Below are 132,500 nucleotides of genomic sequence, written 5' to 3'. Positions count from 1 at the left end.
TTTTAGATGACGGTTTTGGACTATTTCAAGCTTACTATTTTGTTTCGCATATTCCCAACCTTGAACTCCAACAACCCATTCAGATCAAACTGTAGTGATATGAAACATCAGCCAATTATATTTCACTGCAGTTGCCACAAAATTATTGGAGATGCAGCCTTTCAAACACATTTCCTTGAACTGGACTGCATGCATAGAACGTATCTAGGTTATACCATAAGTTACGTAATTGTTGGAAAGCCACTTTACAGAATTACTCTTTTACTACATCCTGTTATAGACTAGTCTGGACACTGCAACTAACGACATGTCTGATAAAAAGAGAACAAGTAACTTTTTAAATGCTGAAAAATCGTCCTTAGTACAATCTATAAAGCAGAGAGCTCATGCAATTGAAGATAAACGGAATGATATTAATTTCAATAAGAAAAAGAAAGCACATGGGAAGACCTGCTTACGGATTATCATGAACAATTCCCTGAACATACTGAGAAACCAATAATACAGGTACGAGACTGGTGGCGACGTGCAAAATGTCAGGCAAAAAAGGACCATGCTAAATATAAACGTGACATGAACAAAACTGGTGGCAGAAAAAAATCTGTCTTCTCGACATGGCATTACGAAAGACATCTGCGTAACAATCCAGGGTGATACAGTGCCTGTAATGAATAGTGTCAATGATGATGCCACACCAGTAGCTGAGACCAGTCAGACTACATTTCCTGATGATGGAGATGTCTCTGATTTGGAAAGCCTTAACGCCCTCTGATAATGACACACAAAATGACAGGACTCAAAATACAAGTGACATCCCTTAATTCTAAAGCAAGTAAGGTTGCATCATATCCGTATTTTACACTGATAGTAAACATTTTTATTCCAAATTTAATACTAGTGTTGTAATGTCTATATAATGTCATCATTAAAATGTGGTTCTTTTTCATCGACAGCAATGTTATGCAATACTGTTGTTGATACAATCACTGCTAGAGATGTATGAATGTTCTTGAAGCGGAGTGTACGTTAGACACGGAAATCAACGTTTCCAAATCCTAAACATGCATTCTACTAAATGTCTTGTTGTACAGCGAGCTCGGTTGTACCTATTTTCGGCAGCATCTCTTGGATTGAGCACAGGTGTCATGAGGAGCAAACATTGATATCACGAATTACCAATCAAGAACCCATCAGTGTATCCATTTTGAAACTGTGCTTCAGTAAGCTAGTGTCAAATATTCTACTGTCATGTACCACCATGTTGACAAATTTATTGTTAGTGTCACTGCTTGGACATTGATAGAAGACCAACCTTTTCTGTTGATAAACCGTTGTCCGTTTTCACCTTGTCCAATTATACAGATGTGACTGCAGTCAATGGCTCCTACACAGTTGATGAAGCCAGCAATGCTGAAGCAACTTTGTTTAACACCATCCACTTCCTCGTTATTAGGGATTGTTATACAGCGTGGCCTTAGCTTAGCAATGACATTTGTCATACGTTTGAGGATATTACATACTGTCGGCTGAGAAAGTCCATGGACGTCGGCCATGATGAGCTGAAATTATTGTAATACTCTGCATACATACGATTTCAACACGTTAATTTTATCTGGAGCCAATACTTTACCTATATGCCTATTAGCAATTGTTTCCTTGGTCATACCGTTTGAATAATTAAGCACCTTTCAAAAAGATAGTTTTCCTTCTTTCATAAATTTTTATGTGGCCTCGGTACCAAAAATGTATGGAATCCTGGAAGCACTTAGAGGGGTGTCTTGGTGGGATTACTTTGCATAAGACATCGGTCATTAGTTTTAAGGATTCCCATCTCGCTGCTTCACAAAACTGAACGTTTTTTGCTTTCAAACTACAATAAGACCCTGCAGAAAGCCAATTACCCGAGCATTCGGAAGGAAAGTCACCAGAAATGGAACTTGGGGAAACTGGCGGCGAGTATGGTTCAGCGACGAGTCACGTTTCCTTCTACAGCGATGTGTTGGACGACAACGTGTTTACAGACGTCGCAGTGAACGTTTTGCCAACAAATGCATCGCCCAAGTTGACAAATTCGGTGGAGGGAGTGTCATGATGTGGGGAGCCATCTTATACACCGGCAGAAGTGAACTTGTATTCGTACAAGGCAACCTGACAGCTGTACGCTATCGGGATGAAATTCTTCGCCGTCACATGCTTCCCATTTTGGATCGACAGAAAACTCTTTCAGCTGGACAATGCCAGGCTGCATACAGCACGTATAACAATGGATTTCTTACAGAATGAGAACATTAATGTGCTGCCATGATTATCAAGATCGCCAGATCTCAACCCCATTGAACATCTATGGGACGAACTGGACAGACGCTTCCGCAACTGTCACATGTACTGCAGGAAGAATGGGCTAGGATTCCACGTGCCCGGATTCAGAGACTCATTCAGTCTATGCCAAGGAGATGTCGCACAGTGATTGCTGCTGCTGGTGGCCACACAAGGTACTGATTTCAGCGCCCTCGTGTGACGCTGTTTGGTGACGGAAACGCCTCCACTGCCATCAGTCCATAGCAAGAACATTGTCACATACTCATGTCAAATTTGACTGTGATACGATCATAAATTACGATCAAAAGAAATTATGGTAGGTACACCAAAACTGACGCTTTAAATTTTTAACACTGGTGTTTAGTAAAGAGGACCATATTCATAATATTGATGCACATACATGTATACTCAACAAAATTAATTAAGGGCTAGTAAACTTTCTTATATTATAATATAATTCTTTGTTACTGTCATATTATTTTAGCATGTTTTGGTCATATATACTCTTCAAAAAAAGAAACGCAAAAGGGTACAAATGGGTTATAACTCCGATTTTATGTTTCCTACCGGTTCATGCTTTGTGAATATAAGGTCATTGCATGTCCCAAACACATTCCCACGGTTACATTCGATAAAACGCAGCTACTGTACAATAAAGTTCCAAAATGTGAATATTCGCAAAAACGCAGCCACGTGCAAACCATGTCACCACTGCACGTGCGTTGTCTGCACGTGCAACATGAACACCGACAGTATAAAAGTGCAGGGTGTTCGCTTGCCTGGCCTCTGTATCTGGCCGACAGTTGACAATCCAGGACATGCCACGTCTCAGTGAACCGCAGAGAAACAATGCCATCGGCCGACTAGACGCAGGCGAATCCAGAACGGCCGTTGCCAGGGCATTCCATGTGTCCCCAAGCACCATCTCCAGACTGTGGGACCGTTGCCAGCAACATGGATCAACACGTGACCTCCCTAGATCCGGTCGACCACGGGTCACTACCCCGGGCAGGACCGCTACATCCGGGTACGCCACCTTCGGGAACGATTGACTACTGCCACCTCCACAGCCGCAGCAATACCAGGTTTGCGCAGGATATCCGACCAGACCGTACGGAACCGCCTACGTGAGATAGGAATTCGTGCCAGACGTCCAGTTCGAGGTGTCATCTTAACACCACAACACCGTCGACTCCGACTGCAGTGGTGCCAGATTCATCGACAATGGCCTCAACTGCGATGGAGACAGGTGTGGTTCAGTGACGAGTCCCGATTTCTGCTCCGACGTCATGATGGAAGATGTCGCGTGTATAGGCGTCGTGGTGAACGTTATGCGGCAAACTGCGTGCAGGAAGTGGACAGATTCGGCGGGGGTAGTGTCATGGTGTGGGCAGCCATCTCACACACTGGCAGAACTGACCTGGTCCACGTGCAGGGCAACCTGAATGCACAGGGCTACATTGACCAGATCCTCCGGCCACACATCGTTCCAGTTATGGCCAACGCCAACGCAGTGTTCCAACATGACAACGCCAGGCCTCACACAGCACGTCTCACAACGGCTTTCCTACAGCACAACAACATTAATGTCCTTCCTTGGCCATCGATATCACCGGATTTGAACCCAATTGAGCATCTATGGGACGAGTTGGACCGACGCCTCCGACAGCGACAACCACAGCCCCAGACCCTGCCCGAGCTGGCAGCAGCCTTGCAGGCCGAGTGGGCCACCATCCCCCGGGACGTCATCCGTACTCTGGTTGCTTCAATGGGCAGGCGGTGCCAGGCAGTTGTCAACACACGCGGAGGCCACACCCGGTATTGACTCCAGATGACCTTGACCTTGGTGGTGTGTCCTATCACTTACTCACAATGGACTAGAGTGAATTGTGAACAATCCTGCAACATTTGGTAATTATCGGACTCACCATTCAATAATTAAATCAATTCTCCAAATGTTACGACAATGTGGTTTTGCGTTTCTTCTTTTGAAGAGTATATATGGCTTCTATACATTGTTTCAGTAAACTTTTACTGGTTATACACGCAAAAAACACTGGGTATTTTACATACTTATGAAAAATATTGAAATGAGCATTAGGCAAGTATTTGTTACACATTTGTTCAGAATGTTTTGTCATTGTGTACCCTCAAAATTGTTATTTAAGTCATTAAGTTTAAGAACATGCCACATTGCTGACAACTTTAAACAGAAGTTGTATTTTCCCCAATATTTATAGGAAAATGCTAAAATATCTATTGGACCTTAATTAATTTTGTTGAGTATAGTATAAGCAGATATACTGAACCATATTTGAATAATGCTGCCTCAATATATTAAATACAGTGCAATTTTTAATAGTAAAAGGTTCAAGCAGCCCAAAATATGTGTAAATATAGAAAATAATGCATTTCAGGCATTGCTTAACTTTTGCCGATGAGTATATCATTATTCAAACCACATATTGCATTGTTATTTGGTTTGTTACTATTAACATCTAGTATAGGATGAATATCATTCATTTTGGCCTTATATCTGTTAAAAATGTATATGGATGACAACTTTATCACTATATTTAATTTTTTCAATATAGTATTTTAGTGACCCAGGACTATTAGGTGAAGTACCGGTTCTGGACAAAATAACAATGATTTAGGATGATGTCAAATATTTGGTAATTTTGAGTCTTAGAGAGGAAACCCGCTACATTTTTCCATTACTAGCAAGGGATCTTTTATATGCACCATCCCAGAGACAAGATAGTACATACCACGGCCTTTGATATACCAGTCGTGGTGCACTGGCTGGAACGATCTCAGACCAACCGCGAATCAAGCGAGCATTTTACCACTGGGCCTTCAAAGAACAATAACTGGTGTATAAGAATTAAGGTAGCGGAAACACGATTCGTCCAAGACTTACACGAGCTGCACTTGTCAAGTGTGTGACAATGACGTGCTACGATTTTCACAATCGTCAATTTCTATAACTATGAAGTGATATTTATGTCGATGATGTCTAAATATAAACAAAAACCAAGTTGAGGAAGAATCCAAAATTAGTAGGGGGATCTAAATCGATAAAATACCACGTAACATCTGGTCATTTTATATTTTTATTTCAAACATCATCATTAAGCAAAAAAGAATTAATTGCAGTTCACGTAATAATAAAGGAAAGCAACATTATTTTTGGTAAATAGCAGTGTATGTAAGTACAATCGGTATCATTACTCCGTACACAATCAAGCAGTTATTATAAAAATACGTCAAAGCTGCAGTGTCTAGTTACCATATCTTAACATCGCTTACTAATGAAAAATACAAACGTAACTGCACTTAAGGAACCAGTGACGTCACTATCAACGTATATTGTCAAAAGACGCTATTGTTGATCACAAAATTAACACCAGACGGTTGTCGGTTTCATATGTGTGGATCCATAATTGTAGGGGCCGTCCAAAAAAAAACAATAACTAGAATCACTGTGCTATATTAAAAAAACGGTTGAGGGTGGGTCATGCTTCGTTTGATGTGGACATTACATTGTTTCAACGTTTAGTTTGTATAAAGAGTAATAACATATATTTGTATTAAATACATATAACATTCATTTGTGCTAATTGATAAAAATAGTTATGTTGGGCACATGGTTTCTCAAGGAAAGGAATGTTTGCTTAATGACAACATATTTTAAATTATGGCTATTTGAAGTCTAACGTGGTTTTCAAACACTTAGTTGCTTGCTTGCGTGCGTGCGTGCGTGCGTGCGTGCGAGAGAGAGAGAGAGAGAGAGAGAGAGAGAGAGAGAGAGAGAGAGAGAGAGAGAGACCAGTACAGATACACAACACTACTCCTGAAAAGGAACATAGGATTTGTGTTACGTAGCATAGACAATTTAGTACGTGCACGACAGCCTTAATCCTTAAAACAAAAAAGCAAGGCTATCGAGACAGATTGGTCTTATTTATCTTGGGAGTTATAAAACGGCCCCTTATCGAACGAAGGAAAAGATATTTTATTTAACAACAGAACACATTTAGACAGAAGCCAGTAAACATGGGGGGGGGGGGGGGGGGGGGGGGGGACTGAGATCGAGGACGCAAAGTAAAGTTTCTAGGTGGTTCGGGGTATGCTCCCCCATAAAATGTTAAAAGCTAGATGTCTTCAAATGTAATTTCCTGCATTCTACAAGTAAAATTCATTTGCCTTAAGATTTACTACCAATACTATTTTTGATTCAGAATTATGCCTGCCTAAACAAGACATAAATTTGTTCAATATTACGTGATACGTTCATCACCTGTGCAAATCCAAAATCACCTGTTTTGTATTTGACCTAGATAAGTGAGCATAATGAATCGATAGTGGTGTATAGGGCATCATGTATTCCAAACAGAACTACATTATCAATTCTAAAGATATTCTAGAGACTGCAGCTTTAACTAGTATTTCACATCTCCTACAAACAAACGTCATCATGGTAAAATAGACATAAACTTGTACTAAATTTGTATTTATACTTATCACATAGTAATTATGCAGAGTAATTAACCTTAAGACTCAAGGCTAAAGAGGCAGTTTCAAAGTTGCATAATAACCTAAAATAGTTATTTATTGTATGGCCACTTTTTATATACTACGTTTTCGTAAATTTCTATTATTGCAAAAATGCAATAAGGGTGACTCACAGGTTAACATGTGACGTCACAGTTTGAATTTAAATTGTATCTCTATATTGACAAAGTGTTGGCTGTTTTATTGTAAAGAATGCGTGATGTACATGTTATATATATTCCTGCTGTTTTTTTAAACCAAGGATTTTCAAGGAAGCCACTGTTTACGCCGAGTTGTAACACATGCATTTTATTTACTTGAGTTAATTATACACAAATTATGTCTGGAACATATTAATATGTATTTATTTATCACTAATACATGCAAAAATAGCAAAATGTAACATTTGCAACTTTGAGAATCCACCTGTAACTAGGCATTCTCATTATGTGATTAGTTGCACGGACTTTTAACATGCGATCAAGTTGTACACTGAGAACACCTAAATTGATTAGAGTCGATATGACAAATCGTATGCGACCAGTCGGTTTGACTAATCGCACAATGAGAAGGCCACTATAAGTAACATATATTTCAAACATTATCTGCTTACCACAATCACGTTTCTAGTTCTAGTGAAAACGTCAAATTATTTTTCAGCATTATATTAAAACAATTAAATAAAATTGAGCTAACATTTTATTTTAAATCACAGAATCTGTGCAAAATTACACAAAGTCCAAGTTAACAAGTCATTAATGTTACATGCATTGTTGTACATGTGTATTAGGAGTATACTGTATATCGCTGTGTATTAGCAGACTCCTGGAGAATCTAAATATCAAGAGGGGTCGGCCAATAAACAGTAATCAGAAAATACAATAAAATATCGGCGTTTAGGGATTTTTTTAATTTAACGACACCTCTAGAGTACATTGATTTTTATCTTATCATCGGCTATTGGACGTCAAACACATGGTCATTCTGACATTTCTTTTAGAGGAAACCCGCTGCCGCCACATAGGCTAGTCTTTTCGATAAGCAGCAATGGGGTCTTTTATATGCACTTTCCCACAGACAGAACAGCACATACGACGGCCTTTGATGAACCAGTTGTGGACCACTGGTTGTCGTGTAGGGAAATGCGATAGTAACGAAATATCGTTGGTCATTCTAGGTTTTAAAACCTTACCGTTGCGTTATTTAACCAGTATTTTTACAAGCCCCTATTAAGTCCCATACCAGTGTCCAATTGTTTGTTTCATACACAATAAGATACAAATGTATTTTATTTTTTTTCATCGTGACGACAATTTCTGGCTAAAGTTACTAGTGGTACTGGTATTTAGCGCCAAATTTGTGACATGATCAGAACGGTCATTAAGAACTTTTATGACCGGATATTCTGTCCTCAATTGCAGATTTAATTGGTCAGAACTGACGATTTTTACTTACCGTCATTGTTTATTATGCAATTCCTAATAAATTATTAAAAACTTTTATTAGGGATGTTACCACTGATAAAAACAACGGAATTGATAGTGTTCATAAATTGGGCATTTTATCTTAAATATACACCAAACATTTGCATTAAAGTTTGTTTTGTTTAACATTACCACTAGAGCACATTAATTTATTAATCATCGGCTAATGGATGTCAAACATTGGTAATTTGACATATAGCCTTAGAGAGGAAACCTCATTAGTAGCAAGGGTCTTTTATATGCACGATCCCATAAACAGGATAGCACATTACCATGACTTTTGAGGTACCAGTCGTGGTGCACTGGCTGGAGTGACCAAACATTTATATGTTTATAAGATAGAATTCAACCAGCTGAGGATGATGTTAGCTTAGACTTTATGATTTTGCAGTAATAGTTGCCTGAATTGCACGAGCTAAACAATTTGTAAATAATTCACAATAACACTACATTTATATAAAAAGAAAAGTTTATATGAAAATACAATTTTAGCAAAAATAATATATTTGTGATTGAAAAGAAATAATCATCTACATGTATACATTTGTATATAAATAATTATGTTAAAAATTATAAAAATCTTGGTATTTCAGTTTATTTGGTGTATCATTGACCTTCATTTACTTTTAACTACCTCCAGAAGGAAGGCTATTAAATACTGGACCATTCCACTTCGTGTGTATTATTGGTACAATGGCTACACTATCTACATAAGAAAACACTTCAATGGTTATTATCAATGCAACAATATCATAGATAATTCCATAAAACAAACAGCATATATTAATTTACTGGTATTCATACAAACCAATTTTATACATGTATAAATAGTATAATATTAAAATTAGAAGTTATAAGAGTTATAAGAAATGCATTTAAGTTGTTTTTACAAATACACCATATGATAAAATACAAAATATTAGTATTCTAAGCCATGCATTCTGGTGTGAAATATTTCTAATCCAGTACGCTCTACTAACCATTTGCAATGGGTTTACACAGAATTCACTGCACCTAGAAAATATGAAGCTTTCATATATATCACTATTTTGTTTTCCTTTATTTTTTGGCTATTTATGTATTAACTTTGTACTTCTCCAAGTTGGACATAATACTGGTCAAAAGCAGTGACTGATCTAGTTGGAGCTCTGTTAGATTTGTTTATGTCTGTGGTAATGAATACATTGTTTAACAATGAGGAAAACAAGAGATTTATCCCAATGATACTGACCTAGCCCTTATATATGTATTGACTGAATGAAAAAACAAGGGGTCACATTAATGGCAACATCAAATAGTGGGTGCAACCAAAACCCTCATTCATAGCATGAGAATGTAACTAACATTCATTCCACATTACAACAAGGAATGTTTAAGGGTACCCAAGCATGAAAATTACATTGCCTATTGCGTGTCAAACAAAGGTCAGCATATTCCTGACATTCAGTCATATGTTTATGATATACAGGCTTGTATATATAGCGATTTGAATTTGTCTTCAATGTTAAGTGTTCTCTTAATTCTTTCTATCAGTATACTAGTATTTGCAACAACAAAGATAAAACTACAGTCTCCCAGTCAGTAAAACAGAAATATACCTGTAATAGGTAGCATTCCAATAAATATGGATAAATTTACATTCTGTAATCAGGTCAGCATTCCATAACTACTAAAATAATGTAATCCAAGGGCAAATGCTCGCCAGGTGTAATATCGCCAGGAGCGTCGCATAATGACATTTTTATTCCTAATATATAGTAGTGGCAATATTGACACAAACTCTGGTAATAAACTCCTGTGTAAGTATATATATAATTTATATAGTTATTTATTTATAATACACTAATCAACTTTACAGCTGTCTGAATAAATAGAACACAACAAGCCTACAACACAGATATAAAATGTAAACCTATTAGACATATACAAAACTATAGTTGTCAAATATTAAAATACATATACATTTATAAACTTTTATTTTGGAATGTGCAATTATTTTCTTTTTTAAATAAAGAAATAAAAATTGAAAACACGAAAATTAAAAGAATAAAAAACCAGTTGAAATTTTGCAATTGTATAAATCAAATTAGACAGTTTTGAGTTAATACACTGACAATCTAGAAGTTCACTATACAAAGCTGTGACACAAAATTAACACACTGAAAATACTAGTGGTATTATGTACTGAGGTCATAAACATGCAAAAGAGAACAATTTAATGTTAGTCTTTCTTGCATGAATTTGAAATCATAATTATATAACAAATGTAAAACAAATGATTAAATATAAAACATATAACATAGTATCGTTAGAGACAACAAATTATGTCCTGTACAAGATAAAATGCAAACAAAACAAAATAGATAAAACTAATGAGTAGAAAGTTTGCCTGACAGCAGACTAAAAATACTCTTGCAGTCAATCAAAAAAGGTATATCCCACGAGCAGCACTATATAGGTATGGCCCTGGAGTAGCACTATATAGATATGACCCTGGAGCAGCACTAGATACGTATGACCCTGGAGCAGACCTGTCAACCTTTAGTCAAGAGAAAGCAGGAGGTGTGTGTTGAAAAAGCAGGAGATTTTTTAAATTCACACAATTTAACCCAAAATCACAAGATTTAAAAAAAACATTATTACAATGAGTTATATGAATACTTTATAATGTCATATATACTTCTTAACCTTAGATCTTGGCATTAAAAACAAAAACAATTATTAATTTTTTTTAATTTTTTTTTTTAACTTCTTTTTAAGTTTAAAATTATTATGATTTAATACATATTTAAAAAAAAAAAAATATTTTATCCAAAAATGTTAAGAACATGAACAAGAAATAAAAAAATTAATTAGTACATTTACGGTATTACACTTACAGCCTTACTGGTTGCGTTACATTATCATTTGTGGTTAGTGTACCTAAGTACCAAAGACAAATTTATATAAATCTTATAAATTAATATTCAGTTTTTACTATAATGAGGAACGGTGGCGTGGTACTTATTTAAAATCATTATAATGATGCAATAAACATTGTATTTTCATTAATCATAAGTAAAACCTCATTACGGACATCGTGTGAAATATACCGGAATTATACCCATTTCCGTGAGTAACTTTATGTCAATGTCAAACACAACATTTTTTAATTGTACAAAAATAATTTCTTGAAGTGTACCCTTATAACCAACATTTTACTGCACAAACATACAAAATTAACTGACACAAGTATGTTTATACAGCTAATTGGTCTTTTCGTTGTCTTGCTGTGACATGTGATTTTAACATGCATCGTGTGTATCGCTGTCAACCCGGAGTCTGGCAGTTCAGATTCGTCATAGTTGCATTATGTAATCCAGTGGGAAGACATTTTGTAATTCAGAGGTGTTATTAGAACTAATTGGATAGTTTTGTTTTTTTATATGGCAACACTGAATGTCAATACACAGCCTGTTGAATTAGCGGCAACACGCTTCGTAGCCATTACGATGACAACAAACATTATAATAACAGTGTTAACACGTCATTTTATAAAGTCCATGTGCTTTTTTAACAATATAAATAGGCTATCCCACAATTCTCACTTCGGCAAAGGTTAAACAGTCGAGACAATTCGGCCTGTTACATTCTCAGAAACCGAAAGTAGTCGACATTTTCCGAATGAGAAAAAAAGGCAGAGTTACTTCCCTTCTGTTATTTTGACAAAAGAGGATCGATTTTTTTTATGCTTACAAAAATGTCATTTAACAGGAGAAACTGTCTCCCGCACAGGTGAAAGGAGATTTGATCAAATACTGGGAGACTCCCGCGGAATCCGGGAGGGTTGACAGGTCTGCCCTGGAGCAGCACTATGTAGGTGTATGGCCCTGGAGCAACACTATGTAGGTGTATGGCCCTGGAGCAGCACTATGTAGGGGTATGGCCCTGGAGCAGCACTATGTAGGTGTATGGCCCTGGAGCAGCACTATATAGGTGTATGGCCCTGGAGCAGCACTATATAGGTATGGCCCTGGAGCAGCACTATATAAGTGTGGCCCTGGAGCAGCACTATATAGGTGTGGCCCTGGAGCAGCACTATATAGGTGTGGCCCTGGAGCAGCACTATATAGGTGTGGCCCTGGAGCAGCACTATATAGGTGTGGCCCTGGAGCAGCACTATATAGGTGTGGCCCTGGAGCAGCACTATATAGGTATGGCCCTGGAGAAGCACTATATAGGTGTGGCCCTGGAGCAGCACTACATAGGTGTGGCCCTGGAGCAGCACTATGTAGGGGTATGGCCCTGGAGCAGCACTATATAGGTGTATGGCCCTGGAGCAGCACTATATAGGTGTGGCCCTGGAGCAGCACTATATAGGTGTGGCCCTGGAGCAGCACTATGTAGGTGTATGGCCCTGGAGCAGCACTATATAGGTGTGGCCCTGGAGCAGCACTATGTAGGTGTATGGCCCTGGAGCAGCACTATATAGGTGTATGGCCCTGGAGCAGCACTATGTAGGTGTATGGCCCTGGAGCAGCACTATGTAGGTGTATGGCCCTGGAGCAGCACTATGTAGGTGTATGGCCCTGGAGCAGCACTATGTAGGTGTATGGCCCTGGAGCAGCACTATGTAGGTGTATGGCCCTGGAGCAGCACTATATAGGTGTATGGCCCTGGAGCAGCACTATATAGGTATGGCCCTGGAGCAGCACTATGTAGGTGTATGGCCCTGGAGCAGCACTATGTAGGTGTATGGCCCTGGAGCAGCACTATATAGGTGTATTGCCCTGGAGCAGCACTATATAGGTGTGGCCCTGGAGCAGCACTATATAGGTATATGGCCCTGGAGCAGCACTATGTAGGTATGGCCCTGGAGCAGCACTATGTAGGTGTATGGCCCTGGAGCAGCACTATATAGGTATGGCCCTGGAGCAGCACTATATAGGTATGGCCCTGGAGCAGCACTATATAGGTATGGCCCTGGAGCAGCACTATATAGGTATGGCCCTGGAGCAGCACTATATAGGTATGGCCCTGGAGCAGCACTATATAGGTATGGCCCTGGAGCAGCACTATATAGGTATGGCCCTGGAGCAGCACTATATAGGTATGGCCCTGGAGCAGCACTATATAGGTGTGGCCCTGGAGCAGCACTATATAGGTGTGGCCCTGGAGCAGCACTATATAGGTGTGGCCCTGGAGCAGCACTATATAGGTATGGCCCTGGAGCAGCACTATATAGGTGTGGCCCTGGAGCAGCACTATATAGGTATGGCCCTGGAGTAGCACTATATAGGTATAGCCCTGGAGTAGCATTTTTTCCTCAAGACCAAATGAGAGCTACATAATCAAGAAGTGGATAACAAACAAAAACAACCCAAACAAACCAAAAGATTAATAAAGTACACTGATTAGCTGTATCAAAAACATATGTTTCAGGGAATGAAAAAATAAAAAGTGGGTTTCTTTTTATTATTATTATGTTTAAAAAGTGTGGGGTTTTCCACACCAATAGATATGCATTTGACTTTCACACAGCTGCATATGACTTATTTAATTATACATATTAGCACAATTCAGCAATAAAGTTTAAATAAAGCTACAGTTCTAAATTAGTCTACCATACAAGAAAAACATTTAATTATATATATCTTTAATAAAATTAGCATAAACGTTTTGGCATTTTTCAGATAACAGATCAAGTTAATAGATGAAATCTGTACATTAAAGTGCATGCATGTTGACCCACAATAGTAAACATACTTGCTGAACACAGTGATTAGCAGAATTAGGTCACAAAATATATGTCATGTATGTCAAGGTTACAATGACAAACATAAAATCCCAACAAGGGTTGTTGGTATATCATGCTTAGATATAAAAAAAATATTCTATGTTTACATTACTACAGAGTTGTAAACTTTAAATTCAATTATCTCAAAATGGACACTATATATATATATATATATATATATATATCTCCTGCAATCACTGTAAGTATTGACATAATGTGATGACTAGATAAATTTCTGTATTTTTTATCACTGACGAAAAGTAAAGCTTTTTGTAATGGAACTACTTTTACACTAGTCATGGCCAGCAAAGGAATGCTGTATTGTTCAAAGTTACTCATTTTTTTAATTTCAATTGTGATTTTCAAAAAACATTTTGAAGACACTTTGTTTTTATATACAGTAAGGAATAAATTGTTGTTATTTAAGAACTATTTTGGATTGCTGCATAGATATTGTAAGCAAGAGGGCATTCTAAATGTGTTCATGCACTACTTGGGGAAAATGGTAAAGTTGTAAATCGTGCTTGACTCTTCAGTGGATGTAAGCACGAGTCAAATGGTTGACTGATTTAAGTTGTAAAATAAAACAATTCATTTCATTTCTTAATGAAATTATATATGATTGTCGGATAAATAAAATAACAGGTTACTAAACCCCTCTAAACCAAGTAAAATGTCCGGTTTTAAGAGGTATCAGAGACTATCTGGTTTAGAGAGGTTAAGTTCTGTACTGGTTTTTAAAAAAGGACCGTGAAAAATGTCTGGTTTTGGGGGAATTCCGGTTTACAGAGGCTCCGGTTTTGAGATGTTTCACTGTATATGTATATGTATAATTAGAGGATAACCTTACCGTGTTTTCCAATTCGCTCATGTAAACTGTCAAATTTAGTTTCATTGGTATTATATCTTCCCCATCTTTGTAAGTCAAAAATTCTATTTCATATGATCCCTCAGCATACACAGCCAGATTTGCAATTAATTCTCAGAAATGGCTCTGTTTAACTGCATGCAGTATATTGGACTCAGTTGGATGAATCATCTACATTGCTTATTACCTTTTGGTTGCTTTGGTAAATAACAATTATGGTATATAGCTGTATCTGTCTTTGCTATGACCAGTTGACCAGAAGTCTACTGTTTCTGAATTCAGTTGTTGTCACTATAAATCTTACTATAATAATAATAATAAACTCATCTATGATGCTTCCTTTTTGTTTAAAATGCTGGAAATTTTTTAAAGTAAAATTGCTGTTGGAATTTATTTTATGTTTGACAATTACAAAATCATCGGAGAGTGAACAAAATGTACATTTTAAAAAGCTGTATCATTTCCCCCAAATGAATTATTGCATGTGATGTCAAAATGGTGCCACAACTTTCTGTTAATGACCTGATACACCTATTATTTAATTCATCCAACTGCTAATTTGGAAATTTTAAAACTTGCACTCATAGATATCTGCATTTTGATTCTTGTTAAATTTTAACAATGTTATAATTGGTTGTCAATGCTACTATACAAAAAGTACTTCCAACACCGGAAAATATGGTTATGTATTTAATGGGTTCATATGGGTGTATTGGTATGTTCTTCCCCTATAAAAACCCACTTAGAGGGACATTCCTGAGTTTGCTGCATTGTAAAATGTTTCCGACTAATAAAATATTTCTACGATTAAACTTACATATAAAATATATTTTCTTGCTTAGAATATCAGTCTCTGTATATTCAATGTGTTTCTGGTCGTCTTAATATTTGTAAGAAGCCCAAACTGGATTTTGTCTTCAAATAATTTCGTCCGTAGGAAAAATTATATTTTAGGAAATAAAATGAAATTTAGGCCAGTACATATATTAAAACGATCAGAAACACGTTTATTATACAGCCACTGATATGTTATGAAGGAAAATATATTTGATATGTAATTACAATCGTTAAAAAGTCTGTTAGTCGATAACATCTTAAAAATTGTAGAAATGTCCCTTTAACTAAACATGAAACAAAGCTGTCAACAGACAAACTAATTCAACATGACCATGCTAAATTTCATCCAAATAATTTTAAAAATGGATCTTTTATAATGTATACATTACTTTTTTTTTTACTACCATATATTGCTGTGTATTAGCCGACCTCTTAGTTTGACTCTAAATATCAAGTACAAATCATTGGCCTTGTGTATAAGCTGAAGTCATCTCTTGTCCAATTGTACATTGTACTGATTTCAATAATACTGTCAACAAATAGACTTGTGCTTTTCGTTTTCATTATATTTTTTCCCCTTTAATTATTACAGACATGGTAATCGTTATCACAATTCTAAAGTCTTCCATGCCGTGCAAAAATAATTTAGCACCAATAAAATCACAATAGGAAAATAAACAATTCAAGCTGTTTGTAACAACATATCACTGCACATAAGTAATTAAATTATTCACTGGACAGCAAATCATAAACTCATCAAGGTATGTTTAATTCCCGTTTTCCCCACACACAGAAAAACGATTCTGTGGTCCATAGCTGCTGTTTACACTGGTGCAGGTAGCAAAATTGTGTGATCCAATCAAACAAGAGCTTACAAAATTATATAGGTGTCAAACAGAGATGGCAGATGGTTGGAAAGAACATATTTTTACCATTGAAATGACAAATTATTAATGCATTCAAGAACAAAACACCCCCATAACATTGCATGATGAGGTGTTTTATTTATACTGTACACAAATTATTGTTACATAAGCTGTGGAAGGCTGTACGGTCTGATCAAATTTGTAAGTTACGTTTTTTTATGAACCAATTTGTTGCCTCCGTGTATAAGCAGACTCTTCTTTTGTAAAGTATTTATAGACTTCACAAGTTGGCTAACACACGGCAATATACGGTAGGTGAAATACTGGTAAATCATCTTATTACAACATTTTGTTGATTAAAATATTCTTAGTAGCAATTGCTATATTAAAATCATATTGATGATTGGTATTAATAAAAAACAATATATAATCAAGTGACAGCAAACAAGCTAGGAGTTAAAATGTTCTAACGGAGAAGCTGTTGAGTGACTTCTACTTTTCACTCTTGCCTTCCTTCTGTTCATCTCCATCAGGAAGCGGTTTAGCCTTCTTGTTCCAGTCAATGGACATGTACTCCACAGATTCCTCGGTCTTGTGCACTGCTCTGCTTGGGGTAGTGCTGGAGAAGTCTATACCAACGTACACCAGGCCATCTTCATCTCTGCCACACTTCGCACCCTGCAAGCAAAAGATTACTGTAACAAGTTTTGGCATAGTTATACCTGAATGACAAAACAGTTATGAAAATGAAAAACAGATCATATAAAAGGATATTTTCATTAAGGCTTAACTGCTTCTGTGAACTACTGCCAGGTGCTTCCACTACAGAATTACCACTTTCTATTTGCTATCCTTCTGTTTATGTTTCGCTGGACGTTCTGACATCTTGAAAATCAATATGGAAACGAAATGCCACTGACATCTATTCAATCATGCGAAACCAGTTACTCTTTATTTTGCTAAATAAATGTTTTTAAAAGGAAAACAAATTTAAACAATATGAAGACAGTGGATTCAATTCATTGTCATTCTGTCGATCTTTGGAGCAAATAATGAGATAGTTTGTCAAGGAATATATTTGTGAATGTCCTTCAATCACATTCGTAATTTAAAAACACCTAACCCAAAACTCAGCCTATCTCAACTAAATTTACAACAAAGCTTACAAATAAACACAACTCATACACTAGGTACTTAAATATCAAAACTGTCGACTGATCTTTAATTGCTGAATTGTTATGTGCCAGCTGTGCCCAGACACATCACGTGACATGTAACAGCAATAACCTGTCAGCTAGCTGACCCGAGTATTCGCATATTACATTAGCCTAGTTCGCAGTCACATGAGCTGGCTGAATGATATTCAGAGCAATTAGTGGCACCATAAGTATTGATAGCGGTTTGGGACTGAAATAATTGTCTGGTGTTCAGTTTAAGAGAGGTTTCTGGTTTAAAAAGGTAAACTTTAGTGTTAAAAGATGCGAAAATCACTGGACCGTGGAAAATGTCTGGTGTTGAGATAATTCTGGTTTAGAGAAGGTCTGGTCTTGGGAAGTTTCACTATGTATATGTATATGTATATGTATGTATGTATGTATGTATGTATGTATGTATGTATGTATGTATGTATGTATGTATGTATATATATTTAAGAATTGACCGCAATTATTTTTTGGTTCATGCAAGTATGAATCGAAAAAACAATTGCACACTGTATGAGTCCGCGTTTACAAAATTTGTTTCTAATTTTCATTATTATTCATACTTACCTAGTACTAGCACAACAAATATGCTATTCAACCTGAGTCATACCTTCACACTGCAGAATTCTTTCCTTTGCCGGATATGCGCAATGCTATCCTTGCACAGGCTACCTGTAACTTCATTCTCGGTTCAAAGTCCACCCAAACCCACCGAGGGAAAGCCTCATATGGGTGGGTGGGAGGTATAGTTTCTTGTGCTAGCACTAGGTAAGTATGAATGATAATGAAAATTAGAAAAAAAAATTCTAATAGTCTTATTCAACTTACTGTGCTAGCACAACAAATATGCCATAACAGACGTGCAATGACACCGTTAGAGCACGTGAATTCAATATTAATGGGAGGAGGTAAGAAAATAGAGGACTTACCCGTACCCAAAAAGCTCCTTTGAAGTAATTACATGGAGATAGGATGAACCACGACATACGGTAACAAGGATTCAAAAGTCTTTTGAGAATAAAAAGGGGCGTACCAAAAGAAAAAACTCATCCCCATGAAAGGGGAGGAAAAAACATCTCCCCAGGGAGAGGAAACGGTAGACAACACTACAAAATACTCATCCTCAGAAAAGGGTGGAGTGTTAAACATTTCCTAAGTGTGAATCGATGGCAGTCGGACGGAAAAGAGGTCGACTCCTTTCCGTTGCTCTGTGCACAGACATGACGTGTTGAGCCGCAATGACTGTTTGGATCCTGCGCGTACTGTCAGGAACAACCGCCATATCCCGGAAATAAAAACGGTCAAAACTGTGCTGTCCTTTCCATCAGTGGGACGAACTGACGCTACCACAAGATCGAAGACCACTCCGAAATATGTGAAAATCTGAGCTGGTGTTAACTCCGATTTCACCCAATTGGAGGATCGTGTCCAAAACCAACCCGACATTGGTCTGACACTCCTGTTGCGACAAAGCTGGGATCAACCAATCGTCCAGATAGGTATGCATTTGAATCCTTAACGAATGAACATGACCTACCACTGCTTTTACCACATGTGTAAAAGCATGTGGACTCATCGCCAACCCGAACGGGAGCATACGAAACTCGTACACTTTCCCGTCAAAAAGGAAGCGCAGAAACTTCCAAAATGCCTTGTGCACCAGGACATTGAGGTATGCGTCTTTCAGATTGATAGACTCAGCCCACTCCCCAATGTGAAGCAGGTTCCGGACCGAATGAACTGTTTCCATTTTCATGGACGTCGACGAAGACGTTCAGTGGCTTCAAATTTAGGATTGGTCTCCATTCCCCATTTTTCTTCTGGGCGAAGAAAAGATGAGAATAAAATCCCGGAGTGTCCAGACTGAAACTCGGCAATCATACTCTCCACCAAAACGCGCCGATCCGCGGACGGTAACGGCGGCATTCTCAGAGTGGAAGTAAGAGGGGGGCTCGAAGAAAAGGGTATTTTGTAACTGTGTCGAACGTACCCTCACCCCAACTGCTTAACACCCGTAGGCACAACGCCTTTGGTGGACTGAGAACGGAATGCAGTATAATGTTTGCATCCTCGCTTAGTGGAAGACAGGTTATTACCTGGTTGTCTCGAGTGTCAGGAACCCTAGGGATCTGAGCAGACTGTAAAAAAGCAGCCTTTTTCACAGGAGTCGGCTTGAATCCCAAAAACGTGGACCGACGTGTACCAGAGGTTGAGGGTTGAGTGTTCGGGACTGGTCGCGACAAATCCTTGTCTAGGACAATATTAAAATCGGGACCGAAAAGTAAGTTTTCCTGTACCGAACGTGTACGAAAAAATGTCTTCGCAACGTTTGACGCACTCAAACCCGCCAGGTAATGTTCACGCCATAACAAAAGACTGTTCGCAAACAATCAGCCAGATAACTGAGCGATATGCTTAGACGCTGGAAGGCTCTCGACAGCCTTATCCAAGCCAAATAGGAACGTTGCTAAATGGTTATTAACCTGGAACATCGACTTGGGCAGCCGTTCGAACGATTCCAGATCCGCGATTGGCAATGACACATGCAGCATTGGGGAACAAGCGGCTTGCGGGAACGACTGCTGGATGTTCGAGAAAATCCGCCCCAACGTCTCTTAGGAATCGGCACGGAAAATGCGCGCTCCTGTTATGATTTTCCCCGTAGGCAGTGCTGTTGGGTACTCATCAACACTCACTCCCAGGATACGATCATTGCCAGTGATCAACGCATCAATGTCACAAAGTGAACTGTGCGCCTCCTGAGCAAGTGGTAAACCCGACTCCTCACGAGGAGTGACCAAATTCAAGGAACGGTTCCCGAAGGAGACACCCTTGAATGTAGGCTGGGCCTCAACCTGAGGTATAGCGTCCCCGCATACCTGTCGGACCTGGTCCCTGACAAAAGCCAGAACCGCCGGATAATCGCACTCCTCCTCTACCTCCGAACCGAAGTGAGAGAGAGCTGGGTCAGCGACAGAATCGGGTCCAACTCTAAAGCCAGGTCACTGTCCATTGGATCCCGAAGATCTACATGGACTCCTCCCCCTACTCAAGACGCCCCTGGGGCAGCATCTCCCAAGACGGAAACAATAGGAACCGAACGACAATCCCTAATTGCATCGTCAAACTGCTGTCGAGACGCAGTTTCTGCTGGTTTTGGTGGGGGGGGGGGGGGGGAGAGAGAGAGGAATGGGAGCCGCAACCGACGGTTCTGTCTGCGAAATCAATGATCCCAACTGAGGTGAAGTGTTCAAAAACTCCACAAAACTGTGAAACAACGTTTCCTGAAAGCCTAACAGTCATTCCTGTGCCAAGTGCAGAACGGTATCTGTGCAAACCTCGTCCTCTATCGAGTAAAGTCGAAGAGGTAGGGACCAAAGACGGTGCAAACTGTGAGGAGATGTCCGTTGCTACCGAAGTCACCGGACCCTTGGGGTAAACATATGCAAACAGGATGAGTCCTCCACCCATTGGTAAACATCAGTCGGGATGCCATCAGAGACGGATCCCGGCATCGGAACAATTGGCTCAGTTCGAAGCAAACTGGCAGAACTCTCCTCAGGCCTTGAGAATGCTGAGGTGCCGAAGCGACTGTCAGCAATCGAAGGCAAAGTCGGGGCCACCTGCTCTGCAAACGAAGCAGTGGACCTATGCACAATGCAATGCATGGGCTCGGTAACTGATGAAGTTGTCAAAACCGGTGCCGTGACGACTCCACCCTGCCCCCCTTCTGTTTGTAAAGGTAACCGTAAAGACGGTGGTGATGCCTGAGGCAAAGTCGAAGCTACACAAACAGAAGAAGGCGCCGTCACTAACGAAGACGGCTCACTTATCACGGTCACAATAGGAGCTCCTGAAGTATCGGTATCTGTACTTATAACACAGACCGACGAAGAAACACACTGGGGTTTCCCCCCTTTCCAGACACTCTTCGAAGTGTCTACAGAAGCAGCCGACAAGATTTTGCTGGTACCCAAAACCGGAGTCTGCGAACCAAATCGAACCCACTGGTCAGGAGACCACGTGGCGCAGATCTCACACTGATGGTCTTGGGAACAAGATCGACAGTCCGGACACAACACATATGTGTCTTTACGTCGTAAAGGAAATAGACAACCATCTCGTGCACAAACTTTCCGTGCGCTAGCTGTTAACGAACTCGCGTCGGACATGGTAAATTCAACACAGAATTCCCAACTACCAACCGTATGTCAAGTTCAACCGAAAAAACAAACAAAAAACAAACAAAGACAAAGTTACAATGTAAAGAAAACTTTTTGCCAAAATTTAAACAGGTGTTGACAGGTGGATCGACTGCAGAATTGAGAATAAAGTTACAGGTAGCCCATGCAAGGATAGCATTGCGCATATCCGGCAAGGGAGAGAATTCTGCAGTGTGAAGGTATGACTCAGGTTGAATAGCATTTTGTTGTGCTAGCACAGTAAGTTGAATCAGACTAAAGATGCGAAAATCACTGGACCGTGGAAAATGTGTTGAGAGAATTCCGGTTTAGAGAAGGTCTGGTCTTGGGGAGTTTCACTATGTATATATATATACTGTCTGTCTTCCGATCTTGAATTTCAAAGCTAAATATTTCTGTTTACACGGAGGATTTGATGAAAGTTCATCAATTAATTTCACTTTATGTTCTATGTAGTGTTCGATACATTGCCGTTTTTTTTGTCTCCACCACTGCAAATTCAGTAAGACAATGCAAAATGGAAGCGTCATTCGTCTTTATGCAGGTACTAACAGATTGTTATAATACAATGCAGGTATGAACACATACAAATACTAATTTGATTTATCTTGCAACCTACACCCGTTAGCCTTCAAAGACTTAGGTGTCTTAATTACTTGGGAACTGTTGTCGTTGTTTAAAAGGTGACCACTGGCAGACATTTGAGGTAAGATCACATGCCGGTGCATGTAGACAGAGCTAATTACTACATAGGCGTTCTTTTGTCCTTGAATTTGCATCCAAAGTCTGGAATAGACAGCAGAGTTCTGTTCCTAATAAATTAAGGGTAGTTGGACGGGATTTTAAAACTGTGCTGATATACACAGAAATCCGGTTTAGACAGATGCCAGTTTGGACAGAGTCCACATATATATATATGTGTATGTGTGTGTGTGTATGTCATTGGTCAATTATAATTACATATTTAACCATGAAATGGTAGAACACTTGCCAATCTCCGTTATTTCCGACACAACCCACAAACGTACAACGGTCTTAGACCACACTTAATAAATTATACATACCTAACTCTGATATGTTCCTAGTGAGATTAATTTATTACAGAGAAAACCGAGGTAAAATATAAAAACCAAAGAAATATGAAAACATAGATCAGATGAAACTCAGGAACACTACACATACATACATAATAGTTTTGTGAAATATCTATTCATACTACTGTTATCAAGTGATTTACTAATCCACAATTGCAATACTATTGCAATAGTATTATCACTATTGCAATACTATTACAATAGTGTTTTAACTATTGCAACACTATTGCAATCGTAAAACTGACCTAGCTGTCACATACCTTTTAGGATATTCGATAAATGTTTTCAATTAGCAAACCTCTTAAAATGTTTTCTGAAAATTGCAGATCCATTTTAGGATTATTCGATCTGCAGAGTTTTGGAAAATGGCCGCCAGCTTGTCCGCACCAACTTAAGAAAAAGTCATGATATATTTTCATGACCTTGATCTGCACCCAAGAGATTAATTTCCACCATGGTGACAAATGTTATTCTTCCGGCCCGGGTACTTTTGGGGGTCTCTGCTGCAGGACTAATTAGTTGGGGTGGGTTTTTTTTAAAGTTATCAGTACTACAATACCTGGATGTTTTCACAGACCGCATCCTCTTTTCCATTAAATGCAGCATTTGCATATGTATTGTCCTGTTCAAGCTCAACATTTTCATATACATCACCTGAAATGAATCGGTATACATTGAAAGAAACAATCTGCAATATTAAAGACTTTCAGTATACACATGTAAACTGACTATTTACCCTAGCTGTTCGGACAGTAAAAATTGTAACCATTAAAGGAATGCTTAAGCAAGACTTTTGGCCTGGTAGGCATATTGAACGATATATGATGCACATATTATTGCATTATTAACAAGTATATTGGTATAATTAATTAATAAAATGGTTAAATTTGACGGCTATTATATATAACTGGTGCAGCCATTTAGTTCGATCCCAGTGAATATGCCATCTGGCGAGCCGGTGGTTACGTAATACTTAATGCGTAATGTCAGGAAGTAGTCTTAGAACTGAAGAAACAAAGGTACCTCATATTTTGTCCATGCATTTCATTTCAACTTATTTTCGTGCTTATATCCAATTAAGCTTTATGTATGATGCCCTGGGCGCACACCTCAGCTATCTGGGCTGTCTGTCCAGGACAGATGGTTAGTTGTTAGGGTTAGTGGTTAGTTAGAGAGAAGAGGGTGTAGTGGTCTACACCTACCCACTGAGTCATTAAAACCTGCTCTGGGTGGGAGCCGGTACTGGGCGGCGAACCCTGTACCCACCAGCCTTATGTCCGATGGCTTAACCACGATGCCACCGAGGCCAGTCTATGCATTAACCTACATACTGAAATGGAGTGTTTTCTTAGTTAGTTAGTCTATTTCTTTTAATGGCCTGCACCTGCAATTCCTGACTGGCAGGTGTATATTTGGTAGGTAACCAGATAAGGCAAGTCATTACCGCTGTCTAAACACAAATATATGTACCGGTATTATTAATATCAAAGGGTATTGTGAAATAACCTGCCACCCCTAAAATAGTAATGGACATTATCAGCCATCATGCTTTATTACTGTAAATAATTCTGTAACACTCTTGATTAAGTAGACTTTCCCATCTAAAATCACAAAACTGACCAATTACGTAGTCCCAAAAATAAAATAAAATTATCACTTAGGTAGAGAAACTTACTATAACCCCATTTCATTCTGTCAATACAAATTGAAATATAATTTAGTTAAATAGTTTATTATATTATCAAGTCATTTATGTTGTTTTACAAGTCAGGTCGATATATATACACATTGTATGTATGTATGTATGTATGTATGTAGAGACAGACAGACAGACAGAGAGAGAGAGAGAGAGAGAGAGACAGACAGAGAGAGAGAGAGAGAGAGAGAGAGAGAGAGAGAGAGAGAGAGAGAGAGAGAGAGAGAGAGAGAGAGAGAGAGAGAGAGATAGATAGATAGATACATGTGTGCCCATGTTCGGTTCTTGGTGATTAGTTATTAGTTAGTATTGGTAACTCGATGGAATGAGTCATGTGTGTATGCCGTATTGTCATATATATAGTCAATATATACGGCATTATAGCATAAGCACAGGGCTTGTTCCATCGAGTTGTCATGACGTCATATTAAGTGACATTCCACCCCTTTTGAAAAGTGTTCCATTAAAAAAAGAAAAGAAAAAGAAGCAAAATGGCAGTCGGTGAAAAATTACAGTCGATATAGGTGACATAGTTATAATTTAGTATGCAAAATCTGTGTCACTGTAATAATGTTTTCAAGGATTCTGTCTGGACAAAATTGTTACAATTTAGTATGTGAAATCGTTGTCATTTTAATAGTTATTTCAAGGATTCTGTCTGGACAAAATGTCCACGAGTCCATGAGATTTTTGTCAAGGCCTACATCCAAAAGAAATGGAAAATTTATGATAGCATTGCAGGAAGCACAGCTTTCTGCGTGTATCTACCAGTTTTGTGACCCTATCCCAATTTCCATGACAGTTATATTTTTACAGAATTGCTAAAGGGCGACCATATTAAAAGCATTGTAAAATATTTATCAGGGCATTTAGGAATCCAAAACTTGGGAGGATTGGGAGTTAATGGATTTGAGAATTCAGATATGTTACCAATGTTGAAATCATGAGGATTAGGGTCTCATATAAAACATTTTCTGTATCATGGACCACGACCAGTATAACAAAGGCCGTGGTATATGTTATACTGTCTGTGGGATGGTGCATATAAATTATCCCTAGTAGTGGCGACAGCGGGTCCTTAACCGTATTGAATATATTTTCTAAAAATATATCAACACATCTGTATGCAAGATATGGTCTGGACAAGGATTTACTGTTATGTGTAGTAGACTGTGAAAAGTAGGTCACAGTGACCTAGTAATAGTACACGACACACCGCCATCCCAAGTTGTTCCTACATATAAGGATTGATGGTCCTGTATGCAAGATATGGTCCAGACAAGGATTTACTGTGATCTGCAGTAGACCGTGAAAAGTAGGTCACAGTGACTTAATAATAGTACGCGACACACTGCCATCCCAACTTGTTCGAACATGCTATGTTTGATGGTCCTGTATGCATCTGTATGCAATATATGGTACAAACAATTTACTGTTGTGTGCAGTAGACCAGGAAAAGTAGGTCACAGTGACCTAGTAATAGTATGCGATATATTGCCATCCCAAGTTGTTCCTACATGTGAGGTTTGATGATCCTGTATGCATCTGTATGCATGATATGGTCTGGGCAAGAAAAAATTAACACACGGACGTACGGACAACGCCATACCATAATACGACCCATCATATAGACGGGTGTATTAAAAGGATCTACCAGTTAATACTTTCAAATTCAACAGCTCACTAATGAATATATGGTCACCATTAATCTATGACCTATCCCTGAAATAAATGTACCTATATCCCTACTGATGTAATTTTATTGAAATCCAAGTCTCCTGCAACTACTTGGGTGACTGGCACCTAAAGAGTTAATACTCTAACGCAGTACAGGTGTAATCATGTAAACAGTGACCAGTCAGGTCATTTCAGAGTTTTTTAAGGTTGCACATAACCATATGTTTTTGCAAACTTGAAAATATTATTTTACTGTTGTTTTGTTGGGTTTTTAAAATTTATATTTAAACATTATTAAGAAAAAATTGTTCCCATGTTATTTATCATTTTATTACCCATTTTTGGTATAAGCTTTTTAAACTGTGATACAATTTTTGCTAATATATTTTTTTGGGGTGGGGAGGGGTGGAGAGGGGAGGGGGTTGATGGGGATGGGAAGTGATTTCCCATTGCACATGTAAATAAATATTAAATATCAATTTATAAGTACTTAAAGCTAGATTTGTTTAGGTAATAAATATCTATACATCTCTAAAAGTTTTGTTTGATTTTCCTAAAAAAAAAATAGAAGTAGGCACCATCTGGCTCCTAGACAGAACAGTTAACACAGAAGACTGCAAGTAAATTATGTCCATTTCTACATATATCATTCAAAATTAAAGTTGTTCTTTTTCTAGTAAATTAAGGCATGTGAAACAGTTGTGCAAACAAAAGAAGTGAGCAATGTATTTTGTATATGTTGCACTTGTGAATATATATATTTACCTCTTGTAGCAGATGCTTGCTTCAGTGGTATTATGTCATCTATATAACACAAAACGCAGGTAACATTGTGAATATATTTACCTCTTGTAGCAGATGCTTGCTTCAGTGGTATGATGTCATCTATACAACACAAAACGCAGGTAACATTGTGAATATATTTACCTCTTGTAGCAGATGCTTGCTTCAGTGGTATGATGTCATCTATACAACACAAAACACAGTTAACATTGTGAATATATTTACCTCTTGTAGCAGATGCTTGCTTCAGTGGTATGATGTCATCTATATAACACAAAACGCAGTTAACATTGTGAATATATTTACCTCTTGTAGCAGATGCTTGCTTCAGTGGTATTATGTCATCTATATAACACAAAACGCAGGTAACATTGTGAATATATTTACCTCTTGTAGCAGATGCTTGCTTCAGTGGTATGTTGTCATCTATACAACACAAAACACAGTTAACATTGTGAATATATTTACCTCTTGTAGCAGATGCTTGCTTCAGTGGTATTATGTGATCTATACAACACAAAACACAGGTAACATTGTGAATATATATATATATATATACTACTCAAAAGAATTTAAGGGTCAGACGATATTTTCGACATTATTTTCTGAATGTCAATTATATTAGCTAGACCATAATGTCACGCATGGTATTGTTCCATGCTTCCTTCAGTGGTATGATGTCATCTATACAACACAAAATGCAGGTAACATTGTGAATATATTTACCTCTTGTAGCAGATGCTTGCTTCAGTGGTATGATGTCATCTATACAACACAAAACGCAGGTAACATTGTGAATATATTTACCTCTTGTAGCAGATGCTTGCTTCAGTGGTATCATGTCATCTATACAACACAAAATGCAGGTAACATTGTGAATATATTTACCTCTTGTAGCAGATGCTTGCTTCAGTGGTATGATGTCATCTATACAACACAAAACGCAGGTAACATTGTGAATATATTTACCTCTTGTAGCAGATGCTTGCTTCAGTGGTATGATGTCATCTATACAACACAAAACGCAGGTAACATTGTGAATATATTTACCTCTTGTAGCAGATGCTTGCTTCAGTGGTATGATGTCATCTATACAACACAAAACGCAGGTAACATTGTGAATATATTTACCTCTTGTAGCAGATGCTTGCTTCAGTGGTATGTCATCATCTATACAACACAAAACGCAGGTAACATTGTGAATATATTTACCTCTTGTAGCAGATGCTTGCTTCAGTGGTATGATGTCATCTATACAACACAAAACGCAGGTAACATTGTGAATATATTTACCTCTTGTAGCAGATGCTTGCTTCAGTGGTATTATGTGATCTATAGAACACAAAACGCAGTTAACATTGTGAATATATTTACCTCTTGTAGCAGATGCTTGCTTCAGTGGCATGATGTCATCTATAGAACACAAAACGCAGTTAACATTATGAATATATTTACCTCTTGTAGCAGATGCTTGCTTCAGTGGCATCATGTCATCTATATAACACAAAACACAGTTAACATTGTGAATATATTTACCTCTTGTAGCAGATGCTTGCTTCAGTGGTATCATGTCATCTATATAACACAAAACACAGTTAACATTTAAAAAAACACATTTCAGGAACGAAGAACAAACAATAAAAACAGAAGAAAAAAATCTGACAAGTTAGTAACCTCCAATATTGTACAACAAATTCTTTGGTGTCTCAGTTTATAAATTATGTTCAGTTTGGCACAATGAAATGCAAGTAAATATACCAAGTTGAATGGAAAATTATATATTTGCATAATGTTGCTGTTTATTTTTAACATTGGCAATTAATGCAATTACATAAAATCAATGATTGAAATAGAAAACAACCCACTAATTAATGAGAAAGACAAGTGAAAACTAACAAAAAGGATCCATAAAATTTGAACTGCTGATCTTGAAATTAACACTAAAGTAGTCAACTACTTTTAAAAAAATTAATATTTTACATCTAACCTTTCTTTCCCTTCTTCATCTTCTTTTCTACACCTAATAAAGAAACAAAATAAAATACCTTCATTTACATATACACGTATGGTAAATAGGTGATACTCCCCAAGTGTCTTGTGATATCATAATTTATCAGCATGAGTTGATAAAAGTATGAAATCCGAGGATTGCAAGACACAAGGGGGGTACGCATTCTTTTTATCATTCATTATTTACTTTTCATTTGCGAATGTTAGAAGGTGGGTTGAATGTCACTATATTTGGCAGTGGTACACTCATTAACTAGCAGAACAACAGTGGCGTGATGTCACTAATGATAGGTTTAGCGCTGAAACATACACAGTGACGTTACAAAAAGAAGCAATATCTTCTAGGAGAATATCGCAGGAGATATCGTAAATTATATAGTGCCAGCGATATACTTTAATGTATGATAAAATCACAAAATAAACTACTACGACAAAGCATGATGGCTTGCACATCATATGCTGAATAATGAAAACATAAATCAATCAACATAATTATTAGATAGTTTTTAAAAAGTAGGTATAGGGATGCTGAAACTATATATAGGGTTTCCAATTATAATATTTGGTATACATTTGCACTAAGTAATATTCATTAAAGTGCACATATCTGTTCATACATGTGGTATGTACCAAAGCAAGGTAGAAATGTATAACAGATATAACGACAGTTTTAAGCTAACTTCAGCAACCTATTGTGATTAGGTAACATATGCTTTGAATGACAAGGGATTATGGAATGCATTCCCCATCTAGTGAGCAATTAGTCCAATATCAAATTACTTTAACATTTTGCAATACTGTTTATAAAAGGACATCTTGTGATTTGTAAACATGACAGAGCACTTTAAAAACAACACACTGCAGCAAAAATAACTCTAACTTAATCAATAACAAACAAATCTGCATCAAATTTTGTGAGCTATTTAATTATGTGCAATTAATGAGGAACATATATTATTTTATATGATGTAATTGTAAAAAAGTAGTTTAATTGTCTATAAATAACAGAAATAAACAAAAGTTTTAATAAATGTTACTGGTAATTGTCAGGAAGTTCTGATTGATTTTGGGTTTTTGTCACTGAAACAATGCTGGAAATCTGGCTTTGTGGTATGGCTTGAAACATCCAACACACAGGTTCACGTTGCACTGTTCACAGCCTGTGGCTGGCTCACGTCGAATGCCTTGTGTACTGCATTGTTTACATGTCCGTTTTTTACCCAGCACAACAGGCCAGTGTAAGAGTCCTTCAGCGGCTTTTTGCTGGACACTTTCTCTTTTCCTCTTGTGCCAGTAGTTCCCTATGAGCTGTTTGATCAGCTTCTGTCAGAAATCTAATTGACATCTGTTCTTCTTTCGGGCCAGTTTTTGATGTCAGCTGGTTGTTTGCAGATTCCTTCATCATTATGAATCCATTTATGATGCAAATGTCAACCAAGAACCAGAACAGATACTTCCACCACTTGGCAGCCCTCCTTGCAACTGAATAGGATGATCTTAGCTGGTCTGCTCGGTCGACTCCATTCATGTACATAGTGTACGACTTGATGGCTGAGGGGCAAGGTACATCTAGCTGTGAACCATCTTTCTTTTTCTGCTTTACCGTGGTTTTTTCTAATGGATTTGATAGTGTTGAAAGGATGTTCACTGTTCGCTTGTTATGCCAGGCCACAGCCATCATGCTTCCCTCTTTCTGCAGAACAACCATTTCTCCTTGGCATTTCAACTTTGCTTGTGTTACACCAGCAGGCAAGTATTTTCTGTTGGTACGCACTGTGCCACAAGCATATGTTTTATTCTCAAGAAGTTCTTCGAATAATGGAACTGAAATGAAGTAGTTGTCACAGTACACATGGTGGTTTTTTCCCCATATATCTCGTCAGATCTTTTACCACACGTTCACCAAGTCCTGTTTCAACTTTGTTGTTTGCTCTGCCCGTGTAGACTTGAAAGTCATTTAGAAATCCATTATGTGGATCTGCCCGTGCCCATATTTTGATCCCACGTTTTGTTGGTTTGAGAGGGAGGTACTGTTTTATTGATAACCGTCCCGTGTAAGCCACCATTGCTTCGTCTATTGATGTTTCACAGTGAGGGTCATACTGGGTTCTACACTGCACACGAACATCCTCTAAAAAGGGGCGAACATGTGCCAGCTTGTCATGTCCATGTTGCCCACGGTCTGGATTTTCTGCAATATTGGCAACATGGAAGTACTGACAAAGTTTGTCAAAACGGTCTCGGTTATGCATTCTGACATCCCTGTTGGACGAAATAATGTATCCATTGAAAATTACATATCTTGAGTAGGGGCTATTACAGTTCCCATCAGAATATTGAAACCGATGAAAGCACAAATTTCATTTGAACTTGTAGGAAACCATTTCGGATTTCTGCACCGTTTTGGACGATTTTTGCATTTGGGCATACCTATTGGTTTCTTCAGCTATCGCTGGTAAGTCTACTCAGGGAACTGTTGCTGAAAAAAGTTTATTTCTGTGTCATCGTTTTCAAGGATGTTTACAGCACCAACATGCTCTGTGAACGCATCTACTTGATTTTCTGTCAACACAGAACTCCATTTTGTAGTTTTGTTTGTTGCGGTTCCGTTTCAATTTTTTCGTCAGTTTCGCTACCGATATTCTGTCCATTTCGAAAATGTGACAATGGTATGTCGTCACTATCGCTACTTAAGTCTACATCCGAATTACTGTTATTTAAATCGAGTACGTCATCGTTCGTGAAACCTTCAAATTCCGAAATACTATCATCATCCGAATCGAGAAATACGTCGTCGTCCATTTTGTTTAATTTTTTTTCAAAGAGAACAAAGCCGAGCAAAGCCACGAGGTGCATGAACAAACCCAGCTGTAAGACTACTTTTTATTGGTCACTGGATTAATCTTCTACAAGCTGATAATGAAAACTTCTAATTATATTAGCCAATGACGTCTCATTTTACATGTACAGTCGGCCACGTGTCCAGTCGGCATTCGATAATAGCTACTGCTTGTAAACCACACGTACAGGCATTTCGCGCAAATTAACATCACGACGTGAGTCGGGATTCGGCCCCAAAGAGTTAATAATGGTATGCAAAGGTCTCTAGGTAAAGTGTTGCTGTGGATGTGTCATTTGCTTTCAAACCAACAAGATCTGTGTGCCTGAGTGCAATGTTTTCAAAGATTTAGTTAAAATGTGTGACATCAAACTAATTTGTGATAATCGTGATGACGTCATATTACTGATGGCGCGACTTTAGTACTGTGATTTACTCAAAATTTAATTAAAATGTTATTTTAGAAGTGTTATAGAATAAATAGAATTCGCTATTCGTTTTTTTTAATATGTAAAATATCAACCTCGATCGTCTAGACAAATACCGATTAACATAGACTCGATTGATATTTTCCTTATTAAAAAATACTTGTGACGAATCCTGTATGTCGCCAACCAGCTAAAAATGGTAAAAAAGCATTGGTCTTCCGTATTGTATTGTATTTATGAGGTATATGCATGGTGTATTGTATTGTATTGTATTGTATTGCATTGTGTATTGTATTGTATTGATGAATGCAAAAGGATAAAGAATTATAAAGTAACCTTTTAAACAACAAACCTTTCACTTTCTTTCCTTTGTCCTTGGATTTTTCATGCTGTTTCTCTTTCTTTTTCTTTTCTACAAATGATAACCCATTTAAACAACAAACCTTTAGTCTTTACTTCTTATTTCCTTGAAGAAGTCACTCTTTATGTTTAGTGGCAGCATATATTTCAATTTTTATAATCTTCAGTTAATTATGCAAAGGCTGTGTGTGGGATTGATTAATTTGTAGTTATTTATCACAAATAAATATTAAACTCATAACATATGACACTTGACAATATATTATATTTCGCACTTTAAGTTGCAATGTACAACCCAATTTAAGTAGTAAACATTTTAAAGGATCATCATTAATTCAAGCAAATTAAAAATGGTGGCAGAAAATGGTGCATCATACATAATAATAAGTTTGTTTTACTCATGCAATCCAGAACTAAGATTTCAAAAAATAATATTACAATTAGATATACTCAAGATTCAGAAAAAATTTTGATAGCAAAAAAAAAAGAACCTTATTACTATTCCTGATTAAAGACTTAATTCAACATCATACAAACAATGACAATGATGAGAAAAATATACATTATAAAAAATCAGTAAGAACTCCTAGAATGGTGCAAAATTGTAATTTTGTGTATTAATACTGGGTGCAAGAATAAAGAGAGGATTGAGACACAGAAGTTGCTTGTTTGTAAGTAGGGATCATTCAGTATCCAATCTATTAAACAAAACATGACAGTACATGTTTTTGCTTAATTATTACAGAAACCATATTATCAGAGGATAATATATGCTCTAATAATATGTTCAAAATTACAGAAAAGATTTGTCACATATATAGTTACATGCATGTAGCTGGTAAATACAGCAAATAATAATACGGGATCGATCATTTAAGGTTATGTTGTCAAAAATAACCTTTAAAGTAAATGATTGCAATGTACCAAGTTATTACTAATGGTTTCAATATAAATGTACAATTTTAAACATTATTATTCACCATGAGTTTTCTTTGTTTCTTTCTCCTTTGGTCCTTTCTTGTTGCTTCTCCGGTCTTCACTAGTGTTGGCATTCTTCATCACAGATGCATACAGACTCTCTGTGTTTTTAGATGATACCCCAGCACTTGTACTTGGCTGTACGCCATCTTGTACATCATTCTTTCCTGAAACTACTAAGAAAAGGTCATCATATAGGGTGTATACCACCAAATCAAATCCCATAGATGACCATAGTAGCATATGTGGCTAAACCTCCTACCTGCAGCATATCAACTGACATATATATGAACACCATGGATACAGCTAGGGTTAAAAATTAGCAGTTGCCTGATGGCCCTGAACCGCACTGAAACAGAATCGAATGTGACAAAACACACCTCGTCTGTGCTGGTGCGAACTACAGATTTAACAGCTGAAGATATAGAACATGAAATAAGAACAGTTCAGATCTAACGTCTTGACACCAAGTCTCACATGATGCAATAAACGTCCAAAGATTACTATAATAAACAATAAATACGCTTTTATGCTTTGTAATATGATAAAAAAAAGTACATCGTATATTTCGGTAAAATGTTTGTTTTGATTTATTTTTTTCCACAGATTTATTTTGCTTCTGATATTTATTTTATTAGTAGCCAACTACTGTATCATTTAAAATATTCAAATGAACACACACACATGCAGACACACACACACACGCACACGCAGACACACACACACACGTGCACACACACACACGTGCAGACACACACACGCACACACACAGACACACACACACATTGTTACATTTTACTGAGGCAGAAAATATTCATTTGGAGACTGTTGTCCATTTGCATCAAAAGGGAACCAATGAATCGTCATGTCACTTCATAATAAATAAATATAAAATTCATGTAAACACATACAGGTATTAATTTATTAAGTTTCAAACCCATACCATCTCAAACTAAAAAACCTGATGAAAAATAATAGTCCAAATTAAAAAGAAAATTCTTTACAAATTATCATCAAATTGCATATGTTAAATCTTCTTTTCTGATACATGTTTTAAAGCAATTGATGGAAAATCAAAGGCAATCCTTTGACAAAACCGTAATATATGACCAGGGCAATATCTCTGCACCATTCAGTCGAATGAGCATTTAGCAAAATTCCATGGATCTCTATCTAGTGCCTCGTCTATAGGACAGCCACTCCAGAAGAAATCCTTTACTGGAAATTTCATCCCTCTTGCATTTATTTATTATCAGTTTCCTTTTGATACAAATGGACTTATTATTTGACATTCTAATGTTCAACTTCAATTGGAGGGCTAGTTGAATTTGAGAAGGGCCACTAAGATTTCTCTGCAACTGGCCCTGCTGGCGACCACGGTTTTCATGTTAATTTTTAACCCTGTGGATATAAATACATCCGCCCCTCACCCTTAAAGTGAATCAGAAACAAATTGAGGGTAAACCTGCTCATTTCAGAAATAACGGGTAGCATCTACATGTATGACTACCCTAGTTCAGCACATAATTTTAGAACTGTTTTTTTTTATTTTACAGATATCCATACATGTACGTTTCAGGCACAAGCTACTTGACACAATGGTACTAGATAAAATAAGATTGCCCTGATGAAACTTTTTTTTTTCTTTTTTCTTTTTACAATAAAAAGACCCTGATTTTTTAAACCCACTTGTAAATAATGTAATGTTTATTCAATGTTTATTATTACTACGCTGTATTTTCTTGTGGTGATGCATCTCGTTTCTTCGTGTAGCATTGGTACTGATTAACAACATGTAAATTTAAGTTTAATGCCATGACTGCATGGTCTCAAGAATAATCAAACTAAAGATCTGTGGCAACAGACGTAAAAAGAAATTGTATTTCAGACACAGTAGCTTACGACCAAAGCATTACATAGTTTCCTGTAGCCTTCCCCTACATATCAATAGCAATGAGGCAAGGGCTGGAGGCAACTCAAGCTGGCCATATCCAGGAACCAAGTTAACATACGAAAAATACATTTACCTGCTACACCCACCCAAAAAAGCCCACCCACCCACCCACACCTACCCACCCACCCCACACACACAGACCCCCCCCCACACACACACCCACACACATACCCCCCACCCACCCACCCACCCACACATCTAATCTGATAATAAATCTAACCATATCACCATCAATATTTTAATTAATGCCACCACTAGAGCACATTAATTTATTAATTATTCTTTATCAAATATCAAATATTGGATAATCCTAACATATTTTGTTTTAAATCCTGCTATATAACAGGCCTGTAGGAACTCAGTGACGGAAATGTATTTGTTGATTTTATGTACTCTATGTAAAGTTACAAATATGGCTGTGGCCCCACCCCACCACCCCCCAACTAGAATTGTGTCCCACACTCCAGATAAATTCCTACCGGCCTCAGTAAACGATATTTTATGCACACACTGTCAACATTGGGGCAACACGAGCTGGCCTTAACACTTTTGACCATGTTTTTCCATCATTCTGTCATGGTGAATTTTATTTGTAGAATGAAAGAAATTGCATTTCTAGTTTTCAAAATTTTCCCAATCCCACAAATCTTTTTGAGGATCAAACTTATATATTAATAATAATTAAAACAAAATCATATATATATACTCTTAAAAAAAAGTAGGGGAACTTACAAGTTGTTAACCAGTACCAATGCTACACAAAGACACCCGACGCACCATGCAAAATGAACCTGCTCTGTACTTTCTTGTGGTGACATATAGGGGTGTAGAGTTTTAACCTAGGCTATAGTAAGAGTTTTAACCTAGGCTCGTGGATTTTAAAAATCAGTGATCCCATGGCTAATGGATTTTTAGAAATTTCTAGAAGCACTGCTTCCTTCAACAGTATAACCTAGACCCCAGGAAAAGTGACAATAAGACAAGTGCCCAAAAGTCTAATGAAAAATAAAAACATACCAACATGAAAACAGAGTTGTCTGCTCAATTATAGAACAACAAAATATTTTGACAGAAGTCATGGTATAAGCAGACTGCATAGTTTTTATTTTAATGTGCTAAGCATTGTAAAAATATAGAAAATTTTGAATGTCCATGACATCACTTTGGATCAATAACCAGGGAGAACGACATTTCCGTTTTCACAAAGTTGTTCAAATTCCAATACCAATTTAATTTCTTTTAAAAGTTTTTGTTTGAAATTAAAAAATGTACCTGGTTGGTTAATAAGAAAATCTTGTAATAATAATAAAAATATGGACTTCAAAGGATATGATATGATATTTTAACATAATATCTTACTGCCTGGTCGGACTCATCAACAATAAATACATTTTTTTAAAACTGTGTAATGTTTAAGTTACATGTAATGTATTAACATGACAAATGTAACCGTTACTTCCATGAATAAGGTAGTTTTTGAGAACAAAACACAAGCACTTGGAAAAAAACCCGATTTAGAAGAGAAACTCAAACTACATGTATAACGTATACATAAAAATATATGAGTGGAGGTTTATTTATATAATTATAAGCATTTTTTTTCCCCCTGAAAAAAAATACAGACCTGACTCCTCTTGTTTCTTTGCACCATCACCTCGATGTGTGTAGTACAACTCATTGTCCTCTAATACTGAAAAAACACAACAGTTTGAATGTTTAATACCTTTAACTAACAAGACTTTCATGAAGTTAAATTGTCGCATACCATTTTGCTAACCATGGTAGATGTTAAATTTACTAACGGTTACCCAAGTCCAGGATCTCCAAGGCCCTGCAACTTAGTGACTTGAATTTGGTTTGGTGCCTTTCCACAAAGAAAGGGCTACAATCTTTGTACCTGGCAAGAGGTTCCCAGTGGATAAAGATACCTTTAGCATTGACTAATAAGCGGTATTGATTTGATCGACAGTCGATTGGTAGATAACATCAAGTTTCACGTAGACTGTTATATAGTGCAAAATACCTTTGCTTGCTAGAATATTGCATAGTACTTTATTGTTTGTATATAATTTGTGCAATTAAATTGATTGAAGTAATAAAACAATTATGGCACTGTGTTTGTTTTTTGTTTTAACAACACCACTAGAGCACATTGATTTATTAATCATCGTTATTGAATGTCAAACATTTGGTAATTCTGAGAGTGGAAACCTGCTACCTTTTTCATTAGTAGCAAGGGATATTTTATATGCATCATCCCACAAACAGGATAGTACATACCACAGCCTTTGATATACCAGTTGTAGTGCACTGGCTGGAACGAGAAATAGCCTAATGGGCCCTTCGACGGGGATTGATCCCACACTGACCGCACATCAAGTGAGCGCTTTACCACTGGGCTACATCTCACCCCCTATGGCACTGTGATGAGACCAATATTATTTAATATAAAATAACTGCACAAATTATAAACAAATTATCAGTTTTTTAGATTAAAAACAAATAAAATATTTCTTAGAATAAGAATTATTCTAATTTGTATAAGAGGGATCGATCTAAACAGGACAAATATACATACCTGGCAATTCTGGTTTCTTTGCATCACCACCTAAGAAATACAAGTCATTGTCTTCCATCACTGAAACCAATGAAAACATAACAACTGAAAGTTTATATTAATAATGAATAACTTATATAGATGAACTAGTAACAGTTGTTCTCAATTTAGTGGTCATAAAACTCAAATGCATGTAATATACAGTAAATTCTCTACATCTTGAAGTTGCTGGTGCCAACAAGGAAGTTTTAGATATCGTTACATTAGAAATAATTAAACATCTTTTGGGATAGTGATTTTTGAAGCAAATAAAATGAACTTGTCTTAGATGGTAAAAAACAATCAGTTTAATATACGCGGAGGGTAAACACTGCCCAAGCCAAAACAGGCTGTGCTGCATAACAACTACCATTTATGTGGGCATTACCTGTAATCTGTATGTGTAAAATTATTTGCAAAACAATGTTCATGATTCACTTGTTGTGTTATGGCAACTGCTACAATATTGAACTGCTCGGCGGTAACAAGTAAAATTACTTACTAATAAACAAAATAAAACAAACAAAACATAAGAATTCAGCAGAATTAAATGTCCCGCCTACGAAAAACCTTTCGGTGCACAATGATGAACATCTATAAATGCAACTATAAACCAAGTTTTATTGACCTAGGACTTGTCGCTTGTCAAAAACTGATTTAAATGTGAAATTTCAAGGTTAAACTTTAATGCAAAAGTTGATGTGGTCACCGCAACCTAAGTATCCCATGTAACAGTGTTGATTAAAAAAAGTTGAAATGCCAAACTTGTCACTACATACTTAGTTTTTCTGCCAAAAAGAAATGGGTTAAGTTTAGAGTTACGGTTAAAACAAATCATACAGTAATGATAAGAGTAATTAATTTTGTCAAAAAGTTAACTTAAAATAATAAAATCTGCAAAACATTTCGGTATATGGCGCCACACCCATTTTACCATTTACCACTAACAAGAGACACATGTGAAAAGATATACCTGGCAACTTCAGTTCCTTGGATTCATCCCCAGCACCAGGCATGAAATACAGCTCATTTTCCTTCAACTCTGAAGAAAACAAGAATAATTATTTGCAAGTCTTCTTATTATATTAATTAACTATCTGGTAATAATAAAGTTTCACTCTACATATTAAGTAGTACTAATAGTGGAGCAGCAGAGAGCCAAACCATCCTCTAGTTTTCGAGACAGTCCAACCCTGAGTTCAACATACGTTGAGATATATCAAAATGTTCGTTAGTGCGGGCTGAGAAATTTGGGTTTGAAAATCTGTGTTTCACCCAAACAAAAATTGCAAGCTTAATAAATAGCTGGTAACAACCTTGCGGCAAGGTAGTAACTACCGCGTTTCGAGCTAGTATTTGGAACCTTTTTACAACCTTGCCGCAAGCTTGCGACGAGCTTCTTGCAACCTTGCAACGAGCTTCTTGCAACCTTGTCGCAAGCTTGTTGCATGCTTGCGACGAGCTTCCTGCAAGCTTATTCAGTTTAAGCTAGTATTTGGAACCTTTTTACAACCTTGCTGCAAGCTTGCGACGAGCTTGCGGGAAGCTTGTTGCAACCTTGCGGCAAGCTTGCGGGAAGCTTGTTGCAACCTTGCCGCAAGCTTGTGACGAGCTTCCCGCAAGCTTGTGACGAGCTACCCGCACGCTTGCGACAAACTTCCTGCAAGCTTGCAACAAGCTTCCTGCAAGCTTGCAACAAGCTTCCTGCAAGCTTGCGACGATCTACCTACAAGCTTGCATCAGTGGCAGCCATCTTGCATCTTGTATAATTCTTTTAAAAAAAACCAATGGTTTTAAAGTGAAAAACATGAACAGTTAAAACAAAAAAATAGGTGCTACATGTTGTCAGATACTTAGGCTACAAAATTAGTTTACCTGTCTGATAGACATGTTCCATTTATGTGGGATATTCTTGACTAAACTAATATGCTAAAAAGCTCCTGGTCCTATATTCTTCTTCTTCTTCTTGTTTTAGGTTATATTCCTCCACTCTCTGGAGATCCACACTGGTGTAAAGTCATTTGTTTGTTTCTTCTTGTTTTCTTTTTTCTCCTGTTTCACCAAACAGGATTCAACCAAACTTGGTCCAAATGATCCTCTTATAGACCTGACCAAGTGTTGTTATTTTTCAGGCCAATAAAAATTCCAAGATGGCCGCCCTGGCCTCTGAATAACTGAGACATTTTTAACTTTTACTCAAGTTCCACCATGCAAATTTAAACCATATGTATTCCTAATGATTCTCTCATGGCCCTGACCAAGTTTGTTATTTTTCGGGCAGATTTAAAATCAAGATAGCTGCCCTGACCTCTGATTGACAGAGACATTTTTTTGCTTCTTTTCAAGGTCCACCAGGCAGGTTTCAATCAAACTTAGTCCAAATGATTCTCTCATGACTTACTAAGTGTTGTTATTTTTGTGGCTGATTCAAAATCCAAGATGGCCACCCTGGCCTCTGATTGGCTCAGACATTTTCAACATCTTTCTCAAATTCCACCAGGCTAATTTCAACCAAAACATGGCCCATGTCATCCTCTCATGGCCATGCATATGTTATTATTTTTGGGGCCAATTGAAAATCCAATTATTACAAGATGATTCTGTTTTAACCATATTGTATTATCATTCGTTATGTATTAATATTAATTTTGTTTTAATTATTATTGTAAATACTATCTAAATCTGTAACATGTATGTTTGGTTGTTTAGCCACTGTTCCCACTGAATTTGATAAATCATATGAGAAGTTATGAATTAAAAAAAAATAACCATGAAAATGATTTGGACTTAGCTTTTTCTCCACAAGTGTAGACATATGCTTTCACAGTTGAAGATATACATGCAGCAAGCTAGCTTACAAAAATGAAAACATGCTTGCGGGAAGCTTGCACAGTTGAAGATATGCATGCAGCAAGCTTGCTCAAGCTTGCAAAATGAAAACATGCTTGCGGGAAGCTTGCACAGTTGAAGATATGCATGCAGCAAGCTTGCGCATGCTTTCACAAATGAAAACATGCATGCGGCAAGCTTGCAGAAATACTGACTACCTTACGCGAGCTAAATGTTAGCTTGCAAATAGCTTGCATTGCTTGTACTACCTTGTAACAACCTTGTAACTACCTTGCAACAACCTAGCCGCAAGCATGCATTTTTGTTTGGGTTAACTTTCCCTGTTTAAATACTTTTTTTTTTTCTTTTTTTTTATTATTTATTATTATTATTATTTTTTTTCCTTCTCTGGTAGAATCGTTGGCCCTTGGGCCTAATTTTTGATGGGGGCACCGAGACTGGAGGGCACGACGGTTGGGTTGGCCGGGGGGTGCTGGGTGGGTGGGGGATACTCCACCGGAAGATGGTTAGGGCGGTAGGCGTAGGCGGTTTTGGTCGTAAGAGTTGTTAGGTTTGTCCAGGGGACTGCCCCCCCCCCCCCCCCCCCCCCGGAACCTTACCCGGTTTCGGCCACACCGAAGTCCCCAATACAATGGGTGCCCCTAAGGATGGGGGCACCGAGACTGGAGGGCACGACGGTTGGGTTGGCCGGGGGGGTGCTGGGTGGGTGGGGGATACTCCACCGGAAGATGGTTAGGGCGGTAGGCATAGGTGGTTTTGGCCGTAAGGGGTGTTAGGTTTGTCCGGGGGACTGCCCCTCCCCCCCCGGAGCCTTCCCCGGTTTTGGCCACACCGAAGTGTGCATGACATGCCGCAAGGTTGTTACCAGCTATTTATTAAGCTTGCAATTTTTGTTTGGGAAGCGTCTGGTGAGTCTGGCAATATAAAAACGTATCCTGGCGATTCCAAGTCCAGGGGCGCCTCTCCATAATCCTGGAGAAACAGAACGTTATGCCATTCATCAGACGCTGGCACCACTTTAATTTAGAAACCTAGAGCATACAAGTATGGTATAGAACCATGTTGCATACCCTAGGATAGGAGCAGCGCACCGCCCTATTAAATTCCTATTAGAATATCAATGTCTGTATATTCGGTGTGTTTTTGGTCGTCTTAATATTTGTAAGAAGCCCAAACTGGATTTTGTCTTCAAGTAATTTTGTATGTACGAAAAAACATATTTTAGGAAATAAAATGAAATTTAACCTAGTACAAATACATGTATTAGAACGATCAGAAACATGTTTAATGTACTAATAATTTATGCAAAAAAAAAATGTTTGATATGTAATTACAATCGTTAAAAAGTCTTTATTAGTCAATAACATCTTAACAATTGCAGCAAACTCAGGAATGTCCCTTTAAAGTCTCAGGTTATGTTGGATCCAACATGTCATGCAAGGCAATACCATCAACTGGTAAAGATATCAAGAAACATGCAACAGGAAGCTATATTTTGTAAGTGGTAGTTTTTCGCCAGGCAAGTTTTTTCCCAGTATTTTTACAATGAAGACTGTTCAAAGGGACAGTCCTTTTGTCAGAGTCCCAAAAAACAGTGGTAAACTTTACCACACTGGCATGCTTACTAGTTTGACCTGTTAAAGAGACTCTTCTGAGGTTGCTGTCATTGTTTCCCATTAACAGTTAAATTGAGCCTTTTCACAACTTTAAATACATATTAAATACATTTTTCCTGTTTGCTACATGTAGTTTTGTACATTTGTGTTTGTGGATAACTTAATGTGGATAACTTAATGTGTTTCTGGTCATCCTAATGTTTGTAGTTGCAGGCCGTCAAGTGAGGCAGTGCATGGGTCAAAAAAATAGGAAAATATGATTTTTTGTTGCCTGAAAATAGGGTTAAAATAGGAATTTTGCCCACAAAATAAGAAGAAAATAGGAATTTTGTATAAAAGTAAATGTCCCAAAATAGAGAATATTGCAGGGGTCAAGTGAGTGAGCCATCTCAAAAAACTAAATATGGAAATAGAAAACCATTGAAAAGATAATAAGACAATGTGTATATCATAGGAATAAAATAGGCACTTATTTTGTTTTAAGATGGCCTCCCAACACCCCTTATAGCCATTCCGATCCACCACTTTTTATTCAGACAATGCAGTGGTTGAATTTGGTTCTTTGGTGTAAGACTTTTAAAAAGCAACACAATGCAGTATTCCTTTTATGCTATTGAATAATACAAGGTACAAGGTCAAATTTTAACTCTGAAATGACAGGGGTGTTGACTGAAAAAACCCACACAACAAGGCATTGCAGACCCAGTGACACCATCAAAAACAGCAGCAATATGGCAGTGTGTGTGTGTATGTGATTGTATGGACACTATTTTTTAAATTAGTTTTCTCTTGGTAGATCAACTGGATAATATAGCTGGATTTAGTAGCTGTGTGCTAACTGAATTGGTAGAAATATGTCAAATCATTATGATACTGCAGGTGTGCACATTTAATAGAATACTTGTTACGGTAAGCAAAGCACAACCTGCAAATGAGCACTGAAGTCCTACTTCCTTAGACACCATGCACCAGTATATCAGAGGTAACCCTAACAGCTTCAGCCTGACTTCGTACAATTTAGATGTGATGAGAAATGTGGAAAATGTAAGATATTTGCACAAACAACCACCCACCCACACAATTTAGCAGGGGTTTTTTTTAGAGAAAAAAAATCAGGCCACCAAAATTTAAAATATAATGGCCCTATATATACAGCCCTAAATCCACTCTGGGCTAGTATGCACGTAGTCACTGTGGAACTTTGTACAGTTACACTTTGAACCAAATTCAGCCACTACATAATTCACCACAAGTTACATATATTAAATTTGTAGACTGAATGTCTACCAATAAAACATTAATCCAAGTGCCAAGGTGCAAGTACACTAATAAAACATTTTAAAACAGTTAATGACCAAGTTATAAACTGAAAGTAGGTAACCAGAGGGAAATTCAGTTTTATGATCAACTGGCTACATTGTGTTGTGTTACCTTGTGTGATGGTTAACTATGCATTGAGCTACATACTGATCATTTCTGATCATGTATAGGTTCTTGTAAAAGGCTTTACGGGTCTGATCAAAATTTATAATTTGTGTTTGGGAGTACATGTATTTTCGATCGGAATTTTATGCACCAGTGTGTTGCCTCAGTGTGTTGCCTCAGTGTATAAGTCGACTCTCTACTTTTGGAATGTATTTCTAGACTTCAAAAGTCGGCTAATACACGGCAATATACGGTATCCACCAGATCAAGGGTTTCCCTAGAGCGATAAGCCGACACGGCCCGTGCTCCCTTAGCCAGCCAAGTAAGCGCCTTCATGTCTGGTAAGCACCTTAACTGCAGGACCGTGTCGGCTTAATTTGTAACATGTATACAAAACAATGGAGCTGTGATCCGTAACGTCATTCACCACACATTATTACACTTCCATTTGGTATCTCTGCAATTCTTTAGATGTTCACTTTGAGGTCCATTGATCGCACCGTTTTAATTGTCGGCGGGCTTGTGTTGGTCACGTGGTACAGGTGATCGGCTACTACTAATCCGCCAGATAACTGCTTGTTGTAATAATGTCTGTATGCTTGGGAATTATGCATCAAGACAAATCAAAGAAAATACCTATTAATTGAATAAACATCTTTGAAGGTGAAATTCTTGAGTAAAGCATGTCACCATTAATCCTGGTATATATTTACCATATCGAAACCGTAACTACATTGTTATTTGCTAAAATGAACGGTCACGGATCGACCAAAAAAATGGCTAATAAAATTTGCAAGTGGCTAAAATTTTGGCTGAGCCATTTTCTATCTTCTGATGTGAACAAACGGTTACATAATCTATTCGACACCTCAAACATAATAATACCAAATATTCAATTAGCATAATAGCGATCTCGCGATCGGTAACGAGAAACGGTGTTATCCAGAATACAGCGTATGCCTTATGATGTTTTCTAATTTTTATAATCAAGGTTATTAATTTTAACGGCATGCATTCGACATGTATGACAGCAATGTGACGGCGATTCAATGTCTGGAAGATATGTAACTTGCTATTTTAATTTTGTAAAGTCTTTGAACCAAAGTAATCAAATTTGAATACACATGCCAGTTCAGGGCCGAATGACATGTCGGCTATCCCAAGGGCTGAGTTCAGCCAGACCGAGCGGAAACAAAACGTTCGCTACACTGTTTTGTGCGCTTCACGTTAAACCAAATGGACACGACGGACACCAATCAAGTAGTTCGCGAACGTTAGGAAGAACGTTTGTTGGCTGAACCAATGTAAGCTCTCGGCATAATATACGTTACCCTCTTCAGAGTCAGCTGACACCCACGTGTCAAGAGATATCGTTGCGGACATGAACAATACGATTACACAGGAGTAAATCTTGATGTAAATGTGTAGAAAAACAATAGTTGTTTGCATCAATGAATACCTAACTGCAGTTTCGTTATTTCCTTTGTCTTTGTTAATTTTGTACCTATGGTCGAGAGCACGCACTGAGATCGCGATCGCGGGAAATGTACATGCAGTATTTATACAAATTGCAGTTAAACGTACACTGAATTAGTTTACAATAATCATATTTGTTAGATAATGCTAGATATATATTTGTTAAACTGTGAGATGACATTTAATAAGTTAGCTGGATTTTAAAAAAAAAGTAAAATTTTATTTTATTAACGTTTTGGGGTTTTTTTGGTAGTTTTTTTTTATAAATGGAATATACTGTGAAGTCAGCATTCTTAGCTTAGGTATTTTACAAGCAGAAATCACAACAAACATTTAACACGACGCTGAAATCAACAACAACAACATGACGCAAATTATGAAGTTGTTGGGGTAGGGAATTGATGGGGGTTTTAGAAAAAAGTCCCCCCCCCCCCCCCACACACACACACACACAAAAACAACCCCAACATGATTTGATGGATTGAAGGCAAACACTTAACTGTTTTCAACTCACTACGCCACTTCTTTTGGCTTGATTTTTGTGTTATAATGATGCTAAATATGTAAGCGCCTTAAAAAAATCCTGGGGAAAGGCCTGCAGATAGCAAGCTAAACTGAACATTCATCAGCCTTCACTGGAGCAACTGCATGCAAGCTATTATAACTCAAAAGCACCATTACCTGCAGATAATGAACTAAAGAAATAATTAGTATGTAGCGCAAAGTCACTAGGCCTAGACTGAAAGGGCTGCCATATTCCTTTCAACCTTCTAGTTTTGAGCATTCAAAAAGATCAAATATTACCAAAAAACAGAAACATATCCATAAATTCAGAAATTATAAATAAGGACGACTTTATATTGCATTGTGAAAATTAATAACTGGAAGCCTGTAATGGCAATGATGTTACACTAATGATATTATAAAGTAGTGCCCAGGTTTTTAAAACTCCAAAGTCATGGCCAAGACTGGGATCAAAGTAGCAGGATGCTATAGGAGCTAAATGTAAAAGTTTCATGCCCTTGACTAAAATTAAACATTAAATACATTTTCTCATTTTAGACTGTTAGTGTTTATGTAAGCAACAGCTTTCTCGTCATCCTAATGTTTGTAGCAGCTCAATCTTCAATTTATTTCCTCTTCTTGTTTTGAGCTACTGTAGTACAAACATTAGGACAATCACAAAATGTTCAATACATTGTATATACTGGCACTGATATTCTAAATAAGATAGTGTGTTTAATAGGTGATTTAATTTGATAAAAGAGGTCAATTACTCAAAAGCATCTTACAACAGCAACAGTTTTGGGACAGTCCTTTTAAAAGCTGGAGATGAAACCATGCATCCCATCTGCATATTCAGATTTCAATGACTATGCCACAAATATCACAATATGCCTCATAGCAAGTCATCTGGAGCAAATGGTGTGAAGAGAAAAAATATGGTGTCACTAAAAAAAAAAAAAAAAAAAAAAAAAAAAAATGAAACTGATCAAAAGGGCAAAAAAAAGGGATAAAATAGGAATTTTCGTCAAAAAGAGGGCTAAATAGGGACTCATAAAAAAAAAGAGGAATAAATAGGAAAAAGTAGGATACGTACTTGACGGCTTGTAGTTGTCCAAACTGGATTTTACCTCCCAATAGTTTCTACTACGAACATTAGGACAACTGAAAACACATTGAATATACAGACACTGATATTCTAAACCGGAAACATATTTAATATTTAATTTTAGTTGTTGCTCTATGAGTTTGAAACACGTTACAATGACAGTAAACTGACGATAATCCTTTTAAAGGGAGGGTAAACTCAAATAAGAGCCTTATGTGTTCGAAAGATGCATACCCGAACCACCAACACATACTGACACTTTAACAAATGAAAAACGCGTAATTTTAGAATGAATAAAAAAACATGATTATTCCTTCTAACTGGGGGCAGCCATTTTGTTTCATTTTTGTGACGTCCGGTGATATAACTTGGGGCGAAGTAACGTCAGCTCCATCCAACCCCTCTTAAGCACAGTGTAAACAAACACTCTAATTTACGACAAGGCGCTTCGCTTTCATCAACCTGACTTGTAAAACAACATAAATGACTTGATAGTATAATAAACTATTTAACTAAATATATTTCAATTTGCATCAATACAACAAAATGGAGTTATAGTATTTTTCTCTTTAAAAAAATCCAAAGAAAAAATGCTTATTATTAGGCCTATTGGTAGGGTACGTTCGAGCAAAAACGACCACTCACGATACCCAAGTGATAATTTTCTTTTCTTTGGGACTATGTAATTGGTCAGTTTTGTGATTTTAGATGGGAAAGTCTACTTAATCAGAATTACTTACCATAATAAAGTGATAATGTCCATTACGATTTGAGGGGCGTCCGCGCGGCTAACAGACAATACCTTGTGATCTTAATAAAAGAGGCACATCTTTTTAGTGTGTCTAGACACAGTGTCTGGGGACCGTCTAAATATACACCTGCCAATCAGGAACCACAGGTACAGGCCACGGAAAGAAAAGACAAATTAACCAAGAACACACTCCGATTATTATTTCAGTACGTGGGTTAAAGCCGCACACCCTAGTTCCATCCAGCGAAAATAAATTATAACTTGGTTAATCTACAAACCTGTAACACACTTAGATCACGTTTTTATCAAATGGAGTGAAAAAGCAGGTTTTATATCGATAAATACCATGGGAATCCCCATGTCCCAATTGCTTGAAATAATTTTGAAAGTTAGTATTCTGATGTCACCGGTAGAAGCACAACAATGCCTACATCACGACAAATTTCACAGACTTGGGGTGCGTTCGTTTCACCTCTCCTGGACATGTTCCAACTGTTCTGTCCTGGTTGTATCCCCTCTCCAGATATCGTAAGACTTAGCAAAATTATTGGTTTTAAGGGTTTGTAACGTTTTGTATTGAGACACTTACTTGTCTGAACTTTATTGTTACTGAAAATGTTCACGAACTGTGAAGAAAAATCTCACAAATGAACAACAACAAATCGGATGTTGATTGCGCGAACCGTGCACGAGAAAACAAACCGAACCAAAATGATAACGGTCACGTGATATACCAACGTCTGTGACATTAAAAATAGATTGGACCTCGCTTGCTTAACGTTTTTTTCTCGACAACACGTTTTATGAAAAAATGCAAAAAATGCATTTCGTGGTTTTACAAACATCAGGATTACCAAAAAGCACTTCAGGTGAATGGAAATTAATAAAATGTAAGTAAAGTGCAATTTTATTTGTGAAAAATGGGGTTTAATAGCGAAAAACAACGCCGTAATGGTTAACAAATAAACGTAACTAGGGTGTGTCCCTTTAATTTATGTACAAAACAAGTATATATTATTTTTTAATACAAAATAAGCCACCATTGTCAGTGTTGAAATAACTGTATTATGTTACCAGCTTATTGGGATGGATATTATTACAGAACATTGCGATGCATCTGCAAAAAATCAGGTATGTTTTGTTTCTTCAGTTAGAAGACTAATTCCTGACGTGACACGTTAGGTATTACGTAACCACCAGCTCGCCAGAGGACATATTCACTGGGATGGTACAAAATGGCTGCACCCGTTATATATAATAGCCGTCACATTTAAGCGTTTTATTAATTAACTATACGATTATACTTGTTGATATTAAACAATAATGTGCATTATATATCGTTGAATATGCATACCAGGCCAAATGCCTTAATTTTCCCTTCCTTTAAGGAATAAACTGTGCTAGCAAATATCTTTGCATGATGGTGGATGCTTAGTGTCAGCTAGGATTCAGCATCAATATGTTGTCAGCACACCTCCAAAAAGCTTCAGTTCTTATATTGGCCTCTTCTTTTTGTGGAATGTGAAGAACACATATTGGTCTTATAATTACCACAGCAGTTTTGTTACTTCCACAACCACTCAGTCTGATAACACAATGTCTGGTTCCAGGAGAATCCCCCCCCCCCCCCCCCCCCCCCCCCCCCCCCCCCCCAAACATGTAAAAATAAAGAACATTGCTTGGCTAGCCTGGGTTTTTTTTTTACTGTTGATGAGAAATATTTCTATATTCTGCAAAACAAGGCAGTAAAGATAAGGAAGAACTTAACAATGGATGGAGTAAGTGTTATGTACCTTCTCACTGTCAGTTGTGAAAACGGTTCCACCAGCAAGAGTTAAGTGATATGCAAATGCATCATAGTGTGATGCAGTGTTATCAGACTAACATGCCTATATGTATTCAAATGATGAATAATCCTTCATAAAATGTCACATCAGAAACATTCCAACAGATGGCCAAAAGGTTTTTCAACCTTATAAAATATAGTGCTTACTTTTAAAAGCAGTAACCCTGTTCAACAAATACATGTGGTGTCTGACAGAATCAAGGGGCAGACACTGGGAACAGACATTTTGTGCAACAAGAAATGCATTCCAGCAAACTGGACACGATTTCTCAGCAACTGTGAAAATAAAGCCAGCCTAGCAAAGTTCTTTACTTTGTACATGTCTAAAAATATGAAACACTTACAAAAGGACCAGACATTGTTTTATTAGTTAAACCTGTTCAGGTTGACATCAACACACAGCAACATGTGTTCCTGACATTCCACATTTGCAGCCCAAACATGAGGAGGCTCATAAGAGAATCGTAATGCATACCATTGATGCTTCTAGGAGGGCTGCTAACAACAGAGCAATGTCTAGTTCTGATGCTGATGTCCTTGTTCTTATTCAACAAGGTGCAGTGATACTTTCTGGCAAATCTACTTCTTATAATGGGCCATGCTGGTAAGGATGCCATCGTGTCAAGGTTTATCCCTGTTCATGAGATATTGTATCACCTGACACTTCCCCAGAGAAGTACCGCTCCTTCCAGTTTACACACTGCCAACTTTGGAAACAAGATCAAGACTGTCAAAACAGTACTTTGTGCCGAGTATGACATTAGATAGAGCTTGTATGACAAAAAATGTATGGTATTTCTTTGGACAGTTTTCATTGTGAAAAAGCATGGAAAACCCATCTGTTGAAAAACTACATCTTATATGGAGAATAGATTTCACCTGTATGTGACTTGATATCTTTATGGTGTAATGCCAACATTGCAATGTTAGGAGATAATCTAAGATTGAAATTCTTATGAATTAGTCACCAACCGCTCCTGAACTTCTTACAATTTGAATAGTTGTTCAGCAGATTGCATAAGAAGATATCAGCATTGTACTACTATTTGCATTTACAGATGAACTTTTTGATGAAACCAGTGCTCTAACCTGTTGATCATAGCAAACTGTAGATAATAATAGTGACTAAACTATAGATATGTTTTTCACTGAATAGGAATAGTGCATCATGTGCATGTTATAGCTAGTGTTTGGGATTCTACAATGGATGGTAATACACTTGTCACATATTGGTCATGTACTTGTCATACTTTTGTCAGTACTGAATTTATTTTAATTCTAAATCTTTTCTGTATTTTTCAATATCTAACAATTTGATATTTTAATTCAAGAAGATAATTATATATCATGTCTAAACTTTTTGTTTTGGCAAACACATTTGTTAGGTCAGGTTATAGCATTTAACATGTACATTCAGAGCAAGCTATTTTATCGCATGTGTACAGGTGCCAGCATCGGCCAGCTCCTGTGCCCATGTCAGGACACATTTGTTGCTTGAGGATATTTTTTTTAAGCATAATGGTGTTTTTTTTATGTAATGGCCATACAAACACACAAATACAGTAAATATAGTTGATATGGTATATATACTGCATTTGGTAAAAGTCATTTAGGCCTCAAAAAGTAATAATTAAACCAGTTGTATACAATTAAGCTTTGAAAGTTTGCATTTTTACTTTTTCGTATTGTTTTACCCCAAAACACACGCATAGCTGCCAACATTTAAAAACGGGAAAGAGTAATCATTTTCGCGTGAATTGTGACCCGTCGTATAAACCCTTTTGCTGTGTAAAATATCCAGATATTTTTTTATGAATTGTTTTATCGCTGGCCTCAACGATGTCCTGGTGTTTCTTCGTTTTGATGTGCCTTTGGCAATAATTTTTCCCCGCCATGGGCAACAGAAAAATCAACACGACATAAAGTGCAAAATGCACTAGTATTACTAACAGAACTGGCCTTCAAAACAGGCCACTCATTGCTGTAGTCCTGTTTATACTTCTGTACTACTTTTGGCTTTTTCTGAGCTTTGCACAGTTCATATGGCTCTGATCGTTCGCGTTTTTTCGACATCTTTACAAAATGGTGTCGTTTCACAAGCTATCCCGAAGTGCGTTGCGCGCGCAAAAAAACTTCGGTGTGCATTTGTGGCTAGTTGGGCGAGTCCAATTTATGTGATTCGCAGGGGTGGTAGGTTATTACAAAAAAACCCAGGAAAACGCGGATTTGCCGTAATCTTTCAGATTACGGGCGTAATGGCGTAATAAGAGATGGAAAATCGTAATGATTCCGCATAAATCGTAATGGTTGGCAGCCCTGCACACGTTTTCAACCCCAAATTTCTCAGCCTGCACTAATTTGCCACAATGTCAACACTGGTTTCCTGAATCCTGATCCCAAGACAAACATTTTCATATCTCAACTTATGTTGAATTCCGGGTTGGACTATCTTGAAAATTGGTGATCCCTGCTGTTCCACTATGAACCAAATAACTTCCGGCTGGGTCAAAGTTCAAGGTGCACCCAACTTTTTATAGAGAAGTTAACATCACAAGTCCTGTGATTGGTGATAAATATTAGTGTGTTTATCTGGGCAAAAAATGTATGCAATTATATTTCATCTAGTACAACGTACTGTGTCAAGTAGCCTTGTGCTTGAAACATGTATGGGTACCTGTAAACAAAAAATCCATTGCAGCAATCCATTGAGACAAAACATTCTTCATAACGTCTCCCATCTAGTTTGTAAAAAGTATCTTTGTCCCACGGTTCCTAGTACGCTCTAAACAGCACTTCCAAACCAGAACCAGGCAGAGAAGCCTTTCAGAATTAATTATCCAAAGGAAGCATATGAGACAAACTCTGCCAGAGGGAACTTTTCTCCTGGTCTGTAATGCCATTGACCCATTCATGTTATAATCCACCAAGCCATGCCAAAAAACATGAATCTCACTAATACGACAATATGCCGCTAGTGAGACAAAAAACAAAGTCTTCCATGGAGAGTGGCAAATTTCAAAGACTTGTAGGGCTTGCCTTTGAGCGCATAAAGAACCAGGAAACATTCCATTTCAGCAAAATGGAAAGCCTCTCAACTGTGCTCTGCAACGACTTGATTAAGTCATGCAACACAAGCTTCGTAGAGAAATCCTGACGTCCACACTGTCTGGACCTTAACTTAGCTTCTTTTCCTGGACAAGAGTCGGCAAGTACTTTGCTAGGTCATTGACAGTAGGCGACAAGGGATCCACGTCCCTCTCAGTTGCCCAACTAACCAAAGCGCGTCAGTGACAGACCTTCATTTCTGAAAAACCCAGGAGTGCTAAAAATCACACTCCTCAAAATGCTTATGAGGGGGGTGGAAATCACACTGCTCAAAATGCAGAGGAGGTAAAAATCGCACCCCTCAAAATAATCAGAATTAGAGGCAATTAAGAGACCAAGAGGAATTGCACCCATGAACATGATTAAGTTTGAGGAGTAATGATTTCTCAATTAAATATCTTAAGAGTTAATATTTGCGTTTTCAAAATAAATATCCTAATTTAACTAATATGATGGTTGTTCTCAAAGATGAAGGAATGGGCCACTACAAGGTTACACAAGAAAAAGAAACACCATGAACACAACATTAAAGATTAAGAATTGAAACTGATTTGTTTGTGTTTATTCTGTTTTATTTAAAACAGGCACAATAATGTTAGTCTTCATCGCAGAATGATATTTCTCCATGGACACAAACCTGTGAAGTGAATGTGAATTCACATTGTAACAACTATGCCAGGTATTGTTATTAAGAATTCTAACTGTAAAATGTCTAATAAAACTCTCACAAAAAATAATGTCAGTAGGCCTATTTGTAAATCATTTAACTAAACAGAAATTAAAAGTGTAACAACCACATGGCATAGGGTTATCACATTTATCATGATATCATAATATACATGTTATGTACCTGCAAATTATTTAAAAACAAGAATAATGTTGTTTCGTACCCAAATATATCTTACTACAATTTTTATAAATATATATTTTTACAAACATAATTAACTTTCATTATCGGTGTACTGTAGTTAACAGTCATTTATTATACTACTAACTCAAATCATAGCAACCCATAAAAACCCCCAAAAAACCTCCAAAAACAAAAACAACAACAAAATTTAATTTTAAAATATACATGCTTTACATTTGGAAAATTAGAAAAACTGAGTTGAAATTAAATCGGTGTATGTTTGTTTTAGGTGCCCATCAACCGATCACATGTACTAAAAATCCGACTCTACCAAGGTCAATGTCCTTGGCTTTGAATCATGTGACAGTATTGTGAAACAGAAAGTAGAAATGTCTGCGAGTACGTCGCTATGATATTAACAAAAACAAAACCTGCTTTACTAAATCAGTTTTTTGTTGGTGTACACATTTACTGTGATATCAACATGTATAAACATTGCACACATCATAGAATTATTGGACAACGCACCTATTATTTTTTCTATATGTGACCAAAACAACGACAGTGTAAAATAAATTTCGCAATCATTACCTGCATTGTATGAAATTAAATAAAACAAAACCGACGAGATCTTAATAATAAGTGAACTCCTACCTAGCTGATTGGCTCAATGTAAAGATAACCAACCAATCGTGTTTCTATTTATAAAAAGTATTCTATGACGTTCATTGTGAACAGAATGGAATGGTTTGTGGCATTGTGGATTGGATTCAATAAACAATTAAAATGGCCGAGTTAAAAAAAATACAAGCGTGATTTGTTCAATTTAGGGGTGCGTTATATCGCGCCTGTGAGATTAAGTTGACGGAGGTTCACAGGCGTGGCAGCACCTGCACCCGTTAAAAATGAAGGTCTGCAGTGACACGTGTATAGGTCCTATCAGTAGACTGGTGCTTCGAGGAGGAAGCAAGCTCAGCAATCCACTGAGAAATCGCATGTGATGCAATGTCGTCTGCTTCAAAATAAAAATCCAAACTCATCCAGTCCTTGCTCAACGCATCGTATAATCCAAAGCCATCGTGTCGGGAAACAGAGACAAAAAATTTGTAACTGGTTGTTCAGTCTGGTGGTATTATTAAACATTATCCAAGACCTTATGATGTTTACTTTCATATGACACAAAGTTTTCACGTAAATTTAATGATTTTTATTTTCATAGTAGTGGATCAAAGACCATTAAATTCCCCTCTACCAGTTGTGGATCATTGACTACATGGGACGTGGCAAAAACATTAGGAAAATGGTTCTACTGAGGGGGTTCGATCTTTTGAACCAAGCATCTAATGCGAACAATCTACTAATTATACCAACTAATTAATTAAAGGTCAACGTTTATAAAGGACGTAATTCACTATTGTTTGATATCTACGTATACCTTTTACAATATATATGAAGTATCAATAAAATACATGTTTAAACATTTACCCATTTTTAATATATTCGCAATAAAAAGTCGTGTTTTCACCATCGCTTGCCAAAACGCCTGTCGACTGCAAGAGCCAAGTCACGTGACCCCGTGACGCACTAATCGGCATAACATGAAAGCGTGATTCGCAGCCTTTCACACATTTTACTGGGAAGGTGGAACATGTGTATTTTAAAATGCGAAAATTGTATTACAGTCAAACCTCGATCACTCCACCTTCGATCTGTCGAAAACTTCGATCTCTCGATCTGAAGTGATGGTCCCGGCCAAGTTGCTATACAAACTAGTAATAATGACCTTCGAAAACTCAAACTTCGAAAACTCGATAACCTCAATCTCTCGACCTAATTCTTCGGTCCCACCATAAAGATTTAATATAGTATGCACCTCTAAAATTTGACGCGTGTGGATTGATCAAACTGTCGTTGCCGATAGTATTTTAAAGACGAAGGTATTGTCAATAATGTCAAACAAGCGAAGCGCGCCTGTCTCGGGTGGTCTGGACTGTCGAGGATTAGGGTGATAATTACAGAATAACAGATCGCCGACTAAGTGGAACGAAATGATCCTGTGTTTGGTAGTTGGTGTTCATCCGTGGTGGAGAGCCTCGCTACGTAATACTTAATTACAGACATAATCTGGTTAACTTCAAAGAGCATTTGTAATAATTGTTAGCGCTGTTTGGTTTTGCTCTCAAAGGCGTGAATTGTGTTAAATTTTAGCTTTTCTATTTATGTATCAGTTAATGTTTATCAATTACCAGTTATCTTAAAAACTGATACATCACAGATCGAGCCATCTGAGGAAGGACCCGGTAATGTGGGGTTTGCCAAATCGGTTTTAAAAAGTTCTGCTTTCTTATCATCCAAGCAATCTTGCTTAGGGCCCAGAAATGGAAGGTGGGTGGCCAGATTGGAGAAAGAAAGTGGAGGTGCAAAGCGTAAATAATTTTGTGTAAAACAAATGTACTTATAGTGTTATTCGGCATTCAGTGTTTTATTTGTTAGTTACGTTCCACCATGTTTTGACATCTGTAAAATACATCAACGTTACTTTTTGTTATTTATATATGTATGTAAATGCCTTCTTTTTTCCTCTTTTTTCTGTCAATAAATACGTGTAGCCTATATGCCCAAACATACATTTCATATTCATCTGGGTGATCTTTTTATGTTTTATTTACTTATTTTTACAATATACGCAAAATGAATGTACCACAGGCGTCGAAGATGCCAACAGCTGGGGTGGGGTGGGATGAGATAGGGTGGCATGGGGTGAGGTGACTGATATATTAATTTGCCTTTCAACTGGTGATGCATACTTTTTAGAGTTCAGAGGTAGGCAGCAAAGCGCACCCTTCTTACAATATTAAGCGAAATCAACCAGCTGCAATGCAGTTTCAAATTTGAACTCTTATATATTAATTTCGAAAACTCGAACTCCCTGAAACTCGAACTATTTCCTCATCCCCTTCAAGATCCCCTGTATATTGAACTGAATTATATATGTGAGGGATTCAACTAAAGCACCCAGCATAATGTGTTATTATACTAAACATGCATAAACACCACTAAGGCGTCTGAGGTTTATTTCTCTTTGTTTAGACTTAAGGTACTTGTGAAATTCCTCCAAGACACTTGGGACATTAATATATGGTAAACACTGTCACTGGGGTTATCTTAAGGAACCCAGGACAGTAATGGTCTGCCAGTATTGGTCAAGTGTGTGTGATGTTATTATAGTGACTGGGGTAAAAGATAGTTCACTGAGAGACTGAGAGAGAGACAGAGAGAGAGAGAGAATATCCAGCAAGAGAGAAAGACGTTTGGGGCCAATTCTCCATTATCATATACATTGTTTATATGCTATCATCATGGATTAAAGAATATAATCAAGATCGAACTTGTGTAGTTTTTGTGTGAGGGTGCTTTATGCATTCGGCCACATATGGATGGAATATTCTTTTGGAGATAGTTTTCAAATGTAAAATAAGGTGAACCATTGTTTAGTGTTTGGATGTATCAAAGCAGCAGTTTTTCCGAAATTTAAACAAATCAACAATCACAGGGTTTGTATGGAAGTGGTTTTTAAACCGAACCCGTGCGTAATGGAAAGGACCATCATGATGGGATAGGATCTGCAGTGACCACTTCATCCCTGGGGATTACAACAATTATTTAAGGTGGTCGATAAATTTGACAATTATTTTTTTAAAAACATATCTGTTCCAAGCCTGTATCCCCACCCGCACATGTTCTACGATTGTGCATGATACAGCAAACAAGAAACCATGAGCACGAGCTAAACTAGAGCTCAAAAGGGTGAGGGGGAGGAGGGGGGAGGGTACCAGAGCAGAGGCGGCAGTGTAAAATATAGTGGTACGACTCTTCTTTCAAATTCAATTGAGGACATTTTCACAGATACAACAAATATAACCCACAAAAGTGCCTCTTTGAAAAGTGTTAGGCCATGCGCCATCCCTGCAGTGGCGTAGGGAGGGGGCCTATGGGAACCCACCCCATCAAACTGGGTTTTTTTAAAACTATTAAATTTTATAAAATCATATATACACATGTATGTACATACTGTGGGTTCCCCCCCCCCCCCCCCCACCCCCTCTTCAATCCCAATATAAAATCCTGCCTATATACGCCAGTGGAGGGTACCAAGCCTAGAACGATAAAAAATATGGGGCTTGAATTTCATAATTAAATACAAACATTTTGTGTGTGCGTGCATGCATGTGTATATATATATATATATATATATATATATATATACACACACACACACACAAAGTTCGTATACACACACATACGCACACACACACACAATATACACACACACAATATACACACACACACACACGCAGAGTGGACTGTCCAAACCGGCATCTATCTAAACCAGCATTATGTGTAAACCGGCACAGTTTTAAAGTCTCGTTCAGCTACCGTTAATTTATTAGGAAACAAAAAGTCTATCGATACCGGATGCCTTCTATTCCAGACTTCAGATCCAAATTCAAGAACAAAAGAACCTTTCATGTAGTAATTAGCTCTGTCTACACTGACGCGCGATCTTGCCCCTATACTGTCTACACCGGCATATGCTTATACCTACTGTCTTCCAGTGGTCACCTTTTTATAATGACGGCAGTTTCCCAGTAATTAGGACACCACAGGAAGTGTTATGAAATAATCGCGCCTCTTTGAAAGCTTAATAAACAAACGGGTATAGGTAGCAAGATAAATCGTATTATTATTTGCATGTGTTCATACCTGCATTGCATCGTACCGATCTGTCTAAGACAATAAATTCAAATCCCTATTTTATGTGATATTAATCAATAAAATAATGTTATTTATTCTGCTTGTTGTTTTAAATGCGTTCTGATCTGAACACATATTTTTATTATAGTCAAATGTTAATATCCCACTATCAAAAGTCGGGACTGAACTCGTCTCCTGCTGTTCACCAATTGAGGTACCATTAGAGTAAATGTACAAATGTGTTAAGACCAAAATGTCCAAAGTAGCGTCTGTTAAGAATCAGCTGTTTTTCAAACAATCATTCCCTGCTGTCGGCATGTTGACCTACTAACAGAACACCTGATGCTACGTCACAGGTCTGATGCGGGTCAAATCGACTGAGCAATGGGTTTTTCCCAGGCCCAAGCGTTTTACAAAAAGTCACTTTATTAATAACTGGGATGGTATTTAAAAAAAAAAAAAATTATACTGTAATGTTTATGTATTTGTTTGATATACTGTGTATTAATAATGTGCCATGATTGTGGACCTTTAAGAAAGAAAAAACCCCACCTTAAAATAAATACTGTTATTCATAAGTTCACAAACAAAACTGAGGATAGCCTGATAATCGTATCCATCCTCTGGTGAACATTTCCCCAAACCGAAATCTGACTTGTAGGTGGGGGCAAGAGAAACTGAAAACGGTCACACCAAGCACCGACCAAAGACAAAACAACCCAAATCTACAAACTGGAAAACCAGGAGGAGGGACTGGCAGTACTGCTACCTGGGGTATCAACCCTAACTTGAGTGATTCCCTCAACCATGCCAAGAAACTTTCAAAAAGTACTTCACTGTAAAAGCTGAACAAAAATAGATTAACTAGGTCAGCACATTTTGGCCATGCAACTTCAGTGAAAATGTTTGTCATAGTCAAACAGTTGTCAAACAGTCGATGTTAACATTTTCAGCCAGTGCTTTCTGATTACAATGTTAATTATGTTATTGTCCATAAAGTATCACTTTAAAAAAAACTAGCATAGACATTTAAAATACAAATAGTACTGAGGCAATTTTCGAAATTACATGGGGTGCGAAAAAGAAATACAGTATTCATTAGTACTGGTACATGTAGGTGACAATTATACACATCTCTGTGCTCAATAGATATATACACCTAGTTGCATCCTTTTCCCAAACAGCCTCCTACATTTGTACATTCGAAAATATATCCTCGATATATAATATGTGTGTGATGCACACACACACACACACCCCCCCCCCCCAAATGTTTGTCATTGTGTTAAATGTTTATGGTATTTTAGATTAAAGAGAGAAAAGGTGGCCCAACTTGATAAAAGTGTTCAAGCCAGTTGGAACATGAAGATTTATTGTTTGGTATTTAATGTTATTATCCTTCATTGTGTTTCACATCTTCACTATTTTATTACCGTAATTTACAATGATGTTGATCATATAGATTAGATGTTCAACACAAAAAATATGTTGATCATCATTTAGTTTGACACCCAATAGCAGAAGTGTTAGTTTTGTGCTGGGGTGTCGTTAACAAATTAAGGAATTGAACTTTACCACTAAACCATATCCCAACCTCTCCAGACTTCCAGAATGCATAGCATAATACAAAGACATAACATGACTCGTACAACTATGTTTGAAAGTCTAAATTAAAGAATACAAACTTACCTGGCAATACTGGTCCATTTTGAGGATCTCCACTTGTATGACTGCAACAAATAACAGCACATTTTCTTAATAATTGTTATATAATATGTCTCAACAATTTTAAAGTATACGTACGTAATACATATATCATCATCGAAGTGTATGTGTGTGTGTCCAAGTAAAGAAATATCAGATGCAATGCATCAGACAATACTAACATATAAAATACAATAATACAAAATAATTAAATTATGACATCAAGATAAATTGTGAAAATGATTGTTTCGTTAATCCATTGTTAACACTTCTAATTTGTCATATTAAACTTAGGGTATCATTCACATGGTCATGCAAAAACAAAACGGGTTAGTGTAATTTGTTGTTGTGTAACTCATAAATGGTAAACAATAAAGTTACCAGACAATACATTGTTTTGAATTTGATTTCATAGTAGACATCTTATCAATAATGTGTATTTTTTAATCCACCAGTAAACCAATGCTGATTATGTTCATATTAAGATGTAAAAAAAGAAGAAGAAGAGCAAAATGTCCCACACAACACCAAGCTAACATCTGTGAAATAACACATGCAGCATGCATTGACCTATAACTAAACAATGACATGTACATGAGTATACCACGATATGCAAATAAATAAACAAGTTTAGGGTGCATATACCACCAAATCAAATCCCATAGATGACAAATATGACATGAGGCTGAAGCTGCTCCATGCAAGGTTTTAATTAACACAATAGATACCAGTCATAGAACAAGTTGGGACTAGGGATGGGACGATTCGTTTTAAATAATTTCTATTTATGGTTCGATTTATTCACGATACTTTCCACAAGTATGGAATTATCATACTTACATTTTTAATAAACTATTTTAAGAGTTAGAAACTTTATTTTCAATAGTCATTTGTAAGCCCAGGTGTGGATGGTGTGCCATCAGAGTTTTTTAAGAATGCATTATTTATTATACCATATCTAAGGATGTTATTTAATTCTGTTGTAAATAGTGGTACATTCCCAGATTCTTGGAATGTGGGCTTAATTATTCCATTGTTTAAGAAAGGAGATATTACAGATCTAAATAACTTTAGAGGTATTTCGTTATTAAATATTATTGGAAAATTATTTACTTCTATTTTTGAAACTAGGATTAGGACATGGCTTAAATTTAATAATATTATCCATGAAGCACAGGCAGGTTTCAGAAATGATTACTCACAATAGATCATATATTTACACTTCAGGCATTGTGTCAAAAATATCTTAGTAAGCCTAGACATAGATTTTATGTTGCTTTTATTGATCTTCACAAAGCTTTTGACTTGGTAGATAGGAAAAAGTTACTGTTTGTGTTGCATACGAGGGGTATACAAGGTAAAATGTTTAACATTTTAAAAAGACATGTATAAAAAAAAGTAAAGGCTTGTGTTAGAGTAAAGAATGTTAGGACATATCATTTTACAACATCTTGTGGTGTCCGTCAAGGGTGTATGTTAAGCCCAGTTTTGTTTATAATTTTTATTAATTAATTTATAAATGAGATGAATAATAGTAATCTTAGAGGAGTTTTTGTGAATGAAAATATTAATGATGTACTAATGCTTTTCTTTGTACTTATTGATGATACAGTAATAGGTTTCCAAAAAAAGCTTGATGTATTAAATAAGATTTGTGTAAAATGGGGATTAGAAGTTAATGTTGATAAATCTAATATACCGTTATTTTATAGAAATGGTGGGTACTTAAGACGTAATGAGAAGTAGTTTTATAAGGGCAGTCAATTAACAACTGTGTCATATTATAAGTATCTTGGTATAACATTCTCTTCTCGTTTGAAATGGTCTAAGGCTTGCAAGACTTTATCTATTCAAGCGAGAAAAGCCTGTTTTCCTATTTTTACTTTATTTGAGAAATACTCTACAATATCATATAGTATTGTCCAGAATATATTTGATACTAAAATAGCTCCTATTTTATTATATGGCTCTGAAATATGGGGATTTACTTACTGAGAATCTATTGAAAAAGTACAAAGTAATTTTTTAAAAGGTTTTTAGGAATTTCAAAGAGAGTATCATCAAATGCTGTACTTGGGGAAATAGGCAGAGATCATTTGTGTGTGAAACACTTCAGCCGTTGTATAAAATATTGGTGTAAATTGTTATATGTGGATTTATCCAGATATCTCAAAGCTTGTTATGATATGCTGAAATGTCATGATGAAACTGGTAAAATTAATTGGGTATCACATGTAAGAACATTGTTGTTTCAAACAGGGTTTTCTTATGTTTGGATTGCTCAAGAATGTGGCAGTATCAAGTTATTTATGTCCAGCTTTGTACACTGGCATGATAAAATTAACTCTTCTCATTTTTTAAAGGCATATTCTTCTTATAAATCTCTTTTAGAAACAGAAAAGTATATATTATATTTGTCACAATATAAGGATCTCTTGAGAATGTTTTCTAAATTTAGGTGTTTGTAACAAATTAAAAGTACAGAAAAGCAGATATAATCCAGTAATTGAAAGAAATGAAACTATCTGTTTAAAATGTAATCTTAATCAAGTGGAAGATGAATATCATTTTCTTTTAGTATGTCCATAGTATGCTTTGAGCAGGAAATATTTCATATCAGTATACTTTATAGTAAATCCTTCCAGAGAAAAATTTAATATATTGATTTCTACCCAAAATATAAAGTGTATTAAAGGAATAGCCTTGTTTTTAAAAAGAAATCTGCCAGTTTAAATTGATTATACATGTATTGTAATTTCTACACGTGTAGCGCACAATTAATTTGTTTTTAAAAGTAGTTATCTTGGTCATGTGGCCTTAATAACTGAATAAATATCTTGCCTTGCCTTGTCTTGTAAAATAACTGGATATAAAACTATAGCTTGGCTAGAAAATAACAATACTGGTTTTGCCATACTAGCATGTTGGGTCTGGGATAATCTGGAAATGCTTCCCCTATGATTTGAGTTTAGAGGGTTGGCAAAATAATTTGATGTCAGCTGAGCACCGGATTGAAGCGAGAATGTTGGGGGAGGGGGGGGGGGGTGTCAACAGGGAGCGTTCTCCCTGTAAAATATTTTAAATGCATTCTCGAGTACATACATGTAATATATGGGTGTCTGGTATACTTATTATAGAAGTCTAAAAGAAAGATGTATTTCAGGACATATTTCAGTTTATTATTTTTATTTGCATAATGTCAGATCTTTGATGAAAATTAATTTGAAAAGGAAGTATGGAATAACTAGAATAAGCAAAGTACATAATACATAGGTCTACTTCTAAATTATTTAACGACCACAAATTACATAAAAGGTATTATAACAGGAAAATCAACCTCCACTGACAGGATTCGAACCATTTACTCTCAGTACGAGAGTTCAGTGCTCTACCAACTGAGTTAATAGGGGAATTCCCACTATAGCTACTGCCAGGATGAGCACTTTATCCAAACATTACTACAGTATCAATGAATTTTTCTTTTAAATACAACTAAGCACAAATTAAGTACATAATATTAGAATAGTGAATTATGTGATTATTATTATTATTAAAACATTTTGGCTCGTATTTAAAGTGAAACAAATCTGCAAACGACTATATAAATGTATGTTACAGTTATTGTTTACTATATATATATATAAGCCAAAACAATGGTATCACTATGTCCTGTTTTTCTGCCTTAAAGTTAAACCATCAAAATTATATTTTTGGTTATGATCAAATAATTATCATGCAAAAGCAAATTAAGAAACCCAGGTAAATAAAATAATGTTCAAAACTGTACAGCTAATTTTAATTTAATATTTGTTGAACAACAAATGAAAACAAATCAAATCAAATAAAAATAAGACAATGAGAAAATTAATACCTGACAAGTTCCAATTTGAGCTGCATTTAAACAAATAACATAATATTCAGTGATAGCTATATTCATCTGAAGATTGTTATACATGTATATCTTTGTGAAACAATGTGTATATATTAAATACTGACTGTTTGAGCATGTTTAATTGTTCACAATCCTGTAAATTACAAATAACAGGCAATACACACTCACTCACTCTCTCACTCTCGCTCTCTCACTCACACTCACACTCACACTCACACTCACTCTCACTCTCACACTCACTCACTCATTCACTCACTCTCACACACACACACACACACTCACTCACTCACTCACACACTCACACACACACACACACACTCACACTCACACACACACACACACACACTCACACTCACACTCACTTACACACACACACTCACACTCACTCACTCACACACACACACACACTCACTCACACTCACTTACACACACACACACACACTCACACACACACACACACACACTGAGACCCACATGAAAAGGCATTCTAAACAAGAGGCCCATTTGGCCTGAATCGCTCACCTGGTATTAAACTAACTATATCTCTAATAATAATTATGATTTATCACAGATGGTCATTTTTACATTAAAATAGCTAATAATTAAATGAAGATGTAAAATGTATATATTGTAACCAGAACCAATAAGTCATCAAAAGATCATTTATACCAGCTTTGGTTAAAATATACACAGTGCAATTTGAGAAGTCAAAAATCTATCAGCCAATCAGAGACTAGGAAAAACAGATTACAAATCATTGCGAAAAATAACATTCCCAATCTGGAGTTCGCCGCGGTAAGACGTGTTTGTGCACACTGCATGTGCTTTCGTGGCTCGACTTGGGGATCCTTCACTTTTGTTGTTTTTGTCAATGAAGTGAAGTTTTCTACTGGGATGTATGCGGCCATTGGAACTGACTGAACGCTGGAACGCTTGTTTCGACAGTCTGCACCACCAGGTAGGATTCTTTTTTAGCAAGATTCCTTGCCTCCACGTCATTTCTCCGTCTGATTATGTTGACTTGTTTTTTTCGTGACTTGTATGATGGCCATTCTGCAGAAAACCACGGTTGTTCGCGTTTAGTCTCTACATGTCCGAGCCTGTCCTAGCAGCACTGGAAGATTGACCGCCCCACTAAGAAGAAATAGCAAGCGGGGTCGGCCCCTACTACTCTTTTCTAGACTTTACTTTGTTTTATTGTGATACCATCTCGTATCCTCCAGAGTGGGGCCAGTCCGCACCACTATACCAACCCATGACGACTGGACTATACCCTAGTCTGATTCTCTCTCTTTAATAAGTAGAATTTTCTTTATTAATTATATTAATTAGAGATGCGCATCAACATTTTAAAGGCCCACTATTTAATTTTTGGATGTAAATTTCAAAATTGTCCGCTTAATTTTTTCTGTCCCGGGACAAGCCCCTGGCTATCCAGAGACAGGCCCCGGGACGGACATGCTCGAAACTCTAGTGGTACATGTATATGAGCATGTAAAAATTATTCGCACTCGCGAAAAATAACATTAGGTCAGAGCCATAAGTGAATAATTTGTACGAAGTTTGTTGAAATCTACATCGTGAAACATGACGGCCATATTGGATTTTGAATTGTCCTAAAAAATAACACCACTTGCAAGCTTAAGGTCATGAGAGGATCATTTGGACCATGCTGGTGGAACTTGAGAAGTCGAAAATGTCTTGGTCAGAGGCAGACCTGTCAACCTTTAGTCAAGAGAAAGCAGGAGGTGCGTGTTGAAAAAGCAGGAGATTTTTTAAATTCACACAATTTAACCCAAAATCGCAAGATTAAAAAAACCCATTATTATAATAAGTTATATGAATACTATATAATGTCATATATACTTGTTAACCGTAGATATTGGCATTAAAAAAAATTAAAATTAAAAAATTAAAAAAATTATTAATTAATTGGGTTTATTTTGGGTTTTTTTTTAAAGTTTAAATATTATTATGATTTAATACATATTTAAAAAAAAACCCAATATTTTATCCAAAAATGTTAAGAACATGAACAAGAAATTAAAAAATTAATTAGTACATTTACGGTATTACACTTACAGCCTTACAGGTTGCGTTACATTATCATTTGTGGTTAGTGTACCTAAGTACCAAAGACAAATTTATATAAATCTTATAAATTAATATTCAGTTTTTACTATGAGGAACAGTGGCGTGTTACTTATTTAAAATCATTATAATGATGCAATAAAAATTGTATTTTCATTAATCATAAGTAAAACCTCATTACGGACACCGTGTGAAATATACCGGAATTATACCCATTTCCGTGAGTAACTTTATGTCAATGTCAAACACAACATTTTTTAATTGTACAAAAAGAATTTCTTGAAGTGTACCAACATTTTACTGCACAAACATACAAACACACAAACTGACAAGTATGTTTAAACAGCTAATTGATCTTTTCGTTGTCTTGCTGTGACATGTGATTTTAACATGCATCGTGTGTATCGCTGTCAACTCGGAGTCTGGCAGTTCAGAGTCGTCATAGTTGCATTATGTAATCCAGTGGGAAGACATTTTACAATTCAGAGGTGTTATTAGAACTAAATTGGATAGGTTTTTTTATATGGCAACACTGAATGTCAATACACAGCCTGTTGAATTAGCGGCAACACGCTTTGTAGCCATTATGATGACAACAAACATTATAATAACACGTCATTTTATAAACTCCATGTGCTTTTTTAACGATATAAATAGGCTATCCCACAATTCTCACTTCGGCAAAGGTTAAACAGTTGGGACAATTCGGCCTGTTACATTCTCAGAAACCGAAAGTAGTCAACATTTTCCGAATAAGAAAAAAAGGCAGAGTTACTTCCCTTATGTTATTTTGACAAAAGAGGATCGATTTTTTTTATGCTTACAAAAATGTCATTGAACAGGAGAAATTGTCTCCCGCACAGGTGAAAGGAGATTTTATCAAATACCGGGAGACTCCCGCGGAATCCGGGAGGGTTGACAGGTCTGGTCAGAGGCCAGGGGGGCCATTTTTAATTTCAAAGTGGGCTAAAAAATAATAACACTTGTCACAGCTATGAGAGGATGTTTTGAACCACATTTGGTTGAAATCTGTTCGGTGGAACTTGACAGAAAGTAATCAGAGGACATGGCAGCCAGTTTGGAATTCAAATCGGCCCAAAAAATAACAACCCTTGGTAAGGGCCATGAAAGGATCATTTGGACCAAGTTTGGTTGAAAACTGCCCGGTGGACCGTAATCAATCAGAGGCCAGGGTGACCATCATAGATTTTGAATTGGCCAAAAAAATTAACAACATTTGGTCAGGGCCATGAGAGGATCATTTGGACCAAGTTTGGTTGAAATGACAAGAGGTTGAAAATGTCTCAGTCAATCAGAGGTCAGGACAAGCATCTTGGATTTTGAATCGGCCCGAAAAATAACAACATTTGGTCAGGACCATGAGTGGATAATTTGGAATACATTCGGTTGAATCTGCCTGGCAGAACTTTAGAAGAAGTTGAAAATGTATGAGTCAATCAGAGGTCAGGGCTATGAGAAAATCATTTGGAACTGAAGAAGAAGTCACAAATGTGTAAAGTTGCTGGACGCCGGATACCGGACACTGTGCCATCACATAATCTCACATGGCATTTCGGACCAAGTAAGCTAAACATTTTATTCAGCAATTAGATCCCAGTTGTATAACCTAACACATCATTTACTAATAAAAGGTACTTTACAATCTTTCTTTCATTTGTGGGAGAATGTAGAAAGATAATGTTCATGTATAAGCTAGTTTCAAACTTAAAATTGTCACAATGAAACTTACATTCAAAAAGACACTCTAATTCAGTAATTCAAACACACTGACAGTGACATTTATATTATTTTAATTATCACAGTCATGTGTTTCTCCTGTGACATCACTTCTATTTGGTGCATTAGTTGAAACAAGTTGTTTTTATACAATATTAAATACAGACCTCTGTTTCTTGCAAAGTTTTACCTTTCTTGTTTGTTGATCATGTATTACATTTATAGACTTTTTCAGACATATTATAAAATGCATTACTTGCACCTGACTTCATAGCAAAACCTAATAGGCAGATGTTGAACAGACATAAGAAAAGCTTCATCGATGAATGTCATAGCAGAGATAACAAAAATTATTTAAATCTTTTAAATTTAAGTCTTGGAGAAAAAAGACTTTGAAAAAGTTCATTGTTAAACTTTAAGTTAAATTAAAAAATGTTTAATAAAAATCACAAATGCCATAATATCTGTCTTAGTTTGTGAAGGCTGCACCAGACAATCATAGTACCAAGTTTCAAAATAAATTGATTAACACTCTAGAAAAAGATAGACTTTCATATTGTCTATTTAAATTTTAAAAACATTCACCGGTAATAAAAATTCAAGATTTCAAAATTTTACAAAATGCCTCTCTAGTTTGTGAAAACTACCCTTAAGAATACTTATACATAACTAAGTTTCAGAACCATCCAATCAAAACTGTACAAGATAGACTTTTATTACATTTTCAATGTAAAATGTCTATTTAAATTTACTAAAAATTCACAAATTCAAAATATATATTAGTTTGCCCCAGAGAATCATAGTACCAAAGTTCAGAACTGTACAATACAAATTCTAGGAGAAGATAACACTTTGAAGTTATCAATTTAAATTTTAAAAACATGTAATCAAAAGTTGAGAATTTCCAATCTATCTCTCTATTAGTTTGTGGAGGGTGCCCCAGAAGATCAGTGTACCAAGGTTTAGAACAATTCAATCAAAACTGTTCGAGAAGATAAAACTTCAAAGGAAAAGCTGATGGATGGATGGATGGACAAATCAGTATAAGAAAAGCTCTGCTGGTGAATGTCATAGCTGAGCTAAACAATAAATCAATAAATTTAGTTATTCTTTTAGGATACATTGAGATAAACATTTACTGGTTCAAATATAAACCATGTTTCATTATTATAGTCCAAAGACATGAACAGACATAGTGTAGGTGTCACACAAGGGTCTGTGCATTAAATATCAAACATGTTTCTGGTCGAGTGCTGACACAATTATCAGGTGAGCATCATATATAGATATTCATAATAAGATGTCCAAGAAAAATGTTTTATTGCAGCCCACAAGATGATGTGTAGGATGTCTGAAAATTGAATTATCAATGTTAATATTGTGCACCCATCATTTCCTTTTTCTCTTCTGTCTCTTTCTTATGTAATGCAGGAAGACTTATAGAGAAGTATATGTCATAGGCCTCTCTACTGGATGCTGATAATGCCATTGATGGTGTTGAATGAATGAATGAATGAATGTTTAACGACACCCCAGCACGAAAAATACATCGGCTATTGGGTGTCAAACTATGGTAATGCAAATAAATAAAGTGATGATCAACATCAATATAAAAATTCAAGGTTTAAACAAAAACAGTGTAAAGAACTGTGCAAAAATACAAATACAAATATCACAGAATTTTACGGACACCGAATTTTACTCTAAACTTCAATTTGTGCTGTATTGGCCATTCTCAAAGAGAATGTTACACCCCTGCACCACGGTGAGGTTACAGCACACGCAGGGGTGATGGTGTTGATTACGATGATGAATATTCACTGTTGTAATTCATATTAGGACTGAATAAATGCCGTGAAATTGTTGTGAGTTTAAAAGTCATTTGCTGCACATGACACGCATCAGTGTGTTTAATACTCCACTGGAATGGGTTATTTTGTGAAGTTTGTCTTGTCATGCTGAATTTTAGTTATGATGTATCTGCCTTCCTCCCTTGCTCTCCCTCAATTAAATTAAACTGACTGCAGGTGCTTAGCATAAACAAATGTAAAATGTAGTCAAGCAGACCACATGTTGTAGGTGGTTATGCCTGTATATGCCTCTTAATAATTCCAGAATTGACCACTGAACACACTCCGAAGTGGTTAGATTAAGCCCACAGCAAAAGCTGATTGGAAAGAGTACGTGTGTGGCTCAGACAGCCATAAGAGACAAGATTGTGTCATGGTTGGAGAGACAATGACTGTGATGTTGAGGTAGACAGCGAAATGAATTGAAAGATATAATGAGAAGAGAAGAAAATGAGACAAGAGGGTAAAAATAAACATAAAAATATAAATTATGCAAGGTATGCTTGAAAATATGACTAAAATATAGTATCTAAAATGTTTAGACAAAATCAAACTTACAGACCATTTTCAGGATCCTTTTCTGAAAAATAAAAAGCCATTGTAAATAAAAATACTGAAGTCATAACAGAGTTGGTTTTGTTTAACGACACCACTAGAGCACATTGATTTATTAATCATCGGCTATTGGATGTCAAACATTTGGTAATTCTGACTCATAGTCATCAGAGGAAACCCGCTACATTTTTTTTGAAACTATGAATACTACTTTTAACAATTAAAATTATAGTTAAATATTCATGCAGATTTCCAGTGATGTTTAATTCTCCATCTGTATCAGTATTTAAAATGTTATCAAATATGTGTCCCTCCCCACCATAAAAAACCAGCCACCTCAGACAGACCATTATCACAGCTCTATTTTTTCTTTTTTCTTTCATTATATAAAAAAAAGTCATATAACTACTAATCAATGATACAGGTCTATCCACAAATTATAATTAATTATTATTTATTTACTTTCTTTTCTTTCTTTTTTACTTTCTTTTCTTTCTTTTTTACTTTCTTTCTTTCGTTATATCTTTCTTTATTTACTCTTGACTATCATTTATATCAAGTCATATACAACTTCATTTGAAATATCTGATTTACAAACAAAAAAATTATTTGTTTTTTTATATATACTTTTCTTTTCCCTTCACCATTGAAATGTTGTAAGCAAACCTATTAACTACTACATGTATGCTTCGGACGACGGACAATCAACAAAAGTAAGAAGACCAAGGAGTAAGTGGAAATAAATAAAATAGTGACAGGGTTTTATGACATTCACCTGGGTATGAACCAAAAAATTATCTACAAACTTATGTGAGAACGGCATCACCTTTAAATTCTAGCTAAGTTTTTGAAATGAAACTGAAAATTACCAATTCTTTACAAAATGACGTTAAAATTCCCAAAGACAATTAAAGGCATGAGCATTGTAATATTTTGGAAATAAACCCTGGGTGAAGAAAGAAGAAGCAAAATAGCAGATTGTAAATGAAATTTTAGCTGACTCTTATTGTGAATATAATACAACCCCTGCGATTGTCTGCGGCAATCGGCAATGCCCTGGAGATTGCTGTGGAGTTTTTCATTATCCGCAGTATTTTCTTCTGCTGTGGACTATATATTGGATTTTTTTTCAAGTTTTATAAAAGTAAATATTAAAACAGTAAGTGCACCGTTATTATTAAATATCTCAAACTCGGCACCATTGGGCATGATAGAAAATGCATGTAAATTACCAGCATTAAGTGTGTTCCAACTAGGGCACTGAACTCGGCTGACAGTGTGTGTGTGGTGTGAGTGGTGTGTGTCTGGTGTGTGTATGGTGTGTGTCTGGGTGTATGAGTGTGTGTGTGTGTATGAGTGTGTGTATGAGTGTGTGTGTGGTGTGTGTATGGTGTGTGTCTGTGATGTATGGTGTGTGTGTGTCTGGGTGTGTATGAGTGTGTGTGTGTGGTGTGTGCGTGTGTGTGAATGTGTGTGTGTGGTGTGTGTGCGTGTGTGTTTGTGTGTTAGTGTGTGTTAGTGTGTGTGTGTGTGTGTGTTAATAAAAGTTTCTCTGTAATTTACATTGACAAAATATACTACTCTTTTCTAGTGCCGAGTGGCCTAATAAAAAAAATAAAAAAAACTATACCAGTTTACTTGGGTTTGAAAAGAAGGCATTCAGTCTTGGTGATTGATTTCCTAATAAAAATTATGATGTGAAGGACTGATATTAACCAGGGATCGAAAATCAAGTAATTATGTTAAATGCATATGCCCGATGACAAGTAACTAATTCATCCATCTTGGTAAATCCTTTGGAAGAGTTCGTTTGAGCATTTACATAGCTCTAGGGAGAACTAACCCTAACCCCAAGTGTAGGAACGATCGGAACCAAAACGGAAAACAAGGTGTTTAAAAGTTTGATAACAGCTTAGAGTTATTCCCCTTTTTACTATCGACTGATATCGGTAATTTCTGCCACTGAACGTTCGATTGAATTGTACAAGTAATCGGTTTGATGATCTTCAAACTTGGAAACAGCATCCAATATGCTTTACAGCTTTTATAAAAATAAAGTATAAATGTCTTGTGTTTGCAATCAAAATGTTTAATCATTGCAAACATTATATATTAGGTGAGATAATTTAAAATTGTCATATTAAAATTAAATTGGACGTTAATGCGGTTTCGAAATTTGCTCTTTGCAAACGAACAGGGGCGTAAAGCAAGTGCAGTTGACAAGTTTATACTTTCCGAGTTCACTCGAACAAAGAATAAATATTTTGAACTGTATTCGTATTAAGTTGTAAGATATTTTAGTTTATTGGTAGTAAACCATGTAGCAGAACATATTTAATGTCTTTCAGTACTTCGCAAATGTAAATCTACGTTCGTGTAAAATGAACATCTAACGTGTATTATTAGCCCTACATCATAATTGTGACAAGTTAGATTTAATTAACCCTATGCCATAATCGTGATATATATATATATATATATATATATTCATTAAAAAACATTCTGCTTTATTAATATTGTTTTTAGGAAATAAATTATGTTACAAAAATTAAAATTACAAGGCTGCAATCGATGTACACCCCCTTCCCCCCATGCTGTTGTTTACCAAGCCTGAAATATTTAAAAACATTTGCCGAGTAAAAGAGCTCATGATTACTTTGAGCCCAGTCAAGGCTGTTTGCCAGAGACGTTTCTCAGCTATGATCAGGGTAAAAACATCCCAGAGAAGTGTTTTGGGGCAGAAAGTGTTAAATAATATACTCACAATAATGACACATGGGCCAAAATCTCCAAAAGATTTTTAACCAATGCCAGCCATGAAAAAAGGCTCACATTCACGGCTATAACACAAGTGGTCACTAAGACATACATTGACACAATAGTTGCATTTAGATGAACAAGTAGACACTACCAAACAAATAACAACATTTAAATCAACAAATGAACACAATTTAAAACATAAAGTTTAAATCAACAAGTAGAGAAGACAGACAAAAGTACAATAAACAGTGGATACTACTGAAGTAGTAAGGGCCCCACTATAGGGGATATCGATTTCACTATGGCATCATCCAAGATGGCCGCCAAACTGCGTAGAAAGGGGGATGACGCCATACTGACGTGTGTACAAGTTTATTTTAAGAACTGACTGATGCAATGCTGACGTCACTAGGCCCCGCCCCCAGAAGGGTGTGTACACGTTTATTTTAAGAATTGGTGTAATACTGACGTCACTCTTACAGTTTTATTTTTTGTTTCAAGAACCGCTGTAATGTTCAGTACAGTAGTGTGTCCAAATGTGTATTTGAAGACAATGATTACTTAAAAGACATATGTTAATTAATATTACCCCACCCAATATTGAATCCAGAAGAAAGAAGATTTTGAAACGTTAATGAAAGATACTTTGATATTTGTATTACACATTTATAGGCAAACCCATTCCTATGTCGTCTTGTTTAGTATTTCCAAAAAGTGTAACAATAATGAAAAAAATCCATGATTCATAGATGTGTGTGTGTGTGTGTGTTGGTGTAATACTGACGTCACTCTTACAGTGTACATTCCAGTTTTTGTTTTAAGAACCGATATAATGCTCAATACAGTAGTTTGTCCAAATGTGTATTTGAAGACAATGGCTACTTAAAAGACGTATGTTAATTAATATCCCCCACCCCCTTTGTTATTATATAGCAGCTTATGAAAGAGACCGTTCATCGCACCCAACATTGAATACAGGTGTACGAGAGAAGAAATAAAAAAATAATGAAGGGATGTGAAACGTTAATAAATGATACATTGATATTTGTATTACACATTTATCAGAAAAAAAACCTTCCTATGTCGTCTTGTTTAGTATTTCCAAAAAAACTAACATACTCGGTCAATGAAAACAACAGCATGATTAATAGGTGTGGTACCGACCAGTATGATGCAATCATGAATGAACTGAATGCTGGAACGTTCGGAAGTCTTGCCAATGTTGTACTCACCTAAATTAGAATAATATCCATAGGAAAAATCCACATAGATGCTTACTTGTGAGAATGATTTTAGCAACTAATCTTATACGATGTAAGGCCCCACAGTCTGGGAGTCAAATTGAAATGTTGTAGCGTTCCTGGTTTTCAGTCTGTCTATCTTTTCATATTTTCCTTGGTTATTATATTCAGTTAAGATTCTGATTATATCTCTTACTAATTACATTAGCAGCATGATCTAACTCTACTCACTTATGAATATCAGGAACGTTATTTTCTCATTGCTACGAGGGATAATACAATAAGTGTCGTGCAACCGTTTTAAATGTTGTCGGCAGAAGTCCGTGCAAGAGTGTGGCCTGACTGAATCAACCAATCAGGTTGGTCAGGTTAGATCATTTTTCGACGCACGTTATTTATCCCCACTTGCGCTCGGGTTGTTTTTCTGTGAGGTTAGTTTTTGTGTGCTGTGTTGTTTTTCGTTTTATATGTATGTAAACATGTTTGCTTCCATTCCTAGCTGTCTGCCCATTTATACATACCTTTAACCAATGTATATCCTATAAGATTTGGTTATTAAAATTATAAATTAGCTACGTAAAGCGAGTCATGCAATGACCCGTGTTACGTGTAAGGTGTAATCGTCCCATATATAATTCCGTGTTTTTACCGTGCACGAACTGTCCGCTTAATCGTTTTGGCTGAGTTAGAGAATGGACGACCCGTCTGAATAAATTAAACCTGATTAAATTAGGATCTCGTTGATTTTAATAAGCGGTCTTCGTCATTGTCGATGGTTTGTAACCCCATTCCGAATAAGTGAGTCCTAATTATATGGATTAACGACTGCTTTAATAGGGTGTTTTGGTTAAAAATAGCTTTGAAGGGGGCGGTCCAATATATATGATTTAACGGAGTTCGTGTACACCGGCATGGATGGGTAATTGTGTAAGGTGTAGAGCCTAATTATTTGGTGTGGGCTGTCCTGCAGATGTAAATTTAATTCCGCGAATATTCTCTTTGTCGGGATTATCCACGACACATTCATACACGTCCCTAAATATAAATATTTATTTGTATGGATATGTGGGTGTAAATTTATTTATTTAGTGGTAGTCAATTCATATATGGATTCTTAGAGGACGACCATACATATTTGTTATTTGTTTGTACTCCCTCGAATAAATGTGTAATCTGTTTATTTGTTAGTTTGGGTTTTCTGTGCTAGTCAAGTCGGTCTGGTTTATAGTAATTTCAGCCTTCTAGAGAATTATTAATAGACTCTTAGTACCAGCAAAAGTCTACAACCGAAGGGGTAGCCGAACCCGTGGTCCCCAGATTGGGACCCGAAAAGTAAATTTCATTACAAGTGGAACCTCCGGCGGGACCCGAAAAGTAAATTTCATTACAAGTGGCATCCCCGGCGGGATGCCAAAAGTAAATTTCATTACAAGTGGAGCCGACGTAGGGACCCGAAAGTAAATTTCATTACAAGTGGTGCATCGACCGGGAATCGAAAAGTTTATTATTTGTCTAAAATAAAATACATAATCTTAACATGGCATCTATAATTCCTATACCAGACATTGATGAGGCTCGCATAGAAATTGAGAGAGAGATCAATAGGACCTTGGAGGAAATTATGAGATGTAGACATAGATTGATTCAGGCTATACCCGGGGACCTTAGTTCAGTAGGAATGGAGGCAAACATGGGCAAACCTCTTGTACAAAAACCATTAACGTAGCAGCGCACATGCAATGTTGAAACCAGACGGAGACGTAGATGTCCTGATTGGATGAGATCTGGGGAGTACGATTTATCATAGCATTTTGTTTTCCACAGTATTTCTTGCTATGTAAGCTAATATATGGTTAAGTGTGTTTTTTTGTATTGTAAGTGTTTTTTTTATAACCATGTAAAATTCTCCACATGCATTTGTTTTTAAAAATCGGTTTATGGTGGTTCTAGATCCGAGATGTGATTTAAAAGACTGCTTCCATCCAGCTCATGCATACTCAGCAGTATAAAATGGCATGGTAATTCCTAGTGATTGTGAAGAAATATATAGTAATATTTTCTGAGGTTGGAGAAATCATGAATTGCTATACGTCATGAACTGTTTCCGGAACTGGGATTCTCTACTTGAATAAACATGAATATAATAGTTCCTGGATTGGGACCTCTGGATCTGTATCGCTGTTGGAGGTTGAAGAATTATATGGAATATTGGACTGAATGAACTATTCTGTTATCTGTGAATCGTCACGTCTAATATGGTGATTATGTTAATATGGACTTGTGTTGATCACCTAGTATAAAATGGTGATTGAATGAACTATTCTATTATTTGTGAATTGCCACGTCTAATATGGTGATTGTGTTAATATGGACTGTTGTGTTGATCACCTAGTATAAAATGGTGATTGAATGAACTATTCTATTATCTGTGAATCGTCACGTCTAATATGGTGATTGTGTTAATATGGACTGTTGTGTTGATCACCTAGTATAAAATGGTGATTGAATGAACTATTCTATTATCTGTGAATCGTCACGTCTAATATGGTGATTGTGTTAATATGGTGATTGTGTTAATATGGTGATTGTGTTAATATGGACTGTTGTGTTGATCACCTAGTATAAAATGGTGATTGAATGAACTATTCTATTATCTGTGAATCGTCACGTCTAATATGGTGATTGTGTTAATATGGACTGTTGTGTTGATCACCTAGTATAAAATGGTGATTGAATGAACTATTCTATTTGTGAATTGCCACGTCTAATATGGTGATTGAAGGATTGTCACGGTACATGCTCTTAATTTGTTTCGCCTGTGGCGATTTTACTTGTGTTAGAGGGCCGTGTGCAATTTATTGCCCGTAGCCCAGGTGGACAACTTGTTACGTAATACTTCTCGCGCGATTCTTGCGTTCCAATATGCACTTAGTCCCGCTGTGGAGGCCATGTGGCGAGTAGTTACGTAATACCTCTGCGAGTGCGGGTTTTACAACTGCGATTTGGCGACGATGGCGTCAGTAGTCTGACGATCAGAGAGAAATATACCGAGGTAGAATATGAGATGATACGTGAGGTGCCGCCTTGTTCCCCCCAGGCCAATTCTGATTTTGGAATAAATAGCTAGAATTTAGAGATATCTAGGAGAACGATTAGGAAGGCTCCGGAGGAACGTTAGTCCGTTTGGACTTTGGTAAATATCATTTCTGCTCTGTGTATAACCTTGATGTGATTGATGTGACTTAAATATTTTAATACTGTATTATACCAATATTCCTTAGACAGTGTCTTCGGTCATCTGACGAAGTAAATCGTAGACTTATTGTTCTAACATTATATGAGTATTTGGTAATATAAAGCTTAGCCAGTCATCCTAGAAGACCCTGGGTACACTGTAGGTTATTGTCTTTATTGTGATAAGTATTAATTCTGTGTCACAAGATTACTGAAAGAGTAGTTAGGGTTAATTAAAAATTAACCCGTTAGGAATAGAGCTGTAATTCCTTTATTAATTAAGTTCCCCAAGAAGCGTTCTAAATTATCACACGTTACTGAACGAGTAGTAAGGGTTAATTATAAATTAACCAGTTAGGAATGGTGTTGTAATTCCTTTATTAATTAACTTCTCCTGTAAGCGTTTCTCAATTATCACACGTGCGGGTGTGGTGTAACGGTGAAGTGATTCGCATATTGTGTAACTAGACACCTAGAGATTAACTAATTAAGTGATCAGTTCTGGGTTGTATTATTGTTGTTATTAATTTACTACTACGGCTGTACATTTGTCAGCATAGATTAATACAGATTCCATAGTGTATTGTGTTTTTGTTGTTTTCTAGAGAAATAACGTGCTATAATAATATATACTTATATAAGATCGTATCTCTGATCATACCTAGACACGAGCCATACTAGGTTTAACAGCCTGTTACAGAGAGATCTAATAGATATACAGTTAGGAGAGATTTTGATAATCGTGTTTTACTCAGTTACGGGAATTATAGAATCCCCGTGACAGGAGTAGAAAATTGGGGCGCTCGTCCCGGATCTGAAACGGGACATGCATATTTAAAAAAGTATTGTTTGTAAATGGGGGCTTTATAAATTAATTTTACAAATTTACTAGAAGTAGCAACGTTGTTCACTAGAAAATTAATTAATAATAAGTGCGTCATATCTAAACATGGATAAGAATTTGCTGGATAGGCCTACGCTTAGTGTAGTGGAGATTAAGCGAGCACGTAAGGCCGAGTTAGTTGAAATCGCGGGTAAGCGAGAAATTGATTTAACATCAGCTAAAACTTTAGGTGATATAAAGACAATTATTATCCAGGAAGTTTTTGGTGATAGGCCTGTTATGGAAGACAGTGAGATTGTTCCAGAGATAGAGATAAATGAGTTAAGTGTGGAACAACAATTAGCTTTTTTTAAAAAGCTTGAGTACGAAAGAGAAGAGAAAGAGAGAGAAAGAGAAGAACGTGCATTGGAGAGAGAGGGAGAGAGAAAGAGAAGATAGAGATAGAGAGGAGAAGATAGAAGATAGGGAAAAGAAGAGATAGAGAGAGAGAGAGAAAGAGAAGAGAGAGATAGAGAAGATAGACATAGAGATAGAGAGAAAGAAGGTAGAGATAGAGAAGATAGAGAGAGGGATAGAGAAGAGAGAGAGAGAGATAGAGAGAGAGAGAGAGAAGAGAGAGATAGGGATAGAGAATTCCAGTTAGCAAAATTAAAAGTGGAACATGAGTTAAAGTTGAATACTGAAGAAGTCAGACGAGAAGCCGGAAATGGGTTTAACATGTCGGAGGCTTATAGATCAGTGCCTGTATTTGACGACGAGGAAATAGATATGTTCTTTCAACTTTTTGAACGGGCCGCTAAGCAGCTAAATTGGCCGGAGTCTAAGTGGACATTGTTAGCCGTGTCTAAGTTTAAGGGGAAGGCTAGTATAGCTTATAATTCAATGAGTGATGAGCGAGCAAGTCAGTACGACTTAGTTAAGGCTGCAGTGTTGAGGGCTTATGAATTACGACCTGAGGATTATCGTTTACGGTATAGCGAGTTGAGAAAAAACGCAGGGTCAGTCTTATAGTGAGTTGTGGCTAAGAAGGCAGGGATGTTTGATAAATGGGTGGTGTCTCATCAGGTAGAGTCATATACCGAGTTACGGGAGTTGTTGATCTTACAGGACATTAAAAATGGATTACCAGTTAGCTTACGTATTCATTTAGAGGATCGTGATGTCAAAAAGATAGAGGAGGCAGGCATAGTGGCAGATGATTACGTGTTAATACACAAAGCTCAGGCAGTACCGGGTAGCTCTTTACAACAGGGTGATAAGAAGAAATTTCAGCCAGGTTTTTCCCGGGAAGGTAACTATCGGGGAGAGTCATCTAGTTGGTCAGCTAGTCAGGCAAGGAATGCACCTGGTGGGCAAAGTAAGGATAGACCTGCATTATCAGCCAATGCACGAACTTTTCGTCCACATTGCAGTTACTGTAAAAAGGATAACCATCTTATCGGGGATTGTTTTAAAAGGAAACGCGATAATGCGCAAGTGGTCGGTTTAGTGAGGTCAGCTCCGTTAGCGAGAGAGTTAATGGTTAGTCCCATGGCAGAGAAAGTAAACCCGTATGTGTCCACTGGTATGGTTTGTGATGTGAAACAAGAGTTGTGTCCTAAGGCAATATCAATCTATAGAGATACCGGGTGTAGTCAGAGTCTGATAACGCAAGAGTGTTTAGCTGGTATTGAAAATTCAGACATAGGACGTAGTTTGGCCTTAACCTCGGTTACTGGAGAAAATATGGTTGTCAGGTTACATAAGGTTTTCTTGTGTTCGAAGTTTGTGACGGGACCAGTCATTATGGGTGTTGTGAAGGACTTGCCTGTTGAAAACATAGGAGTTTTGTTGGGAAATGATTTGACTAGTCAGTGTTGTCAGCCGAAATGTGACCAACTGTTAATTAAAGACAGCACGTTACCAATAGAAGAGTGTGAGGTTGATGAGATTAAATATCCTGCGTGTGTAATGACTAGGGATATGACCAGTAGGTTAGCACAAGACGCAGAGGATATTTGTGATTTGTCTGATACGTGTGTGAGCCATGAACTTGGAGTGGATGAGGTTATCAGTAAAATTGTAGACAAGTCAACTGAGGAATTAAATGTGGTGGAACCTGTTGATCTCCCGCAGAGGGGAATTGAACCAGTTGTGTTTGATAGAGGGGACTTACCTTGTATTAGACAAGAGTTAGTACTAGAGCAGGGGGCTGATCCAATTTTGTTGGCAGTTCGCACTACCTTGTTAACTGTGGACAAGGGAGTATTAATAAATAAGAGAGTTAGAAATCGGAGGTTGCCGGCGACCGAACTAGCTAGGACGCAACTGAGCCATGCTCAGAACAAAATAAAATCAGAGTTTGATAGGAAGGCTAGGACGCAACTGAGCCATGCTCAGAGCAAAATAAAATCAGTGTTTGATAGGAAGGCTAAGAGTCGGGAATTTAAACCAGGGGATAAGGTGCTGCTGTACCTTCCCATTAAACGGGGTTCTGTGCAGAACAGGTATTTCGGGCCCTATGTTGTGCACAAACGAGTTAATGAGACAGGGTATATGATAAACACTCCTGATAGGGTTAGGAAAAGTAGGTATTGTCACATCAATTTGCTAAAAGGTTATTTTGACAGACTGCCGATAGTTCCAGAGAGACCGGTCCAAATTGAGAGACACTCAATTTCCTGTGATGACGTCAAGACTGCAGAGGTCAAGTTGGCCAACGGCCAGATTCTAGCAGACTTGAACCCCCAGCGAGCAAAGCTGACTACATTGATACAAGACAATGTTTCCATTTGTCGGGACCTTCCAACGGTTACCGACACCTTAAGCCAAGATGTGCGCTTGGAACCCAACGCTACACAGATTCGACAGCATGCCTATCGGAGAAAACCTGGAAAACGTGCGACGCTGAAAAGGAAGGAAACGAAGTTCCATTGGTCAGGTGAAGGCGAGAAGTCATTCAACCGTATCAAGCAGATGCGCTACTCGTCTCCCGTGATGGCAGCACCAGACTACCGAGTGCCTTTCAAGCTAGCTGTGGGTGCCAGTGACGTGGGTGCTGGAGCTGTGCTGTTCCAAGAAGACGAAGACGGACTGGACCATCCTAATGAAAGCCTCCAACCAGAGAGTTTTGAGATGGAGTCTTCTTCTGCAGGAATTCCCAATTACCATTGGACATATCAAGGGCACATCCAGTGTAATCGCTGATGCCCTGTCCCGAAGTTGAACGTTATGATAATGTGTTGACATTCTTTATTTCTGTTTTTTGTTTATATATATTTTATTGTATACCAGGGACTCAGAGACTCAGTGTGTGATTACTGGTAGTCACCTTATTATTACATGTGTTATAAATGTCCGTATGCGTCGGTTAACGCACCTTTTTGTTTTAATGTAGTATATTTCCCTATTCCTAGAGTAGAGGAAATATCCTTTTTGAGGTGGGGGTGTGTCACGGTACATGCTCTTAATTTGTTTCGCCTGTGGCGATTTTACTTGTGTTAGAGGGCCGTGTGCAATTTATTGCCCGTAGCCCAGGTGGACAACTTGTTACGTAATACTTCTGCGCGCGATTCTCTGCGTTCCAATATGCACTTAGTCCCGCTGTGGAGGCCATGTGGCGAGTAGTTACGTAATACCTCTGCGAGTGCGGGTTTTACAACTGCGATTTGGCGACGATGGCGTCAGTAGTCTGACGATCAGAGAGAAATATACCGAGGTAGAATATGAGATGATACGTGAGGTGCCGCCTTGTTCCCCCAGGCCAATTCTGATTTTGGAATAAATAGCTAGAATTTAGAGATATCTAGGAGAACGATTAGGAAGGCTCCGGAGGAACGTTAGTCCGTTTGGACTTTGGTAAATATCATTTCTGCTCTGTGTATAACCTTGATGTGATTGATGTGACTTAAATATTTTAATACTGTATTATACCAATATTCCTTAGACAGTGTCTTCGGTCATCTGACGAAGTAAATCGTAGACTTATTGTTCTAACATTATATGAGTATTTGGTAATATAAAGCTTAGCCAGTCATCCTAGAAGACCCTGGGTACACTGTAGGTTATTGTCTTTATTGTGATAAGTATTAATTCTGTGTCACAAGATTACTGAAAGAGTAGTTAGGGTTAATTAAAAATTAACCCGTTAGGAATAGAGCTGTAATTCCTTTATTAATTAAGTTCCCCAAGAAGCGTTCTAAATTATCACACGTTACTGAACGAGTAGTAAGGGTTAATTATAAATTAACCAGTTAGGAATGGTGTTGTAATTCCTTTATTAATTAACTTCTCCTGTAAGCGTTTCTCAATTATCACACGTGCGGGTGTGGTGTAACGGTGAAGTGATTCGCATATTGTGTAACTAGACACCTAGAGATTAACTAATTAAGTGATCAGTTCTGGGTTGTATTATTGTTGTTATTAATTTACTACTACGGCTGTACATTTGTCAGCGTAGATTAATACAGATTCCATAGTGTATTGTGTTTTTGTTGTGTTTTCTAGAGAAATAACGTGCTATAATAATATATACTTATATAAGATCGTATCTCTGATCATACCTAGATACGAGCCATACTAGGTTTAACAGCCTGTTACAGAGAGATCTAATAGATATACAGTTAGGAGAGATTTTGATAATCGTGTTTTACTCCGTTACGGGAATTATAGAATCCCCGTGACAAAGATGTTACCTGCTAATTACTTAACCGTCACCTGCTGATTTATCAACTTGAACTGTATCCTGAATATTATCTACATGTATGAACTGGGTGGTTATTGGTCACATGTGTGATTCTTTTACAAGAACTGAACCATAAAAACTGAAAATATGTACTGTATGTTGGAGAGTTTGTTTTTGCATAACAGTAGTTTTATAACTGCATTGTATTTTCTTAATTTTTTTGGGGGGTTATTCAGTAATAAGGTAGTGTATGGACAACCCTAATAATTTCTTTCTATTTATTTATTCTTGCAGAATATTAAGAAAGATGGCTCAGGTCACTGGAAAGGTTGCTATGCTTGGCCCCGCCCCCCCTCCGTCCCGCCCGCGCCATTGCGTCGTCCCCCTCCGTGCAGATGCCCCGTCCGTCCCGCCGCGACATCCCATCGGTCTTGCCTCGCGCTGCTTACCGCAGCCGTCCCGCCGCGCCGCCGCAAACTTACAAACTATGGAGTCAGATTGCATTTGAAATGTTGGTGCCAAACATTGTACTAAGACGTGCTTCATTGACGGAATATATTATAATTCCAACTTGGGGGGAAATCATGGGGGAGGTGCGTATGTGTGTGCGTGTGTGTGTGTGTGTGTGTGTGAACAATATATTACTTCTGGTTTTTATATCGAAATAACCTGTTAAAACACATACACTTATATTGTATCATAGCAGAAACATACATGGACGTACAATGTAGCACACAGGGTCTTTGTTTTGTTTTATTTTCTCCCCTTCAGAATTGCTTCTGGTTTTTATCACGCCTAGAGTTCAAACGTAAGTGTGCGTATCCGGTTTCAATCGCACTCTGTAAATCAGTTCTCAAATTCTTTAAGTGGTCAGATATTAGGGCCAGAGCATCAAGCAGTAATGAATATCATAAAACACAACCCATTCAGCTTATACAAACGTTGTATATTAGCACCCCCTCCATTACCGACCCTCTTGGAACGTTAACACTATAATAATATGATCCCATTCAGAATCGGATGTTTCAATTGCATTTTTCTCTCTGTTAGCATAAGTGTATGCCATGTACTGTGATAAACAGTGTATTGAGGAGTGGATTAAAAATGCATTACACGGATATACTTAAAGATGTATTGTATCTTCAAAAGTAAGTATATATTATATTAAGAAACAAAAATCATATTTCAAATAAATAAATATGTACGTCGGGGGCACACCGCTCTCCCCCTGCCCTATTCGCCCCCTTCCCTACATCGAACACTGTGTATATATTTATTTATATATTATCGTCATCGAGATGTGTGTGTGTGTGGGGAGGGGAGTAAACAAAATTCAAGTGGGCTCACACCTAGTTTAGATTACCAGGATGCGGATCAACGGAACGATTCACAGCTGACCGATATCACATTTCAATTTGACTCCCAGACTGTGGGGGCCTTACATCGTATAAGATTAGTTGCTTACTTGTGAGAATGATTTTAGCATCTATGTGGATTTTTCGTATGGATATTATTCTAATTTAGGTGAGTACAACATTGGCAAGACTTCGAACGTTCCAGCATTCAGTTCATTCAGGATTGCATCATACTGGTCGGTACCACACCTATTAATCATGCTGTTGTTTTCATTGACCGAGTATGTTAGTTTTTTTGGAAATACTAAACAAGACGACATAGGAAGGTTTTTTTTCTGATAAATGTGTAATACAAATATCAATGTATCATTTATTAACGTTTCACATCCCTTCATTATTTTTTTATTTCTTCTCTCGTACACCTGTATTCAATGTTGGGTGCGATGAACGGTCTCTTTCATAAGCTGCTATATAATAACAAAGGGGGTGGGGGATATTAATTAACATACGTCTTTTAAGTAACCATTGTCTTCAAATACACATTTGGACAAACTACTGTATTGAGCATTATATCGGTTCTTAAAACAAAAACTGGAATGTACACTGTAAGAGTGACGTCAGTATTACACCAACACACGCACACACATCTATGAATCATGGATTTTTTTCATTATTGTTACACTTTTTGGAAATACTAAACAAGACGACATAGGAATGGGTTTGCCTATAAATGTGTAATACAAATATCAAAGTATCTTTCATTAAGCTTTTCAAAATCTTCTTTATTCTGGATTCAATATGGGGGGGGGGGGGGGTAATATTAATTAACATATGTCTTTTAAGTAATCATTGTCTTCAAATACACATTTGGACACACTACTGTACTGAACATTACAGCGGTTCTTGAAACAAAAAATAAAACTGTAAGAGTGACGTCAGTATTACACCAATTCTTAAAATAAACGTGTACACACCCTTCTGGGGGCGGGGCCTAGTGACGTCAGCATTGCATCAGTCAGTTCTTAAAATAAACTTGTACACAGGTCAGTATGGCATCATCCCCCTTTCTACGCAGTTTGGCGGCCATCTTGGATGATGCAATAGTGAAATCGATATCCCCTATAGTGGGGCCCTTACTACTTACTGAGCAGACATATAAATTTAGTACTTCCTGGGTAAGTGATGTAAGCTATTACCAAAATTCTTTATTTGTGCAATTAAACCAATTACTTTCAAGATTATTACATTATTGAGCACTGTATTAAATTAAGTACAGTAACGGAATTGGTTACCTTAAGAAGTATGGGAAAGTGGAAAAATATATGGGGGAAGTGAATATCTGATTAGCACATGCCCTGTGGCAAGTAATGTTTTTGAAAAAATTTGAACCCCTGTATTAACAATTACCATTAGTCTTTAAACAATTCAACAAGACAATAAAAGTTCTTTTGAGTATTTCTGCATTTTATATTTTTACTGTTATTAAGCATGCCCCACATGCAGTATGAAACAAACATGGAAGTCAAAAGAAACAAAGCTTATAAAAGGGCTCTACACGGAGTAATAATATGTATAACAGGATTTTGAAATATTAATTACTTTGTAAAACTCTGGCTTAGATCATCTGAATTTGTTATAGATGAATCTATTTTGTAGACGTTTTGTTTCTTCACCGGAGCTTGAATGATATATTATGTATAGGAAGTTAAGTCAACCACTGGCATGGGAAGCGGGGTTGGGGAGAGGGAGGGGGGCATATTTCCCCACTGTAGCAGCAGCAATGTTTTTTTATATATTTATATCTTTGGTGCATTAAACGATTGTTATACAATAGCTAATGTTTTTTAGACATCATTTTCTAGTTCAACCAACCAGTAGAAAGGTGTCAGAAAGCTGTGCTAGAAAAAACGTCTAGTACACGTCCCCTTGACAGTAATACACCCTTTTCATTGGTTAATCGACCTCGTAGTTTAGGAGGTATAGACGGGCCACAAATTGTGTTAATTTTATGTTACTTCTTTGGGTATTAAATTTGTTACTATTCTCACTTCTTTGTTTTCATTTATTATCATCACTTTTTGCCACATCTGGATGTCTCCCAAACACACACCTTAGACTTGAGCATACATGGGAACATTAATTAATTTAGTTGCTTGATAGTCTGACAGTTTAAAAAACAGAAGGGTGGAAAAAAAGTACTAATAACAGTGTAGTTGAAATTTAAAAAAAAATTGGCATAATAATTTTTTCAGCAACAAACATATCTTACTCTTTTTGCCTAACAATCCAGCTAAAGTGCCTCTTCTAAACAATACAATGCCGATCACTATCACACAAATCACAACAGAACCAACAGAGCCTCCTGCAATTGAACCAATCAAAGCACTAGGTATTCCTGGTTCATCCAAACCTGCAAGTATATCAAGATATAAATCAATTACACAGATATACAATTATGAGTAACAACATTTATTAGTCAAATATTCTTCACAAAGATTACAAACCAGTTTTGAAATGAACATACACCATGAAACGATACAATTACAATATAATCGATTTTACTTGAAAATTTGTCACATGTAACACAGTTAATAATAATATGCCCTAGTAAAGTGTTTTCTATTTGTTATGAATATGACTGCTGTGAGATAACCAGCCGATACTGTACGTGTTCACTATACTGTTGTGAATATTTATGATAAACATACCAGTGAAAGTGCAATGACTTGATTTGTATAAAATAATTTAATACAAGTGTAACTTGTCTAACTTGTGTTACGGTGTTGTAACTGAAGTATCTCATGTAACAGCTTTGATAAAAAAAAGGGGAAAAGTCCAAAGTGTCACTACATACTTCTAACAATGTGCTCCACAGTTGAGTACTGTTCTTACTAATACTCCTGTTAGTGACTAAATAATTGCTTAGTTGATCACTGTATGGGTACCTGAAACATACTATAATTGTGCGTGAAACGTGTCAGATCAGGGCTATAGTATACCAGTGTGCAATTTTGAGGAGAGTTTGGGAGTACGAGGCTCGCAAAAATCATATAGTACTCTCTATAGCTTGGCTAGCATACGAGCCCGTATGGCTCGTAAAAATTATTTGTACAAATTACATTGAAACCACAGTCTTGGATAGCAATCTGTTCCATAGTTTCATGTAAAACATTTTAAGTCTGAACCAAAATGTTAACAACTATGATAAATTGCTCTCCTACCTTTAGTTTTCATTAGATTTTACCCACATTTTGTCCAGGCAAAAATCTGGAAAAAAACATTACAATAACAGATTCCACATACTAGATCATAACCATGTCACCTATATCGACTTCGCTGAGATCGCATTGGGGAAAAAGCATGTAATTTTGTGCCGTCTGCTATTTTGCCTTTTTATGGAATGTTCTCCAAGACGGATGAAAGGATATGTCTTAATCTAAAAACGTCACAGCGTGTTATGATATAAAAGCAAACGTGATGACGTCATATTAATTTTTATTTTTTTTTAAAGATACCACAAGAGAACAATGGTTTTATATTAATTACATCACATACTTTGGAGGCTTTCACCCCTCTTGAAGAGTATTCCATAAAAAAAGCAAAATGGCAGACAGCAGAAAACTGCATCTATTTTGCCCTATGGGCTCTCAGCGAAATCGATACTGGTGACATCGTTACAGTCTCATATGTGGAATTTGTGTCACTGTGACACATTATTTCTCAATAGACTGAGGTATTTATATCTGATTTTATTGAAATGTTGCATGTAGTAGCTTTAGCAACACTACAACTGTTGTCTACGAGATTTAATTTAATGATATATAGAAAACCACTGAAAATGTTTACACACACCCCCCAATAATTATACCTTTTGTCGTCACTTTCAGTGTGACAAACTCACTGACATTGTCTTTTGGTCGCTTGTTCTCAGCTGACAGTCTGAGATCATAAACCTGGTTAGCCTTGAGGTTTGTGATGTTTGAAAATACTTTCTTGTTTTGCGGTAAATCTGTAAACTGTTCACTTGTCCATCCAGTCTTCCATTCAGACTCACTCTGCAGTTTGTACTCCAGTATAAATCTTTGTTTGAAATTTCCGCCTGGATAGTTAGGTAACCATGACAACCTCACTGTGTCAGACGTTGATTCTCCTTCTTGTTGGAACTCTTTTGGAGGAAAAGGAGGACCTGCTGCTGTCAGGTTTACAGAAAACCGAGAACATCCAACAGCATTACAGACATTCAGTGTGTAGGTTCCTACGTCTTCCTGAGTGAACCTGCTGATATTGAGAGAGATTCTGTAGCCTGAGTCTTCTACTGTTTTCTTGTGTATGTCCAAAGTAATAGTTTCTGCCTTGATGGTGGTCAAACTATAATTTGTGTTGTTACCTGATTTCGTCCAATAGAAATCAGTATAGTTTGGTTTGGAAAACACAGTTTTCTGTAAAATAGCTGATTTATTAACTTCAACTCCCAAAATATCATCTACCTTAGTCTCCTTGGTAATCTTAGGTGTTCCTTAAAATAAATAAAAAAATTAATCCAGAACTACATGTAATAGTTTATAAAAAAACCCACCCTGCAGCAAACTATTTAACAGACAAAAATGCTAAATTAATAGTCCTGTTTTACAAAGCGATCTTAATGTTAAGATCACCTTAAGTTCATTATACTACCTTGTGCACTTAAGGTGATCAGCTTCCAACTGTCAAACATCTCATTTTGTTTGCACTTATTTTCGTGTTTTATGTTACGCATTCTGCAAATGGGGTGGGTAATGGAAACAAAGGACCAGTTTACACATGATTAATTCCCACAAATTTCTTACGTTTTTTTTTGTCGGAATTGGAAGATAAGTTTGTCCCACCTCATGACATCATATACTTTACAGATAGCAATCTATACTACTCGTTTAACAACTAGATATATATATATATATATATGTAACTGATACCACATTCACTTGATCCAAAACAAAATATCAATGAACCACTAATGTTAAACGATCAGGTTTTGCACTTTACGGTCGCCCGATGACCCATGGCGAGTCAAAATAGCGTTGGGCAAGTCAAAACCTTATTACATATCGCCCACCTGGCGACCGTAAATTTCTGCATATTGTATTATGTATCAAAATGCAAATAACTAATGTTTGTAAGAGATCGGAAAGTTATTTTTTATTTATTGTTTTCAACTGGTTTCCTATTAGTATCTGTGCAACCAAACCCATATAGGACATAATAGTGACCAGTCTATCGAACAGTCTAAAACCATTTGGAATGCCTCTGCTGGTTTTGATTACGTATTCAAAAAACCTTGACCACGTAAATGTATTCATAGTTTCAATCGGAACACCTCGGCCATGTCCGTCTACTTTCCATCTAGTTACATTCCGCTAAGCTATGTTTTGCAGAAAGATTTTGTTTATGAGCCTGAGGTTTTCCGAAGTTACATTTTGTTGGAACGTTTTCGTTTCTGACGAAACAGACCAAGTCTACTATACCAAACACCCATTTGTCACTGCGAACGATGTCAACATAGATTGCTGTCAGCTTAGTATTTTTTAATTACTCGTCATATGGCCATAAAAGCACCTTATTCATTCGAAGACCAAGCCTTGGTAAAACATCCCAGATGTTTGATTGTGTGGGTCCCGTGACAACATAATAATCATAATTTAATTACTACAGTTTGTAATATAACTAAGGCAAGTTCTGATTGCTTCTTTTGTGTAGTTATTATTGTTTGTATGATATGATAACATGTTGTTAAAGTGCAATTTAAGTAAGTTCTTTTTTTTTTAAACGAAATTCGGTCGCAGACCATTCAAAAGTTGTATGGGCGAGTCAGTGTTGCTGTGAGTGGCCCAATTGGCCAGTCAAAAAAAATCCCAAGTGTATACCCTGAACTATACTTTTACTGTCTATTGATATGCAAATCCATTTGGACTCATTTAATGGGTCATATAACAATTAAAATGCAATGCCATAGAAGGTGTCCCTCCGTTATTTTTTCAATGTGTCCCTCCGTTACCACTAATTTATTTATTAAAAATATAATTAATAAGTGATGTATTTCACATTTATATTATTGTTTCATACATATATGTTAGCTTGATTTCTGTTGTACTAGTTCCAATATTGGATGCCTAGCACAGCAGATACAACAAAAAACGTGAGGTCAGTTTTTGTGATGTGCATTTTATGTCACTCCATTACAAAAAAATAAAACCTCATTTATGACATTTAAAATAGAATTGCATTAAATATTTTAATGCACCAGTGTAATGGATCCTATCGCCTACAAAAACAATCCGAAAGTAAGTTGTTATGATGACAAAAACTTAATTCGGTATGAACAATTTTATGTGTAAAAATAGTTAAAATGTTCCTCCGTTATTGCTTGATCTGGCCCTCTTAATTGTAACTTTTGTAAGTTATGGAATTCGTGAATACTGGTTGCAGTTAAATAAAACAGGTTCCACAAATGTGAAACAGCTTTCTATTTAATATATAATAATAATTATAATAACAGACATCAATTCTTTGGAGGCAATATTTAACCTTCTGACTACTGCAGGCGAGATACTGTACACTGTACACAGTGCATTCCCCAATTTATATTTCCTGCCGTTTTACACACGACACTCACCAGAAACGTTTAATTAAATATGATTAGTTTACCAAATTTTGTAATACATTTTTTCTACATCGGATTTGGAACATCAAATAATAATTATATACTCTTCAAAAGAAGAAACGCAAAACCACATTGTCGTAACATTTGGAGAATTGATTTAATTATTGAATGGTGAGTCCGATAATTACCAAATGTTGCAGGATTGTTCACAATTCACTCTAGTCCATTGTGAGTAAGTGATAGGACACACCACCAAGGTCAAGGTCATCTGGAGTCAATACCGGGTGTGGCCTCCGCGTGTGTTGATAACTGCCTGGCACCGCCTGCCCATTGAAGCAACCAGAGTACGGATGACGTCCCGGGGGATGGTGGCCCACTCAGCTTGCAAGGCTGCTGCCAGCTCGGGCAGGGTCTGGGGCTGTGGTTGTCGCTGTCGGAGGCGTCGGTCCAACTCGTCCCATAGATGCTCAATTGGGTTCAAATCCGGTGATATCGATGGCCAAGGAAGGACATTAATGTTGTTGTTCTGTAGGAAAGCCGTTGTGAGACGTGCTGTGTGAGGCCTGGCGTTGTCATGTTGGAACACTGCGTTGGCGTTGGCCATAACTGGAACGATGTGTGGCCGGAGGATCTGGTCAATGTAGCCCTGTGCATTCAGGTTGCCCTGCACATGGACCAGGTCAGTTCTGCCAGTGTGTGAGATGGCTGCCCACACCATGACACTATCCCCGCCGAATCTGTCCACTTCCTGCACGCAGTTTGCCTCATAACGTTCACCACGACGCCTATACACACGACATCTTCCATCATGACGTCGGAGCAGAAATCGGGACTCGTCACTGAACCACACCTGTCTCCATCGCAGTTGAGGCCATTGTCGATGAATCTGGCACCACTGCAGTCGGAGTCGACGGTGTTGTGGTGTTAAGATGACACCTCGAACTGGACGTCTGGCACGAATTCCTACCTCACGTAGGCGGTTCCGTACGGTCTGGTCGGATATCCTGCGCAAACCTGGTATTGCTGCGGCTGTGGAGGTGGCAGTAGTCAATCGTTCCCGAAGGTGGCGTACCCGGATGTAGCGGTCCTGCCCGGGGGTAGTGACCCGTGGTCGACCGGATCTAGGGAGGTCACGTGTTGATCCATGTTGCTGGTAACGGTCCCACAGTCTGGAGATGGTGCTTGGGGACACATGGAATGCCCTGGCAACGGCCGTTCTGGATTCGCCTGCGTCTAGTCGGCCGATGGCATTGTTTCTCTGCGGTTCACTGAGATGTGGCATGTCCTGGATTGTCAACTGTCGGCCAGATACAGAGGCCAGGCAAGCGAACACCCTGCACTTTTATACTGTCGGTGTTCATGTTGCACGTGCAGACAACGCACGTGCAGTGGTGACATGGTTTGCACGTGGCTGTGTTTTTGCGAATATTCACATTTTGGAACTTTATTGTACAGTAGCTGCGTTTTATCGAATGTAACCGTGGGAATGTGTTTGGGACATGCAATGACCTTATATTCACAAAGCATGAACCGGTAGGAAACATAAAATCGGAGTTATAACCCATTTGTACCCTTTTGCGTTTCTTTTTTTGAAGAGTATATTTTAAGTTAACATTACTAATGTCCATGACTTACTGGCAGCTCACAAACTGTGTGTGGAGCAGGATCTAGCTCAGAAGATCGAGTATACATGTGTATATACCCGCCTATTTTGAAATTCCATGACTTTTCCTTTTTTAGGGGCACAACAAAATGCCATTACTTTTCCATGACAGTTTTATTTTCCATATTTTTTTCATGACCATGATACATGTCGTCTGAATGATGAAGCAAAATAAAGTTATAATGACAGCTTGGTGCTGACAAAATAATCTACTCACCAAAAGATAAATATTTTGTAAATTTTAATTGCCATACTGTTTCACTCAAAATATTTGCTCCAACACATTGATATATATATATCAGCGGCTATTGAAGTCTAACATTTGATAAATGAGTAAATCGCCATGAAAGTCATATACACAAAATGAGACCAGAATTTTTTTTTCATATCTCATAAAATTAAGTTCAGTGAAAACTCCATATCTTGAGGCATTGCGGAAAAAAAGTCTGGTGACCTACATATAGGACAGGCGAATAGACGGACAAAAAAACTGAGATGAAACCTATTGTCCCCCTCCGGTCGGAACGGTATGAGACTACAAATACAAGATTAGAATGTTTGTTTACACTACAATACCTGAAATGAAAACTTCACTGCTTGCTGTCTGTTGTTTAGTTCCCGACCTGTCTGGAACTCCATTATCAACAGTACAGTAGTACGTCCCGCTGTCTTCATATGTAGAACGATTAAATGTCAGTGTGTATTGGTTATTTCCAACAGATCTGCCAGTCACATTCCTGATATTCACACTATTCCAGTAATGGCTGAAAGGTCTGAAGTTCATGTTGCCAGGGCGACCATCAGCAGAGCAGATGATACTTGATGAATTATTTTCAGTTGAATTTAAAGAAAGGAAGGTGACACTGGGAGCATCTGCAAAACACAGGCGAAATAAATGATGAAGTCTGATTCTGAAATAAAGATGAAAGGACTGACACAAATCACCAAGCTGTTTTACTGTTTCATGCATTGTTCCAGAGGTGGGGCAGATCTCTCCCTCCCTCCATGTCCCTCTCCCTCCCCTTCCCCCTCTCATATACACACACAAACATCCATCTCACTCTTTCTCTCTCTCTCTGTCTCTATCTCTCTATCTCTCTCTCTCATACACACACACACAAACATCCACATAAATACATGAAACTAAAAGACTTATTTTTCTAATCTCTGCAACTGTATATGAAACCAACATATCTGAAATAGAATTCTTCAAGTGAAAAACACCAGGATCCTGCTGGGATTGATAAGAAAATTAAATCAGAGCCGGGATCTGGAATTCCTGGCAGGATTTCAGTGTACAGATATTCTGGGATTTTTAGCAGTAGGTTTTATGATCATTTTGTTTTATTTTCAATATTATGTCATAGACTACATAAGGTCGGTCACAGACACAGACACACACACACACACACACACACACACACAAACTCTACTACATTACATTTTAGAAGCCCTAATATGTACTGAACATGCACAAAACAAATTGGGATCCACTATACTCATTTGGCACAGTGTTTGAAGGTACTCTAGAAAATGTGATTTTTTTCATAGACATCAAGCCATAATCAGTACCCTCTAATTTTTGGGAATTTCAGTGAGAGAATTTGTAAATTTTAGTCATGGCTTTTATGAACTTCTTTTCAAACAGAGGCTTTCAGACAGACCGACCCATGATTCCATTTATGGCTGATGATCTTAAAAGTATTCTCGAAGTGTTAATGAAATGGTTTCTCACATTGATGTGTTATAACTGAATGACAACATGAATCTTTAATATTTTGATATTACATAAAAGAAAAAAAAATACTGGTTATTATAATTGAGAAGTGCATGTCAAAAACACAAAATGTGGCTTCTAAACAGAGTGCAATACACAAAGCAAAACTTCAAACATACATGTAACATCGATGTTGCACGATATCAGTATTTAATCATCAAAATGTACCCCTAAAATAAATATTATTCTCCACTTGTTTTTACTTTAGGTGCACAGTGTTTCATAATGTTATGGAACATAATTGTGAGCATGAACCAGTCTTGAATATACGGGGCTGCATTTACAAAGCCTGTTTTAGTCTTACACATAGTTAACTACATGTATTTATAATGCTTAAACTCCTGCATTTACGAAAAACAGACTTCATAAATGCTATCCTTTCTTCATATATATAGATAAATGTAGTAAAATTATTATAACTTCACATAAAGATATAGGCTACGCATTTGATTTTAATGTTCATTACACAACAGTTGATGTTTGTCCAATTTTATGTTTTTGTTTTGTTTTTGTTTTGTTTTGTTTTAATCTCTTTCATAAACATATAGAGTCGAGTCGGGTAATTCCGTACATGCAACTAAAAGATGTTATACATTCTACAACTTTGTGTTTTCATTACCCAGAATAACAATTTTGAAACAGAGCATACTCAAATATTCAACATTTTACACTTTACAAAAGGGAGATCATTCAGTATGTGTATTGTTCCGGCATACCATCTGTCTGCAGTGTGCTGTACATGAACTTCCATCCAAACATGTACGGAATTACCCGACTCGACTATAATTGAATCATGTAATGCATATATTTAACAATGTAATTACAAATATAAAACATTGGGCATATTCATTATAATAAATTCATGTGGAAGAATTTCACACTACACGTATTTCTAGCAAAAAATCTAATTATTACTTGATATTTATTGGTAACATTAGAAAAATTGTTAAAAAAACAGAATTTTCCAAATTGGGAAATGCAATGAGTCAAAATCTGAAATGGAAAATCACCCCCTCTACATGATGAACATGGAATTCCCATAATGTGCTTGAAACAAATCATCTATTACTGAATAAAGCATACATTCGATAAGGTGGTATGGAATTCACTGTTACTTACAGTTGACGACAACTTGAACGTCACTCAAGTTCACCAGGTTTCCATAGCGACCAGCAGAGACTCTTGCTTCACAGGTGTACTGACCATGCTCTTCTCTACTTAGATTTGTTAATCTCAAGCTCCCATCATGCCCCACGGTCTGTCCTCCAAACATCCAGGTCAGACTGGACAGACTGGGATTGCTGTCTGCAGTACAGGTCAAGGTCAGATCATCACCTTCCTTACGGGAGTCGTGTGTTGATAATGTTATTTGAATTCGGGGGCAATCTAAAATACAAAGTGTCAAGGAGAGTGGGTAGAACTTTAATGATATCTCTGTGCAGCACAGTATTACTGGTCAGATATCATACAATGTACTGTTGTGCTACAATGAATGAACGAATGAATGAAGGAATGAATGAACGAATGAAATGTATGAATGAATGAATGAATGAATGAATGTTTAACGACACCCCAGCACAAAAATACACATCGGCTATTGGGCGTCATAAAAAGGTAAGCATATGGAAATATTATTTATAAAATTATGTAAAAACACAGTGTAAAGAGCTGTGATAAAAGTACAATACACTACAAATATCAACGTATATATATTTTAAAATTTGGTATACAAATCAAAGTGTTTTAAAAATTCTGAAATTAGTTAAGGCTGGAATTTAAAAGATTCTGAACCATTTCTGTTGCCAAATACATTTCTGGTCGGCTTCAGATGATTGCATTCCACCAAAATGTGGCGCACCGTTAATGTACACTGACAATGTTCACACTGAGGAGGAAGTGTACACTGCATGACAATGTTCACACTGAGGGGGAAGTGTACACTGACAATGTTCACACTGAGGAGGAAGTGTACACTGACAATGTTCACACTGAGGAGGAAGTGTACACTGACAATGTTCACACTGAGGAAGTGTACACTGACAATGTTCACACTGAGGAAGTGTACACTGACAATGTTCACACTGAGGAAGTGTACACTGACAATGTTCATTGAGGAGGAAGTGTACACTGACAATGTTCACACTGAGGAGGAAGTGTACACTGACAATGTTCACACTGAGGAGGAAGTGAACACTGACAATGTTCACACTGAGGAGGAAGTGTACACTGACAATGTTCACACTGAGGAGGAAGTGTACACTGACAATGTTCACACTGAGGAGGACGGTCCTTAATTCTTTAAAATATATGAATGCATCAACATTTATGGCTAATACAGGCACGACACAAGACTACTTCATCCTTCCTGCACCGCCTATAGGAGGATTGCCACTCCTAGGACAGTCTTGACAGAATGAAGCTTGTTCAAAACTACACCCAATCATCTTACCAAGACGAAAAGATATATTGGTCAATATATTTAAAAACACTGTAGGGGACACCAACGTCGACGTGGGGCAAATTCAAAGCAGATTTAGTAGCAACATCTGCCTTTTCATTGTCCTAAATGCCAACATGGTTTGGTAAACAACAAAATATCTACAAACCAAGATACACTGTTATGCATGACCCTGGTCATATTTTAATTTTCAGCATAAATAGTTTTAGTAATATTTTAACTCTCATGCTAAAATTAAAAACTAAAACATGTTATTTGATTATTTTTGTAACATTAAAGTTTGTTTTTTGTTTAACGATATTACTAGAGCACATTGATTTATTGTAATTAATGTTTAATTTCAGGTTCTTAGAGGAGTATGTACCTTTAAGTATGGTATTTAGTATGTATTTCATTAATGTTTATTTTCAGGCTGTAACAACTACAGGTTGAACAACATATCACTATAATTAACATTTTATCACCTTTTTCTAGTATTTCCCTGTACCTGTGATGTTTTCGTGTATGCTGGTCAACCACGCATGACCACATCAGTGCAGTCAGTGTGAGCTCTTTTGGTAGCCATAGCTACAATACAAACACCCAAGCTATCTTTAAACTTTGACCCTTGTCTCTTTCTCTCCCATTGGATAATTAACACTCACCTGTATCTGCATGCTTTCTTTGGACTGACCAGACAGGACAGAATTGTTTAGTATTTGGAGAAACAAGTTCAGATCAGAGAGAAATAGTAGAAGTTTAATTTAAAGGTTAGTATTAATTTGTTATAGAAGATAAACTTAAATAATAATAGTAAATGCCTAATTTTCTATTCCTGGTAATGATTAATGAATAATTTAACATATAATATTTAATAATAAATCTGCCTTTTAATTATTATGGATTACAGGGCGTGACATAATGAATGTCATCCATCTTTGTTTTCTGCTGTCAAAACTATATATTTTATGATTTAAGTGAAGTTTCTGTTTTAGTTGTTAGCTTATCTGAGTTAATAATTTAGCTACGTTTAATCAATTGTTTTTATGACGAACTACACCAAAACATTGGTTTTGGAATGAATTAGTTTAAATGTTTTATTTCTGAATGTATAATAGATATATGGAAACCATATACTAAACAATTGATATTATGAATTTATTTTTATGCAGGTTTTCCCAGTTGTTAGCGAATATATCAAACACAATGCCTACGTGTAATTCATATGGTATGTTAAGCTACAGGTTAAGTCTAATATTTATATATTTGTAATTTTAAATATACTCTTGTAATTTATATCCTTTCTTTCATAAACTCATTAATGATAAAGCTAAGTATATCTCTTTATTACGTCAAATAATAATTATAATTACAATCATTTAAATAACCCTATTTACTATAAATTATCTCCTCTTTGCTATAATCAATGATTATAATTGGTGGTCACGAAATGATTATTATATATATATATATACACATGTATGTTAACATGATTAATAATCGTGATGACAGTATTTAGGATACAGAGGATGATGATTCATAATCATCGGAATGATAATTAATGCTTAATGACGGTTTTCTATGATTTGCAATGTGTTTCATTAATATATGCCTGAATGTTTGTTTTACCTCAATAGGGATATATTTGTATTGTTTTTACCATATTGTTAACGTTTGTGTTTTTAATCCTTGCAGGGTGTGTCTTGTGTCTTATGTTTAATAAAAGATGATGCCCTAACCCGTAGCTGGTGTTGTGAACTTTGTTGAACCTAGCTTCACGCACAAAATACCAACTGCTACATTTGGAGCCGACGTAGGGACCACGTTCATCTGAAACTGCGGGATCTTGGACAACTGAAAACCAACGTTTGTTTCTGTGCAGAACTTTCAAGAATGTGTTTCTACAGAACTATTGTGGTACCAGACTCTGATTAATGTGACTCTTGCGCCTGTGTTATCAGTACTAGTTTTTTTTTTTTTCATCATTCGGAAAGGATATGTAAGTGCATTTTATTTATTTATCCATTCACTCTGGTGTATTTTTCCCATTTTTTCCTAGAGCTCTAGAACTACAGTAATGTAATTTATTTCATTGTATTTTTCTACTCATTTTTGAGTTTTACATTGTAAATTATTTTAATTTTTTTAATTCCAATGTTTTTTGTTTTGGTTTGTTTTTGTTGTTTTGAAACTTGTGTACCAGTACTACAGCTAATTGAAAATGTGTTGAGTTTTTTGCTGTAACTGTACAGAAATTTAAACCCACTGAGTGTATATTGTTGTTGCATTCAGATTTTCTACATTCATTTTTTTTTTTATAAATGTTGGATATACATTTTCTAACATAGATTTCCTTTGTAATGGTTTAAATTATCAAATTGCAGAATAAGTGTCAGGTGATTGATTAAAATAAAACGCTTAAATCCTATTTAGGTAGCCTACGTAAATTAACTAAACATTAGTATAACAGTTATCTATATTGTATCTATACATAAAGAGTAATTTAACTTACCTTGTTAAATTGCAGTAGGAATTTGACAGTTGACGGGACTGAAGACATGACTTAGCACAACTAACCTCTCATTCCTGTCTATTCTCAAACCTTTGTTTACCTTGGTTTCTACTTCCGCTTCCGGTCTGAAACTTCCTGTTGTGAACTTCCCTTTTATAACTGTACTTTCAGTTGTAACTTCATACAATGTGATCTGTACTTAACATTTTCTTTTTGGATTTGTTTCTAATATTTTATTTCAGGATTGCAATTGAATATAGCTACACATATCAATTAGATTTAAAAATTCAGCAGTTGATAATTTACATTATCATGTTTTAGTTTATTGATTGTATTACTTTTCAGCAATTGACTGGGGACTTAGTGTCGAAACCAGCCACACATGAGTCGTACTTTATGCATTGAGAAATAATTCATTTGTTTTCAAAAATTACTTTGATTTCAGTGTGATTTTCAGCCATGTTGCTTTTGTACTTTGCTGTTAATAGGTTTCACTCATTTATTTAATCTACTTACGTCATACTTTGTGGAATTGAACTTAGTCAATTATTTTGTTTGTATTTTTCACATTGTTTTATGAACATGAACATGTTGAATTAATCTGGTGATATTTTCTGGAGTTGACTATACTTACTGTCTGCTGTTTGTCCAGAAACTTAGTGTTTGTTTTTGTATTCTATATAACTTGGCTGGTAATCATAATGGAATTGAGTTCAGAAGAGTTAGAGAATATGAGTGCTTTGTTTCGGAAAATGGGAATGTCTCCAAAAGACGATAATCCTGAGGATTTTAAAGAATGGTTATCCGAGACAGCACATCAATATAAACCCAAGAGGGAACAGGAAGGAGTTACTGAGAAATATTTCTTTGATTCAACTACCAAACCTGGACCTGTTGCATACCAGTCTTTTCCTAGACTCCCGTTGTTTAGTGGTGAGCCAGGAAAAGATGCTGAATATGACATCTGGAGATACGAGGTGGATTGTCTCATTGAAGCTAAGACTCATTCCTATGAACAGACCTTGCAATCTGTAAGGAAGTCACTGAAAGGAGAAGCTGCAATGATGGCGATGAAGCTTGGTACTGTAACGATTTCGCTTTCTCAGCACGTGCCCACTTATAGACCGGTGCTAGAATCGAATTAAATACAGTTCTAAAAATGCCTTGCTGGGTTCGGCTACCCCTTTCGGTCGTAGACTTCCAAAACTCACATTTTAATATGTAAACTCATGATTAACCTTTCTCACTAACTAATACAATAATCACACAAGTCGTCCTTTTTCACAGTGTTTATTTAAGGGTGTCAATAGATCATAAAAACAATTACAGTTAACCAGCAAAATAATTAAGATTTTTAATAGATTTCATGATTGACATTGAGAGATACAGGTTACATAATAATTATTCAAATTTCGCACAACTCAACCACTATTCAATTCCCCGCCAATGAAACATTAAGAATCCCAATATGGATTACCATTTGTTTATTCTAAGAGAATGAAAATCCATCGAAAACGTACCTAAACAATCATTTCCACTCGTGAAACCACAAGATTCCCAAACGTGGAATACTTGGTAATTTACGAGACAGAAATAATATTTCCTTCACTCCATTCCTCTCCCCGAAATTCCAATAATCTTCTTTCAAAAATACTTTAGTAACCTCTCAAGTGTCAATGCAAAATATGCCTAACAATAATTTTATGGTTTACGGTAATGCAATGCGAGACGGTGACAACTAACAAAAATACACTACCATTTGGTTAATGAATTACATAATAAATAAATAGCTTATCATTGTCGTTTCTCACATAATAAATCTAAAACACAATTTAGAATAACCGAGTGAGAGAGAGCCATTCAAAATCTACACATAAAAAAAACACAATCAACAAACACACATGTACCTGTGGTTGGAAAGTCAGAAGTGAGTCAACGAATGGACAAATCTAGCATTAATACATGGAATGGCTCTCATTGGTCCAAATTAATGACATGACATTAATCGGACATGACGATTGGTTAACCTATCATAACAATTCTTCGTAGAAATAACGAAGATTAACGACAACTTAATTATAGCCGAATATTGCCGAAAATTATACATCGCTACAACAAAAATTACGTAAATAAAATAAACAATTCTAACTTAATTATCTTCTCAAATGGTATCCCAAAATACAATATAACATTATTATTGTTTAACCCCTCCCCAAATATTACACAACGTGATATTAACTATAAAATCCAAGCCTAAACATTACAATATTATATGGTCTCATGTCACTGTTTGGAAAATCAATGGATCTGAATGATCGTTCCTGTAACTTTACCCATCAATAATCTGATTCATAGAAGGCTGATTAAAGTGCTAATAGGGTGCTAGAAGATGTTAGTATAAGAAGTTCAGAAACCAAGAATAAAATTAAGAAACCAAACATAAGTAGAAAAAGGACAGACAACAAATCAGATTATTCAGGAAAGTATTGGAAATATACAGATTTGTTACATTCCCCTAGACCACTTGAACTCTATGCACACATAGAGTTAAATTTTTGACACAAATTTTGGCACTGGTTTGAGTTATATTTCCAATATATATATATTACCAATGTACATTTACCCACGTCTTATCACAACCATTTTATATTACAAGATTATGAGACATCTAACAACTCTTCCAATATACCTGGCACTTATATTCACCTATTGTCACCATATAATTACAAATGAATATTATTCAAATATCCCATCACACAACACAATTGAAAACCAATAACATGTGATACATTTTTCATATAACTTCTTTTTTTACACCCCTAAATTTCACAGTAAATGCAGTAGTACAACAAATAATTAAAAAAAAAAAATTCCAACACTTCTTAATCAAGTGTTACAAAAACAAAACCCCACACAACACTTATTAGGTATCGCACCCACCTCATCATTCTATCGCTGTATATTAATACAATATATACAGTAGCTAAAATCAACCACACAATCATCCAAAAATGTCCAGTTATATGCATATATATATATATACAATTATATTTCCATTTTTACTAGAAACACACAATATCCAAAAATCTTAAATTAAAAAAAATGAAAAAAGTAATTAACACTTTATAATTATCCACAAAAATAAACACATGTGAATATATTTAACATATGCCCCAACCTGTCTCATCCACATATGTACATACACAACTGTATAAAGAAACAGGTAGAGCATATGGACTTCTGAAATGCAACCAAGGTACCCTAATATTTCCTGTAGTAGGCCGAGAAACACATAACACTGACATTCAATATTATTTGTCAAACTACCATAAAATCAAGTAGCTTCTCCACACCTCATAAATCCTTTTTAACCATTTCCGTCTATTGTTTCCTACCAGTAACCAAATTATCATCCCCATACCTAAAAAAAAAACCCCAGTTATATCATCCATTACAATTTATTTCAACTTATACAGCCTGATTTTTCTATCAGTCACCGAATTATCATCACATGACATCCAGAAATACCAGTTTATCATCCATTATAATTTATTTCAACTTATACAGCCTGATTTTTCTATCAGTCACCGAATTATCATCACATGACATCCAGAAATACCAGTTGTATCTTACATTATAACTTATTTCAACTCAATACAGATTTCTAACAACCTCACAAAATAAACAAGTTATGATTTAACCAAAGCCCTAATAACCACCCATTTTAGCTCCTGATAATAACGCTTCATACCCAGCTGCCCCAAATGAATACCATCAATTAGTAGTCGAGGATGCAGGATTCTTTTCCTGCAGACAAAAGTCACCCCCTCCTCCCGTTCTAACTGTGATAAGGCTAAATTTAACTGAGCTCTTCTTGCCTCATACTCCCCCATGCTCAATGAACGAAATCTAATTCTTGGGAATATTTTCATTAAACAAATTTCCTGCATCCCCCAGTCTCTCAATTCTTCCATTACTTCCCGTAACCTTTTAATAAAAAGACCAACTTGAAAATGTGGACTATCCAGATCATTTCCTCCCACCTGCAATACCACTACCCTTGGTTTATATCCATCCCTCTTCATTCTCTCAATCAATTTCCAGACAGTCCCAATTTTTCCCTCCGATTGACCAAAATATCTTACCTCCACCCCTTGAATCCCTAATGATTTTTCAAAAGTTTTCCCTCCCTGCTTACCCCGTTTTACCAAATTCTCTAACCTGGTCACATAGCTATGTCCCAATATTGCAGCTTTCCCCGAAGCACGAGGCATAGTTCAAATTTCAACTAAGAGAATTCTGACAATCTGTTGATAAATACAGATATAACATAATATATACACAATCCATTTTCAACATAATCACACACTATATTTTAAAAACTCCAAACTTATTCAAACATTTCCTACCTTAATAAATTATCAGTTTGAGCAAGGAGATTTCCCAATCCTACAAATTTAAGACAAGTCATATTGCCCTGACCTCATCCATCCGGGTGCCTTCCTATGTCTACGCACATAAACACGAGAAGGATTATTCACAGAGGAATCAGTTTCACCTCCAAAGAAAATTTGATCCACCACATCATCTGTCTCTAAAGAAGGTACCCAGTCCAACAATTCAGAATAATCAGACTGCATGGAAACATTCTGATCTTGTTGTTCCACCAACTCTTCCACCTCGAATTCCCTGGCCAAGTATGGTTTCAACCTGTTGAAATGCACCACTTGTTTAACTTTGGAACCCGGTTTCGAAATAATATAATTAACATTGGAAAGCTTCTTTTGAATGATAAATGGTCCAGACCAATACTTTTGTAGTTTAGATGATAATCCCTTCTTTCTTTGTGGAGTAAACAACCAGACTTTATCAGTAACCTCTAGAATATGTCCATGTATCTTTTGATCATAGTTTACCTTTTGCCTTAATTGTTTCTTAGCCATGAATTTTCCGGGCATACTGAAAAGCTGTTTGAATTTTTAGCTGTAGCTGTTCCACATGCTCAACAGGGCTTTTACTCTCACCTGGCGGATGTTCAGTCATTAAAGTCAAAGGAATATTAATTTCCCTACCCAGCATCATTTTATTAGGGGTCAACCCAGTTGTTTCATGAATACTAGAACGGTATGCCATGGTAACGAGTGGCAAATGTAAATCCCAATCAGTGTGTTCTGCATTCACATATTCACTTAACATTTGTTCTAGAGTTCGATTGAACCGTTCAATCATTCCATCGGCCTGAGGATGGTATGCAGAAGTTCTAGTTTTCTTTATCTCAAGGATTTTACACATTTCTTGAAACAGTTTAGATTCAAAGTTTTTGCCCTGATCCGAATGTAGCTCTTTTGGAATTCCAAACCTGGAAAACAGTTTATACACCAATATTTGAGCAACCATTTGGGCTTCTTGGTTTGGAATGGGATAGGCTTCTGTCCACTTTGTGAAGTAATCCCCCACTACTAAAATATATTTATTGTCACGAACTGTAGTAGGAAAAGGACCACAAATGTCTATGGCAACTCTCTCCATCGGTTCTCCTGAAACCATATTGATCATGGGTGCTAATCTATGAGGAATAGGAGATTTCCTAGCCTGACACTCTGCACAAGTTCTCAGCCACTGACTAATATCTTTCTTCATTCCAACCCAAAAACAATTTTGACGCACTTTCATATAAGTTTTGTTCACCCCAGCATGGCCTCCTGTAGGTGCATCATGTGCCGCATGAAGTATATCAGGAATGCATTTCTTTGGCACCACTAGTAATTGCTTAAGTTCTTTCGTGTTTTCGCAATACCAGTTGCGGTACAGAACATCATTACAGATTTCCAGTTGTTCCCATTGACCCCAATATGCTTTGACTTGCCAATTCTGATCCTTCACAACTTCGAAATCTGGCCTAACATTATTTTCTTTCATTAGACTGATAATGACTTTTAAAATACATCAGACCCCTGTTCCATTGCTATGTCCTCCTTGCTCCAACCAAAATCACGAAATATCAAGCTATTACACTTTACAGGCATTCTACTTAATGCATCTGCATTTATATGCTTACTCCCACAACGATGTTCGATTTTAAAATCAAATGTGTTCAGATACTCAATCCACCTAGCAACCTGACCTTGGGGTTGTTTAAAAGACATAAGCCATTTCAAAGAAGCATGATCAGTTCTCAACAAAAATTGTCTTCCATACAGATAATGTCTAAAATTCTTAACAGCTTTAATAACTGCTAACAATTCCTTTCTAGTCACACTATATTTCTTCTCAGTGTTACAATGAGTAGTGCTAAAATAAGCTATCACTCGCTCTTCCCCTTCATGTATCTGAGACAATACTGCCCCTGAACTATCATCACTAGCGTCTGTATCCAAAATAAAGGGTTTCGAAAAGTCTGGATAGGCCAATACAGGAGACCGTTGTAATGCCAATTTTAAGTAATCAAAAGCTTCTTGACACGAAGGATCCCACAGAAATCTAACATGTTTTCTTGTCAAGCGGAATAAAGGAGTTGCTATTTCAGCAAATTTATCAATAAATTTCCTGTAATATGAGCAAAGACCTATAAAACTCCTAACCTCAGTAACACATTTTGGAGTAGACCATTGTTTTATCTTTTCTATTTTCTGCGGATCCGACTTAACTCCATCCTTCCCCACTACATATCCCAAGTACAAAACTTCACGTCTAAACAAACGACATTTTTGAGGTTTCAACTTTAAACCTGCCTCGGTCAAACAACCTAACACTTGGTGTAACCTTTGTACATGTTCTTCAAAAGATTGGGCATACACAATTATATCATCAAGATAAATCAGACAGGTTTTCCAATGTAAGCCTTTTAAGACTCTTTCCATTAATCTCTCAAATGAACTAGGAGCATTACATAACCCAAATGGTAAAACATTGAATTGATACAACCCAGTGCCAGTAGTAAAAGCTGTTTTCTCCTTTGCGTCATCTGTCAAACCCATTTGCCAATATCCCGATGCCAGATCCAAAGTTGAGAAATACTGTGCCCCATTCAAACTATCAATACTATCATCGATTCTAGGTAGAGGATACGCATCTTTTTTAGTCACCTGATTTAATTTACGGTAGTCTATACAAAATCTCATGGTACCATCTTTCTTTTGCACCAGAACTATGGGAGAGGCCCAAGGACTTTCAGAAGGTGAAATAATTCCCTCCTTCAACATTTCGTCAACCTGCTTATCTACCTCCTGTTTCTTAAACTGAGGAATCCGATATGGTCTTTGTTTAATAGGCAAAGAATCATTAACAATGATATCATGTAATAACTTATTACATCTGCCCAATTTCTTATCAGCTTTCATAAATGCTTGAGCATTATTTATGAGAAATTCCCGGATTATATCCCGTTTCCCTAGCTCTACATTCTCCTGAGTATCCTGAATCAATTTCTCCAAAAGTTCATCAACTTCAGTCGCATCCTCTGCCTCATTAACATTTGACTTACAGACTTTAACTGGACAAACCGTTCCCAACTGAAATCCCTGGTTTATAACACTTATATCATCAGACATGTTACAAATCATTACTGGCACTTTGGATTGTTTACCAAGTGTTATTAGTGATCTTGCAGCTAATGGAGAACCCTTTATCAATGCTAATCTAGTATTTGGTTCGACTAACCCTTCCTGATATGTTGGACCTCGTTTCAACACCTTACCCATGACTATGACTTCAGAATTAGGTGGTATGAGGATGTTCTGTTCTGCAAATATCCTACAACATTTACACTCAGAAGGTTCATCATGTAACGAAATAGTATTGTTCTCCAATTCCAAATGACCCTTGCTTAGGTTAAGTGATACACCATATTCCTTCAAGAAATTCATTCCCAGTATACCTCCTTCCTCCATCTCAGCTATCACTATTTCCTGTTCATACAAATATTTACCCAAGCAAATATCCAACAAACAAGCCCCTTTAACCTTCAACTCTGCACCATTCACTGTTCTAAATTCATAACCTAACGGATATAGTTCAGGCATCTCACTTCCAAAGGCAATTTCAAACAAATCTACGTTCAAAACAGTAACATCAGAACCCGTGTCCAAAAGAAAATCAATTTCTTGATCATTTATTTTTACTCTGACATACTGAACTACACTTCTGCTTTGGGCCTTTTTGTGAGGCCAAGATACGCCCTCTACCTTGGTCTGAGTCCGTTTAATGGACAGAAACGTTGTATGTGACCAAATTCCCTACATCTAAAGCACTGAGAAGGCCCATCTACCTTATTCCTGATTTCTGCATTTGGCCTATGTCCATTTATCACTCCCGGGGTCTGAAAGCTACTACCCGCATTTCCCATTCCAGAATTATCAGCCACCCTGTTTCTCCCACTTCTTATGTTACTCATTTCTGTCAAACACTGCTGTAACTGATCCTGCAACCTTTCCATTTTACTTTTCATCTCATCAATCTCCAGTCTGTTCCCCCCAACCTGACCTATTTTAGCTTTACCATCTAGCCTTTGGTAACTTTCTTCATCAAGGGCTATGCGTAATGCTGACGACAAAGTTACAGGTTGAGCTCTTCTCAGCTGTTTTTTTATATCAAGGTCCTCCAAAGCCTCGATAAACTGTTGAACAGCAATATTGTTTTGGGTCACATCGTCAGCATATGGATGCGCTAAACCCACCAACCGTTGAATACCTCCTGCTAATTCAGATAATGATTCTCCCTTTCTCCTCAACCTATTCCTTAACTGTGTCCAATATACACCCGCATTTCGTTCAGGCTCAAATCTATTCAAAAGAGCAGACGTAATTGATTTTAGATTGTTTTTCTCATGGACACGCAAATCACTGTAAACCTGTAATGCATTACCCCTTAACTGAACAGCTAGAAACTGACATGCCTGAGATTCCGACCAATTATTTATTCCTACACACAACTGAAAGTGAGTAAGCCAATCTCTACAACTTGTTTGACCAGCGTATGTATCGGGCATAACTTTCGGTCTACCCATCCCAACTCTTTCTTCCCCGTCCCTCACCAAACTAGGTAGGTCACATCTCACAATATTTGGAGTGCTAGTAGGAGGCATTGTATAATCATGACCTAAATCTATGGTCTCGGGCACTACTACAGGTTGTAGAATGACTCTCTCTCCCTCGTGATAGCTATTTTCATTTATCAAAAACGGTATACGGTCATACGTCTCGCTTGCCGACAGTCTAGCGCGGGTTTCTGCAATCTCTCTTTCTAACCTTTGTCTTTCCATATCAAATACTTCATGCTCTCGACTATCCATATCAACAAAAAAATATATATGCAACTTTATTTTAACAAAAAAAATAATTAATTAATTTATTATTATTATTTTTATTTTTATTTTAGTTGTTTTATTTTAGAGTCCCGCCGGAGGTTCCAATGTAACGATTTCGCTTTCTCAGCACGTGCCCACTTATAGACCGGTGCTAGAATCGAATTAAATACAGTTCTAAAAATGCCTTGCTGGGTTCGGCTACCCCTTTCGGTCGTAGACTTCCAAAAATCACATAAGTCGTCCTTTTTCACAGTGTTTATTTAAGGGTTTCAATAGATCATAAAAACAATTACAGTTAACCAGCAAAATAACTAAGATTTTTAATAGATTTCATTATTGACATTGAGAGATACAGGTTACATAATAATTATTCAAATTTCCCACAACTCAACCACCATTCAATTCCCCGCCAATGAAACATTAAGAATCCCAATATGGATTACTATTTGTTTATTCTAAGAGAATGAAAATCCATCGAAAACATCTAAAACGTACCTAAAGCTAAACATTCATTTCCACTCGTGAAACCACAAGATTCCCAAACGTGGAATACTTGGTAATTTACGAGACAGAAATAATATTTCCTTCACTCAATTCCTCTCTCCAAAATTCCAATAATCTTCTTTCTAAAATATTTTAGTAACCTCTCAAGTGTCAAATACAAAATAAGTCTAACAATAATGTTAAGGTTTACGGTAATGCAATGCGAGACGGTGACAATTAACAAAAATACACTACCATTTAGTTAATGAATTACATAATAAATAAATAGCTTACCACTGTCAGTTCTCACATAATAAATCTAAAAACAAAATTTGGAATAACCGAGTGAGAGAGAGCCATTCAAAATCTACACATAAAAAAAAAAACACAATCAACAAACACACATGTACCTGTGGTTGGAAAGTCAGAAGTGAGTCAACGAATGGACAAATCTAGCATTAATACATGGAATGGCTCTCATTGGTCCAAATTAATGACATGACATTAATCGGACATGACGATTGGTTAACCTATCATAACAATTCTTCGTAGAAATAACGAAGATTAACGACAACTTAATTATAGCCGAATATTGCCGAAAATTACACATCGCTACAACAAAAATTACGTAAATAAAATAACAATTCTAACTTAATTATTTTCTCAAATGATATCCCAAAATACAATATAACATTATTATTGTTTAACCCCTCCCCAAATATTACACAACGTGATATTAACTATAAAATCCAAGCCTAAACATTACAACATTATATGGTCTCATGCCACTGTTTGGAAAATCAATGGATCTGAATGATCGTTCCTGTAACTTTACCCATCAATAATCTGATTCATAGAAGGCTGATTAAAGTGCTAATAGGGTGCTAGAAGAGGTTAGTATAAGAAGTTCAGAAACCAAGAATAAAATTAAGAAACCAAACATAAGTAGAAAAAGGACAGACAACAAATCAGATTATTCAGGAAAGTATTGGAAATATACAAATTTGTTACAGTGCTGCTTGGAGTAGACGACTGGAACGTCTTCTATTTCAGTTGTCAGAACAGAAATCCATTTCCTCTTATGAACAGAACGAAATGTTGATAACAAGATTGTGGGATGGACTTAATCCATCATTGAAAAGTTTAGCAGGTTTTAAGTATGAGACTCTTCATGATTTTGATGAGTTGAGACTTTACTTGCGTGAGGTTGAGTTTGATTTAGATATAAGCAAGGCACAGAGAGCAAAGGGTAACACCAGATCTGCATCAGTAAAGATGGCTGCGACTTCTGATAGCACACATTCAGAAGTTTCAGAACTGAAGTCTATGATCCGAGACATGCACACTGAGATATCCGACATGAAACAGAATCAGCAGTGGGTCATGGGACAAGTTTGTCAACATACAGCTGCCCCGTTTCATCAGAGGTCATCACGTGATGAACATCGTGGCCATTTCACAGGCAGAAGTAATTAACGTGTCCGTGGACAAGGTTTTCAAAATTTGTCAACTGATTTTTCTGGTAGAGGTGACATATCCTTTGGAAGATTCCCACAGAACATGGATGACGATCATCAACCTGCTGCATCAGCTGAACGGGAATAACCGACAACTCAGATTGATCATCCTACCTCTGATACTGAACCTGTTTGTTGGAGATGTGGCTATCCCGGCCATTTATCTTATGGATGTCGTGTTAGATTGGATCATCGCAGACATCCTTTAAACTATCACAGGCCTATGGAAAGGGGACATCCATAGGTGAATGTCAGCGCCCCACGGAGATTCCTGATGGTTTAGTTGGTGATCCCAATGAAGTATATATTCAGGTGGAGAATATTTCTGTTTGTGCTTTGTTGGACACTGGTGCTAATGTTTCAATCATGTCTAAATCGTTTTATGATCAAAACCTGTCACACATACCTCTAGAGCCTTTGGATAACTTGTTGAATATTGAAAGTGCTGGTGGTGATTTCTTACCTTATTCAGGATTTGTGAAAGTTCACATTTCATTATCAGGCTGTGGAATAGATGATCATGGAAAGTGTTGTTTACTCCTAGTCGTTCCTGACACAAGGTACAACGCAAGAGTTCCAGTTCTTCTAGGTACGAATATCTTATCTCGTTTCTTGGATGACTGCAGAACGACGAATGGGACTATAGATTCTTACAGAAAGCAGATTTACACACACCTTGGTATTTAGCTTTCAGAAGTATTGTGCTACAGGAGAGGGAACTTATCAAGAATGATGGACGATTAGCTTTAGTCAGGAGTGCTGAGTTGCAGAACATCATTATACCTGGTAACAGCACTGCAGTGATCAAAGGACAGTTGAGCAGACAAATTGATTATCATCGGGTTTGTGCCATACTTCAATCAACCCCACGTTCAACTTTGACAGGTAATCTGGACATCACACCAACTGTAGTGAGTTACAACTGTACAAATGTAGATGAAGTTGAGGTTCATGTATCCAATGTCACCACCCACACTGTTGTTGTTGCTCCCAAAGCTTTACTGTGTGAACTTCAGCCTGTTACTATTCATGATTTGCCGGTTGGTGAATCAATGGATTCGCAAAGTATCTTGGAGCAGGTTGAAGTTGACACTGACAATCTTTCTTCACAGAACAAGTACAAGAAGGAGTGGATGTCATTCTGAAGTACCAGGATTTGTTTTCGAAGAGTGACAGTGATCTTGGTCACACAACCCAGGTGAAGCACCAAATTAACTTGGACTACGACTTACCATTTAAGCAACGACATCGACGTATTCCACCGGCAATGTATGAAGAAGTCCGAAGTCATCTTAGAGATCTTCTTTCTGCAGGGGTGATCCGACCTTCACATAGCCCCTGGGCATCCAACGTTGTTCTTGCTAAGAAGAAAGATGGTTCTCTTCGGATGTGCATAGACTACCGCCAGCTCAACAGCCGAACCATCAAGGACTCTTATGCACTTCCTCGAATTGAAGAGTTACTTGACTGCTTAGGTGGTAACACTTATTTTTCAGTTTTAGACATGAAGAGTGGATATCACCAGGTGGAACTTGAAGAAAACCACAAGAAAAGAACAGCATTTACAGTCGGGCCTTTAGGTTTCTTCGAATACAACAGAATGCCATTCGGATTGTCAAATGCACCCGCTACCTACCAACGTTTGATGGAACAGTGTTTGGAAGGACTAAATCTGAATATCTGTCTGGTTTATATTGATGATTTGATAGTTTTCTCAGTCTTTTGAGGAGCATACCGAGAGACTACAGCAAGTATTCAAGCGACTTACTGAATGTGGCCTGAAACTAGCTCCGAAGAAGTGTAAGTTCTTCAAACGCAAGGTACAGTAAGTTGGTCATGTCGTTTCTGCTCAAGGTATTGAAGCAGACCCAGCAAAGATAGAGAAGATTCAACACTGGCCAACACCCACTACACCAGAACAGGTACGACAGTTTCTTGGGTTTGCTGGTTATTACCGGAAGTTTGTCAAGGATATTCCAAAATAGCCAGACCTTTATCACAGCTGATGCCCAAGACTGCATCCAAGAAATACAGACACAAGAAGCCCGTACATAGCACCACGTGGACATGGGGCTCTCAACAAGATGAAGCTTTCAGGACTTTGATAACCTGTTTATCAACACCACCTGTTTTGGGCTATCCAGATTATTCCATGCCGTTTGAATTGCATACTGATGCTAGCAACCATGGACTTGGTGCCGTTCTATATCAGAAACAAGATGGTAAGATGAGGGTTATTTCTTATGCCAGCAGGGGTTTGAATTCTTCTGAAAAGAATTATTCTGCCCATAAGTTGGAATTTTTGTGTTTAAAGTGGTCAATTTCTGAGAAATTCCACGATTATTTGTATGGTCATAACTTTGTGGTCATGGATTTTCTTGCTCTTGAGCCATCCAAAGGAGGTCAACAGTATGTACTTGTTGTGACAGACCATTTTACCTGGTATGCACAGGCTTATCCGAGTAAGAACATGTCAGTAAAGACTACTGCTGAATTGTTTTTCAATAACTTTGTTGTCCACTACGACCTTCCAAAGAGAATTTACTCGGACAAGGGAGCCAATTTTGTTGGAAAACTTATGACGGAACTGTGTAACCTGTTGAACATCGACAAGTCATCTACAACACCTTACCATCCAATGGGCAATGGCATGTGCGAACGGTTCAACAGGACACTTTGTGATATGCTAGGAACTTTGGATTCCAACTCCAAGAAAGACTGGAAAACTCATATTGGACCACTGGTACATGCATGCTTACAATTGCACCCGACATGAAACCACTGGTTGGTCTCCATACTTTCTTATGTTTGGCAGGCATCCAAGACTTCCTGTTGACTTAGCTTTTGGACTTGACATTGAACCAAGCAAGCCAAGGTCGGTGTTGAAGTACACCAAGTCACTACAGAACAGATTGAAGAGTGCCTATGACCTAGCTGCGGAACAGGTTAAGAGGTCACAGTCCCATCAAAAGAAGTACTATGACCATAAAGCCAGAGATGCTATTTTATCCATAGCTAATAGGGTTTTGGTTAAAGTTGTAGCTTTTGACGGGAGACATAAGTTGGCAGATAAGTGGGAAGACGATGTATATGTTATCCTTGACCAACCCAATCCTTCAATTCCAGTTTTTGTTGTTGGTAAAGAGAAAAAGGGGAGGAAAAGGACATTACATCGTAATCTTTTACTTCCCATAGGTGCTATCTTAGGTCACGGCTTACCTACACCTAAGCCACGACGGAACATCCAGAAGCCGACACCTGTTCCAAGGACACGACAACGACGTCAAACCCATTTTTCGGGGTCAGAGAGTGAAGATGAAGAATTTATTCTGATACCTGTTGCTTCATCAGGATATCCGTCAGATTCAGCTGCTCATTCAGCTGATGGGCCATCTGAGGATAATGATAATGATGATCATAAGGAAGATGAAGATGATGATGATGATGAGGTAGAACAGGATACTGAAGAAGGATCTGATGAGAATAGTTCAGAGGATGAACAGGAAGAACTTTCCTCAAACCCAGATATCTCTGACCAGACTTCCCTGAAGACCGTCAATCCAACTGATGTTTTAGATGAACTCCCAGAACCAGATCCAGTTGAGCTTGATGAGACGTCTCAACATTCACTTTCACCACCTTCTCCAGCTCCAAGGAGATCAAACCGAGACCGGCGGAAACCAAGGTGGATGACAAGTGAAGACTATGTTATGTCAGCAACAGTTCAGCAAGACTGGGTTGCTAGAGCTGATTATGTAACTTCACTTATTTCCCAGGGTCTACTTCCCAATGAAGCTGTGGTACATGATGCACTTCTTCAGCATATTTTAGGTAAATGATGAGGACATCATTTCAAGGTGGGGGGAAGTATGTAGTACACATGTATTTTAAGCATATAGGTTTTATGTAATTAATGTTTAATTTCAGGTTCTTAGAGGAGTATGTACCTTTAAGTATGGTATTTAGTATGTATTTCATTAATGTTTATTTTCAGGCTGTAACAACTACAGGTTGAACAACATATCACTATAATTAACATTTTATCACCTTTTTCTAGTATTTCCCTGTACCTGTGATGTGTTCGTGTATGCTGGTCAACCACGCATGACCACATCAGTGCAGTCAGTGTGAGCTCTTTTGGTAGCCATAGCTACAATACAAACACCCAAGCTATCTTTAAACTTTGACCCTTGTCTCTTTCTCTCCCATTGGATAATTAACACTCACCTGTATCTGCATGCTTTCTTTGGACTGACCAGACAGGACAGAATTATTTAGTATTTGGAGAAACAAGTTCAGATCAGAGAGAAATAGTAGAAGTTTAATTTAAAGGTTAGTATTAATTTGTTATAGAAGATAAACTTAAATAATAATAGTAAATGCCTAAATTTTCTATTCCTGGTAATGATTAATGAATAATTTAACATATAATATTTAATAATAAATCTGCCTTTTAATTATTATGGATTACAGGGCGTGACATAATGAATGTCAGCCATCTTTGTTTTCTGCTGTCAAAACTATATATTTTATGATTTAAGTGAAGTTTCTGTTTTAGTTGTTAGCTTATCTGAGTTAATAATTTAGCTACGTTTAATCAATTGTTTTTATGACGAACTACACCAAAACATTGGTTTTGGAATGAATTAGTGTAAATGTTTTATTTCTGAATGTATAATAGATATATGGAAACCATATACTAAACAATTGATATTATGAATTTATTTTTATGCAGGTTTCCCCAGTTGTTAGCGAATATATCAACACAATGCCTACGTGTAATTCATATGGTATGTTAAGCTACAGGTTAAGTCTAATATTTATATATTTGTAATTTTAAATATACTCTTGTAATTTATATCCTTTCTTTCATAAACTCATTAATGATAAAGCTAAGTATATCTCTTTATTACGTCAAATAATAATTATAATTACAATCATTTAAATAACCCTATTTACTATAAATTATCTCCCCTTTGCTATAATCAATGATTATAATTGGTGGTCACGAATTGATTATTATTATATATATATATATACACATGTATGTTAACATGATTAATAATCGTGATGACAGTATTGAGGATACAGAGGATGATGATTCATAATCATCGGAATGATAATTAATGCTTAATGACGGTTTTCTATGATTTGCAATGTGTTTCATTAATATATGCCTGAATGTTTGTTTTACCTCGACAGGGATATATTTGTATTGTTTTTACCATATTGTTAACGTTTGTGTTTTTAATCCTTGCAGGGTGTGTCTTGTGTCTTATGTTTAATAAAAGATGATGCCCTAACCCGTAGCTGGTGTTGTGAACTTTGTTGAACCTAGCTTCACGCACAAAATACCGACTGCATGCTACAGTATAAACATAACAAACACTAAAATCAGGTTTTCAACACTTTTATAGTCATAAAATAGTATAAACTAATTCTAAATACAAGTCTAAATGTAATTCAAACTCAGTATCTAAGCTTGAAGTTTTAACTTGTTTATTCTTCTGTTTCTTCTCAGTCTGGCTATAATAGCTTGTCTTTCTATTGTTTCTGCATTACTGAGATAGAAGCTCAGTGTTTTTCAATCTGCAGGTGTCTTTCTTCTTACTGGTTGTTCCAGCTTGGCTTTTGATAAAAGAGTCTTTATTTTATGTGAAACACCCAAACTGCTTCATTCTGCTGCTGTTTGTGATCTTGAGTGTTCTTGGAAGTTGTTGAACAGTATTTTCACAGTTTTACACCAGGCTAACCTTTGTCCCAAAGATAAGGTATGGACTCAATTATATATTAGGTTATGTGTATTTATTACTATGTATGTTATTTATAATATACTAATATTACAAAAGAGTGTATGAACTTGAATATGTATCAAATGATGTGTATTTATGTTATTGTGGTGATATACGCACACACCATGTTATGTTGTGTTAGTAATATTGTATTAAAATATGAACATTATTTGTGTGTGACCTGCTGAGTTAAGTGTGATTTTATTAACTGCTACTTGAAGTATCTTTAATATATTCTGAAGACACTGCAACTTTTATTATGTACGTTCAGTTTTGTTATTACCTGTATTCTCTGGAATATTCTTGAGGAAAATGAAATGGACAACAATTCTGTTTGACATTGAGAGCATATTTTCCCGGGTATTTGTGTATACAAACATTTGACAGTTAGTTCATTTCCACGTGGTTTGATGTGTAATTCATTTATTTAATTTTTTTAATTTTTGGTGTTTCTCAAATTAATTCTTGTGCTATGAGTCCATTATGTGTTTAATGTTTATTAATTGCCAGCTGAATTATTTGTAGTTTTGTTTTTCTTTTGCTTGAAATGTTGACATGTATATGTATGTGAAACAAGTTGGATTTTTCTTTGCATTATGAATTATTAGGTATTTTATAACTGGCCAATTAGTCATTAGCAGATAGCAGTTAGTCATTAGCAGATATCAGTTAGTCATTAGCAGATGGTAGTTAGTCATTAGCAGATGGTAGTTATTTATTAGCATATAGTGTCGGCATTTGGTGATCACTATAGTTACTAGTCAGTGGATAGTAGTTAATTTTATTGTTTTCTATTTTTAATGTAGGAATATCCTTGTAATTGAAATGGGGTTAGTTTGCACTACACTTTTGCACTTTGATTTTTTTATTTTAGATTTAGTTTATTTTTGACTGGTGTTCAGTTTGGAATTTGAATTACAGTGATTTGTGTTATTGTTTGTATCTATTTCTTGTGCTTCTTTACTGAACTTCTCGTTCTGTTTACCTGTTTTATTAATTTACTCAATTGCTTGATTTCTACAGCTGTTATATCTGTATTTAAATTAGGATTAATTAATACTACGTGAAAAAACCCCCCAAAAAACCCCGAACAAACAAACCTAATTTTAGTGTTTGTTATGTTTATACTATTTTATGACAATAAAAATGTTAAAACCTAACTGTTGTTTATAAAAACTATATACACATTCTGCTACACAAGCACCTCAGGCAAGTTCTCTACCAAATGATCTAGATCACCCCCATTGAATTTTTTTGTCAATGACTTTTCAAATTCTAATTGCCATGAAATAAAACTAGATATATCCACTATTTGGTGGGAAAAATATCTTGGATCACAGCACTCATATAGCTAAAAGTTAAGTACAGCTTTTGTACATTCAGTCAATAGCTCTCAAAGATCAAGCAGTGTGATTGCTTCAAACATTCAAAATGTTCACCAAATTGTTCAAGGTGTGTCCATACGATTTTATTTATCCTCTGATATAAAGTGTGTCATGTTGCAAATCTCAAATCCAAAATAAAAGTGAACAAAACAACCAAAACCTGCAGATGTACATGTATTGAATTGGCTGGGAAGAAAGCCAAAATGACTTGGCATTTAAATTTATTGCAGGGAGAGACGTAGCCCAGTGGTAAAGCGCTTGCTTGATGCATGGCCGGTTTGGGATTGATTCCCATCAGACATCCAATAGCTGATGATTAATAGATCAATGTGTTCTAGTGGGTTAAACAAAACAAACAAACGTCTACATTTATTGCTGGAACTGCTCTATAATTATTTCCTAAGCATATATCCAGCAGTTGTGATTATATTTCAAAGGGGAAGAGGGGAGATTTTTTTTCAAAATGTATTTTCTACTTTATTGTTTAAACTGAGAAAAACTGCAAACTCTGATCTACTTGTTGACAAGGTAAGGCAAACACCTAATTCCTTACAATATATAGGACTGAAATACACTCTAAAATATATCTTAGAGATCCTAATTTTCGACACACTATCTCAAACCCTCCATTAATTTGGTTTTTAGATGGACATATTTTATTTTGCATGCTTTTTAATTTTTTTTTTTAAAAGCAGGCAATATTTTACTTCCTATTTTGAGCCCTGTATATATTTTGAAAATAAATATAAATTCGAGAGGCACCTGTCAATGTATTTACATGTATACTACACACATCTGAAGCTTCTGTCACTACATACACAGATGAATAGTCTAATCCGCTTATTTGGATAAGCCTCGTGCAACAAATATTCAAATAACCAGGTATTCAAATAATTAGTACAGTATATATAAAGCACTTTTAGAACGAACATGCTTACAACAAACTACCAGTTAGAATGAACTGATTGTGAAGTCCTTTCCCCGTCCCCCCCCCCCCCCCCCCCATAAAGTATTAATAAATTTTAATGTATAGAACGAACTATGTATAACTGTTAAAAGAAACTGATTTTTTGGTGAAAAACATTCAGTGTAAATTAGTACACATACAGCAAACTGATAATAATTTGTTTGGTATGTTATTTATATCTTATCATTTCATTATTTCATTTCAACTTATTTTTATATCCAATTAAGGTTCAAGCACACTGTCCTGGTCACACACCTCAGCTATCCGCTGTCTGTCCACTGTCGTAGTTGTTAGTTGGTTAGTGGCTAGTGGGAGAGAATAGAGTGTATAGTGACCTTACACCTACGCATTGAGCCCTTAAGAACTCTGTCTGGGTTGGAGCTGGTACCGGGCTGTAAACCCTGTACTTACCAGCCTATAGTCCGATTGCTTAACCACTGCACCACCGTGGTCAGTTGTATCTTATCAATCAGTAGCATTAACGGCAATGCATCAAAAACAACTATACTGATAAGATCAATCAGATAACGTCCGCGTGTATTTACATAGTCGATTGGCATCAATTAAGGGATTCATGTATTGAGACCAGCCTTGATGGTGTTATGGTTAAGCCACTGGTACCGGCTCCCACCCAGAGCAAGTTTTAACAACTTAATGAGTAATTGTAAGGCCACTACAACCTCTTCTCTCTCACTAACCAACCAACAGCTAACCCACTGTCCTGGACAGACATCCCAGATAGCTGAGGGGAGAGCCCATGACAGCGTGCTTAAACCTTAATTGGATATAAGCATGAAAATAAGTTGAAATGAATGACCATATTGAGCAATTAACTGTCTGTTCTCACCTCACTGCTATTATGTGCTTGTTTAAGTGCCGGTATCCACCAATAAGACTGACACGTGAAACTCACTATACAGTCATTGTAATTGGTGTTAAATAATTGGATATTTTGTTTTGAAGGTAGGTAACACAAATATTATGAAATGTTGAACAGTATTCGTTCTCCCTCAGGTCAAACTGCTGGCCATGCCAGAGGTAGGACCCAAGGGGGACATGCCTGAACCCTATTGGATATAGGCATGTAAAACAAATTTCAAGTTCAAGATCAGTATTCGGTAGAGAGGCAATCATGACTGACAGCAAATCATCAATAAGAGAAAAGCACTTGATGTAGCTATGCCTGTGTTTCATTCAATTGTCGACATCACTATAGCCCTGCAGGCTATGCAACATGCTTATTTATTTGCATATTTGCTTCTATTAAATGAAATATTAAAAAACCATCCCACTAAGTTTTGAAATGAGATTAAGGCTAGGGTCACATACATCCTTAAAAGTCCATTTATCACATCTGACATGATTATTTATAGATTAAACATCAACTGCTTCAAAAGTAGCTGAAATGAGATTAAGGCTAGGGTCACATACATGCTTAAAAGTCCATTTATCACATCTGACATATGATTATTTATAGATTAAACATCAACTGCTTCAACAGTAGCTGAAATGAGATTAAGGCTAGGGTCACATACATCCTTAAAAGTCCATTTATCACATCTGACATATGATTATTTATAGATTAAACATCAACTGCTTCAAAAGTAGCTGAAATGAGATTAAGGCTAGCCCTTACCGAAATGACTTATATTTTTCACTTATAAGTGAAGTATAAATCGTTAATACTTTTCAAGTATAAGTGACTTATAAGTAAACGATTAGGATTTTGTATGCAAATGAGGTATCACTTATACAAAGTATATGTGACCTATAAGTGAAGTGTTAACTATATATATAAGTGAAGTGTAAGTCATTCGCTTATATTTAACAGAAGTGTTAGATATATATAGTTCCAATCTCTAAAAATCCCTTTATTATAAACCCTTGGATTGGTTAAATTCGTATCACGTGATAATAAAAACTGGCATTCATAGCACCATGAATCTCAGTTTAGCACTATTTTTGGCTATATAGCCGGAACTACTTTATGAATTATGTCAACAAAGGAATCCCCGAGGAATTTCCTTGAGATTCTATTTTTAGACATCAAACAGTAATCGTCTGCTGTCAAACTTCTAAACATCTTCACATATAAATTATACCATACAAAATAGGTCGCTTCAGACATTTTTATTAAAGGTTAAAAGTTATTGAAATTACTTACGTTATATGTTTATAGTGAATTCAAAATCCCACAGCTAAAAATCTATTTTGCCGATCCAAAAAAAGTATATAAATCCAATGGAATTTGGTATTTTACAAAAGCGATTTCAAAAACAAAATTCAGTCAGTTCATGCCAACCATTAGCAGTAACGCGCATTCAACTGCATTGTAGTATGACGTACACAACACATAGTTTCTAAGTTTGCGCGCCACTGCGATGCAATCTTTAAACGAGTCGGGTTTTGAAACTAGGCATATCATGTACATGTCGGGACACAGGAACGAAGCTTCAATTCGAAGCTACAACAGAGAATGTTCCACTTTCCAAAAACGAAACATGAGCATGGCACTGTCAAATCTCACGAATACTTGTGTCGCACCACTTGAAGTCACCATGCCAAAACCATCCTGTTGCCACTTCCACAATTACAAGGCCAGTAAACACAGAAACTCGCGACACACCTGTTTCATCCATTTCCGGAAACATTGAAACCACTTTCTCCGTGTCAAATCTTTCAACACACATGGAATTATCACGCACTCAAAATTTTATAACTGTAATTTCAACGTCGTAATTGGTAAATCTGGACAGTAATAAAAAAATGGCGCCCATCCACAGTTCGTAGTTAAATATTCATACACCAACCGCTTCACATATAAATTATAGCATACAAAATAGGTCGCTTCAGACATTTTTATTACAGGTTAAAAGTTATTAAAATTACTTACGTTATGTTTCTAGTGAATTCAAAATGTTTTCAGTTGGTATTGACATTTAATGCAAAAAATTAATATGAATTGTATTAATGATTGTAACATTGTCATTCTTTCATTCGGCTATTGACGGAAAAAGCCGAACCACCATAGGGATTCCGCTAATGTTGAGTATGAATTTCGTGTTAGGTCTCACTACACAGATGTCATCTGCCATTGAAACCCATGTTAAACTGCCCAACTTCAAGCGAAGATTGCCCATAGCACGGGTTCTCGTTGGCACTAACAACATACACCATTGCGAACATACATTATATAAGCATTTATATTCATTCCAAAATTGTGAACATTTCCGTCTCAGTTTTTTGCTATATGACCGCATCTGGCTGTAGTACTGGTCCGAACAGGTGGTTCATTATCCGATTCACTCTGGCTGTCACTTGCGCTATATACCCATGTCCCAAAAGGTCGATGCACAATATTACAAAATAACATGGGCAAAATACAGCCAGAAGGCTTACCATTAAACATACATATTGTTTTAATTCTTCACCATTTCCTAGAAGTGAATATGTGAACCATAACATGTGCCACAATTAGGAACTATAGTGGACCGTGATGAATGAACTCTCACCCGGAAGTGATCTGTGTAGTGAGACCTTAATAAAATAGTAAATAGTTGGAAAATAGAGTTCACTTTTTATTTTAAAGAGCTTTACATTAATGACATGGTTATGTGTTTGGAATTATAAGAATTGAACATGAATATTTTTGAGTTTCATGCTAGTATGAAACGCAAAACCGCTTTACACACTTTAGTATGAATGGCTTTGCGTTAACGTGCTACACCATTCATACAGTGTGTAAAGCGGTTTTGCGTTTCATACTAGCATGAAACTCAAAAATGTTCACGTTCAATTCTTAAATGTGACTTATAAGTGAAGTATAAGTGTAACAGAAACTGCTGTATAAGTGAAATATAAGTGAGGTATAAGTGATTCACCAATATTTAACAGAAACTGTTGTGTAAGTGAAGTATAGGTGAAATATAAGTGAAGTATAAGTGATTCACCAATATTTAACAGAAACTGCTGTATAAGTGAAGTATAAGTGATTCACTAATACTTAACAGAAACTGCTGTATAAGTGAAGTATAGGTGAAGTATAAGCGATTCACTAATATTTAACAGAAACTGTTGTGTAATTGAAGTATAGGTGAAATATAAGTGAAGTATAAGCGATTCACTAATACTTAACAAAAACTGCTGTATAAGTGAAGTATAGGTGAAATATAAGTGAAGTATAAGCGATTCACTAATATTTAACAAAACTGCTGTATAAGTGAAGTATACCGTATATCTTCGCCTATAAGTCGATTTTTTTTCACCCAAAAATTATTTTATAACTCGGGGAGGGGGGGTCGACTTATCAGAGGGTAAAAAAATTTCACCCAAAAATATTACCGTTTTGGGGATTATTTTACAAGTTTTATTGTTGAAGTATGCCCTGTATTTATACTCAAATATGTTAATTTGACACATTTATTGTGTATAACCTTTTTTTTGGCATTAGAACGGTTTTGGTTATGCAAAAAGGCGTGCGATCTCTCACATGCCAAGAGAACAGTCCACTTAGTTAAAATAACAGTCATCACTAATAGCAAAAATGTAAACAATACTAACTATCTGTTGCCTGAGTTTATTTTGAAATCTGGTCACTGGCATTAATGGTTGTTCAAACAATGTTTTGTCGGTGATTAACTTCATGAATATTACTGAGCTTTCCCTTAAAACAGATTAGACTGATCTCTACAGTTCACTAGAGCAATAGGGACATACATCATTTGGTACAAAACCAGTGTACTTTCCAGAGTTGTCCTCCTTACATGTATTAATATGGCGGCAAAACATGTAATTAACTGATACTTTCAGTTTTATCGTAGTGATCTGTTGTCAGTGTTTATAAATAAAGTTGTTGTCTGTGCACAAAACCATGCAGTACAGTGCTATACGGTGACAGTCAAACAGCTTTCACTATCTACTAAGGGAATATTTCGTTTTGATGCTATGTAGTTTGATTGCGATGTACAAAACGTGAAAACTGAAGTTTGTAAAATAATTTTCTTTTGTTCAAATATTGTATATTATTGTTCTTATGTGCTGAAAATAAGAAATACTTCAATATTTATAAGTTGTTTTTCATGGGTCGACTTATAAACGGGTCAATAAAAAAATAAGTTTTCAGGGCTTGAAATTAGGGACTCGACTTATAGCCGAGATCGACTTACAGGCGAAGATATACGGTAGGTGAAATATAAGTGAAGTATAAGTGATTCACCGATATTTTACAAAAAACACTGTGTAAGTGAAGTATAATTAGTGAAATACAAGTGATTCACCGATATTTGAGAGATACTGATGTATAAGTGAATATCTATCAAAGGCAGTGGTATGTTCTGTCCTGTCCAAGGAAAGATCATATAAAAGATGACTTGCTGCTTTTGAAACATGTAGAGAGCTTCCTCTGAAGACTATGGGTCAGAATTAATTATCAATTTAATTTTTTACATCCAGTAGTCGGTGATGAACCAATCATTAAACAAATGAAAATAGGCAGCAATCTGTCCTTGGAGGCCACATTTCAATATTCTCGGGCAATTGCTGTATTAATGCCACCGCTTACACACCCTATCTGTAAACTACATGTAGCTGTCCACAAAACATAAAAATTGAAGCACAATAGTCTTGTACAAACAAAGTGATGTTTCATTCTGACTCACTAATAGATCTACCGGCCTCGGTGGCGTCGTGGTAGGCCATCGGTCTACAGGCTGGTAGGTACTGGGTTCGATCCCAGTCGAGGCATGGGATTTTTAATCCAGATACAGACTCCAAACCCCGAGTGAGTGCTCCGCAAAGCTTAATGGGTAGGTGTAAACCACTTGCACCGACCAGTGATCCATAACTGGTTCAACAAAGGCCATGGTTTGTGCTATCCTGCCTGTGGGAAGCACAAATAAAAGATCCCTTGCTGCTAATCGGAAGAGTAGCCCATGTAGTGGCGACAGCGGGTTTCCTCTCAAAATCTGTGTGGTCCTTAACCATATGTCTGACCCCATATAACCGTCAATAAAATGTATTGAGAGCGTGGTTAAATAAAACATTTCTTTCTTTCTTTTTTTCACTAATATATCTGAACAGTATATGCAAACAAATATTTTATAAATACTATATATATTTATTTCCAACTGTTAGATTGGATTCTCTCACATCCATTTTCCTCAGTTATGTCCTGTTCAGTGACATCTTGATATATGTCATCCAACATTCAGATGGGATTCTGAAAAACAAATGTAGTCTGGATAGATCTGCTATGTAATTAGCTATTGTTTATTATTAATGTAAACATTTAGTTCTTTCCGTTAGTTTTAAAAATACTACCCTAGAGAATCATAGCCTACCAAGTTTCAGGTGTGGGGAATCAAAACTTCAAGAGAAAACAAACTAATTTTCAGTTAAATTTTCAAGTTTACTTTTTTACATGGTATCAATCAAATCTCAAGGATAAAACAGACTTTGAAATATTCAATGTTGACCTTTAATTTTAATTATGAAGAAATCAAAAAATAAAATACACGATATATATTTGAATCTAAAGAATATGTACCAATTTTCAGGCCTACAAAATATAAACTATTACGAAAAGATAAAGGGTGTTGGACTGGGAGGGAAATAATGAAATTAAAAATAATAATACATGCATTTGTCTACATGTATTAGTTTGTACATGTCTACTACAATGTACATCATAGAACTGCATGCAACTCCTTTCCAGCTATAGGGGTAAAGCGCTCGATTGATGCACGGCTGACCCATGATCGATCCCTGTCGATGGGCCCTTAGGGCTTTTCTTGTTCCAGCCAGTGCACCACGACTGGTATATCGAAGGCTGTGGTATGTGCTATCCAGTCTGTGGGATAGTGCATATAAAAGATCCCTTGCTACTAATGGAAAATTGTAGCAGGTTTCTTCTCGCTTAATTAATGATTAATTAATCATCGGCTATTGGATGTCAAACATTTGGTAATTCTGACTTGTAGTCATCAGAGGAAACCAGCTACAGCTTTTCTAATGCAGCAAGGGGTCTGTTATATGCACTTTACCACAGACAGAAAAGCACATACCACAGTCTTTGTCCAGTTGTGGTGCACTGGTTAGAACGAGAAAAAGCCCTGCATGCTTGTCAGTGACCATACATGTGATGTCAGATGCTGTTCAAATGTAAACTGGAAGTTACTTTTTTTATTATTAAAATGTTTAATTCAAGATGCTCACTCAAGAATATGGGTGGACAAGGAAGAATTGAAAAAAAAAAAAAAATTCTAATGTTAAGGAAAGTGTAAAAGTTATTATCCTGAAATAGATGTTTTAAAAATTACCAACCAACTGTCATGCAGAGATTGCATTTCCTACTAACCTGATAACACATGTTAAAGTTAATTTCCAAGTGATCTGGTATAATCAAACATTTTTTAATAATTATGTATAATGGCTTGTGACATTGAACGACCACCTCTTAACTTATGCATCAAGTCATGCATCTTAAAACAAGATTATTGTTTGCTAAATACATACCAGTCACAAATATTTCCATAATATGATGACCAGAATGCGCTGACGATTTTTCTGAAGAAAAAAAAATATATATATATAACTTGTGTTTGTTGTAATCAAAGTAAATGTCCTTTTCATCCTCATGTAAACCAATCCATACCCAAAGGTATGTCAATATCCTATCCAAGAATTTTCCTGTGTCAGTTTAAGAGTTTTATAGTTTTTTTCAAAAGAGAAGACCAGCGTTTTGAAAAGAAATTAACTGGCATGGGGCGAAAAGGCTTGATACCACACCCCAGTCAAAGTAATATGAAACAATTTTTTTAATATAAATACAAAATGCAACCAAAGATGTGTTGTACATATTTGGGGGCATCCATACCGACATTTGGGCGTGAAGTGAACAGAGTAAACAAGTAACACAAAATATAATGGTATAAACATTTTAATTTTATATATATTCTCAGCAAACAATAAGTATGCATCGATCGGCAATTGTTGCACGATTTCGTATGTATTTCATCTTGGTAAGTGCTATCCTGTTGTGGGATGGTGCATAGATAAAAATACATTGCTACTAATTAATTTTTAGCAGGTTCCCTCTCAAAAGTTATATGTCAAAATTACCTGTTTGACATCCAATAGCCAATGATTAATAAATCAATGTGCTCTAGTGGTGTCTTTAAACAAAAACTTACTTTTTGTATAGACAATGAATCCATGATGTTTTGTCCCCAGTTTGACCTGTTCGCCCCCAACTGTTTGCTTGTTCACCCCCAACTATTTGTCAGTTCGCCCCCAAATCCCAATTATTTGTTACTTTTAAACAATTACTGTATTTTTCTTTAGAGGCATGTTAAACAGTGTGTGTGTGTGTGTGTGTGTGTTTCTTTTCTTAGAAGGGAGGGATTGTCGTCTTTTCACGATTTGGTTGGATCCTGAGTCAGTGCGGGCACATTTGACATAATCACCAGTTTAATTAATTAATTAGTACATATAAATCTTTATGGGGGTGAACTGGTACCTTTGTGGGGGCGAACTGGTTAAGCATGCGAGGGTGAACTGACATCCGATTTGGGGGTGAAACACGCCTGGTACCCTAAACAATTGAGGTTTATTGTAGTCCAAACCAAATTTTACTTTCAAATAATTAATTTTGTTTGTACAAAAAAAATATGAATGCATGACATTGCGACCCCAAGCCTGATCACCAGAAAGGATTATGAAATATACACATTATGTTGCTTAAAATTATAAAACAAAATGTTTTATAAGCTTAAAAAAAAGATCAATTAATAACTATCATTACATTAATTGTAACAAATATTAAAAAAAATTGTTGGGAGGGGGGGGGGGGGGGGGGTGGGGAGGGAATAAGGAAGACTTGCCAAACAACCAATTACCTAAGCCAAAATCATTTTTATTACCTAACCTATATATTAGGGGGGGGGCGAACCCTCTAATAGTTGGGGGTGAACTGACTGGGGCGAACTTGTGGTTTGGGGACTAAACACTACATATGGGTACCCCAAAACACTATATACTCTTCAAAAAAGAACCAAAAGGGTACAAATGGGGTTATAACTTAGGGAACACCGACAGTCAACAAACAGTGGCAATCGTGTTAGGCATAACTGGCTTGGATTTCTGGTAATTACAGTGACAGTCCAGGAAATTTGAGCATCTTAAAATAAGATTTAGTTGGGTTGCATTTAGAATTGATGTAATTTAGATAGGCCATAAGAAGTGGTATATGTGTATTCAATTAGCCCGCGCGAAATCATGCCGTTGATCGGCCAGTTTAATGGAATTTTCTATGTCACTGCCACTGTTGCGGAATCAATGGTAGACCACATTAAAGCTTCGGTGGTAGAACACGTGGGCAGTGATCCTGGTCGACGGACGTGGGGCACGTAACATGGTAGCACACGTTAACACTTCGGTTGGCGGTTGTCATCAAAGGCAAGTCCCACGATAATATAAAAAACAAACTACAGTAAAATATGTACACAAAGGCAGTAAAAAATAGTGCCTATAAAATGAATTAAGGTGTGGCTAGGCATAAGTAAAAAGAAATAGGGGGGTAAAAAAAGGTCCTGTAATACCGGACGATTCCCGGATTTTGGCCCACGACTCAGGAAAGGAAGTCCGGTGAAAGGCGGGGGAACGTTGCCCAAACCTGGCCGTTGCAGGAAGTGGCCAATTCCCCGGCCGGGGTTCAATTGGGCCAGGGTGGGCCGGCCATTTTCACCCAACCCGGAGCCAACCACCCGGTTCCCCAGGGAACCTTGAATACGGCCTTTAATTGGCCCCTACCCCCACATCTGAGTTATTGGCCAACCGCCAACCTTTGGTTAAATGACTCCACCTCAAAAACTCTTCCAAAGGTTTCCCCAACCAAGGTTTCGTTTTCCTTCCTTTTGGAAGGATAATTCAAAAAATTTGAAAAAGACCTCTATTGGGACAATAAAACCCTGAAAACAAAAAGCCCAAAGACCCTGCCCGAGCGGGAAACTGGCGGCCAAATGGGCCCCCAATCCCACGGGACGTTGTAAACCTGGTTCCCTTCGGGAACGGTTGGGGTTAAAAGCCAAAGGCCAAAACCTTTTTTGACTCCAAAGATTGCCTTTTATGGTGGGTTCTACCATTTAACTTTAAATGGACAGAGGTGGAATTTTGTGAACCCCTTTGCAACTTTGTTTAATTAATGGACTTTCCCAATTCAAAATAAACAAATTATCCAAATTAACAAGTTTTTGTTTCCTTTTAAATATTAATTATTCCTAAGAAAATGAAAAAAAATGCCCTAATTTTGTTTCCTTTAAACTAAAAATTAAAACCAAATTAAAACCTTAAATTAATTTTTCCCAAAGTGCTATCCAATAGAGTCGGAAACCTGGTTCAATGTGCCTAATTGGCCCCCAAAAAGTTTATCGGTTGGTAAACTGAATCTAAATAAAAAAAAAATTATGTTTGGCCATTCAATTTTGGCATTTTAAAAATTGCATTTTGGTAAATTTATTTTGGAATCCAAACGGTTTTTGTGGTTATTTTAAAGCCCCAAAATCCCGGGTTATTGGACTTTTCTGGTATGAACCATTATTTTGATGTTGGAACCTTTAATTTTTCTTTAACAAACTAACACAATAATTAGAAAATTAAATTAATTATTGTTCAATTATTAATTACCCGGTGGTTCTGGAATTAAGTTAAAAAATTAGTAAATTCAATGGGTTTACCTTTTTTTTTTTTTTTTTTTTTTTTAATACCAAAGCTCCAATTTTTTCTAGCGAATTTAAAAGTTAAAACCTAAAAGGTGTTTTTTTTTTTTTAATTTGGGATATGCCATGTATGGGGGTCTTATTAAATTAAAAAATTAAAATTTGATTTTTTGTCCCATTTTTAATACCTTTTTTTTAAATTTAATTTTATTTTCTTATTTGGAAAATTTAATTATTATTTAGCAGCAATATATATAATATTTCGGTAATATATGAGGAGGTGGGGTTGCCCCCTGGTAATTTTAGTTTTTTTGCCCACCCCCCCCCAAAAAAAAATCCATCTTGTGAATCAATTAAACCATTGGTGTGGGGATCCACCCCTCCTCCCCCCCCCCCCCCCCAAATGCAACAGGAATTTTTCCGGGTGGGGAGGGGCGTTATTGGAAAGCCAAAGGAAGGTTAGGTAGGGGAATAAATACAAGAGATCCGGTTTAATTCTATATTTCCCCTAGGTATCAATTGTAATAATTGGGTTTATATAGGATAATCCCCTATAACTTCCCTAATGGATCAAAATTGGTTTATATTTGGATTTAAAACCGGATAATCGGTTTTCAAAGACTCCCCCCCCCGACTTTTTTTTTTTTTGGTTTTTTAAAATTATCATTAAATTATAATCTAAATTTGCTTAAATTTGTTTGTTTGGTTTTGAATTTAGGCCACTGTTTCCCAGGAATTCGAATAAACCCTTTGGAAGGTTTATGAATTTTTTTTTTAAAAAATAAACCATGAAAATTTTTTTGGACTTAGTTTTTTCCCCCGGTTTCATTTGGGAACACACTCAATTTCCTTTGAAAAAAGGCTTATTCCAAACTTTTAAATTAATTTCCCTTGTAAAACAAACCAAAAAAATTAATTCCAGTTCCTTATACCCCTGTAAAACCACTATTGGGAAATAAAGGGAGTATCAGAGAAGTACAATTAACCATTTTTTTTTTTTCCACTTAACTTTCCAAAATTGGGGAAATAAGTCGAAAGTAAATTATTCCCCAAAAGTTTGTATAGGTTAATTTCCGTAAGGGAAATTTTGGCCCTTCAAATAACCAAAATTTACCAACAAAATTAATAAATAAAAAATACTTAGGCCGGTTAGGGCAACAAACCCAAAATTAAATAGCAACAATATAGAAATCGGCATTGGAACCTATTCTTAAAAATATTTAAAAAAACCAAACCAAATTAATAGCCAAAAACCACTATAACAGTCCGGTTAAGTTCAATTTAAAATCCAGGGATCCAGTTTTAATTTGGGGAAAATTCAAGTGGAATCTTTCGTTTGCCCCGGTTTGGTTGGTGGGCGCTTACCTTGTTCCAAACTGATTCTTCTAAGCCCGTCCCAACTGGGTTTTTTTCAAAAGGACGGATTTCAATTGAAAAGGGGGATTTACTTTTCGCTTGCCATTACTGGGATATATAGTCGCACATCTTTCACTGTCATCAGATAAACGGTGGGGGTTGGAGTTGGGGGCGGTCATTGCCGAAGAGATCCTTAACCGGGGTTTGGTAAAACTTTGGAATTCCAGTTATCCGGTTATGGGGTTGACCCAATTAAGAAATGTGAACCTCGGTTCCGGGTTTTGTCATTGCCAAAGGGGGGAAATGGGGATTTCGGCTTCTTCCGGGTTTTACTCTGTCACCATGGGAAAACCCCCCTTTCTTAAAAACGTTTTACCACGGTGCCGGGGTTTCAAATTTCTACCAAGCTTTTGGTGAAAACATATGGTGCGCCCAACCAAGGGTTGGGTTTTCTTTGGCAAGCTCATTTGCTGCAAGGCTTCCTGTCCCTTGATGTCTTCAATTTTTTTTCACCACCTTGAGATCCCGAAATGGACCCTTTAAATTCCGGATAATTCCCTGGTTCCAAGGTTGAAGATGACGACCCGTTTTGGAAGGCAGAAACATCATGTTTCACCCGTTTTCCAACTTTCCCGTTTGGAGGTTTGGCCAGGTAGTTTCCACTAACAAGACCCCTTTTTTCCCTTGGGCAATTTCATTCCTTGTTGAAATCTTTGGCAGCCATTCCCGTAAAATTTTTACCCTTTCATCCACGCATTTTTGCTTCTTTTATAACCTGGAACCCTTTTTAACCTCGGAAAACCATTCTTTATTTACCCTTACAAGAATTTTTCGGTTTGTCCTCCCTGTCATGTTGCACGTACAAGGAAGTTATCTATCCAATCGGCTTTTGCTACCAAAATTAACCGGTTCTTTCTTGGCGGCCCGCGTTTCCATCGGGTAGCGCTCTGTAATAACATCCCGTTCTCGTCAACGGTGTAGTATCCTCCGGCCTTGGAACTTCGGCAGAAATTCGGGGAAGGACCTGGTCTTCAAACCAATTGTCAGGAGCTGCGAAATCCCATCCTTTTTCCGCCGTGGAAGTTTCTTGTAGACAATTTGTTTTCCCTTTCTTTTCCACCGGGGAAGCCATCCGCTTGTTTGGAATTTGAAATCGTCTTTTCTCTTCTTCTGCCAGATCTTTCACTTTTGCAGCTAATATGGGGGCCCAATTTGGAAGG

General features: G+C 36.6%; 1 protein-coding gene across 1 annotated transcript; it reads right to left on the bottom strand.

The window, feature by feature from the left end:
* Positions 1-16,047: 16,047 nt before the first annotated feature.
* LOC121386065 lies at positions 16,048-100,225 on the bottom strand. The gene is made up of 16 exons (XM_041516864.1): positions 100,199-100,225; positions 98,992-99,106; positions 95,935-96,201; positions 93,615-93,911; positions 88,607-89,254; positions 87,008-87,148; positions 70,645-70,666; positions 60,502-60,542; positions 38,509-38,568; positions 37,555-37,620; positions 33,979-34,149; positions 32,991-33,050; positions 29,349-29,381; positions 28,169-28,207; positions 23,765-23,859; positions 16,048-17,385 (listed from the first exon to the last, which is right to left on the bottom strand). Exons 1-16 carry the CDS (start codon positions 100,223-100,225, stop codon positions 17,200-17,202), a joined length of 2,268 nt encoding a protein of 755 aa, XP_041372798.1. The 3' UTR covers positions 16,048-17,199.
* Between the last annotated feature and the right edge of the window lie 32,275 nt (positions 100,226-132,500).

This window comes from Gigantopelta aegis, chromosome 12, assembly GCF_016097555.1.
Source record: "Gigantopelta aegis isolate Gae_Host chromosome 12, Gae_host_genome, whole genome shotgun sequence".
In the NCBI taxonomy this organism is placed as follows: domain Eukaryota; kingdom Metazoa; phylum Mollusca; class Gastropoda; order Neomphalida; family Peltospiridae; genus Gigantopelta; species Gigantopelta aegis.
This window is presented reverse-complemented; position numbering and strand designations above follow the sequence as displayed.

Excerpts from the sequence above, each read along its gene's own strand:
- LOC121386065 (XM_041516864.1), bottom strand. The coding sequence starts at position 100,225 with ATGGCTGAAAATCACACTGAAATCAAA. Across the intron at positions 70,667-87,007 it reads TGGATTGTTAGGCAAAAAGA|AAAAGGATCCTGAAAATGGT; the intron begins GTAAGATATGTT and ends TTTATTTTTCAG. Across the intron at positions 17,386-23,764 it reads CGGTCTGTGAAAACATCCAG|GGTGCGAAGTGTGGCAGAGA; the intron begins GTATTGTAGTAC and ends TTTTGCTTGCAG.